We start from the raw sequence: 140,524 nt of genomic DNA on the forward strand, positions 1-140,524 counted from the left end.
GCCCGCAGACCCCCGCACTGCTGCCCGCAGACCCCCGCAGTGCTGCCCGCAGACCCCGGCAGTGCTGCCCGCAGACCCCCGCAGTGCTGCCCGCAGGCCCCCCGCAGTGCTGCCCGCAGGCCCCCCGCAGTGCTGCCCGCAGACCCCCGCACTGCTGCCCGCAGACCCCCGCACTGCTGCCCGCAGACCCCCGCAGAGCTGACGCAGTGCACGGCGCGAGTCGTCGCCCCCTCGGGAGAAACACGAACTCCGCCAGCGTCCGGGGCGCTTCCCCAGGTCCGCCGTGGGGCGCAAGCGGGCTCCGAGCGCCGACGAGCGTCTTCAGGCTGTTCTCACCCTCCTCGCCGGGCCGCGGGAGAGCCCCGGACTCCGGCGCCGACGGCCTCGAGCAGACAGACCGAGCGGGCTGCGGGCAGCTGGAGCTCGGCCCGGCCCTCGGCGAGCGGCCGGCCGCGGGGAGCGAGCTGCGAGCCGGGGTCACTGCGCGGGGCCTGCGCCGGACTTGCTCACGGGCCCAGGGCCGGAGCGCGGGCGGCTGAGGAGCCGGGGACCGACCGTCCTTCCCCGAGCGCCGGCGGTGCCCGCTCGAGCGCCGACACGGCGGACTCCGGAGAGAACAGGACGCGGCCCGGCCGGCCGGACGCGGGGCAGCGGACACCGTCGCACGGAGTCGCGCGGACGCGGTGCTAGTGCGGGCGGCTGGTCCCGCGGCGCACCCGGTCGGGGCACGCGGGCCGACCCCGCACCACACGCCGGTGCCGGTGCAAGTCTCCGGGAAGGGCAGGGTCTGGGGCCGGTCCCCGAGGAGAGACGTCCCCGCGGAGGAGAACCGCCGGCGCGGGAACGCGGAGGCGCGAACTCAGCGCTGGAAGCGGCGTCCGGGCCCTGCGAGACCGCGTCGGCGCGAAACCATCCGCGGGAAGCGCCGCGCGGCACTGCGTGAGGCCGAGTCGGGAACCTTCCTGCCGCAGCCCGTGAGCCGCGAGGATCCCGGCGTCGCGGCGTCTGGCACCAGGGGCGAGTCCGTCAGGGCCGTGGCGGGACGGCGGCCGCGCCCCGCGTCGGATTCCTGACGGGAAAGCGGGGACGCGCGGCGCCGGAGCCGGAACGCGAGCAGCACAGACGAGCGGCCGCGCGGGGGCGCCGGACCGCGCGCCGCGCCTTCCTCTAGCAGGGCCGGGGCCCGCCTGTCACGCCGGCTCGTTGGTCTAGGGGTATGATTCTCGCTTAGGGTGCGAGAGGTCCCGGGTTCAAATCCCGGACGAGCCCTCTTTTCCTCACTCCCGAAATAGAGACGTGCTGCCGCGAGACGCAAAACTGACCCTTTTGGTCTCTTGCACACGGCACACCCGAGAGCTGTCGGGACACGACGCAGCGGCGGGGAAGGGTGCGGGGCCCGGGGAGTCCGAAGGCGCCGCTCCCGCCCGGCCGGCACCCGAGACGCGCGCGGGGAGGACCTCGCTCGGGTCCGCGCCGCCGCTCGTCCGCGCCCGCCCTGTGCGGGGCTGAGAGGGGTCGCGGCCGCGCCCGGCGCCTCCTTTCCCCGCGCGCAGGCTCTGGGGGCCGCGGGTCCCGCTCTCCGCCGCAGGCACGAGGAGCTGCGCGTCGGCCTCCTGCCCCGCAGACCCGAGCGGCTACGGTCCGAGCCCCGGGGCCGCAGTCCCGGTGTCGCTAGACGGGCTGTGCGAGGACGAAAAAAAGCCGCTTGAAGTCGAGGGCGTGGCGGGAAAGAAAAGCCTGGGCTCGTCCGGGATTTGAACCCGGGACCTCTCGCACCCGAAGCGAGAATCATACCCCTAGACCAACGAGCCACTCTCGGCAAGGCGGCGCCCGGAGCCTCCCTTCAGCCGCCGCCGCTCGCCGCGCTCCGCGCCCGGCCGGCGACCCGTCCTCCGCCCCGTCCTCCGCCGGGACCGCGCGCCCGTCCAGCCGTGCGCCCCGCGGCCCCTCTCGCCGCTCAGCCTGCGGGGAGCGGCCGGTCGCCACCCTGCGCCGCGGCCCACGCTGCACCCGGCGGGGACAGCGGGCGAGGAGCCGCGGCTGGAGGCGGCCGAGCGCGCGGGGAGGAAACCCCAGAGGACGGTGAAGAGAGAACGTCAGCGTCCGCTGTGGGGTCGTCCGCCCCTGCGAGGGCTTTGCGGGTACTGAGCTCGGGGGGACGTCGGACGTCGTGCTCCGACGTGCTGCCGGCCGGCCGCAGCAGAGGGCACGCGGGACGGCGCGGGGCGCGCTGGGAGCCGCGGGAGGGCGGCGAGCTGCACGGGGGCGACGGGGGTCCGGTCGCCTGGGGGAACCGGGAGGACCCTGGGTGCGCGCGCTCCCTGCAGCCGGTGGGCGGAGCCCCGCAGTGATGGCGCGCCCTGGCTCCGCCTCCGCCCCGCCTCCGCCTCGGCCCCGCCTGCGGCCCCGCCTCCGCTTCCGCCCCGCCTCCGCCTCCGCCTCGGCCCCGCCTGCGGCCCCGCCTCCGCTTCCGCCCCGCCTCCGCCTCAGTCTCGGCCCCGCCTGCGGCCCCGCCTCCGCTGCGGCCCCGCCTCGACCTGCGGCTCCGCCTTCGCCCCTTCTCTACCAGAGACCCGGCCGCCGCCCCGACCACCCCCGGGCTGCGGAGGTGGCGCCTGCAGCCGACTTCTGCACCCCAAGTTCCTTTCAGTCCCGCTCTACGGGAGCTGGTGCTCCGTCGCTGTCGGACGGTCCTGCGAGGGTCCGGCGCTGGTCTTGCTCCTCATCTTCCACCAGCTTCTCTACTCTTCCCCGCCCCCTTCCTCCTGAGGCCCGGGGACACCCGGGATGTCTCTCAGCGACTAAGGGCCAGGACCCCAGTCGGGCCCTTGGCGGGAGTATGGGCGGGGGTGGGGCGAAATCAGGTGTAAACTCCTCAAATCCAAGAGCAAAAGCAGAAAAGCCAGTCCAGGCCCTGCAGAGATTGCGGAGCCCTAACCCTACATCTAACCCCAACCCGAACCCTAACCCTAACCTCAACCCTAACCCTAACCCGAACCCTAACCCTAACCCTAACCCCAACCCTAACCCTAACCCGAACCCTAACCCGAACCCGAACCCTAACCCAAGCCCCAACCCGAACCCGAACCCCAACCCTAACCCTAACCCTAACCCTAGCCCCAACCCGAACCCTAACCCTAACCCTAGCCCCAACCCGAACCCGAACCCCAACCCTAACCCTAACCCTAGCCCCAACCCCAATCCCAACCCCAAGCCTAACCCTAACCCTGGAGCAGGAGGACGTGGCTGGGGAGGGCGGCTGTCGGAGCTAAGCCTCTGTCCGCTTGGACCGCACGTGGAACTGGACTCCCTGTCCTTGTCGGAGACCTCCTCTCCTCCACAGGCCTCTCCTGCCTCTGCCCGTCCACGTTCAGGGTCGTGGGATTTCCCATACCTGCTTTCTTATCCCTTAAGTCGCTCGTAGTGACTTAAACCTGTGCCAGTGACTTAAACCTGTGCCATCAAGACAACACGGCATGACCTCCCTAGTTTCCTGCAGGTCACGTAAGCCGGGCCCAGCGCTTCATTGGTGTAAATGTTGCTTGACTGGCCCGTCTGTGTGTGCACATTTTTCATGCTTTCGCTGATTTTCTGAGGTAATACGGTCAAAAGAGATGACCACTGTGACAACTTTTATGGCTCGTGGTGCAATGTCATGCCAATGAGCTTAGCCCGGCTGGTTCGCCAGTAAGATGGAAACTGACGCAAGAATAGGACCAGTGGCTCTTGGAGAAGTTTGAAACCCATGCTTTATGAAATATTTTTTTCTTTTTCTTAAATATTTTGTTTATTTATTTGACAGAGAGAGAGAGATCACAAGTAGACAGAGAGGCAGGTGGGGGGGGGAAGCAGGCTCCCCACTGAGCAGAGAGCCTGATGCAGGGCTCGATCTCAGGACCCTGAGATCACGAACTGAGCTGAAGGCAGAGGCTTAACCCACTGAGACACCCAGGTGCCCCAAAACCCATGCTTTAATATTTTAATTTTATTAAAGGGATCTGGTGGCATCAACGCTTTTGAGAATGGTGGTGGTGTTAAAACTACAACCAAAGATAATTTTGACTTGGGGTCAGATGTATGAGTGGAAGATGATGAAACTAGAGCAGGTCCCGGGACACCTGGGTAGCTCAGTGGGTTAAAGCCTCTGCCTTTGGGTCCTGGGACAGAGCTGGGCTCTCTGCTCAGCAGGGAGCCTGCTTCTCCCTCTCTCTCTATACCTGCCTCTCTGCCTACTTGGGATCTCTCTCTGCCAAATAAATAAATAGAGTAGGTCCATTAGGAGATAATTAGAATAACTCTGGGATGAAGTCAGGATGGAGGCCAAGGAACGGGGAATGGCTTTAACAATCATTTTCATTCCTATTTTGTAACTAGTGTTTGCACGCTACTGAATTCAGACCCACTCTGGACCCAAGGGGTGCAAACTTTGTTCTGACCTGACGTTAGTCTCCGGAAGGGAGAATACAATCTGATCGCATGGGTCTGCCATTCAGAGGACTCTGCTGACTCGGCACCCAGGACTGGAGTCAGGACTGTGTGCTCAGCCTTATCCACTGCCCCTGGGTTAGGCACTAACTGACTTTCAGGCTGCTGCGGTTGTCATAACTGTCAGATTTGCTTCACCACCACAAGCCATGCCCTGATCCAAACAGAAGCTTGAATCTGATTGAAAATGTGTGTCTTTTTCCAGACTCCAGTCCAATATCCTATAATAGCTTTAGCTCCTTTTTACTAAAAACATTTCTACATGGTTTCCCTCAATGGTTCCTTTTCTGAGGTCTATCTCATAACTTCCCCTGAATTTTGCAGCCCTGAATCATCAGAAATGAATCTTTGGCTCTGCCTCACGCCTTTCTTTTTTCATTCAAAAGTTTTCACTTGATTTAAGTTTTGAGAGTCCTCAAGTTTGGAAGTCCTAAGGTGATAGAAATCTAAGGCTGAGGTTGCGGAAAGAACCACTTTCTTCTGGAATACCATTTCACCAGTGGATCTTATTGTCCCTCTGCTTTATATAGATTTGGTCTTGCTCTGGATGTTCTTGGCCACATAGAAAAGGACAAAAGTGTATAGTTTTCATGATCAGAAGTGTGATTGTTTATGAAGACTTGCTCATGATAGTATGTTACAAAAAGGAAAGATGCACAATTACATGTACCGAGAACTCAATTTTGTAACAAAAATTAAAGCAAAAATAGGGGCGCCTGGGTGGCTCAGTGGGTTGGGGCCTCTGCCTTCAGCTCAGGGCATGGTCTCAGGGTCCTGGAATCGAGCCCCACATCGAGCCCCACATCGGGCTCTCTGCTCGGCGGGGAGCCTGCTTCCCCCTCTCTCTCTCTCTGCCTGCCTCTCTGCCTACTTGTGATCATTGTCAAATAAATAAATAAAATCTTAAAAAAAAAGAATTAAAGCAAAAATACATATGCAGATTAAAAAAACTAGAAAAACTCCATAAAATCATAACACTAGCTATTTCTTGGTAGTGGAATTATAAACATTTTTTTTCTTAATTATTTTTCTTTTTCTCCACAAATTTTCTAAAATAAAGATGTATTGCTTTCATAATAAGAAAGAATAAGGATAATTAACACCTTTAAATCACACTTTATTTATTTGTTTTTAAAGATTTCATTTGTTTATCTGATAGAGAGCACAAGCAGGGGGAGTGGGAGAAGCAGGCTCCCCGCTGAGCAGGAAGCCTGACCTGAGACTCAATCCCAAGACACTGGGATCATGACCTGAGCTAAAGGCAGACACTTATCAACGGAGCCACGCTGGTGCCCTAAATCATACCGTAAGAACTCTGCGTTTCTCTGTGCTTGGTAGAAGAAGAGAGACAGACTCTGAGGCTATGTAAAACAGGCCCTTCTGCTTTTTCAGCCCAGCTGCTTCTGGAGTTCGTCAGTAAAGCTGTTACGGTCAGTCCTGAGCAGCCTGGTGCAGCCATGATGGGACCGAGTTCCTGGAGCCATCCAGCACCCGTGGGTTCCGTAGACCGTCCAGCAGTAACGACTAGTGTCAGGGCTCCTACTGTTTTTCGAGCACCAAGCATACACCGTCATTCTGGAGACTTGTTTCCGAATGCTGGTTTAAGTGCGGTCCAGTCCACTCACTCTTTCAAAAAGAACTGGTTGAGAAGTGTGATAAGTGATGTTACAGATTTGCCTAAATTCAAGTAATTTTCTCAAATTTTTATGTAAAATGACACCTTGAAGGGCCAGAATCATTACTTACAGGAGTAGCTGGTGGGAGTGTGGGGGGAGCTTGCTTGTTTTGACCCCTTCCTTCTGCACCCTGTTTTCCTCTGAGCCCCTCCCGCCTCGCCCCTCCCCTGCAAGGACCAGCGTGTTACAGCTCCCACGGAGAAGCCCACAGCTTTCCAGGACTAGAAGGAGTAAGAAGTCTTTATGCTCTGCTTCTCGAGGTAGGTGGCTTTACCCAGGCTCCCTTTTCACTGAGAAGTACACAACGTACCACTGTCTCCTCCTCTTCTGGAGTCTCACAGAGCCATGGTTCCCTGCCCGTCTGGGCACAGCGGAGCCTCTCCGGAATTCCACAGCTCCCCGGCGATCCGAGGGCAGCGCTGGAACACAAGTCTTCTCGGCAACCATAGCCACTCTGGTCAGGACGTCACTGGGCTGAGTGGAAGCCTGGGTTGTCCCAAGCAAGACTGGGAAGTCAGAAAATTGTGTCTCCTGCCCCTAGACTTTTCTCTACTTTGCTCTTCTTTCTCGACCCCTCTGGGAAGGATTTCAAGAACCAGCTCAACCCAAGGTGTGATGACAAAGGAGGCTTAGAACATGACTTTTTTCAGGAAATGCGCTTTGATAGGGAAAGAAGGCTGAAGCCAGTGGGAGCAGTTGCTAATTATGACATTTCAGTCCTCTGGTATCAGATGAGAGGTGTTGGGCAGTGATTGATACTGAAAATAATCTGTTTCAGCTCTGAATTCAGCTCAATCATTCATTACTTAACAAATAGTTATTGAGCACCTGTAATGCATGGGGGACTGTAATAATGAAGAAATACCTTCATGGAGCCCAGGTTAGCTCTGACCATATATTGTTACACGAAATCGCAAGACGGATATTCAGTGGTGGCTTATGAAACCGAACTCCTCTTTGCGTGAATAGCACTTGCATTTTGCTCAGTGTTCGTGCCACCTTCGAGGCCGCTGCTCTCGCGTCATACAGAAGCATTCTGCTCCACTATGTGTACCTGGCCCATAAGCACCACGTTGATTAGATCTTGTTGAGGGTCGGACAAAATTTCATGTTTTAGTAAACCATGCAGTAGTAGTTTGGTGTGTCTGGGATTGCCTGTTGGACACATCTGTTGTTTTTTTGATCTTCCAGCATAATTTCCTTTGGTAACAGCACCCCATTGGACACCCATTGTCCCCATTCACAGTCCTTGCAGACTGCACAGGAGTGGCTAACCTAGTCCTTAGCTCCGGAGGTCATACCACCCAGGCCTGGCCGGTCTGATCTCCGCAGCTCCTCAGTCTTAAAGGCTGGTTCCAGTATGAACATGTGATCCACATAGGGTTTATAGAAAACCTTTGTAGGATTTCTTTCACTGGTGCTCCTGGAAAAGAATAAGCTCTTTCCACTGGGCTTGCAGGCTGTGAAGGGCCTGCTTGGGAAATACGGCCCACACAGAGGAAAGCAGAGACCGAAAAACAAAGAGAGGCTTCTGATATTGCTTGAGTATTGTATTTAGGCCTATCCACGGGTTTTTAATTTATATTATTCAGTATGTAGGGAGGGAGAGAGAGATTCATAGACAGATACAGTGTTCTGGTTTTTATCGGCCAGTTGAAGCTGGGTTTCTTTCATTAGCAACAGCAGGCCCTCATTCATCAACTGCGTTACACAGTCACGAGGCCAAGAGTGTCTCGTCAAAGGAGGTGATGAACTCCTGGCTGCCTGTCCACTAATTTAACCCCTTGTTAGACATATGTTTTTTGAGGGTCTAGTTGACTGGCAAACCGAGCTTTGTCCGGGGGCAGCTCAGGGAGGCCACTGGAGGCCCCTGGGCTTCCTCTGCTCACCTGGTGACCTGTCCCACACGTGGCTGAAACCGAAGAACAGCCCCAGATCAAATACTGGCATCTCCCTTCAAAGCATTCAGGGTTTTTGTTTTTCTTGCTCCCTTTCTGGAGAAAGGAAAGACGCAGTATGCAATTCAAGCTGAAGACGAGGCACAGGAGGAATGCCTCTGACTCCTCTCTCAAGCCTCGTAGCTGTGAAGAAATCAGTGTTTTTCCTTCAAGCCTATCAGGGAAGCCTGAACCAAACCAAGTCTTCGTGGCCCCGGGATGGCTTTGTGCTAATTAAGACACAGATGCATTCTCGGATTCCCAATTGTGAAATTCTGGATCTGCAAACGCAACACGTGACTAATCACAGTTGCTTCGGGGAAGGAGGGCGACCAACGGCAGGACAGCCTCGGAAGCCAGAACAGCCCCTGGGAAAGGGCCTCCGACTTCTCACAAGGTAGATCCAATAACGTGAGCACTAGGAACTGCACTGGTAGAAAGTCATTCTGACGCCATTACAGCAGCTCCCCTAGGGTCCCGTTCTTGTCCTCATGTGTTGTTCCTTTCCCACCTGCTGCTGTAGCTGTCAGGCCTCTGGACAAAAGATAGTTTTGTCCTCACATCTACATCCCAGGCTGCCTGGTCCATTCCTTTTTCAAGTAAAGGAAAGTGGCAGCTGTCTCTTTTTTGGTCACACACGCTCACAAACACGCACACATACTAAACTCTGGCCCGGATGTGTGTGTCATAAACAACCCAAAGACATATGTAAATAAAATCATGTATTATTTAGGGGGTAACACATCTCTGTTGATACAGATGGATGGGCAGATAGGAGAGGGACAGGTACAGGTGGATGGATGGGTGGCTGGGGGAGGGACGGATAGCGATGGATTATGTAGACCTCAAAGTAACTGAAACACACCGAGCTCCAAAATCCTGCTAAAACATAAAACTTAAAGTTTCGGGCTTTACAATGTTACAAGGTCTAGAAAATGCTTGTATTTTAAAAGTTTTGAAAAAACTTTTGAAAAAAGAAAACTTTGAAAAAATATATATCCCAAGTATGAACACTATCTGGAGTTAGGAAAACGGTCCTGGGAGCCTGTACTGTACTGTAAAACTGTACTGAGAACGCTGAGGTACCGGCAGGGACAGAGACCTTTTTGTCTGGGACAGGTTTTCTGAAGTCAGAGAAACAGGGGCTCCGTCTGCCGCATCAGCGCAGCGAAACCCTGAAACCCTCTACCCCGGGTGAGAACCGACCCCAGAGATTAACCGTGTATTTGGATAAACAGCTTTGCATCAGGAGGGGAGAGGAAATGACCCCTGCTCCTTGCAAAGCTCCTTGCACTTTCCACACCGAACATTAAAGCCAGAGCGACCCACTGAGAAGAGACTGAAAACCCAGGCCCCCCAGTCCCGTCTGGAAAGGGAGCCTGGGCTTTGATTCAAGACCATCTTCCCAGGGAAGCTAGGAAGATGCCTTCTCCAGGCCCAGGGACGTCCTGCAGAACTGCACATTTCCTCCCCCAGGGTGCGTCAGAGGCCGGGCATTATTCCAATCTTAGTATTTGTGCTGCCCAAGCGAGCACGAGGCCGGGCATGGTTCAGGTCTCCCCGCTCTGCTCTCAGGATGAGGAAAGGCGGCGTGCAGAACCGTGACACCTCGCATCTGCTTCTCCGGATCTGCCCGTCTCCACCTCCTCCTACCCTGGGAAGAGCGTGGGCTGAGCCTGTCACCCCCCTGGGTACCAGAGACTGGAAACTCCCGACAGCAAAGGCTCCGATTCAAATGGTGCAGGAGGCACTCCTCCAGGCCAGCGTTTCAGAGACTGGGCGGCCGGTTCACACGTGGACAAAGCTGAGAGGTTGTCTCGGGGTCTCCATACAATTTAAGCTTTTCTGTAACTGAGGTTTTTCTGTAACTTACAGGATTTATATTTCAGCAACACTCTTTCCTTTTGTTTCCACCCACCTGAAATCAGTTTTTACTCACATCTGAGAATCATAAAAAGTTCAGAGCGTTAAAAAGGCTATTGCTTTGCACAAAACAAAATCTGAGAAGCTAAATGAGAATCCAGTTCTGAGGTCAGCCGCAGGGACAGGTGGGTGCGGCTAGACCCCACAGGCTGGCGAGGATCCCGGGAGCTGCCCCCACAGGAAACGGTTCTAAGTAAGTTTTTGCTTTTCTTCCTTAAAGCAAGGGCATCCAGTGACACAAACTCAAGGTGATGCAAGGCTGCCGCCCTTTGACGGACCTCTGTCTGCAAGAGAGTGTCAGCGTGGAGACCCAGACGCAGCGCGGTCTCCGTCGGCCGCTCCAGACCCTCCAGGAGCTCCGCGTCGGCGACGGCGTCATGGGCTGCTACTCTCCTTGCGCCTTGGAAAGAGGCGTCCCCGGCAGCCTCATCACTGGCACGGTGAGCTCCTCACATCTTAGTGTCCTGGACAGGGGTGTTATCCTGCGAACACAGGAGGAGCAGATGAGTTGGGAAGAGAGTGGGGGGCATCCTGACGCTCGGCGGCTGTCCTTGGGGATGGCGGACACACAAGAATGCAACAGAAGCGGCGGCGGGGACAACGCTCGGCAGCACCGGCTCCTTCACTCCTCACAGAAGCACGACACGTCAGAGTCGGGTTAGCTCCGTTCTGCCGGTGGGGCAGGGAAGGCACAGAAGGTCAGGTGGCTGGCCCTAGGTCACACAGCGAGGAAGTCACCGAGTCGGGATTTGACCCGGGACCAGAGCCCGAGCCCTCCACGGTGAGGCGCCCGCCTGCTCCTCAGCACCCTCCCCGCGCCGCTTCCCACCCACCCGTGCACTCCCGCTGGGCTTCGTCTTCCCGCGCCAGCGCAGCAGAAGTTTCGGGGCACGACCGTGGGAAAAGAACAGAAAGGATCCCAACAGGACGTGGTGCTCTAACGGAGGGAAAATCACTATTTCGTCAACATTCAACCCAAAGCATGACTTCTGGCTCCTTCCGGGCTGCGGCGGCACCAGGCCTCAGACCCCGGGTACTCTGGCTGGCAGCAGAGACCTTTCCGTGTGTCCTCGGCATGTGACCACGGCCCGGGCTCTGGGCCGCCGCGGCGTGCTGTGCCGAGTGTAAGGGCCTGCACGGGTCCCTGCGGTATGTCACTGGCGCGGTCGGGGGCGGGGAGGCTGCGGAGGACACGGAGGCCGTGGGACGGTGTCCCGGCGGCTGCAAGGGAAACCTCCATTGGGGGTGCATGCGTCCATGGCGGAGGCCACGGCGCCTTGCCGCTCGTGGGGCGGTGGGTGCTGGAGGCCGGGGGAGGCGTGGGCGCCATGAAGGCGGGGAGGGAAGGTTGGGAGGAAGCTCAGCACGGGGAGGAACAGGAACTCGACTTTCCAGTGTGCGGCATCAAAGCGTCTGGGGCAGGAGCGTGGGCCTCGAGATGCCATTTTCAGGAGGAATTGGGTGCTAGTGTGTAGGGCGGGTCTGGAGACCAGGAATTCCACGAGGGGCGAGTCTGACTGTGGAGATAAGGAAGGGGTCATGACAGTGGGGCAGCAGGAGGGAAAGCCCCTAAGGCCTGGGGGCTGATGAGACAGGGACGCGGAAGACACGTGGGCTCCTGGGGAGCAGCAACGGGCGAGAGTAACAAAGGAACGTGCAGTTTCAGCTTAATACGATGAAGGACCAGCAAGGGCGGGGCAGGGACCAGGGGACCCCCTTCCTCTGTGCCCTTGTGTCCACCACAAAGCCTCCTCCTCGAATGGCTCCACTCGAATGCCGTCTTCACCCCGAAGCTTCTCCAGCTTCCTCCCTCACGCTACACACATACATGCACACGCGCACGCACGCACATAGACATACACACACGTGTGCACACACAGACACAGTTTCCCCCTTCCTTGTGCTTTGGGCTTCCCCCAGAGAACCCCCTGCCCAAAGCCACACTCTGCTTTCCTTAGCGTGTCCTGAGGAGCTGCGGGTCTCCCGGGCTTCACTTTCCTGCATCTCTGTCCCCTCACCATCCGCAACGGCCCGTCTGCACCCGGGGCCTTCTCTTGGGCTCAACTGGCCGGTTTGTGAGGACGCAGAAGCAGACCCACTGTAGCCCTGGCAGCCTCCGGGCATCGCACCAGCCGCTTACCTCTGTCTCAGGGGCCTCCTCGCTGGGGCGGCAGCCTGGCTCCAGAACGGCCCCTTCCGCGTCCTTTTCCTCGCCTTTGCCCTGCTCCGGGATGTGGGGAACCTCCGCCCCTTCAGGGGGTCCTGCTGGCGCCTCCCCCACAGCTCTCTCTGCCGACCCCGCTGTGTCTTGGCTCCTCTGTCTGGCCTCATCGTCTTCCTTTGCTGCCGTCTCCTCCTTCGCCTCCGACTTTCCTGTCTCTGCTTTTCCTTCGGTGGGGCTCCTGCGACCACTCTCGGCCTCCGGGTTGGAGGCTTGGGCTGGCCGGACAGCCTCCCCTGGGGCTGGACGTGGGCCGGCCTCCTCTTCAGAGCCCCCCACAGCCTTCTGGGGGTCCTGGGTGTCATCCACGGCCTGGCCCTTCTCCTGCCTCTCTGCTGGGCTGGGCGTCCTCCTCATAGGAGGCTTCTCCCGGGCTCCCGCCGCCTCGCCGGGAGGAGGAGAACCCGCGGCCCCGCTGTGGGATGCGAACACCTCATCCCCATTCTCTTCCTTGGCACCATTCTCCTGGGATGACTCGGGGGCCCTGAGGTCTGCCAGGTCCCCACAGTCTGACTGGGACCTCCGGAATCGCCTGGAGGGAGGACGCCTTTTTATGGAGCCCTTCGTCCGCACCTGGAAGAACGTGTTAAGAGAAATTATCCCCGGCCGTGAGAAAGGCCAAGGGAGGGACTGCGCATCTTCCGAGGTTTGCTGCTTCCTCAGCCGGCCTCCAAGGGCCCTCGACTTCCCAGGAGAACGGACCCCTGTGTGCTGTGTTTCTGGGGCTGTGAAGTCACAGGCTGGCCTATAGGTTTTTGCCTCGTGAAAATGCAAACGCTCTCCATCCACTAAAAATGATAACCTTTATTACCCTGTAAAACATTAATCCGTTTGGTGTTGAATTTAGCAATTTAATACCAACTTTTTTTTAGCTGCCTATAAATAACCAGCTCGTTGAGGTTCTTTGCATGAGCTTTTCCGTATTACAGGTTTCCTCACAAATGGACAAACTGAGTAAGATCAATGTTTTTTTTTTTTTTTTATAAGAGTCATGTTTTAACATTTAGGACATTTTGCTTTGACACAGGTGAACCCAACGGACAAGAGGGTTCAGGGTCTGCAGGTGGCCTGGCTCTGCTCAGGGACTCATGGGGACAGAGCTGCGCAGCTGGTGACCACCTTCATCCCCTTCCCCAGCCCGGTCCCCCCAGCGCTCCGCAGAGCTGGCTGATCCTGGGAAAGCTGCACAGGCAGACACCTTCTCTTTCCTGGGCTCCGGTCCATCATGAGCAGAAGCCTTAGGACCGTCCAGCGGAGCCCCCTGACAATCCTGTCCGGTCCGGGAAGTGCGTGTGCCTCCGGGTCACTTAGGCCTCATCGAGGCCCGGTGGACTCTGCCAGAAGCGCAGTGGAAATGTTTATGTGGATGCCCTGCTTTTTGCAAGTGTTGTGTCCTTTAAAATTTTGTATGTAGATGAGATCTTATTTCATAAACCTTAAATCTTATTCTTGTAGGGCTTCCCAGGCCCTTTCCTGAGACCATGGTGGTGCCAGCCCTGCAGGTTACCAAGGCAGGGTCCCTACTGCCCTCCGAAGGCTAAAGCACCCCTCCCCCATCACAGGGAGGCACCCCTCCCTCCTGGCCCCGCCTCCCTCCCTCTGCCAAGTCTCCCCAGTGAGCATCCCATGAAGAGAGGAGGCTCTGCCCTATCCCCAGCCCGCAGGCTCAAGACTTAGCACACCGGTTTGTTTCCCTGGGTCCCACCTGTTTCTACCCACTTGACTTTCCCCATGAATTTTCTGAAATGGCCCAGAAGACCCCACTCTTTCCATCGATTTCTTTAAAGTTCTATCCATTTGCCATCCCCTGGCCTCAGATCCCTTTATGTTGGTCCTTGCCGGGCTCTGGCCCCGATTTGCAGGGCACGGCCCAGACAGTGCTGGACTGGAGCTGCGGTTCTTACCGTGAGCAGTGGGCCGCGGGTCTGACGAAGGAAAGCCCTCTCCCTGTCAGGGCAGCATCTACAGAAATGGGCCCCACGTCCTTTTTTGCAAAGGGTACAGTTTGGACGTTCTCTGAACAGAGCAAGCTGCGGTAAGAGAGCTTTGAGCCCACAGTGGGGCACCTAAACGGGTTTAGATCCAGCCAGAGCTACGTGTTTCGGAGCCCTCCTGACCCTGCCCATCCTCTGTGTGGGTCACTGATCAGCCTTCAACTTTTTTCAGTTTTTGTCACAAGCGTCTGTGCAGCTGGGATCTGTCCCGAACCCTCTGCCCTCTCTCCACAGGGACGGAACGCCTCATCCCCCAGGCGGCCCTCGGGTGAGTGGGACAGCTATGGGGACCCCAGGCGCAGACCGCAGACCGAGGCAGGAAGAGAAGTTCCCTTCTGTCCTGTCAAAGGCAGCTCTGAGGAGAGCACCGGTGTCCTCAGGGCAGAGATATTCGAGACCGTCCTGCCCGCCCCGCATTTCTTCAGACGCGCCCCAGGGCTTCCCAGGGCTTTGCCAGAGGCTACCTTGTTGTAACAGGGCAGACGGCTCCCTTCGGGAGGCTGGTCGAAGCTCACGGGCGCGTCCACGGGCTCCTCGGCCTGAGAGCGCACGCCAGGGCTGCTGGGAGTGGACGGTGGGCTCTGGAACGGTGACACCACGGCCTTAAGTCCAGGACTCTTGGGCGAGGCTCCAGGCAGCAGGGCTGCTGGGTCAAAAGCTAAATTGGCCTGCGGAGAAAAGGGGGGGCCTGTGAAGCAGCGGCGGGGGCGCTTCTGCTGGAGCTTGCTGGGCACGTGGCCTGGAACTGGTCGGGGCCGAGTCACCAGGTGACACGAGGCTTTTCGTATCGCTTCCTAACCAAGTCTCCACTGTCCCAAGTATCCCTGTCACGTCCGGGGCTGGAAGCAGCGCCCACGAGAGCGGTCTCCTGCTCCCCGACTGGCCACAGGCTGCGTTCCAGAATGCCCTGAAAGTGCTGATGCGGAGCCAACAAAAATGCCGCGGAACAGCCCCAGCTGGGAGACGAGGAAGCTGAAACGGCGAGTACCAGCACCGGCAGACACAGTCTTGCGGCAGGTCCGCCCCTTGGACCACATTCTCGGGGAGCCCTCGTAGTCTCTGCTTCCCAAACGCCGACGATTTGCTGGCACACAGCAGCCCTACATGGTCTGTTTGGTTCTCCTTGCACCCATCAGGAAAGTGGCCGCAGAGCCTGCCCTGGGATTCAAGCCAGGCCGGCTTGTCCCTCAATGCTTGCTGGTAGATGGCAGAGGGGTGCACACAGCAGGCGGCCCAGACCTTCTGAGAGGGGCCCGTGGACCACACGCCAGTGTGGGCGCCCCCGGGGCCATTGTGGGGCAGGGGAAACCAGATTCAGATGAATCCAGAGGGCAACACGAGGGAAGGTGACCTAAAGGGAATTGAGGCCTCAGGGAGCCGGGAGTTGGGCTGGCGGAGGGGGCAGGGAGGCCCCGCTCCATCCACGGCTGGGAGAAGGCCGTGGTGCCCGATGGCTGTGGGGCCTGCGGTCCACGCTACGGGGACTCCTCCTAGCTCCATCACCCTCTGGGTCCCCAAACTCTTGCACAGACAGCAGACAGCAGGGAGGCCTCACAGGGAGGAGACAGACGGCTCAGGGGAAGCTCTCCACACAGACTGAGGGGTCTGCGAAACGCAGGTCTTTCTCCTAACAGCTGTCTGATCCCTAGTGCGTCCAGTAAGTAGCCTGAGTCTCAGGTTCTTTCTCTGTCCAAACCGGTTAGCCTGCCCGCCAGAGTCCTCCACGATCTAGTCCCGGGCGCTGTCTCCTGCTGCCACCGGCTCACACGCCCCCCAGCCCCTCCCTCCAGAGCTGCGCGGGTGCCCCCTTCCTCCTGCCAGAGCTCTGTGGGCTAGGAGAACCCCCGTGTGTGCTTTCGGACCCGCAGACCACACGGAGTTACTCATGTTTAAGCAAGTGTCAGTATGCTCGACCGTGATTTGAAGAAAGAATTTACAACACGGACAAGGCTGAGTCCTGGTAAGAATGAAAAACAGAAAAGTTACACAGCACCGCTGGGAGCCTGAGCCATGCCAGGAAGCAGCATGCGATGAGCACCAAGGGGCAGGCCTGGTGACAGGGCTTCAGGGCTGGGCGTTAGAGCTCTGAGGTCTCCCTGCCCAAGTTCAAGCTGGGAGGTGCCCTAAGACTGCTTGCAAATAAAATACATCTCGCTGGCCTGCAGGAGACTTGAACTTCGAATTACGGACTACTCCCAGGAGGAAAATGCACCCTTCGTACTCGTCTAATAGAATATTTGGGTGAAAAGTCTAGCGGATGATGCATTTCTTAGTTCTTGGCTCCCCCCTGCCCTCTCCCCTTTCTAACAAAATAAGGCTCCTACGGGATCTGGCCAAGTTGTCATCCTGTCGCTGACATTCTGAATGAGGTGGAATGATTAGCAATCACAGCCTTATTCTCAGTTGCTGTGCTTCCCAGAGAGATCCTTAATGACGGAGAAGGAAAGGGAAGGAGACTAGCCCCGCGGGGCACAGAGCCCATGGGAATGAATTTCTGGCACTCGGATGGGGGCGGGGAGGCAAGGGCGTGGTCCTGGGCTACCCCGTACTGGGCGGTGGTGTGCACATCCAGAGGCCCTGCGGAGACCCTCCTCACGCACATGGGACCCCGGCAGCCTCCTGCGTGGCAGGCGGCTCCCACTCCTCCCTTGCAGCTGGAACACAATCAGGGCTTGGCAGGAATTCAACGTTAGGGGAGCCCCCTCACACCCTGCGCAGGGTAGGCTCACGGCCAGAAACTGGAGATGCTTTGCTTAACCCCAAACCAGGCGGAGGGCCAATCCCTGGGCTCTCCCAGAGCTGGAACGGCAGGAGCTGTGGCTACTCGTCTCGACGCACCCCTCATAACGGCTTTGGAGAGAGGCTGACGAGCCGGTTTTCCCAGATGGGCCCGGACGGGAGGGTGCGGAGCACAAGGGCCTGGCTGCTCCCCTGGGTGCCCGTGCAGAGATCGCAGTGAAAGCCGGGCAGCCTCCGCAGGCCCTGCGGAGACCGATGCCAGCCTTCCTCTGAGCTTTAGCTCACGCTGTTCCCACAACAGCAGCACCTTCCTCCTTCCTTTCCAGCCTCCCATCCTTGAGAACCAACTCAGGGTCTAGGCATTCCGTAAAGCCTTCATTAACTACTCCTGCCCACTCTAGTCTTCTCTTGCTCTAAGGTTCTAGCGCTGTGTTCTGACCGGGGCGGGCAGGGTGTCCCTGGAGGCATCTGCTACTGCCTAGAGATAGTTCCCATGGCCACAGTGCTGGTGCCTCTAGCGGGCAGGGACCAGGGACGCTGTTAAGCATCGTGGAGTGCACAAGGCGGTGCCCTGCCACAACATGACCCTGCCCCGGTGCTCCCAGGTGGAGAGACCGCGAGCTGGAGCAGCAGGAGTTGGGCGGCTAACACAGCGTACATCTCGGTGTTCACGCTCCTGTATGTCTTCTGTTGTATCATGCGTGGACGTCTTGCCTCCCCCAAAAGACCGTGAGCTTAAGTTCAGTGCCGCACGGTTCATTTACACCCCCAGGGCGGCCAGCCAGCTGTGGGCACAGTGGCGAGGGCTCTGTGCTCACAAGGAGATTGGGGAGGCAGGCTTTCCCAACGACAGACTCGGGCAAACCCATGCAACGCCCAGCCGCGGAGTTTCCATTCTGTGTGAGACTGAAATGGTTTGTGGGGACATTCAGGCTTGGGGGAGAGGGCTTGGCTAGTCCTGGAGCATTTCTGGCGCTATCATGTCTTTTTCTAGACGCTTGGGCCACCCCGTTACCCACCATTATTGTTAACTACACAAGCTTGTGCTTGGTGGGGTCTTTAGTTTGGCCCTTTGTCCCGAGACGGAACTCCTCATCCTTCGGGCCGGTCAGCAGGGGTGACAGCAGGTCCTACCCTCAGGAGCCCCAGAGGCACACGGATGTCGGGGAAGAGATGAGAGGGCATCAGAGTAGCCCCGGGGAACTGTTCTGCGCTTACCTGAAGCTTCTCGATCAGAGGCGAGCTCTTCACTTTGATTTTAGGAGGATGGCTTGCATTGGGCGGTGATTTCTATAGAGCAAATGGAACAAAACAACCAAATGAGCGAGGTGTAGGGAGGTGGCATTCCGCGGAGTCAAAGGCACAGGTGATTTTCCCACTTAGCTTCGGCGCCTGGGCCTGCGCCAGCCTAGGCTCCCCTCCACACCCCCCATTTCACAGCCAACAAGACCACTTGCATCTGTGAATCAGAGCAGGCAGGACAGACGTCCGAAACACAAGAGGCCTCCTGCTCCAGGAAGGAAGACCCCAGGGTCATGACGCGAGAACAGAGGATGTCGGAGGGCACGAGAGCTTCACCTCCTGACCTTCAACAGCATGAGCCCACAGGGAGGAACTTCGGAAGAGAAAGGGCAGAATGACCATTTGTTCTGTTTGCGCAAACAAAACCACAGCTACAGACCAAAGCTGAAACGCCACAGAGGTACAACTGAAATCCTTCCCTTGAACTAATGGTATTTTTGGAAAAATCCGACCCGTGTGTTAATTATCGATCATCCTTCTCCAGAGCACCGACTCTTCATCCTGACTAAGCAGACGCTGATCACCTACTGGCTTCTGGCATCGAGCTGGTTCTACGAGGGTGAGTGTGACTTAGTGTCTGGCCTCTAGAAGCAGCCAGTGGCGGTGGCAGTGGCAGTGGCAGTGGCAGTGGCAGTGGCGGTGGCAGTGGCTAGTGCAGACATAGAAAACCACACAAACTTTCTGCCGGTTGGAGATATTTTTGTGATGAACGCACGTCTTGTCCGTCGTTGGTCTGAAACAGACTGCTTGTTCTGTGTCACATTCCTGTCACTTGAGTCTGGGTCCCCTGACATATGGACTCCAGCTCGCGGGAGTGAAGACAGTGACGATGATGGTGACGGCGGTGACACCGCATGGTTTGGCAGAGGCCAGGGCGGGATTCGGACTCGCCCGCAGTTTGGAGACCCCACATGCATTCCCTGCCCCCATGTGCTGGTTTACCTGCGTCACAGGAGGACGCAGACGAGTGGCACCCCTCTCTCGGAGGGAGTCCGAGGAACTTATTAAGCAAGATAATTGTATTAGCGATGGAAGGAGGAAGACTTACTCAGGCGAACTCCTTGTGACCTTTTTAAGGTCCCACATTGAGAGAGAGGGGCTGGGCTGGTTCAGTTTCCAGCTGGGACTCGGGTTTTGACAGTTGGGTGCCCTGGCCTCAGCCTGATAACAAAGGCCCAGGCAGGCAGGTTAGAATAAATGATTCTAGGGGCACCTGGGTGCCTCAGTCGGTTAAATGTCCTCCTTCGGCTCAGGTTGTGATCCTGGGGTCCTGGGATGGAGCCCAACATCGGGGGCTTCTGCTCAGCAGGGAGCCTGCTTCTCCCTCTGCCCTTTCTCCTGGGCCCGTGTCCTCTCTGTCAAATACATAATGAAATCTGAGAAAACAGTGATTCTAAGGACACCTCCAGTGCGCAGAAGGTGCCTCTGGTCCCGTGAGTTTGCCCTGTCAGACGTTCCCAGAGCAGCCGTGCGAGGAGCCACATGTCCCTGACGAGCGCAAAGAGCTTCCAGCCCCAAATCAGTCGGTTTTGATTTCTGGGCTTTACGGTGAAATTTCACAGGAGCCGTTGTTTCTGAAGATACTGTTCTGGGAACCGCAGCAAGGGTTTTGCTGACAAAGCTCACTTTATGTCGCATCGGAGACTTCTCTTCCCCGGGCGACCACTGTCTTCCTTAGAGAGGGTCTTCGGATGACAGCAGCCCCATGTTGTAGGACAGCGCAGGGAACCCAGCCCCGGCTCCTAGCCCGCGGTCGTTTGACTCGGGGGGCAGCGGCCAGTGCAGTTCCCGGACACGGCAGCAGGGGACAGCATCCCCCCCCCTCCACCACGCCGTCTAACCCGGGGCTCCCGGCCGCCGCGGGGCCTCCATCAACCCCGCAGGGAAACTCGCCCAGGCTCTGAACGGACGCATGTACATCTACATGTGACGTTCCTAGAAGGTCTAGAAATTATGAAGCTGATTTTTCAGCTGGGAGAGCTTTTCAGCCTTTGCTGGCAGAGGGTTCCACCAGCTAGTCTTGTGGTTGGAGGCGCAGCAGTGACGAAGGGGCGGGGAGACCTTCCGCCCTGAGCGGTGTCCTGACTGGGGCCCTCCCTCGAGCCCCACCCGCCCAGGCTTCGGGAACTCGGGTTCCTGCAGCAGCAGCCTCCCTCCAGCCCAGCCCGCCGAAGCGGCTGGTTCTTTTTATTTCCACCTGATCACCCAGGTGACAAGACGTCGTTGCTCCTGGAAGCACTGTCCTCCCTACGTGCCAGCAGCCGGTCACTTCAGGCAGGATGATCCTTCTAAACTCCGCCCTCCTACTCCTCCAGCCCTCGGCTCCTCCTCCTGGAGGCCGTCTCTCTGCTGGGCAGTCCCCCAGGGGGTGACCCTGCAGACCGGTTTCTCCCAGAGCCGCAGAACTAACCTGACTCACTCTGCTTTTATTCCAGGGAATAAAACGTCCCCGTCCAGCCCCTGCCATCTGTCTGGTCAGTGTTCGTGTCCCGTTTCACAATTAAGGAAGCAGGCTCAGTGCAAGATAGGAGTTTCTCCAGGGCTGAGCCTGGGTCATGGGGGGCAGCGAGTCACCAGGAGAAGCTGACCCTCCGTCAAGAGAAGTCGTTGGCATGCATCCAGTCACAGCACTGGCTAGCAACTCCCTGAGGCCACAGAATCATAATGTTGGTGTTTGAAGAAATTCCAAAAAACCCTCAGTTTTTAAAAACCGTGTTTCTTGGGGTTCCCATTCCAGAAAGAGACCCTTGTTCAGGGCCTGGGGGAGAAACCTCAGAGCAGGAACGAGCCCCCCCTCCCCGACGAGCAGCAACAATGCATTTCCGCTTCCTCGGATGGGCTTTGGCCTCTAAGCCTCGGGTGGGAAAGGTTTGAGACCTCTCTCTCCTCCACATGTTCACTAGCACAGGCGCTCAAGGTCACACAGGCAGCTCGTGACTGTTCTCCGGTTGCTGGTCCCCAGAGAGGAAGGAGGAGGGAGGGGCTGAGGTGAGATGTGGGAACTGAGCTGCGCTTGGCTTCCTTGCTCCCTCTCCGGGTGGGTCTCCCAGGCTGGACGAGAGAACATGCAAGCTCGTTTCTGGGGGACCCTGGTGTCGCCACCACGAAGATTTTTGGGCTGCTGGGAGGGGGCACAGAGAAGTCGCTCGTACAGCTACGATGAGGTAAACAAGGGCAGGTACATACCGAGTCTGGGAACCTACTGTGGGCGAGATCTGGGATACCAGCGCCCGTCTTTTGTTGGTAACGCTGGTTATTTATATGGGAGGGCGACGAGGCCTCTGTGTACTCCGATTTTCTTCCAGGGATCCAGAACAATAGCCAGTCTTGACAAGAGTAGCGCGAAACCACGGTACTCCGTCTCACAAGCAGCCCTGCCTTACGCAAGTGCAGTCTCTTCCAGGTGCTTCTGCACAGGAAGATCATAAAAGTCGGACCCGGACTGAAACCTAACCTCGGTGACTCCTGAGTCTGGCGTGGTAATACTGTATGACCCATTTGATCTCTTTGTTGAAATTCTCCGGCTTGGAAAACAGTGCTCCAAGTCTAGACAAATCCTAAAGGAGCCTCCATGAGGAGGAGTGGAAGGAACCAGGGTGTCGGAATCAGGGATTCTGGGAGCATTAGGAAGAGGAACTTCATCCCTGGATCTGGATGGGAGAAACTCCCTGCACAGGTTTCGAGGTCTAAACGTGTGTTTCTCCTCTAGCAGGAGAAAGCAGATCCACAGCCAGCATCCCCAAGCCCTGGAACCACACTTACCTCCTCACCGTTCTGGCCCAGCTCTACCTTGGGGGGGAACAGGGGGAGGGAGCAGGGCGGTTTCCTTCTCGTTGGTTTACAGGCTGGTGTCTGGAGGCAGGGGGACAGACAGACACACAGAGAGAAAAAGAGAGAGCTAATCAGGCAACAAGGAGAAAGAGGAGGAAGTGGAAACCGGTCTTAGGAATGTTCAGGGATGTCGGAGAGAGGAGATGGGGGGCTGCATGTCTTTAATAAAGACTGTCCTTAGCTGCATGACCTGATTCTTCTCCATGGTCTGCCCCTTCTGTCTTCCGGGCTCCTGGCCTGGTCCTTTCCTGCGGGAACACCCTGTCTGCTTTGAGAGTCACTGGCCTGAAACGACCTCTCAAAATGACACCTGCTTCCGGTCTCCACCTTCGGTCACCACTACCTTCCTCACCCTTCGTGACACTGCGGTGCTTTCTAGAAACTGAAGACCGAGGTTTCAGATGGGAAAACCAAAGCACAAAACACGGCTCCTAAAGAAGAATGATCGCTGCACCCTTGTTTGCCCCAAGGGGCCATGGCCCACCCTGGGGCTCCTCTCCTTCCTGTCACTCCTGCTGAGCTCTGCACACCGAGTGACTCGGGACAGCCCAGCCCAACTCTCCAGCGTCGCAACAACCCTTTTCACACTGTCCCCTCCAGCTGGATTCCCCTGGGGTCTGGTGGTCCCTGGATCCCTGTCCTTCCTGATCCCCGGCCGCCCATCGGAATGCACGTCCCTGAAAAGTTTTCTCTTCCTCTTCAGTTCTCAACTCCGAATCTGCCCCTCTCTCACCGCGCTCCTGACTCCTGGACATGGGGCCAGGAACGGAGCATGGGGCACCTCCGCGTTCCAAACCCGTCCAGGCCCGGCACGGCCAGGCAGGATCTCAGTCTCCCACAGTACATGATCAAGATGGAAACGAAGCCAGGCTCCCATGTTTCCAGCCCCCTGGCCTGCGTCTCCCCCTGCTCCCGGCCAGTGGGTAAGCCTCGCTCTAGTAGGGAAAGATTCTGCCAGGCCCAGGCGCCTGCCACATTCCTCACATTCAGAGGGACCCCTCTCGGGCTTCTCTTCCTAATTTGGTAATTACGGGGCCTCCTCCCTCCCTCTCCTCTGGGCCTGACCCAGACTTCCCCTTCCTCCAGCCCCTCCCAGAAGAGGGGCTCAGAAGCCGCCTGACTCACCTCCTTCGCGGCGGCGGCCTGCTCCCTGAACCGCCCAGCCAGCTGGGCCACCGAGGGGGTCGCCGAGTCATCCACGTTGGCCCTGGCCTCTGCCGGTCTCTCCTGGCAAACCAAGGGGAAGCGAAAGTTAATGGGCAGATGTGCGCTCGGCTCTGTCCTCTTTGCTCCTGGGGGCCACGCTGGGCACTGCGCTGTGGCCTGGAGCAGGGAAGCGGTGGCAACGACGCATTTCAGTAGCATCTTGAACTCTCCCGGCATCCGTGGATTTTTAAGACCCTCCACTCAACCGCATTTAGTGCATAGTGGTGACCCGCTCGGGCCTGGGTGTGGCTCCGGGGGTCTAGAGAGGAATAAAACTGGGTCCTGTCCCAATGGGGCACCCAGGGGTCTGCGAAGTAGCATAAGCCTCGTGTTCCTCATTCCGCAAAGACCCAGACTGGAGAGGGGTCTGTAGAGATGGCACAGGGCTCTCCTACCCTTGGTCAGAAGAGGCCTCGGAAGCGGGGAGTGGCCAACACGTTGGAAAGAAGGGCTTTAAGTGTAGGGAGCAGGGTAAGCAGACGCCCTTTACTGGACTCTGAACATGGATATAGGTCTTGGCTTCTCTCCTTAAGTGAGTGCTTTGGACAAAGAAGCCTTCGGTGCTTCTTTGCTGGCTTAATCAGGAAAGAGTCTGATGGGCACTTGGCGAGCAGAAGGGAGCCAGACCACCCAGTTCAGGCCCTGCATTCTCCCATCTCCTACGAGTTCGGCGAGCTGGGCCAGGGGCTCCCCCTTTCTGCACATTTCTGCGGGTTAAATGATTCACTGTCTGCAGTGCTGAGGCCAGCCGGGCACACCGTGAAGGGCTCTGGAAGGCTTGTCATTATGACCAGCAACGGGGTCCTTGCTAGAGCCCTTCTGCTCTCTGCGGCGTCCTTCCCGGGAGCAGCTCATCCCATTCTTTCCTTCTCCTTTTTGCCGAAGGAACCAGCTGGAAGTTAGGTTTCTCCAAGCTGGCTACAGGCACGCACAGGCCCTGCTTGGCCCCTGCGCAGGTCACTGGGACTCCCTCCAGGTGCCTCCAGCCTCCCTGACGCGACCCCCGGACACTGTTGGCGTCCACGCACCACTTGTCACCGAGACACACTTGGGGAGTCAGCGAGGGCTGTAAACGGCCACCCCACTTCTGCCGTGGGGCACGTGGCCTACGTAACCACGTGGCTGCAGTGTTTTCTTAAATGCCCAGTCCTAGAGGCATCAGGCCTTTGTTTCGGGGACGACGGGGATGGCTGCAGACGCCCCCTGTGACCTCCCCTCCTTGCGTCTAGCCTGAAACTGGGATTTGGGCAGCAGCTGCTCTGGGAAAGCCCACCTCGTCTCTGCACGGGGCTCGTGGCCCACAGAGATAAGGCCTGTGTCCGTGTACAGCACACACACGCTCTCACATTCACGCACGCTTATGCGTGTGCAAACACACACGTGCACACGCACTTCCTAGGCCCTCCTTTTTGCACTCGAAGGTGTGTCCAGCCTTTCTTGTCTGGGTGCTCCCTCCAGAGTAAACGTCACTGGCCGTGCTAGACCCTGCCTGGGGTCAGGGGTAAGGCAAGCCCAAGCCCCACTAACCTCTTGTGAACTTCAGCGATAGGGGCCGAGCCCTGTGAAGAGGCCTTTGTTTAGAGATGGAGAGGAGCGGATCTGAGAACAGGCTGTCCCGGAGGAAAGACGAGCCCCTCTGTGCTCTTTCCTGCTGTAATTCAAGGTCAAGCCCAGCCTAAACACCCAACGCTGACCTCGCATGCAGACGTGGAGGGTTCACCTCCATTCGAGACACCAGCGGGGGAGACTGGCCCCCACCCCCGACAGGCCAGCTGGGCGGAGCTCCCGGGGCTCCCACCTGCCACGCCAGGAGGGATCACAGCCCAGCGTCTCTTCCTTCGGGTCCTACGGAGAGGTTTTGGCCTGGCTTCAAAGACTAGAGCCCCTCCCGCAAGGACGCCGGCCGAGCGGTCTGCGCCTCTGCCTGACTCCGCGTGCCCGTAACGGGTCGTCTCTCCGCTGCTGGTCCCTGCTGGGCGCTGCTGACCGCGCACTCTGCCCCTGCTTGCGAGGCTCCAGTGGCGGGTGGGCAGGAAGGCACAGTCCTGACAAAAATAGAGCCGTGCAGAACTCAGAAACGCCCCCTAACTTCCTCGTCTCGAAACGGCGCTTGGCAAGGGGCTCAGAGAAGTGGTAGAACTGAGGCTTCGAGGGCTTACGAGCTCGGTTGAAGGAAAGATTATAATACATCTGAGTTTGTGTTCCGTTCTCCTTTAGAACGTCTAAGGGTTCCAGAGCTTGTTGAAGCCTGGAAAATCCACTCACCACCAGCCCCTCTCCAGAGTCCAGGCTCCAGATGGCCTCCTCTCAGCTGTGGCAGTGACACCGAGAGAGGGCAAGTAACTTAGCCAGAGTCACACAGCGGGAGCCAAGAGGATAATCTCTGAGACCCTTCCTCCAGCAGCTGATAATCCAACAATGGATGTCAGTCAGGCAGCATGATTTGTGAAGGCGCTTGGGAAACCGGGAAATACTCTGTAAGAAGCGAAACTTGTTGGTCGCACTGGTGCAGATGACAGGAGCCAACCGCTCAGCCTCCTCGGGGCTCTGCCCTGGTCTCTGCCTCGTGGTTCTGGTAGCTAGAGCTGCTAACCTCCACCAGTGGCTCAAAGGGGCACCACGCAGGCTCCAGGTTAGCAAGGGACTTCTCCAGCTTTCTCTCCTGGTCCCGAGGCTGCTTCGGGAAGGCCACGCTCCCATCAGGGTCCCTGCCTAGTCCCAGACTTTCCTGGGGGCCCCTGCGACCTCTCTGGGACTAAGAGTTCTTTCTCTGTCCCTAATATGTCCACAAACATTGAACACAGAGCCCAGAGTGCAGAAAGTCCTTGTCAGAGGGGGCTTTCTGCTCCCCCCGCCCCCGGCAGCATCAGGGCCGTATCTGCTCCTAGAGTCAACAACACCCTGACCGACCCCCTTGGGACCCGGCCAGTCACAGGCTTTCCCCGGCTGCATCCAGACCAGGTCTGAGTCACCGCTGAGACTCAGCGGGTCCTTTCTTCTTGGGTCAGCCTCGAGGTCTCCAGTCTGTTTTCTGGACTCATTTCCTTGTGTCCCACTTTAGCTGACACCCGTCTTTCCGACTGTGCGTCTCCACGCCAGCGTCCCGGGCCCAGCTCTGGCTCCCCGAGCCCTCCCGCCGCCGATCAGCCAGGCTCCGCCAACCAGCTTGGAAACCGCTCCTGTGGCTCCTGTCTGACTTTGCTGAGGCCAGAAAAAAAATCACCTCTGGTGTTTACTTTCCTTTTCTATGGGACTTTCTTCTGAGAACTGAGGAGTCCCTGTGTCTGGACGGCATGGAACTTCCCCCAAGCCGTTGCCATGTTGTATAAACACAACCCGCAGAAGCCGACCGTGCACATAGCGGAAACTTCGTGCTCGGCCCGAATCGGGCTCTACCTCCCTCCTGGCCCTGCCTGTCTCTCCGTCCTCTTCTTCGGTCCAAGGCCCAAGTACCTGACACCGTCCGGGCCCTGGCATTAGGGAAACAAGGCACCGAGGGAGGCCTCTCCGTCCACAGCGAGGGAGAGAAGCGAGGAGAGGACCAGCTTGGGGACTGAGGAGCCCCTGCTCTTGGCTAAAAGGAAGGTTCTCTTGCTCGCCAGAGACAGCACAGATGACCAGAGACTTGAAAATATGAAGCGCTTCCTTCTTGGCTCTCCTAGAATGACGACGGATCTGAACACAGTCCTCTAAGGGATTCACACTCTTCCAAAGCGATCATACTGACACACTTACTTCAAAAGACCCACAGACCGACTCTCGGGGATGCCACGGCGGTTCCGGAGTCTTCCTTCACATCCCTCCCTGATCCCTGACTCTTCGACTCACCCAGCGTCCAGCCATCCCCATCCTGGGATGATGCAAATGGCGCCGGGCGGAGACCAGGAAGGCCCGTGTGACCCACCTCCGCGCTCAGAACGCCTGCTGTGTGGGGAGCTCTGTCACCAATGAACATCTGTGGTTCTAGGCCCTGGGGTATAACAGCAAACAACACAGAGTCCTCACCCCTAAGGGTTTGCTGTTCCAAGGGCGGACACGAGCTACAAGCACATACTCCGGCAAGTAAGGTGACTTGCTGAATGCTTCGGAAGAGAGAAAACTTCATCTCTGCGGGTGGGGGAAGACGTGCATGAGGAGGCGGCGTCGGAGTTGGATCCCAGCTGGGGACGAGGTGGGAGGCAAAGTCTCCTGAGCAGACAGCGCAGACAGAAACAAAGGCTGAGGGCCCGAGGGACAAGCAGGACAGAGACACGGTGTGTCCGTGAGACGAGGAGGTGAGGATGTGAGGCCGTCTCGCAGAGCAGCGTCTGAGGGTTTCCAGGAGAGCTGGGAGCCGGGCCCCTACAGGCTGGGGGTGGGGGGAAGCGGAGAGCCAGGAGGGGTTTCTGCAGGTGCCCTACTGCGCGCCAGTGGTGCAGTGACGGGGCTTGCAGGCGGCAGAAGGGGTCGTCTGGGAGCGGGACTGCGAGGAGCGACGGACGCCTGGCTCTGGGGAGCACGGGAAGGCAGCAGCTGAGGGCGACTCCCGGAGTCTGATTCGGACAGCAGGAGGCAGTTTTTCCTGCGCTGGGGCAGGCTTGCTGGGGCGGGAACCGTGAGTGAGGGTAGACAGGGATGGACAGTTCTTTCTTGGTCATGAGTGTCTGAAATGTTCGCAGACGTCCCACTGGAGACGCGGCAGAGGGAACCGAATGCGACCACGTCCAGAGCTCAGAGGAGGGGTCCGGGCTGGGCACGAAACTGGGACAGTCACTCGTGAGACTGTATTCAGTCACAGGACTAGATAAAATCAGATGCACAGACTAGGGCAAAGAAAGGGTCCCCAGACTGAACTCTGGGCCATCTCCTTATTAATGCTGGGCTGGCTGTCGTTCGCAAAGGAGAGGGGCCTGGCAGACATCTTCCTGCAGATGGGATGGGTCAGGGCCAGAAGAGCCCCGTGGCTCAGGTAACAGAGGGTGAGAACCCTGCGATGTCACCGGACAGAGAAAACCTGGTGCCCGTGCCCCGTGCTGTTGAGACCCCCTTTCTCGAACATCTCCAGATGTTCTGGAGTGGGCAGCAGGCACTGGGATGACCGTGATGGCCCTTTCTGGGGGCAGTGGCAAGGGGAAGACCGGCGACAAGAGGAGGCACAGGGACAGGAACGTGTGTGTGAGTGCTGACCAGATGTCACATAAGCCCCCAAAGTCCCAAATATCCCGTATCTGCCCATCTGCCCACTTTAAGGATCTGAAAATCACAGGTGCTTGGCCTCTGAGAGTCTCTCCCAGGGGAAACCCAGGTAAGGGACTGTGCCACTCGAAGGACACACAGACCCAGGCCCCAGGGAGTGTGTCCCTCCTGAGGATCTTTACAGCTTCCCACTTCCTCCCAGGAGGTGACGGCTGACCGGGAGTGTGGGCAGGGTTGAGCAGCCTCAGTCAGTGGGACACACGACGGACACGTTAGTGGTCTTAGAATCCGTGTAGCCCATGGCCTTGGGGCCGTGGTGGGTCACCCAGGCGGGCTCAGCTGGGTTAGTGGCGGTGGCACGGGCTGGGTTAGGGTCCAGGCGCGTTCCAGGTCACCGCAGGGACAGCAGAGAAGACAACAGAGAGGGGAGATAGAGATGTTCATCCCGAGTGCCGCTGTAGTGACAGGACCTTGTAAATGTAATTTGGGAGATAAGGTATGTTCACTTTATCAAACCCATTGCCTGTCGGACGAGCATAAGGAAAACACCTTTATTTTGAGTCTGGTCGAGCTGGGGAGGCACAGAGACTGTTTGACGGAAGTGGTACGAACAAGTCGTTTGGAGTCAAATCTGGGTCCTAATCTTGGCTCTCAAACATCCTGGACGTGGGTCTAGCTGACTCCGCACTTCCTTATTCATAAACAGAATTCTTGAGATCCATCAGCCTCTGGTCCAACCCGGTATGCACCAGGTGCCCGCGTCCTAGGGGCGATGCCGTCATTCTCCCGGAGACACCAGAAGCGGCGAGAATCCCGAGTCCCCACAAGATTCAGAATGCGCCCGGTCTGTGCTGGGAGGGTGCCCAGCTGGTGATTCTCATGCTCTATGCGACGCGGGAGAGCCCAGAGCTCAGGCTGGGAGCCAGAGGGCCCAGGTTCAAATCCTGCCTCGCCTCTGCTCTTGCTAGTTCTGTGGCCTTGGACCAGGTACCATTTTTGTGCCTCCATTTCTTTTTCTCTATCTTTTTTTTTTTTTTTAAGAGTTTATTTATTTATTTGAGAGTGAGCAAGAGAGAGAACGTGCATGAGCAGGGGAGAGGCAGAGGGAGAGGGAGAAGCGACGCAGGGCTTGAACCCAGGACCCCCGGGTCATGACTCAAACCGAAGGCAGACACTTCACCGACGGAGCCACCCAGGTGCCCCTTGGAGTACATACGCTACCCAAGTGAGCACCGTGCTGCAGTTTCTATCTGTAAACCGGGATGACAACGGTCGCGCTTACGATGTGTGGTCATTGGAGGGATTTAGTGAGTTCATGCACGTAAAATGTTTGGAACAGGGCATGGCCTGAAGTCAGCCTCCCGGAATTGTTTGCCATTACTACATGTTGGCTATGGGGCTACGGGCTCCCGGAGTACGCCAAGGGACGTCCAGGGTCTCATCTAGTCTACTCTGCTCTCCCATTCCCTCCGGGTGACTGAAGCCTCGGGGCGACTCCCGGCTGGCGAAGATGTGCTCCCTGTGGCTTCCTGCCCTGGGTGCTCAGGAGGGGGCATTGCGCCTCAGCTGTTTTGGTTGGCCACCTTACCAGCAAGGCCGGCTCCCAGAAGACTCCATCACTGAGTGCTCAAACCATCACCGAGAAGCCAGTGTGCACGGTGATGAGCGATTAAAACAATAAACCAGTCATGATCTTATGCTTCTCACGGTCAGGACGTAGATCGGGGATGCATACACACCCCAACCGTCCAAAGCTCGGTGTCAAATCAAAACAGCTGGATCAAAATATCAAGTCCGTGGCCACTCACGGACGCACGGACAGGCGGCCATGGCCTATCTGTGTATGGGACGCTGCTTGACCACGCGAAGGATGCGGTAGTGATCGCGGCACAGTGTAGGTGAACCCTGAAGGCTGCTGCTCGCTCGGGGCAGGGGCAGTCACCAAGGACCACGTGTTGCATGATCCCATCTACACGAATTGTCCGGAATAAGCAAATCTGTGGAACAGAGCAGATCCCTCACAGTCACAGACGCTCTGTGGGGCGTCACTAGAGAGAGGTGCCGTTGTGCCGGGCTGCGGCGGGGGGTGACGGGAAGACGAGGACATAGGGTGAGCGAGGGCTCAGGGGTGCGGGGTATCCTTTTTGGTGAGGGGACGAAATGTTCTAGAACTGACCACAGGGAGGGCTGCACAACTCTGTGAATATAGGAAAATCCTTTAAATGGGTGAATTGTATGGTACGTGAATTCTCTGTCAACTGAGCTTGCTGGTTTTGGGGTGGGGAGGCCAAGGAGGGGACCGGCTCTGTCTCTACGTGCCTGACTTCCCGTCCTTCATGTCCGGCTTTGCCAGGCCCCCAGCAGGCCTCACAGCTGCAGAGCCTTCTAGGGGGTCTCCTCCAACTTGCCCGTGGAGGGGCTGGTCACGCAGTCAAGTGCCTTACAGGTCTGTGAGCAGGACAGAGGGTGTCTGCGGTCAAGCAGCCAGCGAAGGGCCTGCACCAGAGGCCACTCACAGTCGGTCCTGCCTTCCCTCAGGGAGTGTTTACTGAGCGTCTGTCACGTGCCCAACACCGACTAAGTGCGGGGACATAATGTTGAAAGTTCACAGTCCTGGGGCTCCAGGAACTGCTCGTTTAACTGAAAACAGACTAATAAACTTACCCTAATGCAGAAAGACCGTGGCCGGGCTTGGGAAACGCACGTCACTGCTGTGGAAGCTTAAGAGAAGGGGCACTTCGGTCATGTCAGCGAATCAGGGAAAGCTGCATGGAGGAGGGTAAATACGACCGTGGCAGGAGGGACGGAGGGCGTGGGGGAGAGGGAGGAGGTCATACCCGACACGGGGGACGGACCGGCAGGTGCCGAGTGTCAAAGTGCGGAAGACGAATACATCTTTGGGAAGTTTGGTTGGTTCCCTTCGGTCTAAGTGGAAAGGGGAGGTGGGCCCAGGTTTTCCTTCAGGCTCTGGTGCTCAGGTCTAGCCGCGTGGGGGGCCTCGGGCAGACCTCGATGTCCCTGAGCCTCAGTTTCACTACCTGTAAACTCAGCTTGATAACCCTGGTGTCCCTGCGTCACATGAGGACACGGACGATGGGGGCCCTCAGGGCCACACCTGCCGTGAGCGTCCTCGCCGGGACGTGTGCAAGCACGCGGGGCTGCTGGGACGTGCTCCGGAGCGTGGACTTCCTCTCCCAGGCATGGGTGAGCCAAGAAAACGTCGTGACGGGGGAGCGATACGATTCGCTGTGTGGGAGGAACCCTCTGGAAGCAGATGGCACGATGGCGTGTGTCCGCCCCTCCTGCCGTCCTGGGGTGACAGGAGGGACCTGCTGCTCTTCAAAGGCTGCTGAGAAGGTGTTTCCCGTCACTGGCCTCTCCCTCCTTCCTTCTCCTCCTGGTGATGACCGCTTGCTGCCGCCCCTCACGTAGGGCGCGCTGGAGGCCGGTCAGGACACTGTGCAGGTCCTGAGCCTGGTCTCGGGTCTGCCCCTCTCTCGGGGGACTCTGGTCACCTCACACAGGCTCGTGAAGCCTGGCCTCCTGCCCTGTGCAGTGGGAGTCAGGCCTGCCTCGCCCGCCTCATGGCACCGTTGGGAGGCTCTGCACGCGTGACGGCAGACGTACGCCGGACGACAGGAGACGGAGACGCCATGAGGGTGCTTTCTGCACCCCAGCGTTTACGGGCTGCTGGGGATTTAAAGTGTTTAAAGTGTGGCACGTCTGCCTGGTGCGCAGAATAACGGCCCTGAAGGACCTCTGGGACCTGTGAATGCGGTGGGCTCCGCGGCAAAGGGGAGTGAAGCCGCAGGTGGGGTTAGGAGGCTGGTCGGCCGCCCTTAGGTAGGGAGACTGTCCTGAGTGAGCGCGGCGGTCCCCGTGCAGGCAGGGGCTTCCCAGACGTGGCGGAGCGGGCTGGGGCGTGAGCGTCTGAACGAGTGAGGCTGTGGGGCCCCGAAGGCGGACTGGGGGCCGCGGCCAGGACAGGCAGGCAGCCTCAGCGCTGGGAACAGCGGGAAGCAGGCTCTCCCCTAGAGCCTCCAGCAGGAACACAACCCTGTCAACAGCTTGATTTTAGCACAAGGAGACCCACGTCCAACTTGCGACCACCAGACCTGCAAGGTGACAGGCTCGTACAGTTCACTTCATCGGCCACGGAGGAGGACGACAGGGAGCCAGCCAGGGTTTGCTGAGCACCCCTGAGCGGTGCGCTCTGCGCCGAAGACACGGCGCCCCCCTCACTGGAACCCACGTTGGGTGGAGGGCCCGGCAGTGAGCGAACACACGAGTGAACGCAGAGCGTGGGTGTGTTGTTAAAGCCCTGAGTGGTTCACGGGACACGGGGGCACTGGGCACGGCTTCTGTGCGTGGTCACGGACACCTCCCTGAGGAGGGGGTCGGGGGAAGAGGTGGCACTGAGCCGGGGACCCTGTGGCTGGAGAAGGCCAGGCTGGAAACACGGCCTGGGCACCCACACTGGCCAGAGGCATCTGGGAAGGCTTCCAGGAGGAAGCACCAGCCTGGCCAAGCTTGAGGGACAAGCGCGACGGGTCCTTCTCCCACCGACGGAGACTTACGTGTGAAGCCCGGGAGGCCAGCCGCTCAGGAAGCACAAGGGTCCCGAGTCTGGTGCGGGGCTTGAGGAGGCAGGAGCGACACGGCGGCCGGGATGGGAGGGCTGCGAGCGGGGACCCTGTTCCGAGGGCCATGCAGGGTCATCGGAGGGTTTTAAGCAAAACCGCTGGGTTTATTTTGATGCTCCCTCCAGCTGGGAACTGGATGGGCTGGGGATAGGGAGCCGGGTCTGGAGGCTGTCGCCCCGGGATCAAAGTGGGCACGGAGCACGTGAACACCCACGGCCGCCCGCAGAGATGGCCCCGAACGACGCTGCGCTGGGCCGAGCCTCTTACTGCGTCTGGACCTGCCGAGGGAGCTGGAAAGTGCACTTGGGAACAGCGAATGTGGAGGGTCGGGAAGGGCCGAGCCCCTGAGGAAGGCCGAAGGCCGGCGACTTCTGGGGCAGGGGCCAGGGTGGAAGGAGTCTGGGGAGGGGTTGGGGCAGGGAGAAGGGTCTAGAGGATCGGGAGTTCACCCTCCGTGGCTTGTGATTGTAGATGCCGGCGGCGGTGAGGGCCTCCAGCCGTCTGCGGCTCCCACCCTGCGAGGGCAGCCTTCCATCGTGGGTGAGAACCCGCAGTGCCTACGGCCCACCTCTTGTGGGCAAAGGAATGGCCTCAAGATGCTGTTCGTGGACTCTCCCGCTCGGAAGATCTAACGGAGTCCCTGCCACATGCCAGGAGATGCCAGGGGCTCACGGGAGAAGGACGGATGGCGCTTGGGGCTGCCGGCCTTGTGGGACAAGAGGACGAGGACCTTCCGGAGGCTGAGAACAGGGCTCAGCGGTGCCGCGAGCATTCGTCCCGCTTGGGAAGCAGTGGCTGTCCTAAGTAAGGACAGGGCTTGAGCCCCAGCATTCTGCTGACTTCAGGGGTCTGCCGGACGGAGGGGGACGCTGGCCTGAACGGGGAAGGGACATGGGGACAGGACTGAAAACCACTGAGGAGAAAGGATTACAACCAGGATGGGTGACTGGCCAGGAGGCATGGGGAGGAGTCAGAATCTTGTCCAGATCTCTGGCTCTGGCTGCTGGGGGATGGGGTGTCCTTTCCTGCGAGGGGAGCCTGGGAAGGACAGGAGCTGTGAGGTGCGGTGGGCGGGGATGAGAGGCAGAGCTGGCCCCGGGGAGGGGAGGGGAGGGTGCCCAGGAGGGTCCGGGAACAGCCCCGCCCCACGTGCCTGCAGGGATTTCTGGAGTGACAGTGACATTTGTCCTTCGGCCGCAGCAGAAAGCGGAGACATACCTTCTAAGATTAGAACAAGTCACCCAAGGACCCAGGCCTGCCTCCCAGTCAGCTGCAGCCTCTCCTGTTACAGCGGCTCGCCTCGTCTCCCCTCCTCCCTCCGGGTTTGAAGCCGGACTCACCCCAGGGAGCCCTTCCGACGCTCTGTGGCTTGGGTCACCGCGGGCAGGGCGCGGTGCTAGAGGTGCTCCCTCCTGTTATCCTACCACATCTAGGACTCCTTTGTCCATCCACCACCCGTTCCTCTCCAGTCCTGGGCCCTGCTCCAGGCTGAAACGACGAACCCGAGGACACTGGTCCTGTCCTCGTGGAAGGTCGTGAGGGAGCTGAGCATTCAACAACCGTCCTTCCTTCTACCCCAGCTGGTTGTTCCTCGGGGCGGAAGACGCCAGAGGGAAAGGAGGCAAGCCAGGTGTGTGCGGATGGCGGCGAGAGGTGTCCGAGAGCCTTCCGGGAGAGCCGACACGGAGGCCGAGACACCAGAAGAACAGGTGTTTGAGGAAATGGAAGGCGTCGGAGCTCAGAGAGCTGATGCGACGCCCACAGTTTGCACGGTTGTCTGCTTCGGCCGCAGTCTCTGAGCGCGGTCACCTTGGATTACTCATGTCCCCCCCCCCCGCCCCCAATGCCCACAGTAAGTGCTCAGTGAACACCAGCAAACGAGTGAGTGGAGAAATGAGGGGTATGACGGGTCCCGCCGGCACCCCTAGGCGGACACCGTGAAGGCCGATAAATTTAGATCAGGACCTTGAAGTGAAGATGGAAACAAAGTGTCAGCCAGGGTTGGCTTTGGGCGTCGCCTCGCATATTTTCATTAAGGCTCATGGACTCATCCCAGGTCACTGGAATAGGACGAGAGGGCAGAGAAGATCATCGTGCTGGGTCTGACACTCACCGCCGGAGCCCCCGGTGTCCACCTGGAGCTTGGCAACCCGTCTCAGTGTCCGGTCCCACCCCTGAGTATCTGTCGTCTCCACTTTTAACCCCTCAGTTTATCCGAAAATGACACACCTACAATGTTCTTAAATGTGTCTATTTCTGAGCCTAGAATGGTCGAATCTCCGTTGTCTGGTGATATTTTCAGACACATTTCATCCAGGAGCAAACGGAGACAAGGGAGGCACGATGCCCGGTGGAAGGAGAAGTGTCTGCCCCGTGAGTCTGAGCCCCTCAGCCCCGGCCTGGCTCCGCAGCTGTCCCCACGCCTTTGCCCCCCAGGCCGCTCTACGCACAAATCCCGCCTTGGGTGCCTCGAAGATGTGCCAGGCGTGGGCCGGGCTCTACCTGCTCTAGGAGCCAGATTAGCTGGGATGCGGCCGAAAGGGGTCCTGAGGTTACTTAACGATCGCCCCAGCTCCTCTAGCCACAACCTTCAAAGAAGAGAAGAGAAAATGGCCGAGTGTAGTGGCTTCATTTGAAAGGTCTATTGGATTTTATTGAGCAAAAGTGTGGGTCTCCTTGGCACGAAACACGGAGACTGGGAAGGGTAGGGAGTCTGGCTTCGGCCCGCAGAGGCTGGTCAATGGCCCGAGCTCTCTTTCTCCTCTGCCCTTCGCTCCAGCTGCTCCCTTTGGGTCTGGGGCTGATTCACAGTGCGAGGGTCCCCTCCAGGTGCCACCTGAGAGCACTCCAGGATGGCAGTCCCTCCCGAGCCCACACCTGTGTGCAGTGGCCGTGGCCGTGGAGTGGGGGGCTTCTTGGGTCCCCGTGGAGCCTGGCGCTGTCGACACCCCGACTGATTAAGCCACACCTATGGCCACTGCTCCCGTGTCTCTCTTTAGAAACTGGTTTTTAATTGTAATAGTAACCTTTGCCACATGTTTTCTCGACTGAAATAGAGCAGCTCATTTCTGAATGTTTATTATGCCGGGTCCTATGTTAAGATCATCGCTTTCAAGTCTCACGACATCCCTGGGACCTGGGATTCGTGATCACCCCTGATTTGCTGATGAGAACAGCAGGGTCAGCATCCAGATGCAGACCTTACATGAAAGCCCGTATTCCTAACCACGGTACCATCCTGCCTCCAGCAGAAAAGCATCTGGGAATTCACATTTTGGGATGAAATATTGCCCATCAAATTCGGTAATAGACAACCCAGTAAAACAATGGGCAAAGGATTCGAACAGACACTTCACCAGAAAAGATACACGAATGGCTCATAAGCACAGTGGTGATTAAGTAAATGCAAATTAGAGCTGCAAAGAGGCACACCACATGCCCACGGGATGGCTAAGACACAACCACGGACGGCACCAAATGTTGGGAAGGCCACAGAGCAACTGGAGCGCTCGTACCGTTGGTGATGAGGCTAGCCGGGGGAGTGCCCGTACCGTTGGCAACGACGGTGGACAGAAGTGCCACTTAGAAGAATTTTGGGCAGCTCTCAAGGAGTTAAACGTGCGCCTACTGAACAAGCCAACGATCTCATGCTTAGGTGTTTGCCCATGAGCTAGGAAAGCATATGTCCACACGAAAACTCGTATGCAAATACTTAGAGCAGTTTAATTCTGATGGCCCAGATCTAGAAACAACCCGAATGCCCGTCACCTGGTGAGTGGGTGAGCAAACATACTGTGTGCTGTAGCGCAGAACCCGGGACGCGCACAACACGGATGGATCTCGAAAGCTGGGAAAGAAGTCAGACACAAAACACTACCATGTGATTCCATCTACGAAATATTTTGAAAAGGCAAGGCTATAATGACCAACGGCAGATCGCGGCTGCCAGGGACTGGGGGTCGGGACAGAGGACCGAGTGCAAAGGGCACAGGGAGCTTTGGAGGTGACGGGAATGCTCCATCTCTCCATGGTGGTGTGTGTCTTCTGCTGGGGTTACATGACTGTATGCAGCTGGTAACACGTCGAACTGTACATTGTACACTCAGTTTTGTTGTGTGTAAATTTACCTCCCAAACGTGACAGGGCAAGCAGGAATGGTGCCGAAAGCTCAGAATCGGAAGGCTGACAAACCGAGACTTTTTACCATCATGGATGGTGGAGTCTGTAAAATGTGGGTAATAACGGCCCCTGGGGGTCACGGGGACACTAAGAGCTAATGTTCGATCACACAGTGGGGCTCAAGTCCAACCCTCCCTCTTACCAGAAGTGTGACACCTAACCGCGCCGGGTCTCAGCTCCCCCACGGTAAGATAAGGCTCAGCTCATCGGATTATATCGGATTATCTGAGCCCAGAGGAGGTAATGCACAGTGTCTGGCACACGATAAGGTTTCCCTCGCGTTGCTGTTGCCCAAGGTACTGACCGCCACGCGGTAGGTGTGAGTGGGGACACAGACTCCCCCGCGCTCCTCTCAGGGACACCAGCTCGTGCTGCACAACTGCAAGGTCCGGGCAGGGAAGCCGCGGCCTCCACGTCGTTTTCACCCTCCCCTGCAGGGCGAGCTGGCAGACGGGTGGGCGGGCACCGCATCGCAGTGCAGGAGTTTACAAACGGAGTCTTCCGAATCGTGCAAAACAGCAGACGGGCTACCTCAAATGGGACTGTGGACTCCAGCCACAAACAACCTAACTCACGGCAGGGCCGCTCACGGGCCGGGGTCCTGGGGAAGTCTCGGGATGTGGAGTGCGATCATGGGGCAGCACCAGCCACTGGAGGGAAGCTTGCTTCAGGCTTCTGTGGGCGGGGAAGCATCTTGCCTTTCACCCAGGACCCTGCACCATGAAGGGGCCATAGAAGGAAAGGTCCCGAAGCAGAGTGTGAGGGTTGTGCCTGCCCCTGCGCGTCCAAGTCTGACCGGGACAGGGTCTCCAGTGGGAGCAGATGCCCCCTGGGGCTACGGTGGATGAATGGCTCTGGCAGCTCTCCAGAGAACACGCTTGGGTCCAGATGGTGTGGGGAGTGGGAGTAAGGGTTAGGTTTCTGGGAAGACACGCTCTGTCCCGCAGAAGGGGAGACCCAGATGAGTTATTTCAAGAGCGGAGCGGCCTGGAGCGGGGAGGCCACTGACCCAGCAGTCCGGGGAGCTGTGTGAACCCCCGCCCCTCCCTGCCCTTCTGTTTCCTCACCTGGGAAACGAGGGGTTCGTGAGGGCCCCCTGAGCTAGCTCGCTCTTTATTTTCTCACGTTAACATGACTATGAAGAAAACTGGGGACACTCAGGTTATCTTATCAGGCCAATGATTCTTTGGGCAAGCAGGGTCTCGAACAGCAACATGGCACAGCTCAGACAGCCGAGGGGGCGTTCGGCCTCACGGAGAACGTGGGTGGGAACCCAAGAACAAAGAAGAACCCGGGCACTGGGTCCTGGGGCACGAGGCTGAGAGCAGTGTAACTGTAACGCGGGGAAGTCCGTGCGGACGGAGAGTTCTGGCGGGGTCTTCCCCGGGCTGCGGCCCAGCTGGGTGAGACACAGCCCTCGTTCCGGCTGGTTTCGCAGGCTTCTGGCCCGGGGAGGTCCTACACGCACCGACAGCTCTGCTTCTCTTCCCTTCATGCCCGTTGGCACGTTATCTTACTGCCGTCTGCCATACCAGGGGGACAGGCTCGGGGCCGTGGCCAGCTTGAGAGTGCGGTGGCTCTGGGGCAGGAAGGGTTGAGGCAGGAGCCAGGGCTCTAAGAGTTCCTGGGCCCACAGGAAACCCTGGGGGGTGACGCAGACCCCACGCACGGGCGGGAGGGGGCATCTCCTTTGCTACAGGGGGCTCCCAGGCTCTGAGCAGATGGTCCCCACAGGAAAGGGTCCTTCCAGGGCTGAGCATGCAAATAGACGCAAATGTACGGATCCCAGGGCGAGAAGCAAGTACGGGGCCCAAGACAGATAAACCAGCCTCGTCCTGCCGCCCTGGTCTTCCCCCACCACCCGCACACAAGAAGGCTCTGTTCAGACACCAGCCGGTCTGCTCCTCACCCAGATATCCAGACGGATGACTCACAGGATGATTTGGTTTTTCGTACTGACCATGGGCTGTGCACATCGCAGGGAACACTCCATCCCATCCCTCCTGCACGCCCATACACGCCTGCTCACTGCCTGCGGGGAGCCTGGGGTGGCGTCGCTACGGCTTTTCAGGACGGTGGCGTCACTCTCAGGGTCTTCCAGGCCCTTCACACACAGAGGATGTGGGACGCCACAGGACCCAGAGGTCAGAGGAAGTTCCTGACACATAGAAAGCAGTAAGATGGCCAACAGACCCATGACAGATGCTCCACATCACGCATCCTCAAGGAAACGCAAATCAAAACTACGGTGAGATATCAGCTCCCGCCCGTCAGAATGGCTAAATAAAAAAAGCAAGACATGACGAATGCTAGCAAGGATGTGGAGAAAAAGGAAGCCTCCCATTGTCGGTGGGACCGCACGCGGTTCGGGCCCTGTGGAAAACAGTATGGACGTTCCTCAGGAAATTAAAAGCAGAACTACTCTGCGGTCCAGTAATTTCACTACTGGGTATTTACCCAAAGAAAAAGAAAACACGAATTTGAAAAGATGCACGCACCGCTATGCTCCTGGCAGCATTAGCTACAATAGTCAGGGTACGGAAGCAGCCCCAGGGTCCACGCACTGACGAATCAATAAAGAAGGTGTGTGTACACAGGCATAATGGAATATTCCTCAGCCACAAAAAAGAACGAAGTCTTGTCATTTGCAACAACGTGAATGGATCTAGAGAGAATTATCCTAATGGAAATAAGGTGGACAGGAAGACACATACCACACGATTTCACTCATACGTGGAATTTAAGAAACGAAACAAACGAACAAAGAAAAAAAGAGATGAACAAAAAAATCCAGACTCTTAACTATGGAGAACAAGCTGGTGGTCACCAGAGGGGAGCGTGGGCGGACGGGGGAATCGGGATTAGGAGCCCGCTCACTGTGACGAGCGCTGAGTAGTGCGTCGTCGTCGTGTGACGTAGGGGTCGTTAGATCACTATATTGTACACCTACAGTGGATAGAACACTGTATGTAACTATACTGGAAACTTAATTTAAAAAAAGCAATCAATCAACACACTTTGCGGGGGAGGCTGGTTACAGAGAAATTCAGTCCTGGGCCCTGCTCTGTTGAGTCCCGCTGGGGAAACGGGAAACAAAAGTAAAGTAAGTAAGGAGGACGCTGAGGAGACGATGGTCCTCTGTGGGGCGGGACGGAGGGCCCGAGGGGTAAGACAGGCCGAGCCGGGAAGCAGAAGCGACCATGGGGTCAGGATGCGGGGTCGGGCGGGGTCGGAAGGTGGTTACAGACACTCTCTGGACACCTCTTGTTTGATGCCCATCCCCATGCCACTCCCACGTGACGTGGGCAGGCGACGGAAGCTCGCTGAACGTCAGCATGAATTTTGCATGAATTCCAGTTTCACGTGGAAAGGGACGAGAGCAACATTTACATCCCAGGCTTGTCTGAGCATCGGGCAGGAGCACGGGGACAGCGCTCAGCCCGGTGGCTGGCACCGAGCAAGTCCTGGGAAGAGCTACTGGTCACCATGAAGCCGTAGTGAGGATTTATCCCGAGGTCAGGTTGAAGCTGGCAGGAGTTGAAAGAAAAATATTTGTCCTGAGTTCTTCCGGCGCAAACCCCGCAGCAAAGAGGCAGTTGGGCAGCCCCCACGGTGGGTGGCACAGACATCCTTCTGGAGATGAGGCTGGGTGTTCAGGGCGGGCTGGGGCGACCCGGCTCAGGCGGCAGGAAGGGCCCCCGTGACCCAGGAGGCCCTGGAGCCAGGGCATGGAGAGTTCAGGGACATTCCGTATCTATCCTGGCAGAAAGAAGGACAAACTAGAGAAGAGGCTGGGAAAGGGGAAGGACAAATCCCAGCTAAGGAGCAAACGGGGGAGGGGCTGTCAGAGGTGGGAAGGGAGGACAGAGGCTAAGAGCCGGAGACGGAAAAATTCCAGACCAGCATCAGTGACAGGGTCTCAGCAGAGAAGACGCGGCCCAGCAGGGCCGGCTTTGCTGAATTCCCACGCCTGGCTCTGGGGTTCATGACACTCTGAGGGCACTGAGCGTGGTTACAGCTAAAACAGAATGGCGGAGTACAGGATAAAAGAGCATTAACATGAAATAGTTCCCTTTTTGAACACAGAGAGAAATCCTGGAAGCTATGAAAAAGGCCACTCTAACCATAAAGAACGTAAAAATGTTATGGCAAAAATACTATAAATGACGTAAGGAGAAAACAAGAGGTCGGGAAAAGTGTTCGTGACGTGGATGAAAAGGAGAGAGTGTCTGTTACGGTAAGTGGTCTCTCAAAATGACAGCAAAGATGTATCTATAAATAAGGGGTTCCCAGAAAAAGAGCAAACCCCAAAAGTCCAAGAAACATAAAAGATGCCCCCATGTATAAGTTGTCAGAGAGCCAGAAATTCGATGAACACTGACACTTCTCTTCATGCTCAGCGGACAGGCGGAGAGGGTAGGGAAGCAGGAGGCAAGAGAGAGAAGGAACCATTGCTGTTGGGGAAAAGGAGCCGTCACACACTGCTGGGGGACTGCGAGGTGTCCCAGCCTTTTGGGAAGAGGATCTGACAACATTTACTAAATCAGATCACACAAACTTGCACTCAGCCCCGTGCTCCATAAACACAAAAGGCCGGTAGAGAAGCACACAGGGCTCGTTACAGCACAGTTCACGGCCGCGACACACGGGGAACAAAGCGAACACCCGCAAAGAGGGAAATGGTTTACAGCCCATTCACACGGTGGTGAATGGTTACTGCGAAACCATTAAAAAGAATGAATCAGAGCGAGAACAGAGAGACGCACGGAAGCGACGACGCGACAAGCCCGCCCCGTGCTGCGTGCACGAGTGCATCGACCTGAGTGAGCTCGTATAATGTCTACGCGATCATTTGCATCGTTGCAGAATATGAAGTGTCCTGCAGAAAGGGTTATCTGAGATTTGTGGAGGCTGCGGTGTGGGGGGGGGACCGGTTTGGCAGAAGCAAATCGAAAGGAAAACACGGCCCATAAGAACCCAGCGGGCACGATACGGTTTCAGTTACATCAAATTGTGTATGTGTGGCTTTTTAAAAAATATTTTATGTATTTATTTGACAAAGGGAGGGTACAAGCAAGGGAACAACAGGCAGAGGCAGAAGGAGACTCCCCATTGAGCAGAGAACCTGCCACGGGACGCAATCCCAGGACCCTGCAATCATGACCTGAGCCAGAGGCAGAGGCTTAACCCACTGAGCCACCCAGGCGCCCGTGTAGGTGTATCTGAATGAGTAAACTAGAACTAAGTTATAGGGTTGCTTGTGATCATTTTCTTTTCTTTCCTTCTTTAAAAAAATGATTTTATTCATTTATTTGAGAGGGAGGGAGCCTGAGCAGGGAGAGGGCCAGAGGCGGGGGGGGGGGGGCGTGGAGGAGGATCTCCAGCAGGTCCATCCCAGGACCCTGACGTCGTGACCTGAGCTGAAATCAAGAGCTGGACACGTCACCGACTGAGCCACCCAGGCTCCCCACCCATGACTGTTCTCAAAGGAAAGAAAGGACGTTACCAAGTGGTATTATAAGATAAACATAAAGAAAAATGTTTAAAATACTCCAACGAGAGTTTTAAACTCCACTCCCCCAGTCTTTTGGGAAGGTGTGGTTTGAGCGAGGAGCAAATACCTGAAAACAACTTTGGAGAGAATTGTCCGTCTTCTTGAAACACCAAAGCCAGGGCCCGAGTGTCAGCAGACAGGATGCATGTGCCCAGAGGGGAGCAGAAGGAGGAGGTCAGGTCAGTACCTCCATGAAGACACCGTGTTGGCATCACGACGCCGAACTTCAGATTGTATTACGAAGCTGCAGTAATCATCCCGGTATGGTACAGGCACAAAAACAGACACAGATCAATGGAACAGAATAGAAAACCCAGAAATCGACCCACAGCTATGTGGTCAGTTCATCTTGGACAAAGGACGAAAGAATATCCAGTAGGAAAAGGACAGTCTCTCCAATACCTGCTGTTGTGAAAACCGGACAGCTTATGCAAAAGAATGAAATCAGACCACTCTCTAACACGGCACAGAAAAATAAACTCGAAATGGATTAAAGGCTTAAATGTGAGACCTGGGACCCTGACACTGGCCAGAGCAACTTCTTTACAGATACATCTCCAGAAGCAAGGGAAATAAAAGCAAAAATAAACCACTGGGACTTTATCAAAATAAAAGGCTTCTGCACAGCAAAGGGAACAACCAACAAAACTAAAAGGCAAGCTACACAATGGGAGAAGACATTTGCAAATGACATGTCCAATAAAGGGTTAATATCTAAAATATATAAAAACTGATACAAGTCAACACCCAAAACCCAAATAATCCAATTAAAAATGAGAAGACATGAACAGACACTTTTCCAAAGAAGACCTCCAGACGGCCAACAGACCCATGAGATAGATGCTCAACATCACTCAGCGTCAGGGAAACGCAAATCAAGACTACAGTGAGTTACGACTGTACACCTTCCAGAACGGTTCAAATAAAAAACACAAGAAACAACAGGTGTTGGTGGGGATGTGGCGAAAGGGGAACCTCCTACACTGTCGGTGGGAATGCAAGCTGGTGCAACCACTCTGGAAACAGCATGGAGGTTCCTCAAAAAGTTGAAAATAGAGCTACCCTTTGACCCAGCAATCGCACTACTGGGTATTTACACTAAAGATACAAAAATACTAAATAAACAGGATACATGCACCCCACGTTTCTAACAGCCTTGTTTACAAGAGCCAAATTATGGAAGCAGTCCATGTTCATTGATGGATAAAGAAGATGTGGTGTGTATACAATGGAAAACTACTCAGCCATCAAAAGAACGAAATCTTGCCACGACGTGGATGGAGCCGGAGAGTATAATGCTGAATGAAATAATCCAGAGAAAGACAAGTACCATATGATTTCACTCACATGTGGAATTTAAGAAACAAAACAAGCAAAGGGGAATGAAGGAGAGACAAACCAAGAAAAAGACTCTTAACTACAGAAGACAAACTCATGGTCACCAGAGGAGGCCGGGGGGAGGGACGGGTGAGACGGGTGATGGGGATTTGGGAGGGCTTTTGTGATGACCACAGGGTGATGTATGGACTTGCTGAATCACTGTATTGTCCACCTAAACGTTATATAACACTGTATGTTAATTACCCTGGAATTGAAATGAAAAAAAAAAAAAAGATATTGTATCCCTAAGTTTAAATATAAGCTCCTTGAAGCTGTTTTTAGGGTTAGTAAAATCTAGGCCAATTTACCCTGCTTGCAGGAGCCCCAAAATACATTTTTAAGTGCTGTTGCTTTGTTATTACGTAATGCTCTCTACTTGAGAAAATGATCGATCCGAAGCCAAAATGTTCCCTTCCATCTCAGTGTATGCTCAGAAAAAAAAAATCATAAGACAAGAGAAAGGAGAAACTGTTAATTTCCATGAGGCCCCGCACCCTGACTTTCTACAGATCTTGGACAACTCAGCATAGGGACGTTTCCATCCTTGGTGATAAATGGGCTCAGTCCCCGGGGAATGGTCATCGGTTCGGGAGAGGAGAAGGAGGACAGGACAGATGGCGCGCTTACTGTGCACTCGGCCGCTCAAGGAAGAAGCTTGACGGGCGTGGAAGGACATTCCTGTGCGAGTATCCTGCTTGACAAGGGGCCACAGAGAGGGGTGGCCTTCCCAGAGTCCCATGCCCTGCAGTGGAGCCGGGTGCCAAACTCGGCCAGGCTGACTCTGCTCGCAACACAGCCACCCTCGCTTCTCTGGTCTGTCTGTATGCTGGATGTTGGCGGTGTGAATTCTGACCAGAACCTGCCACTCTGAGAAGGCCATTGGCCCCCAGGGAGCCGCCACCTCCTTCAGAGTCCACCTGAGACGCTCCCAGTGGGTGAGACCTGCTCTGATCCGGGTGCAGCTCCGTGGCCCTCCCACATCACCGAGGGCGGCTCTGCAAACCCCAGCACCCTCAGCGGCCAGGCAGGCAACGCACGGGTGTGGGCAGGGTGGGGCAGGGGTACGGGGTGGGGGGTGGAGGGAGAAAGCCCTGCTTCGTGAGGGGAGGTCATGTCCACCTGCAGCGTGGGATCTGGGACTCTGCGACTTCTGACGTATGGGAACAATGTTTTATCCTATTCGACCTGTTTTCCTGGATAATCCCAGGAGGCATTTTTGTTTTTATTACGTGAATTTCTTTGTAATTCTTTTAGGGATGTGGCAGATTGATTGCTCTCAATGTTAAATACTATCACTGGGATATTCCCACCTCCTCGTCGACTTCTAAGGGGGTCAGGGTGAGCCGCAGACAGGATGAGGGAGGGACCTGGTAGACGTCTGTCCCTGCCCCTCGGCGGCAACCAGACACCCCTACCCATCCCGAGCGTCAGTCTCCTGTTCAGTACAGTGGACCAGTAACGCCAACTCCCAGAATGGCAGGGAGGGCTCCACGGGGACGCTGTGTCGTAAACGCGTCCCATATATACATGACCCAGTCCTTGTACGAGGCAGATATGAGGCTCCCCAAGTTCATGAATGCTGTCTGACGGGTGGTCTCTTCTCTGTGTAAAAGGATTTCCCATCACCAAAAGCTTTCTCTGGGTGTGTGAAAAACAGGATGTTTTCCCCAAAGTCTGAGTTCGTGTATAACTTTTTGGGGTAAAAATAAACAAGCACTCTGCCTTTCCAACAGCTGTTCTACAAGACTGTCCTACTTGGTTGGAGGCGGGAGAACGGTCCCGCAAACAAGTGAAGAGCGATTCTACCAGAACTCCGGGGCAGCCCTTTCATGAGGGTCACATCAGCTAGGGAGGCAAAAACGGGGACCAGAGCCTTCCTGGAGACCAGAGCCTTCCTCCTCTCCCATTCCCCCACGGACATGTCTCACCAGGGGCGCTTAGGAACCATCCTGCCTGCACCACAGGTGAACAGTGGAAAACCCACGCAGCTCGTGGAGGTCGTGTTCACCCCGCCTTGCCCAGAGGGGATGTGGGGTGGCGCCCGCAGGTCACCGCAGGGAGACGTTTTGGCAATCTCAGAAATAGCTGATTATGTCCCTGGCTCTGGTCTGACAGCAAGACCATAGGAAACACCTGTAGACAGCAGGAAACTAGAGGAATTAAAAATATCTGCCTCATCCCTAGAAAATAAATAAAAGAGGAAAGTCAAATGGTCTCTTGTCTTCACAGGGAAAACAAACAAGGCAATATCTGGTTTGCGCCATTTCCTCTCCGCAAAGCACCGTCCTGCCCGGGTAGAGATGTGCCTGGCCCGTATGCTTCAGCAGCCCGAGACATCTGGCCCGAGACGGTTGTCAGAGACGGTCCTGAGCAGGTTCCGAGCCCCGAGCCTGAGGTTTCTTTTGCAGGAGTGGAGGCCTGAGGAGGCCGAGCTCACTTCCTCGGGGACAGCTGCAGCCTGCTGCTATTTCTGGAAACAAGGGGCCCCTGAGCTCTTCCTCCGCAGTTTCCCTAACCCCAGGAGTCGGTCTCTGGGAGCCAGGAAGACCGGGGACCACGGGCCCATGGGGAGGATGGACGGGGTTTCTGCGTCGGCTCCATCAGGCGGAGCCCAGGAGCAGACTTGCAGGTGGCCGTGTGCCCTGCCTTTCCACAGTCGCGAGGTCACCAAGTCCAGTTGCTGTCTCCTACGTAATCTGTGTTTCTGGTCTGGCTTCCTCATTCTCACAGTGCTCACGGCGCCTGGGGGTCCCCACCGCTGCTCCTCGGACTGTGGACAGAGAACATGCCGCCTGCTTTCTTTGCCTCTGCGCTTTTCCTTCTAGTCCACTCTCCCCACGGCTGCCCCAACAGTCTGTCTAAAATCTGTCTGATCATGTCTTTGCTTGGCTTACCTACTCTGTGGTCTCTACTGCATGATCAAATCATCTCAGTAGAGAACATGAGGTCCCTGTCCATCCCTCCTTCCTAAAAGTTACACCTTCTCAATGACAAGAGCTGATACTTCGAGGGCGAGCGTTTGCCATGTGCCCAGAATAATGCCTTGTGCTCAATAAGGACGATCTCCTTTGGTCAGTCCCCAGCCAGCCAGCCAGGCGTTACGGACATCATGCGGTGGACTGCGGAATGGGAGCTTGGAGAGGCTACGTGACTGGCTGGAGATGACCGAGCTGTCGCAGGCTGGGACCGCGTCCCCGGAAGGCCGGCTCCACACCTGTGCCCCCCAGCGTCCCCGGCGCACCCCTCGTTTTCATGCCTCTGTGTCTTTGCACGTGCTGTTCCTCTACCGCGGAAGCCTTCCTCCTTATTGCCTCCCCGGGGGGCTCTTCTTCGTCCAAGCCCAGCTTCTTGCTTCCTCCAAGAAGCCTCCGAGGCCGACTCCCATAACACTTCCCCGGCCACAACGCACCGTCGGTCCCTCTCATTGGTGTGACTCCCCTTGAAAGCAAGCGCCACAGACTTCACTGGCTTCCCCCCTTCCTAGTAGAGGGGCCAGTTCACAGTAGGGGTGCCACAAATGTGTACTGGTTTGAAGACATCAGCCACTGGATGAAGACTGAGGTTCTGGGTTCTGGATCCAGTCTCTGGGCCTCGGGGTCTCTACCTGTTAGAGGAAACCAACAGCTCCTCTCCAGTCCCTCCGAGGGGTTACGGTCTGTGTTTCAGAGACCCCCGCACGTCACCTCCTTGCTTGCTCTAGAGACGGCACGGGGGCGACAAAGCTGCCAGGGTGCTCGCTCGCTATGGGAAGTCACACAACACGTGTGTGCCTGTGACATCGTGGCCAGATAAGCACCCAGAAGGCAAGGGGGCAGAGACACTTGCGAAGCCAAGAGAGAAAATGCCGACCCAGAGTTATCACTGGGGAGGACGCAGAACGTTGACAGTCAATACTAAAATGCAAATGAATTTAAGGTAACATCGCGCAGCCATTAGATGGGCAAAACAGGTCACAACGATAAGAAGCCAGAGTTGCCAGGACGATGGGGAAGATGGTTTCTTTGAAAAATGCTGTTAGCATTGCATCGTGACTAATTCTGCCCTCGCCTGGGAGGACGGTCTGCAACCGTGCGGCAGGAGCTCGAAATTGATTCGCTCCATGTTTACGACAGATGGTAAGGACACAAAGAAGAAAAACGCAGTTTGTGCAGAATTATGTATAACCTGCTATTCCCATAAAGGTGAAAGACTAGAAACCACCGAATGCTGACTCGCAGAGAACGGTCAGCGTCAACCCCAGAGCACGAAGGCAGTGAACACTACGCTCCTATTCAGAGTGACAGGCACCCGACGCTCCTGGCGCAGACGTGCGCAGAACAAAAAGGGAACGAGGGCTGGAGAAGCTCAGCGTTGTGTGTGCGGTGACGATACTCCCCGAAGCATGTAAATACCAACTGGCGAAGACAAGCCGTCCCTGGGTGGCTCCGTCCGGTAAGCGTCCGACTCTCGATTTCTGCTTGGGTCATTGGTCTCAGGGTTGTGGGCTCTACGTTGAGCCTGCTTGGGATTCTCTCTCTCTCTCTGCCTCTGCCCCTCCCCTGCTCGCACAAAATGAAAACATAAAATCTTCTTAAAAAAACTCACAGACGAGAAGTGAATTTGGAAGGTAACGTTCATCAGCTTTGAGGTCCTTCACAGTTTTCGTCATTAGAACATGCGTGTCCCCGGCTGGGGCAGCCACTGGTCGGTGTCTTTCTCTGCAGGGCAGGCCTGGTTCCAGGCTGACAACTGCTTGTGTCCTCCCTAGGCCTCCCGTCCAAAAATACTCTCCAACGTCTGGCCACGGTGAGGCTGTGACGTTAACGGGCCCGGTTCCTTTTCAACTCAAGTCGTCCCCAGTCCCGGTGATAAGAAGGGGGATGGCGGGCTCAGGAGGGGGGCGTGAACAGAGCAGGAGCCGGGCTGGGGATCTCCTCCCAGGGCCAGGAAACAGGGCGCTGGTGACTGTCTGTGTGAGAGGAAACATCTGGGACCCAGCCCAGATCAGAGTAGAGGCGGGGTGGGGGGGAGCAGCCCCTTCAGTCCTCCTGCCTCGCCGGAGGCTCCGCTCGCCCTGCGACAGAGCCGATAGGCAGTGGGTTGGTCCGTGGTGGCCACGGTCCTGCCTGCCTCACGCTGCGTCCCGGCTGGGAAGACGTGGCCTCCCAAAGGGAACGGTGACCGTGGACGTGGCCTCCCAATGGGAACGGTGACCATGGACGTGGCCTCCCAAAGGGAACGGTGACCAGGGAGGAAGGGCCTGTTGTAACAGAGCGACTCACGGGCACTGGGGAGGGGCGGGGAAGTTCCAGGCGGAGAGGCCGGCATGGGTAAAGGCCTGCGAGCCAGGGAGTTGGGAGAATTTTCCAGAGGGCCTGGAAAACATCGTAGGGGCAGGCCTCAGCCCTGCACTCTGTGTGGGCAGGAGAGGGCACCAGAAGGCGGCGGCGGAAGCTGGGCCGGGGTGAGGGGGCACCGGGAGCGTGAGGAGAGCCAGGCAGCAACCTGCCAGCTCAGGGTTCAGCGTGCCCTGCTGCCCTGCTGCCCTCTTTCTAGGACATGGCCCCAGGACAGGCATGACCGAGGTCACACAAGGAGCCAGGCGTGCAGTGGAAGGCGGGCCCTGGGCCACCACTCGGGCGTTCAGACCTCTTGCAGCTTCGTCGCCAGCCGGTGGCCGCGACTGGGAGCCGTGACCTCCCCAGCAGACGGTCCTTTTTCGCCCGTGGCGGGAAGTGAGGCTCTGGGGCCCGGGGTGATTTGTGGCCTAATGGGGACGTCCTGACACTCGGTGCCTCCGGACAAGGCTCCTGGGGGACAGGTCTTCGGAGACGCAGTTCGGCTAGAATGAGGTCCTCGGGGTCGGTCCTCATCCAACGTGACTGGCGTCCTTGTAAGCAGACATGAGGACGTGGCCTTGGAGAGGGAAGACCTGGTGAGGGGACGGGAGGAGGCGCGGAGAGGAGAGGCCGCTGAGGAGAGCCGCGCGGCTGACGCGTGGACCCGGGGCTTCTAGAAGGAGGAGACGCTGCTGCTGAGTGAGCCGCCCCAGAGCCGTGAGGAGACGCTGCCGCCCCACCAGCTAGACGGCCGCTGCTCCCGGCCTGCGGAAGCCCCTCAGGGCTCTGCCCTGACGTCCCCCTCTCGGCAGCAGACTGTGTGTCCTCCTGCTCCCGCGTGGGGTCAGCACCCACGTGCCTCGCGTCCTTCTCCCCCGCACCCCACACTGTCAACGCCGCTGAACTTTACACAAGCAGAGAGACTGGCTGGGCAGTCATCGTGACCTTGGCTGCTCCCTGCTGTCCCCCTCGTTTTCAAAACTCAAGGAATGCGTCACTGGACAGAAGAGGGTCCCCAGAACTGCTGGACGTCGCCCTTGACTGCGGCTGGAGGGCGCTCCCGGCTGGAGCCATGGGGCAGCAGGCCCCCTGGTGTGGACAGCAGGGCCCGTGACCCAGCTGCTCCCGGTGGGGCCCTGGGGGCCGCAGGTCAGAGACACCCAAACACCGCAGAGTCCGGAAGTCCTGCCAGGCTGGTCTCCTCGCTGTGGCTTCAAACCTGGCTTCTGCCTCCCGGCTGAGTGACCTGGGCTGGGCAGGACCTGGTCTTTCATCAAACAGCTGCTCCGAGCTTCAAAGGCAAACCACAGCAGGGGAGGAGGAAGCGGCCCCCCCCCCCCCCCCCGTCCCCCTTCACCCCTCCCCTCCCCCTCTCCCTCTCTCCAGGGTGCCTGCCTCTCTTTGAGCCACGGAGTTATTTCCAGATCTTTTCCTGTGTTTTCCAAAGCGCAGGGGTGACCACACTCTAGATCTGTGGCGTCCTTTGTACCTGCTCCAAGGCGTTGACCATGAACACATCTCATTTCATCCTCCCAATAGTCCAGGCAGGGACGGAATTATCATCCCGGCGAGGACCCCAAATCTTGAGCCACTGAGCCGATCCCACAGAGATTCAGTGATGGAATTTAGTTCAGAGGGCTGAACTCGGACCCTCTGTGCCCGGCTTTCTCCAGCTAGACTGAAGCCCTCACTGGGCTCTCCTCCAGCCCACACGGGGCACCTCCCAGGCCCAGGCGGCACAGGTGAGCCACCTCTCGTGATGGACACCAGAAACCCAGCCCCAGGGCTGCTCCTTCTAAATGCGGTGGTCGCATCTGGGCATCCCCTACAGCACAGGCCCCTGGAACCAGCGGCTCCCTCTCTTGGTCCTCCATGATGCCTGTAGGGAGAAAGCCCTGGCCCCGGGAGGAAGGGTCCCCGTCCACCCCCCTCCATCCGCAGGGCTTCTGACCTCTGTCACACGGCTGGCCAGAAGGTCCCCACGCCACGCTCCCTCCACTCCCTTCTGCGAACCCCAGCCACAGCAAATTTCTAAAATGGAAATCGGATCACATGATTCCCTGCCCCCCCAGTGGCCGAGCGTCAGATGGTGGTGACCCAAGAGGGGGCTTCATGAGCTTTAACTCTCCCCCAAACCTCGTCATGATGCCCAAGAAACATCCAATTTACATCGAAACGTGTGAGCTCCAAAGGCCTTGTGGTCAGTTAAGAGCCTCTTCAGAGAAATCCTCACGCGGCCACGCCCCAGCCTGACGGAGACCCCCAGGGTCGCGGGGTCGGCCACTTCACACACTCCCCTCTCCCCACTGCAGTGTCCCCCGCGTCCCCAGCGGGGACGTCCTTCTGGCAGAGGCTCCCCATCTCCTCTGAGCTCAGGTGTTCCGTCCTCTGGGAAACCTTTCCCGCTGCAGGTCACACCCACGTCAGTGTCCTGAGCTCAGACGTGGAGGGGAGGTGATCACATGCTCGCAATCCCTGCTACCCTTCCGACTTCCTCACCAGGCTGCAAGCTCCTTGAGGGCAGGGCCCAAGTTTTACTCCCTTTTGTGGGAAAGCTTCTGGCCCAGCACCTGACAGAGTGTGCACTCACTAAACACTTACGAAGCAGACGACCGAGGGTCTCTCCTCCCTAACCCAGACCACTCTCGTCCGTGACCCTGAGGGATCTCCTAGGAGCAAGTCCGCAGCACCCTGGAGGGTATCTTGCCCGCGTCCTTGCTGGGTGGTGGAGGAGGGAAGGGGGAAGGTCTTGCCCACTCTGCTCTGCCGCCCTCGCTAGCGTGTAATTTCTCCCCGTCGGCAGCTGCTGCAGCAGGAAGTACCAGATTGCTTCATTTCCCACGGTGCCTGCAACCCTTCCTGCCCTCTCCTGCCCCACCCTGCTGGGGGAGGAGGACCCCCAGGAGCACTGGGAGGACAGAGCTCAGCGCCACAGGTCGCTCTCAGCTCACGTTCCCTTCCGGGCACATCTCACGGAGCCCACAGTGTGTGCCCACAGGCACAGCGAGGCTTTAGGAAGGAAGGAAGGATGGGACCAATTTGGCCACTTATCAAGAACCTTATCAAGAACCATAAAAACAGTCATATTCTTTGACCTAATAATCCCACTGCTGGGAATGGCTTCCAAAGAAATGATTCAAAAGAACAGCAAAAAAAAATACATGAACTGATTATGGCTCTGTTATTTACAATAAGGAGAAAGAGGAAGCAAAGGCTGTGTCCCAAAGTAGAAAACGAACTAAATGAGGTAGGGTGTGTTTGTGTAACAGGACACCATTCAGATATTTAAAATGAAAACAGGACTATGTCGAACAGGCATATTGTCTGGGAAATAATATTAAGAGAGAAGATACAGACTTGCGTACACACTGATGACAGTTTTGTCAAAACTACGTATGTGGCAGAACGTGATAGAGGCACACAGAGCTGGAAGTGGAATTGTCTTTCCCAGCTTCTTTTTAATGATAAAGGAAATTCACACGGAGGCTCAGAAACGTGTAAGAAAAAGGGCAAACAGTTGTGTCAGGATGATGAATTTTTATGATTTTCCCTGAAGATGCATAGTATTAGTTTAATAATAAAATAGCATTTTAAAGCTAAGGCAAATACCCAAAACACAAAGTCCTAGGGTTGTCTAAGAGGAATTTTTGTTAATTGCGGTCTTGGCTTCATTTTACAAATTATAGCCAGAACATCCGTAATTCTGACCTTCCCTGTGTGTGGCTGGAGGTCTGCAGATGCTCTGGTGTGGAGCCTGTAAGCCTGACTGCCACCAGAAGCAATTCAGAGTCCTTTGCCCAGTGGATAAAGAATTCCGACCCCTCTCCCTCCACTCTCTCCATGTGGACTACCACAGTCCCCGTTCCCTGGCCTCCCGTCCTTGAGCATGAGAGACGGCCGGGGGAAAGGAGATGGGAAGATGGGATCCCACCAAGGAGAGACCTAGGGAGGCTGCCTATGCAGGGAGAAGGCTGCAGGTCCTGCACTGGTGGGGTCAGAGGGAGAGCTGGGGCGCAGCCCTTCTGTCCCGGGAGTTGGTCTGTGTGGCGTGTGTGGTGGGTTCAGACTCCTGCCCTGGCCTGCACACTGCTGTGCTCCTTCACGGTCCTCACGTCCCCTGCTGACCCTCACCGGTGAGGGCCGTCCACGGCCTCGTCCTTGGCCTCTCTCCGGCAGCGGCCCTTGCCCGCTCTGTGCGGAGACCACTTCCGGGCAGGTGGCCGCTGAGCCGCTCCGCCCAAAGCCCCTCCGAGCTCCAGACTGGATCCCCTGCCGGTTCGGCCAAGGCCTCCACAGACAGGCCGCCTCTCCCGCCCAAACCGCCAGCGTTGGCGTCCCTGCTGGCGACGGACAGTGCGCTTGCCGTGCCCCATGCACACCCTCCTCTCTGCCTCGCCCCGCAGCCTCCAACCAAACCGGACGCCGGGTCCCTCCCTCAGTCTACCCCGCAGCTTCGTCGCCCCCAGGCTCAGTGCCATCTCCCAAGGGTGCTCTGGCCCTCGGTGGTACTCCGGCCTCCAGTCTACGCATCTGACCCCTCCACCCCGTGCCCTGGGACCAGATGAATGGCCTTCCCGCACGGCTGACCCCGGGAGCCCCTCTTTCGAGGGACTTCATTTCCCACAGAAGAACGCCCACGTCACCAACGCCGTCTTTCCAGGCAGAGCACCTGGTTTCATCCTGTCTGTGCCAGCCTCCAGCCTACCTCTCCCCCTTCCATGTACGTGCACACATTCTCGCACGCACATTCCATGTGCACGTACACCCGCACACATGTTAGCTCTCACAAGCCTGTAGGCGCGTGCAGCCCTGTGCACGTACACAGACACTTTTCCACGCACATCCCCTTGGGCACAAGCACACACCCTGCCTCTCTGCACGTACACGTGTACGCACATTTGTACGTGTGTCCCCTGTGTGCACAAATGAGGGCGCACATATGCTCGCACGCTCCCTCTGCACGCACACACATGTACACATGTATGTTCACAAGTCCCCTCTGTGCACGCACACGCGTACACATGTATGTTCACACGTCCCCTCTGTGCACACACACGTACACACCTTTGCATGCACACCCACTCCCTTAAGAGACCATCCATGTCGGTCACTCCGGACGCTCAGCGCCGCCGGTGCGCTCCCTCATCCCTCCTCATCGCCTGGCTTCTCCCACCGTTTCTTCTTTACCTCTGCACCCCTGCCGCCTGCTTAGACAAATCTTCCCGGTACTCAGCGTCCACTCTGAAGTCGCTCTCCCACGAAGCCGCCTCCAGCCAGACCCCTCCAGCCACGGGGCCTCCTTGCTTCCGTAACAGCCTGTGCCCTGCCTCTCTCTGCGGACGCGTCGTGTGGCTGCCCACTACCACGGCGCACCCTTCTGTGGACCGAGGACTGTGTACATCTGGACTCCCTCTGAGAAGCCGACGACAGCGTCTTCTCGCAGCGGGCACAGCACACACGTGCGGGACGACGGGCCTCACGAACACAGGTGTGTACGCCCCGGCTCCCCGAGCGCCGCGCACCCTTCCCCAAAGCCGAGCAGAGGACTCGACGTGCATCCGTTTCATTTCATTAGGTTAGTTCTGGCCCAGTTTCCCACCCCACGTAAGTCATTGTGAACTTGAATATGTCACGTAGCATGTTAACTGTCCTGGCTGTGGGTCAGCTGGGTTCTTTCTGTTTTTCATCCCAGTCATTAACAAAAGTGTGTAACAAGCCAGGGCTAAGGACAGAGCCTGTGGCCTGTCCCTGGAGATGCCCCTCAGGAAAGACCCGAGAGGCACAGTGCAGCTCTCCACGCTTCGGGTGACGTAGCTCGTTTTGCTCTGAGCTCTTCTCGCCAGAAAATCCTTCCTGAGACCAGTAACGTAACTGTCTGAAAAATCAGGGTGCCCCGGTTGGCATGCGAAAGCCCTCGATTTCTCCAGCCCGGCCAGCAGCTCAGGGCCGGCGTCAGCTGAGACGGACGTCAGCTCCAAACTCTCCGGTCACTGTGGCCGTCCTCGCCTCTCCGGATCCCACATCCCATGCTGGTCAGCGCCCTGGCAGGGGCGCCCCGTGCGGGTGTGAAAGGGGAGGACGGGTCAGAAAGAGATCCGCAGGGTCAGTGGGGGGGCGGGGAGCAGCCATGCGTCCTGGGGGGGATCCGCTGTCCGTGCCTCAGTCGCCCCCGTTTCCCAGTCTCTGCTCTGGACTGACTGTTCCAGCCCTGCCCTGAGGACCAGCCTCCTCCAGGAGCCCAGAGGGCTGTGACAGCACCTGCCAGCCCCCGCTCACACACACTCCCGGGGGAGGACTTCACACGTCCTCCTGTCCCTCTGGGTCTCAGTCAAAGCTGCGGGAAGAGCAAGGGAGGCTGCCCTCTTCGAAATGGCTATAGGAACCGACTTCTCTATTCCAGCAAACAATCATGTCACTCCGAGTACGTGCCAGGCACTGTTCTAAGCCCTTGACACAAATATTCAACTCATTTAATCCTCAGAACACCCTAATCCTGTAACTACTATTCCGAGTTCCATTTTACAGATGGGAAAACCGAGGTGCAGAGAGGTCACCGGCTGGTATAACTGGAAAAATCAGGATTCAAAGCCAGCTGTGTGACCCCTGGGTCTGTACTCTTAACTCCTATCCATGCCAACTTTGTGCATAGCCTGCCTTCTGGCCCTCATTCAGAGGGCCTGTGTGCCCTGTGTGTTGAGAACCTGTGTGCGGGGGAGAACCAGCGCCAGTGATGGAGCGTTCAGAGCTCATTGTTTAGTTGAAGAGCTATGGGAGAGCGCTTTAAAAAGAAAGCGTGGTAAAACTATTTTTCTTTTTGCCGTTTTGTGCGTCCTCTGACCTGGGGAGGAAGCCTTATCTCCGCCATAGCCACCAGCGTCCCCTTCTCGCACTCTCTCTGCTACCTCCCTGGGCACAGAGAACACCAGAACCTTCCTCCAGAAGACACACCCGGGATGTTACGACTTTCCACAATGTCCTCTTAATAAATACTAATAACGATGCAGCCATGATTTTATATCCATGGGATAGTTTAAAGTTCCAGGGCAGTTTCATAATTTCTTTAAAATCACACATGATCTTACTTCCTTCTCACATGAGCCCTAGACGGTAAGTAAAACGGGTTCCCATTTTGCAGACGGAGACACAAGCCAGGGCCCTAAAGCAGTTACGGACTCTGAACCCGAACTCAGGTTTCGTGGCTTCTCGGTCCACACGGCAACCCTGTCAACCCACTTCAGGTGCTATGGTCGGAACAGGAGAACCTGAGGGGACAGAGGGCAGAGAGCGGTCTGTTGTCCCTTCAAAATTCACCGCCTCGTTGCAGTATGTTTGCGGGCCGTCACTGACCTTTCCTTAAGCACAGAGGGCAGGGCTTGTGTATACGGCTTATGCAAAAATTCGAATTCTGGCTGTTTTGTAAGGACATGCAGGAAAAAAAAGCATAGATTCCCTGTTCACTGCTGGGGTGGGGGGTTACCTCCAAATCAAAAACGGTGGCTATAAGCTCTGGGTGTCACGGTCTGTGGAATTAGCTCTTCCAGGGCTAAGATGTCTGAAAAACATTAAAATTTCTTTTACTTATTTGTTCTTTGAGAAACACTGCAAACAGTGGCACCGAACGGTGGATGTTTGTGTCCGACTGGCGTTTTCCTCCTACAGAAATGGTGCTGTACCCACGGCAACCCCCTCCCACCTCCCTGCCCCTCCCAACGTGTCCCAAAGAACAGAGAATTAAAGTCACTGAAAACATTCTCCGTGTTTGCGAGGCAGCCTTCATTTTCATCAGGACGAATACCTCCGACCACGAGAGTTGTGTGAGTGGGTGTGAGGGGCACAGACGCAGGTTCTCCTCCACAGTTTTCACGCCTTCGTCAGCCCGAAGCCCCAGTCTTCCCTCCAGACCCGGATCCACGGGCCTCTCCTCTGCAAGTCTCGTAAGACTCCCCCGGGACACCGACGATGTTCATGACACTCTCCCCGCTCTCCGCATTTAGGGCACACGGGAGGGTCGCCCTTCCTTCTTCCTGTGCTTGAGTGTAGCTGTGGGCTACTTCTGCCCCTTCCAGGCCAGAGCCGCAGCCAGGGCAAGGCTTCCGGAACTTTCCCTCCCTCTGCCATGACAACTGACAATGCTCCGCGTGGAAGCTGCTTCGTCAACCTGGGTCCTGGGGGAAGGGCAGCAACGGGCAGAGTCCCCAGCCGCACTCTTCACAGACGCGCTGCTGAAAACATGTCCTTAAATACACGAATAAAAGGACGCATCAAGAATAAGGGATCTGGTAGCAGAACATCAAATGAGATCGCACAAAATGCAATTTTGTAACCTTGCTGGGCAGAACCCTTTCTGAAGGTGGGGATGATCCCGGGTGATCTTAAGTGGCCCTGCCCAGCCTGCCAACACTGTGCTTATCTCACGGGGAGGAGACCGGACCAGGGGGTGACGATCCTTGGAGCCCCACGGAGATGCTCCCCAGCGCCCTGTGGACCTCTTCTCCCAACTGTGGCTTGGACCCGCGAGGACCGTGTTTGGGACCCACCATAATACGGGTGCTGTAGGTTACCCCAAGGGCAGGAAATCAGTCACACGACAAAGACACCCGTGAATATTCACTGGTAATTCCCCTGGGGGCAGTGAAGAGATGGTGGTGTCACCGTATGGCCGGCAATAATCCAGGATTCCCTCTGCCAAAGCCCCAAGTCCCCTGCCCCTATGACGGACAGCAAGTCGCCTGCCATCGTGGGCTAAGAGGTGGCCCCCAAGAAGATATGGTCACACCTGAGTCTCCGGAACCTGTGAATGTTCCCTTGTTTGGTAAAGGCTTATGGATCCGAAGTGTGGAGATCAGTGGATGGTCAGTGTGGCTCCTGTGTCCAGTGACACACGTCCCTTAGGAGAGGCACACGGAGATGGTGAAGGGAGCCCGGGGCAGAGAGGCACTGTGGCCACAATCCCAGGAAGCCAGCAGCCGCCAGGACCTAGAAGAGGCGCGGAACGACTTCTTCCCTCGAGCCTCGGTGGGGAATGTAGCCGTGGGACACCATCGAGTATCTGGCCTCCAGCACCGGGAGGATAAATTCCTATTGTTTCAAGCCGTGGGGTGGCAGCCCGGCAAACTCCTCTGCCTACACAATCGGCAGCTCGAGGTTCTCCCTGAGGCAGCAGGCCGGGATTCTGCTGCAGGCGGGGGCTGCCATTCACATCCCCCAGGAACACAAGGGCTTGGCACCAACCTTGGTTTTCTCCAGTTTAGACGCTCAGGAGGGGATTCAGGCAGGACTGGGCAACGGGTCAGCGGCTCTCCCAGGAAGACCCCCCAGGAAGGCTAGGAGGAGCGGCACCTGCGAGGTCGGGCCTCCCAGCCTTAGCCCTGACCGTCTGCCCTCACAAGCTAGAAGGACGATGACAAAACCATTCCTCTCCCTGCCCGTGTCACCCCCAGAGATAATGCTGCTTGCCAGGTGAAGCCTAGAAAACGGAGCCCCACCCTGGCCTTGGGAGAGCCTCGAGGAGACGACACACAGAAACGGCGCGTGAGACAGTAATGACGATTTCCACGCACGGATCTACAGCGACCTGTGCAGGGGAACGTCCTGTGCGGAGGGCTGGGACACCTGCGTCTGAGGCCCAACTTTACCACTGACTGGCTGACAGCGTGACCACTGGGGAAGCACTTGCGTGTAGTCTCCTCCTCTTTAAAGTGAAGGCAACTGGAGAAATCGCTAACATTCCTTCTTGCTCTTGAAACTCGAACCCTTAAAATTGCATTTTTATTTTAACTTCCTTTTTTGCCGCAGACGTTTGCACTCGTTTCCCCAAGAGATACAGCTGGAACCTTCCAGAAGCCTTTCAGGTATGTGGGGAGGGCTCAGAGCGACTCTGTCAGACCTTAAGGACCCCGTGCCTTGAGCCACCTGGCCTCCACTGTGGGCTGGCCCTGGGCTGGAGGAGGACGGTCCCGGCCCAGGGGCCTGTGGTCTCCCTGGGAGCACACAGACGTCAGGCGGGGGCCAAAGCTTCCCCAGGGAGGAGAAAGGATAGGGGCCGTGGGATCCCACCCAACAGGGTGGGTTCCCTCGTTGGCTTTCTGGGGAGTCCCTTCCAGGCGTTGGGCACGTAAGCATATGGAGCCCCAGCATCCTTCTCTGGAAAACGGACGGAACAGGACTTGAACGGACATCGACGTGGCTGCTCAGCAGTGGTTCTCATTATCCATGGAAACGTACCTCAAAAGCAAGCCGAGCCAGGGGCCTGGAGCCTGGGGACGTCGTTCAGAGGTGGGGCGTGGCGGGGAGGGCTGTCCCTGTAGCTCACGCGCGTGGAGCGGGCTGTGGCCGCAGGAGGCCTGCAGCCCTGTGCGGCCTGTTGTAGCATAAATTCTCGGTGACCTCTGGTGTGGGTGCTGGGCTTGTGGAACAGCCGCCACAAGGCCCGGCTTCCTGTTTTCTGCTGCTGGCTTTGCAGGACCCGGCCCGGGCTGGCTGCTGCTGCTCCACCTCAGCTTGTCCTGGCACGAGCTTTCCGGACGGGGCACAGGGTGGGCGACCACGGGGCGGGGGGGAAAGAGCGGGGCCGCGGTACACATGTGAACGGGACGAGGCGGTTTCTCGGGAGCCTGGCTGTTCCCAGGGGCCTCCTCTGACGAGGGCGAGTTCCCTGGGGGCAGCTCCTGGCAAGCCTCACACACGTGTTCCCTCGGGGCCTGAAGCCTGTTTCAAACGGATTTCCTCAGCGCCCACAGGAGCAGGCCCAAGGCTGTGCTCACCCCAGGGCTGAAATCCCCGTGGTCGTGCGCCCCGGGGCTGCCAGGAGGCTGCCATATTTGGGGGCCGGGGAATCCCCAGCAGAGGAAGCAAGTTTTCTCTGGCTGCCATGAGAGAAGCTGACTTTGAACTCCTACATACCCGAGAGCTATCTAGAGAGCATCTTGTATTTTGTACGTCACGTGCGCGTCTCATTCCCCAAACAGAGGAGAGCTCCTTTAAGGCAGGAGCTGTAACTTACACTTCTCTGGGTCTCCCATCCAGTCCCCCAACTTCAAACCCTTTATCTTGCTTTGTCCTCCAGGAGCAAACTGCGGGAGTCCCCAGACACACGTGTTACCTGTCCGCCAGAGGCTTTGCTCCTGTCACGCCCTCTGGAATGCTCGTCCCGATTTTCTGCACTAGAGCTCCTCAAGACCTAACTGAGAAATCGCCCCTAACAGGAAGTCTTCCTGAACTTTGGGCTGGATACACCGCTCGTCCTCTGTCCTTGGGAGCTCAGAGCACTCAAACTCACCTGGTGGGTGCTTGTCCCGCTCCTAGACCCGAGTTCTGCAAGGCCGGGCGGAGTGAGGCATTCAGCTCTGTGTCCCCAGAGCCTGGCCTCAATGTCTGTTCATTGCACCTCGTTAAAGAGCGAGGGGGCCGTGCCCTGTGACTCGTGAGCAATCAGTCATAGAGGAGCCAGTCTGGGAAGGCCTGTGATTGCTACCCTGAGGCCAGGAGGGTGGCCTTGACATGGCACAAGCAGTTTCCGAATGAAGGGCTGGGGACGCCTGACAACGCAGACACTCGCTTCTCGGTTGGAGAGAACGTGACGTTCCAGCGTCCGTAATTTCTGCATGCCTCCTGCCTGGGGGCACCGACATTACCCATTAAGGACGGGTTCAGACGGCCTCTCCAGAGTGTCTGCTCCCCTCCCAGGAAGCTCCTGGGGCTGTGACTGCGTGGTTGGAACCCCTCCTCTCAGGAAAGGATCTGGGGGCGCCTCCCAGGCTCGGCGCTTGTTTTCCACAATTCCCAGAAGACAGGGGCCCGACAGGAAGGAGACGGGGCGCTCACTGCCCCCATGACCAAGGTGCGCGGGCAGATCTGTTCAGGAGATGAGCTCCTGGAGCGCCCCAGCGCAGTGAGGTTGATGGTGGCCACCAAGCTCGAGCTCTGTGTCCGCAGGGTCCTCGTATCCGCTTTCGCACAGAGGGACGAACACGTCCGCATAACGCCCTGAAGGTCAGACACGAGGTGGACCCTGTTTTGGGATGAAACTGACCACCTTCCTTCTCACGGCTCAGGCCGGCTCTCCGGGGCCACCAGCAGCCTCTGTTTTCTCCCTCACGATGTGGCGGGGCGGCCAGAGAATGTTTCCTTCTACCCGCAGCTCTGAAATGCGTGAGCGGCCGTGGTTAAACTGCCTGCGAACCTAAAGCTATTATTAGAGGAAGGCAGGGCTGCCCTCAGATTTCTCTGGAACCCAAACGCGTTCCCCCCGTGGCCCTGATAAGATTACTGGGCCGCTGAGCCACCTGCGTTCCGATTTCCCACGGAACTCCTGCTCTGGCTCTGAAACCTGACTCCATCCCGGGAATGCACACTCACCCCTCCCAGGACAAAGATGGGGCCTGGGCTGCCCCCAACTCTCCCTGTCACTGCAGGCCAGCGAGTGGAAGGTGGCGGTTAAGTGGAAGCCGGTGTTACTTCAAGGGTCCCGTTGAGCACCCAGGAGCCACACAGGAATGCCAGGGTGCTCGGGGACACCCACAAGTCCTCCGAGCTAAACCCCAGCTTCCAGATGCCATGCGATTCCTAATCATGACCCACGAGCTCCAGCCAGCTGCCAGCAGGTGGGGCCATGAGAGGGTGGGCCCCAAAACAGTAAACGCTGCTGGTGAAATTGGGGTAAAAAAATTTAATGAATTTTAAAAAATCAGTGAAAAAGTAGGTTACAAATGGAACACATTCTATACACAGGGACACACACGGGTCACGCACGCTCTCCGTCCCTCCCTCCCTCCCTCTCTCGTCAGTGATACCTATAGTCTGTGAGGAGGAAAAGACACGACGGCCCCGTAATTTCTGCGTAACATTCACACACAAGGTTCAGCATGAATAAACGCTCCAGAAACAGATGAGGAACAAAAGATATCTGGACACAACCTGGCGTAGCCTCAGAGGAAAGGGATCATTAGCTGTCCCCATCCAAATTAGAAATTAATCATCTGTTCAGTGGCAAGAAAGTTCAGTCCTCACAGACGTTCACCTAAGTAGCAGGCACGTGGTTGTGGGAGATAAGTTTAATTTTCAAATGTCTAATAGTCACCGAGCAAATGAAGGATTTCGTCCGTGAAGACTAGAATTCTTTGCCAGCTATTCCGTAGAGCCCACGACTTACAGCTGACAACCAAGAACATCAATTTGCTTTGGGGGTCCTAAGTCTCTAGCTTTCTCTCTACTCCCCCGGCTCCTGTCCACAGCGATGGGCCCGCTGGCTGCTCCAGAGAAACATCTGACAGACACAGATCTGAGACATACGGAGGCCTGTATTTCTCGTGGGGCGCTGGGCATTTCAAAACCAATATACCTAAACCTCGCTTTTAAAAAAACCTGATCTTTCCCCATCATTAATCAATTTCTGGTCATTCGAAAAGCATTTACTGAGTGTCTGTTGGGCCTTTCCGGGGAGAGAGCCAGCTGGGCAGACGATTACAAGTCTGCCCAGTACTGGGATCCCGCTTGCACAAAGTGCTCGGGGAGACAGCTGCAGAGTCTGAGGGCATCTGGGAAGGCTTCCCAAGGCGGCGGCCCTGGAGATGTGGCTGAGATGTCAAGGAGTTCCCTGTTTCTGGTAATTCATTTACCAAACAAACTTTTCTTGAGAAGTGAGAGTGCACTGTGCTCATCTCGGGAGACCAGAAGACCAACAGGACAGATCCCGCTTACAAAAGGCGTGTAGGCTTACGTCAAAGCCGCACTCTTCCCCTTGGTGTCTCGGGGAGCTCAACGCTTCTGGGCACCCTGTGAGCTCAAGCATGGCGGTCGTTTCTGATTTCTCCTTTGACACATGGTCTCTACTTTTCCCTCTTTTCCACTCTTACTCTCCCTTGAAGGCAGAACCTGCATGGACGCTCAGAGAAGCTTCCCAACCTGGTTCCCTTGCTCACTCTAGGAACTGGCATTTCTGCCAGTCCATCTCTGCTCCCTCATGACCGCCTTCTTACTAAAGGCCCTGTGGAGTTTCCTGCTTTCCGCAGAGTAGAACCCAGGGCCATACACTCGCTGGCCTCGGAGGCCTGCAGCTGGCCTCTGTCTGAATTAGAAAAAGGCACCCCTTTGGGGGCACAGCTAGACAAGGAGACTTTGTGTGAAGAAAAAGTAACCCTTTCGTCCAGATGGCTTGGATTCCAGCTCCCACTCACCCACTTGGCCAGCATCCACTATACTTGGAGGCCCTGTGGTTTTATCTTATTACTTTCATTTTTTTCCCTCGATGCTTCCCTACCTTCCTCTCCAGCCAACTGGCCTACTTTCCTTAACAAAGCTGGCATGTTCTCCCTGTACCCATTCCTTGCCTTCTCCTCACCACCCACCTTTCTTTTAAGGCTTCTGCCAGGTCTCACCTCAAAACACCAGAATACTTATGATCGCAGTAGTCATTCGTTTGGCATTCACACATTTGAAAACACATACACGACAGGATCTATTAAGTCTCATTTGGCCTACCGCATTGTGAGCTTTCGAAAGACACCTTTCTCTTGTTTATTCCAGAGGGCTTAATGAGGGCTGAAGTAACCACTGATATTGGTAACCATGATTAAAAAAAAAAAAAAAAAAAAGAACAGAGTTCCCAAAGACTTGCAAGAGGTAGGTTGGTTCTAGAGAATGAATGTTGAGTAAGCCTTGTTGATGTGGCTTAAATTCCTCATAATGAGAAGTCATACAAGTCAGTCTCTCCCCAAACAGAGAGGTGTCTTCTTTCCTCAAAAGTGGGTTTAATCTCCCAAAAGAGGGCTTTGCTCTGAGGTTTGTCAGGAGTTCCCCAATCCCACTCCTGCATATCATGTCCCATCAGAAAAAGTTTACTTCCTGGCTATGAATCGTCACTTCCCCAGCCTCTCGGTTTCCTCTTTACTTCCTTTTCCAGAGTTAGGGGCTGCTTTTTTCAGTTGTTTTGACAAAAAAACTTCAAAAGCAGTCACTGCCAATCAGCAATCCGTGCCCACTGGCAAAACCAGTGACTGAGCCAGGGCCCTCCCAACCCCCAGCTGGGGAAAATCCCCCAGCAGCCACTACCCCCTCCCTTTGGAGACCAGAGGGCCTTGCCTTTCCCCGGCCCCATACCACACAGGAAGTCGCTCAGGTGACAATTCAGGGCCTCTGCCACACACCATTCCTTCCTCTGCGAGAGAGATTGTCTTCCCAGAACAAAGTTCACACTCGAATTTGGCCCCCAAGTAGCAACCGGCTTTTAAGCCTAAGGCTTGCTTTGCTCTTATCCCCAGTCCATTTCTGCAAGGTATCAGACTCGTCCTATGTCCTACCCAACCTCTAGCCTAGGGCCTGAGGCCTCCTGTACTCTCCCAGAGGATGGAACCCGCTTCTCAAGCCACTGCTTTAGAAGCCTTCATTCACCCCCCTGACAAGCTGGGCGCCCCACTCGGGGCCATCTCCCTCCTCTACCCCAACGCTGTAGCCAGCGGGGAGAATCCTGATGCTCTGTGCTTGGAGCGCTGGGAGGGTCTCTGAGCAGACCCGGAAGCTACCTGCGGAGCTGTGCCGTGTGGGCCCCCTGCGCCCTTCCCCAGCCCTGATCTGCAGGAGCTTATCAGGGTTTCTCTGGAGGGTGGAGCCCACACTCTGGGGGCACCCTGAAGATGATCCCCTCTCCTCGAAGGCAACCAGTGAGCGCAGGGTGCCTGCTCAGGACGGACCCAGAGCCCTGCAGAGAGCCACAGGGCTTCACAGGCCCAGCCGGGGTCTTGGCTCAGGAGAGCCAGCCAGGGCTCCGGGGTTGCGGGGACCGGAAGGACACTGAGTCGTGACTGCTGCGGGCTACAGCCCCCAGGAGCAACGGTCTTCCTCCGGATTGTGGGTGGGAATCACCTAAGAAGCTGCCGAACATTTGCGCCTTCTCCTTCCTTCCGTTCCCGAAGTCCCCTCGCGCTAAGGCCGGCTCAGGGCTACACGTCCGGTCTCCGTGTCCAGGGGAAATGGGTGGCAGCTCAGGACGGGGAGAAGGGCGGGACAGGGGAGCACACCGGGCGCCCCTCCACTGGGGCCGGAGCAGCACAGGCCGGACCGCGCGGGGAAGCGGGGCGCCCGGCAGATGCGGCCCTAACGACCCCGCGGCGCCGGGCTGGGCAGGCAGGGGCTGAGCAGAGGCGCGGCCGGCGGCGCACGAGCCCGGCTTTCCCAGGGCCCCGGGGGAGGTGGCGGACAGAGAGGGCTCGGGAAGCGGGAGGCCTGTCCCAAAGGTCACGCCTCGGTCGGGAGGGAAGCCCGGAGCCCGGCCCGGCAGCGCCCGGGCGCCGGTTCTGCTTCCCGCTCGGCGCCTCTTCAGACCCGGGGCTTCTGCTTCCCGCGGCTCCTTTTTCTGCCTTTGGCCCCGCATGTTTGCCCGCGCGCGGACTCGCTTTCTCCCGCGCGGCGCGGAGGTCCCGAGGCCAACACCTGGCGCCCCCGCGCCCCCGCGCCCCCGCGCCCCCGCGCCCCCGCGCCCCCGCGTCCCCGCGCCCCCGCGCCCCCGCGCCCCCGCCTACCTCCATGGCCTCCAGGTGCCGGCTCCGCGGCGGCCGCGCTCACCGTGCGCCCGGCCCGGCGGGGACTGCGGGCGGCCCGGCCCTGCGCGAGAGCACGAGGAAGGGGGAGGCCGCGGGAGGGGGAAGGGGTGGGGAGCGGGGGAGGGAGGCCGGCGATGGGTTTAAATTTAGACGCGAATCTAAACAGATACTGTCCCCTCCCAGGGCAGGACTCGAGCGAGGGAGTCGCGACTCCATCCATCTGCCCAAACATGGGGATGGGGCGGGCGTCTGCCCCGCGCCCGCGGAAGCCTCGGCGGGACCCCGGGGTCGCCCCGCCGCCGCCCTTCCCGACCTCGCCCGTCCGGCCCGCAGCGTCGACGCCGCTCCTCGGGGCCTGGAATCTCCCCGCCGCCCCCTTGCTCTCTTTCCTCGTGCGAGGGGCGCGGCGGCGTCCAGGTCACAGCCGGGGCTCCGGGATCCTCGCGTGGGCGTGGGAGACCCCGCGTGGGGCTGCGTCGCTCGCGTCCCAGGGCGGGAGCGCGAGCCTGCAGCGCTCGGCGGGACCCACGGGACCCCCTTTCCAATTTTTCATCCCTTAGGCTTTCCACGCGCACCGTCGCGTTTGCAGGAAGCCCCTGTCACGCCGTCGTCTCTCGTCCGTGTGCGGGGCCGGGGGCACACGGATTTCCACGTTCCTTGTAGCCTTCCGTCTCTTCTCTCCCCGATTTGACTGATGCCTTGGAATCTGTGGGGATTTCAGCTCCCACAAGCCGCTCGCTAAAGAGCCTTTTCGCCGTTCCCATCAAATAGAGTAAAGGGCGGGATCCTGAACCTCCGATTCCAGATTCCCCTAAGACCCAGCCCTCCCCCAGGCCCGTCCTGGCAGCGGAGAGCAGGAGGCGGCTGCGAGGGAGGGCCCGGCGCGGGACCTTGAATCGCAGGAGGGTCTTTCTCTGTTCCCAGCGCGTGCGTGTACTGGCCGCCAGCTAGGTGCCCCTTCTGACCCCCGCGCCCTCCCCACCCCCAGGACGGAGAGAAGAGGGGGAGATGCGTGCAAGGACTGTGAGTGGAGGGGGACTGGCCGGCAGGGAGAGGCGCCTGGGTGTCCCGCAGCATCGGCCAGCCCTGCTCCCAGCCCCAAGGCCTCACCCACGGTCGCGCCCAGGAGGGAGGGCGAACAGTGTCAGAGAGCCACAGCAGGGTGGGCAACAGTGAGCCCTGCTAGAATCCTGGAAAGCAAACAAGCAGAGAGTTTGCTCTGGAGGAAGGACGGCTCCCAGCACCTCCCAGCATCACTGGTGGCCCCTCGGGCACTTAGCTTGCTCCTTTGGGCACCAGTCTCAGCAACACGGCCTTCTTCCCATCATAGAACCTGCGGAAAGCCTGACTTTCTAAAACACGAACAGCCGAAATGCCAAAGTATTTTCCAGGTTTGAATATAGGGGCGAGACCTCAATTTCAGAAGCGGATAGTGGGGTGAATTCCAGCTCTGCCACTTTCTCGCTGGGCCTCCTCTGGCAAGTCACTTAACCTCTCTGATCCTCAAGTCACTTCACCTCTCTGATCCTGAGTTTCTTCACGGATACAGTTCAGTCCGCCTCGGAGAAGAGGAGCTGTTCTAATACTGTTTAGCTTTGTGCACAAGATCAAATGAATGGGACCTGATACTTCTTTTATTTAGGGCAGGGCATTCTGGGGACCCATGAAAGGGCCCCCTGTCCCCAGGAATTAAGGGTGTGTCCCCTTCGCAGCAGGGACGGGCATTTCCTGGTGCCTTACAGTACGTACTTGTGCTTATGACTGTTTTCCATTCTTCCTTGTAAAGGTGCAGGACTGAGCGGGTGATAGGAACAGAGTCTCTTACCACGTCTCCTAACCCTGACTCGTGGGGCCTTTTTCTTTCTGCCTCTATCTCGTCTTCAGTTCGGCTCAGAATGGGGCTGCCCCAGCACAGGTTTCTGGCCTCAGAAACAGGAGGGCGGAAGTGCCTACCCACCGGAAACCGTTAGGCCCAGAGGCCGTCGTAGCCGCCCGAAGTCCCTAGCAGCTGCACCCACGCCCTGCTCACGCCTTCCCTTGCCCAGCGAGAACCCGTGGCCCACAGCGCAACCAAGCTGCACCTCTGTCATGTTCTGGGGTCTCGGGACCTGCAGAGTGGAAAGCTGCTCTGGGGCTCTCTGGGGCCCGGGCAGAGGCCTTCACTAGAGGAAGGAGTGGAAAACAGGGAGAAAGGGGTGGAGGGCAGCACAGCCCTGAGCTCACTTCAGCAGCCATGAGCATGTGTGGGGTGTGCCCCCCTTCTTGCTCCCTCCTGCCCCTCCAGAAGATCCCCAGAAGCCAGAACAGAGACAACCCAGCTGGTAAATACTCTATTTTTGCTGGGTCACATGGGATTGTGACTTGCTGCTCTTGTGACAGCCTAAGGGGAAGGGAAAGTGGCTCTGAGGGGGTTGTTCCCCTTCCTGTCTGGGGGGCTGCTTGTCTCTCATCAGGACCCACTTCCGTTACTTTCTCCCATGACCCCTTCAGACACCCCTGCAGCCTGACCAGCCAAGCAGTAAGTAGAGGCCAGTGAAGAAGGAAGAACAAAGGACACCAGACACGTAGCGGGGCCAGGGGAGTGTGTGTGTGGTGGAGCCTTCTTTACCATGGGCAGCCATAGACACAAAGCAGGTCCTCAAGGGATATCTGGTGAATGAGTGAGTGCGTAAGGAAGGGGAGTAAATTAGGAGAATCTTTGTCATCAAATCAAAGGCAGAGCCCTTTCCATAGATGGGTCTCCAGTGAAAGAGAAGTCCCAGTGGGAAAAAAGATCATGAAGACCATGATCAGTTAAGCAGTAACTCAATTAGTTTGTGAGCAGAATTGTCAAGAGCTCAGTCAGGTGGCCACACCATGCTGCTGATCATCCGTTTCTAAAATTAAGAGCAAGAAACATATTCTTTCATGACTGCAAATATTAACTTAAAAAAAGAATGTATACACACACACACACACACTTCAGCCCTAAATTCTGGGAATGTGGCAAAAACAAAACAATGAATTCTGCCCTAAGTGACTATCATTGAGGAACAGAGTTGAAAATGCTGAAACGGAAGCATAAAGGCTTCGGGGTTTTGTGTGTTAAAGGAGTGACAGTGAAGGGTTTCCCAGACGGCAGAAGACGGAAGGTGGAAGCCGTTTTTAATGCGTGGAAGGTAATCGAGGTGGAAGGCAGCAGGGTAGCAATGAGCCACCGGGAAGATGTTCAAGCGTGCAGAAGACCGTCAGGAGGGATTGAAGATGGCATGAGGAAGGCTTTGACTGGCCCTTCAGGGATCAGGAGATTGGCTACATAGGGAAGTTGAGCAAATAAGTTGATAGAGTGAGGCCTATGGGAGCCAGGTTTCTGGGCAAGGGAGGTACACACAGGCGGGGGGCGGGAGGGACTAGATTGAGCTCTGGTGCTGGACCGGATGGGAGGTAGAGGTGTGAAGGCGTGGTTTGCAGATGTAGGTGTAGATGTATGTATATACATACATGCATGTGTTTCTTAGTTGAAGCCCCCGAGGGAGCCGAGGGGCAGTGACTCCCCAGCAGCAATCCGTGCACACAGAGCCCAGATCTTGGTTTCCAAATACCGTTCTCCACTAAAGGAACCAGGTCTTCTGGGAGAAAACGGCTGATGACAGGGCTGGGGCAGATAAAATACGAGATTAGCCTGGAACATCTTGTTTTCACAGAAAATATGGAAGTTCCCAATGAGTGACAGAGGAGTGTTAAAAGGACCAAGAACTCTGCAGGACTTCCCCCTGGCACTGTTGGGATAATTTTGGGGTAATACAAGAGTCAGAAGAAATAATGACAGTGATGAGCTGTAACCCATGAAATAAAGTAGAAGTTCGTGACTCCAAGCTGAGGAACAGGTGAGTAGGTGGAGAGAAACCGCTTAGAGTGCAACACCAACAAACAAACAGGAAACAAAGCTTGGAAGAAAACTGCCGTACGACAATCATCATAGTTATAATTTCAGGTAAGAAACACTACTGGACAGGCCCCTGGGCGGCTTGACCGTTAAGGTCTGCCTTCGACTCAAGTCATGATCCTGGGGGTCACCAGGGGGGGTCATCGGGCCCCCTGCTCAGCAGGGAGTCTGCTTCTCCCACTTCCTCTGACCCTCTCTCGCATGTGCACACACACTCTCAACTAAATAGATAAAATCTTAAAAAAATACTATTGGATGCTAAATCTAGAGAGTAAAAATGAGATGAGGAATAAGATTTTACATAATTTAAAAACATCCCCCTTACAAGGTACTCATTAGTTACAAAAGGGAAAAAGCACATTTACAGAGAACAAACCCAACAGACCTCATATTAATCAAGTGATCGAAGTAAATAGGACCAACGGGGGGACAAATTGACATCACGTGCTACTCGACAGGACACAGGAACGTAACATCATTTCTAGAATGTTCTTGCTCAAGTGTGTAGACTCGGTCTAAACATGAGGAAACACTGGAGAAGCTATTAGGTCGGAAGATGTTCCTCAAGGTGGCCTGTCATCTCCAAGCAAGTCAAAGGCTGAGAGAGGGTCCCAGACTGAAGGAGATGAGAGCAGGACCACTGTTCAATGTGTGGTTCCGGTTGGCTCCTTCGACTGTACAGTCAAGTAAAGGGTTATCGTACATACATTATGTACACATACATACATACACACCATGGCAATGTACGCGTTGAGTATCTTAGAGTGTTATTAGTGAATTATGCCTCAGTAGAGCTGGAAAAAGAGAAATTATTAGGATAATTGGCAAAACTGTAAGGTATCCTGGGTGAAGGATATGTGGGAGTTCTTTGTATTTAGCTTTTCTTGATGTTTAAATAAAATAACTTCGTATTTAGCTTTTCTTGATGTTTAGATAAAATATCTTTGTATTTAGCTTTTCTTGATGTTTAAAATTATTTTAAACTGAAACATGAAGGGAAAAGCTGGTGGGAGAAAAACTGAACTGTCCCATTTGTTTGGTTTCCGTGGACTCCCTGCCTAGTCCCTCCACGGTCTGTTCCTCCCCACTGCACCTGCACTCCAGACATCCCCAGGGTGGCCAGGGTCCCGGTGTCCCCAGTGTCCCTGATGCTGGAGAGGGAACACAGTCAGAGAGCACCTAGCCTGACAGCAGAAGGGGACAGGAAGGGAAGAGTATTCAAGTCTTCCTTGGCACAGCGAGCTCTGTGTAGCTGTAGCAAACTCACGTATCTTTATGATTTGGGGGGAGAGGTTTAATTAAAAAAAAAGAAGAAGAAGAAAACAAAGAGCCAAACTGGACCGAGGGAAGTCTGTACACACCGACGGAGACTGAGCTCACCTCCGGGCCACCGAAGAAGGGGCTGGCGTCTGAAGCAGCAAGGGCCCGTCAGGGATTCCCCAGGGTGGGGCAGGGGAATCCCAGCGAGCACACTGGCCTGATTACTGGTGCCCAGGAGCAGTGTTGACAAAAACCTGAAGAGGGTGGTCTGGAGGCCCCAACAGATTGTGGGCTTCTTCTTCTGAGGCAAGTCCCCTGTATAGGAGGGAAAATTATGTAGCCCCACAAGGAACTCAGACTTTCTCAACCTTATTGTATCATCCTGAACACCTGAACCCCAGCCTCATCTCTAGCTGTCAATTAGAATGACTCAAGGAGCTTTGGAAAAAAGTATCTATGCCCGGGCCCCACCCCTAGTCAATAGGGAGTGACACCTGGTAACAGGTTTTTTTTTTAATTAAAAAATATAATTTTTGAAGATTTTATTTATTTGAAAGAGAGAGAGACTGTGTACCCTGCCGGGAGGTGAGGTTAGGAGTGGGAGTCAGGGGGTGAGGGAGAAGCATACCCCTGCTGAGCAGGGAGCCTGAAGTGGGCTCAATTCCAGGAGCCCAGGTTCACCACCTGAGCTAAAGGTAGACCTTGACCGGCTGAGCCACCCAGCGCCTCCCGCCCCCCGTCCCGTCCCGACCCGGCCCTTTTAAGCTTCAGTAAAGAAGTAAACCCAGAATAGTCTAAGCCAATTGAGGAAAATAACATTCTTCTTTCCAGAAATTTGTTTAGAGAGAAATAAGTGAGATTTTGGTCAATGAGATGAAAGGGGAAAGCTTTATGATTTCTGATAAGGACACAGAGAGGAGGAGATGCCCTGTAAATATTGGGTATTTTCTTACTTAATGTTATCCCCAGAACAGCAGCAACCATTTGCTACCATGAGAAAAGCTGGGAAGAGCCAAAATACAAGCTCCATGAAGACAGACTTTTGTGTCTTTCTGGTCAGTGTCCATCCCATGTACCTAAATCAAGGCCGGCACAGCTAGGTCTTCAGTAAATAGTCACCAAAGAGTCATTCACCAATGACTGCTGAGGCACTGAATGGGCCAGTTGTAGAGGGACTATCCCCTGATTTCTTCCTAGGTGAAGTAATACATTTCTTTGTGGTTTAAGCATTTGAGCACCAGATTTTGCTATAGCCGAAAGCATTCCAATGATTAAGAAAGATACAAACTTACGAGAAGACAAAGTCAGACTTACATACCAGCACAGGCAAAGCGCATTCCTCAAAAAAATGTTCCGTGGAGATGTAGAGAAAGGACGGAGAAAGGAACGCACACACCCCCACGCGCACCCACACCAACAAACGGAGATGGGAGAATGAGGCAGGAAAAGAGGGGGGGACCTGGATAATACCTATTGGGGAGAAAAATTTAGTTTGAAAAAATTAGAGTAATCACTGTCAGAATTTGAAGTGTCTTAATTCCTATCTGAATTTTGGGCAGCCGATGTGGCTAATCCTCTATCATTCCTTATTCTCCTCCCACCCAAAGATTTTATTTATTTACTTGTTTTAAAGAGAGAGTGAGCACAAGCAAGGGGGAGAGGAGGAAAGAATCTCAACCAGACTCATGCCGAGTGCAGAGCCTGACTTGGGGCTCCATCCCACAACCCATGAGATCAAGACCTGACCCAAAACCAAGACCCTCAACAGACTGGGCCACTCGGGCACCCCTCTCTTTCCTTATCCTTTTTTTTTTTTTTTTTTAAGATCTTATTTATTTATTTGGGAGAGAGAGTGCATGCAAGCGGGAGAGAAGAACAGAGGGAGAGAGACAGGCAGACTCCACGCTGAGTGCGGAGCCCTAGGGTGGGGCTCAATCTCACGACCCCGAGAGCATGACCTGAGCCAAAACCAAGAGTTGGGTATTTAACTGACTGAGCCACCGAGGCGCCCCTCTTTCCTGATTCTTAAAAGGAAAAAGAACTAATTTCTTCTAGAAAAAAAGGGAACCTATTTACAGAATTAAATTTTTTAAAAGAATTTTTTTAAAGTGTATTTTCATAGAGTAATTTCACATCACAGTATCTTTTAGGGTATTTTTATGACGTTAAGTTCTGTTGTACTTTTGCCAGGAAAGGCATTTACTAATATGAACCGGTGTCTTGGATTGGGCAGGAGTTTGTCCAAAGCTGGAGATTACCCACACGGCCTTACAATAAATACCTGCGATGGTTCTGGACAGTAAAGTGGAACCAGTTATACCCAAGTCCCACCCACCACCCATCCCCTTCACGTTCGTCACATGGACAGCAGGAGAAGAATGATTTCTTTCTTTCTTTCTTTTTCCAAAGGGATTTTATTTATGTATTTGTCAGAGAGAGTGAGCGCAAGAGCAGGGGGAGGAGGAGGCAGAGGGGGAAGCAGGCTCCAAGCTGAGCCAGGAGCCCAAAGCAGGGCTCGATTCCAGGACTGTGAGGTCACAACTTGAGCGGAAGGCAGACGCTCAACCAACTGAGCCACCCAGCAGTCCCTAAGTGGGAAATTTTCTGCACACTCCATGCTCATTTTTCAACCCCAGCAAAGTGCACATTTGCAAAAATTACTAAAAACCTGGGTCCCCACCTGTTAGTTTCTCTTTTGCTCTTGGAGTGGTCTCGCTGTTCACGCGTTTGTTAGGACCGAAAGCTGGGAGTCGCTCCTGATTCTTCCTTCGTCTTTACCAGTAAAGTGCTACCATTCCAACTCTGAGACCCCCAGCCCGCGGTCCCCGGCCGCCCACCGGCCACTGCCGTCTGGATAAGACGTCCTAGTTCACCTCTGCATATCTCCTAAGTGTCGTGCTTTCCTTCGGCCTGGTGCACCCTCTCCCCCGACAGTTTTCTCTCTACAGACAGCAATCTCTCTCAGACGTGAACTCACGCCCTTCCCTGACAAGGCCCCTTCTTCAGCAGCAAACACCCAGTCCTCAACCCTCCAGGCATCCTGAACTGCTTTCAGGTCTCGGAAAGAGCTCTGTCCTCTGCCTGAAACACAGTTTCTTCCTTTGCCCAGAGCAAACCCTTATCCATTCCTCAGTCCCAGGTTGAGCTTCCCCCAGGGAGCGGGGCATGACGGTGCTGCCCTTCCCCCATTCCCGGGCCTCCCCCCGCCCCCAGAGACACGCTCCCCCCCACCCAGCCTCCTGCCCGTCTTCGTCCTGTCTTTGAGACAGCTGCTTTCTAGCCGCCTGTTTGCTTCCTTTATCCTCTCCTAGAACTTGACACTTAATGAAGGCACATTCCGTTGTGCCTTGGTCAAAGTTCTGTGATCAAGGCCGGTTCCACTGTGGCGAGTAAATTCGTGTTGGAAGAACAAATGGACACGGGCACCCAAGCAGAAGCCGCAGAAAGCCCACACGGCGGCCCGCTTCCTCAGCGGCTGCCTACAAATGTAGGAAGAGCAGAAAGAGGAGAACATCGAGGCAGGGTTAGAAGGGTCAGCATGGAAACCAGACTTCCTGGCTCCCCCGTGTGACCTTGATCGAGTTACGTAACCATTCCTCACCCCATTTCTCTGTCTGTAACGTCAGAGAATGGATCCCATTGAGCTGGAGGGATTAAGTGAGTTAATACGTGGGAAATGCTTAGTATGGTCGCTGGTGAGCAGTGAGCGTGATGAGTGCTGGATGGCTCTTGACACAGGACCGTTGGGAGCAGCTGCCATCCTGTCCGGAAGAAAACACTATCGCTATGGGCAGGTTCCTTCCTCATGTGAGTCTGCTGTGTCCGCCTCTCAGTTCCGAGCCCTCCACTGATGATTTCCACCTACTTCTTGTGAAGTCCTCTGCTTGGCCGCAGCCTCACCTTGGAGGACAGCTGCGTCTTTCTTTCATTTCTCCTCATGTGTACTTTATTCGACAGTTCTTAGATATTCTAAGTTTGGATTCAATTCTGCATTTTTTTTGCTTACACGTGCCAGAAAGGCAGGGGGAGGGGAGGAAGGGGTCTCGAATCTCAATTCTGAATAAATTTCACTATTTTGAGTTGTGTTTCTTCGTCTTGGAAACGAGTTTTAAGTTACCTTCACTTAAATAGTGCGTACATTTCATGGATAAGAACTATGGGTTTGGGGCGCCTGGGTGGCTCAGCGGGTTAAAGCCTCTGCCTTCAGCTCAGGTCATGATCCCAGGGTCCTGGGATCGAGCCCCGCATCAGGCTCTCTGCTTGGCTGGGAGCCTGCTTCCTCCTCTCTCTCTCTCTGCCTGCCTCTCTGCCTACTTGTGGTCTCTATCTGTCAAATAAATAAATCTTTAAAAAAAAAAAAAAAAAGAACTATGGGTTTTTTTCTGGAGTAGACAAACATCCGACCTTTTCTGAGTGTTACCACTTACAGGCTTGTTTACTTGCCTCATCCCCCCGGTGACCTCCCAACCCGGAGAGCCCGAGGCTTCCTTGTGAGTGTGCGGTTTTGGAACTTGTCATTATTACATTTCCTGCACTCGCGCCTCTTTGTTCACTTTTTCTGCTTCCCCACCTGGGATAGTACTTGAGACTTTCTTGTAAAAGACCTTATTTTTAAGTAATCTCTATGCCCACCGTGGGGCTCAAACTACAACCCTGAGGTTAAGGGTCGCGCGCTCCCACAGAGCCAGCCAGGTGCCCCATATCTGACACTTTTAAAGATTTTTGTTCATCTTGGTGGACCCAGTGTCATTGGGCCCTGTGAGCCCCATACTGGGTCCGGATCTTACAAGACTGTCATTTATCTGAGGAGGTGGTAAGTAGTAGACCCTTGAACATTTGACTCATAATTTGAACAAAATATCAGGATCCTGAGTATCCTGAATCATTGTGAACACTGGCGGCCGCTGCGCCCCAAGGAAGGCCTGCGGACGAGAGGGAGAGGCAGCAGGCCTGGGGCGCTTGGTGGAGTTGGGATGGGGACGGGGCTCTGGGTGAAAGAACTGCGTGAGCAAGGGGCTTGGAGAGCCTGAGCGGTGGCGGAGAGGGACGTGAGGGCTTGTCGGATGCCAGCTTGGACAGTCCTTGGGTCTGCAAAGTGTGGCCCGCGTGGGGTGCACTCTAGCCCTCTGAGTAAGCGTTACCTCTAATCCCCTCCTGAGCTCCTACTAGGAGGCCGGCTGCTCCCCGATTTTTGTTCTGGGAGCGCTTTGCCCTCGGTACATGCTTCGGAAAAACAGGTGATTACTGGCCTTGAGCAGAATTCCTTCTTTGTTGTGTTTTTGTTTCTTTTTGTACGTGATGAGAACTTCAGGCTGCAACAAAGAGAGAGACGGGGTGAGCAGGGAGAGAGAGAGAGAGAGACAGGATGACCACGCACCTGGAGCGACTGAGGGCAGAGGGGCCACGCCCGGGACTGGGGGCCCCAGGCCCCTAGCAGTCTGCTTCCTCGGGAGAGAAGCAACTTAGCCGTTCTCTTCACCAGGACTGAGTCTCATCAGTCGCCCGAGGAGGTAGTAAGGAATTCCTAAGGAAAGTGACCGTAAATCTCCAATGAAAATGGGTTGGGCACTAAATCTGATCTCGCACAGCCCCGCCGGCCATGAACGAGGGAGGACGGCAGCCCCCATGGGAGTCACACAGGGAGATGACTGCGTTTCTGCTGCCCAAAGGGGACCCGTGTGGGGGAGGGGTGGAGAAGGAATTTGCATCTTGTGGCTTAATCAGATCTGAAACCTGACATCCTGTTTTCTGCAGGTTGGGCACACCAGTAGCTAAAAGCCTCCTCTGACCATGGCCGGCTTCAGGAAGTGAGTCAACAGCCTTGAGGAGGGGAACCCTAGTCCTGAGTGACCAGGCCTGCAAAGGGGTCCCCCTGCACCCCGAACAAGCCTCGGCCCTCCCTCTGCCACAGTTCTAGAGCTCCAGACCTCACCCCTCCTCCTCTGAGACTTACCAACAGGAAGTTCAGCCGGATGGAACACTCTGTTCCCTTGACATTTTTGTTTTAATTCTGCAGCTGTGTTTAAGGCTTCATGAATTCTCTGTCTGGCTCTGTCTCTTGGGTCTGTTTCTCTGCGTGGTGCGTTTTCTCTCGCACGCATGCCCCGAGTAGTGGTTACCCTGAGGCTGGTGGACCAGAGTGGGAACTAGGGTTGATAGGAAGGAAGTGGGGAGGGAAGAAAGTACTGGTGGGACTGTCATAGTGGCGGCGGACGAGCTAAGGAAGCCGACTCTGCTCAGGGAGCGTTACTCGGGAGAAACTAGAAACGCTGAGGAGGAATTCCGAAATCGTTGACACTGTGCGCTGCCCATACATCCTTCCTCACCCCTCGTGCTGCGCACGTCTACCTCAGATCACAGTGCGGCCGTGTCCTCTTTCCTCAACGTTCTTGAGTGTCCACTCGGCCGATGCCTTACTCACACTTGTTCTCCCGCAGGAAACTTCTCTCCCGTCTTTTATCCCTCATCAGTTTACCGCCTAGGAAGCCGCATGCACCGTGATCCCACTGCGGCCTCTGGATCTCTGCTAGCTGCGTCTCACCAGTCCCTCCGTGCTGAACGGCTCCATTTTGTTCGCAGAACATGGTTCCCAGACTCATCCGGCATTCTTTCTTTTTGTCCCCTGTCCTGGTTTCTTTCCCTTCTACTGCCTCTCATTCATGTCTAGACGGAAAAGACTCTAAACTCAGGGCTGGGGTCCCTAAAGCGCCCTCACGGCTGCAGGACGCCAGCGATTGTTCTTTCTCCAAGGTCTTCTGCCACAACAGACTCAAGAAGCGCGTCCTACATCCACAATGATAGCTGTCCCGGTCAACGCACACATGTGAACTGCCGGCATTTGTTTTATTTATTTATGTATTTATGTATGTATGTATTTTTAAAGATTTTACGTACTTATTTGACAAAGAGAGAGAGAATGAGTTGGGGGAGGAGCAGGGGGAGAGGGAGAAGCAGACTCCCCGCTGAGCAGGGAGCCGGGATGCGGATTCAGGATGCTGGGATCATGACCTGAGCCAAAGGCAGATGCTTAACTGACGGAGCCACCCAGGCACCCCTGCCAGGGTTGGTTTTAAGGAGTACCTGAGGCAAATGACTTACAGTCACACAGACTGGGAATGTTTTGTCAATCACGTGAAGCTTAACACAGCTCATAATAAGGCACGGTCCCTATGTCTCTGAAAAACACGTCTAGAGAACCCATACACGGATACGATGTCAGTTCTGCATTTCTATACAGTAACAGTGAACAGTCCAAGAAGGAAATCAAGAAAACAATCCCATTTGTTATGGCATAAAAAAAAAAAAACTTAAGAGTACACTTAACCAAGGAAGTGAAAGATCTGTACCCTGAAGAGTATAAAACATTTTTTTAAAAGATTTTATTTATTTATTTGACAGACAGAGATCACAAGTAGGCAGAGAGGCAGGCAGAGAGAGCGAGAGGGGGAAGCACGGTCCCTGCTGAGCAGAGATCGATGAGCAGAGATGGATGCGGGGCTTGATCCCAGAACCCTGGGATCGTGACCTGAGCTGGAGGCAGAAGCTTTAACCCACGGAGCCACCCAGGCGCCCCCAGTATAAAACATTTTGCTAAAGAAACTAAGGAAGACACAAGTAAATGGAAAGATGTTATGTGCTCGTCCATTGGAAGATTTAATATTGCTAAAATGTCTATATTACCCAAAACTATTTACCAAGTCAAGACACTTCCTTTTAAAATCCCAATGGCAATTTTTTTCAGAAATGGAAAAAAAATCCTAAACTTCATATGGAATCTCAAATTGCCCAAATTACCGAAAAAGAAAAATCTTGAAAAACAAAAATAAAGTTGGAAGCCTCACACTTCCTGCATTCAAAACACGTAACAACGTTACAGCAACCTAAACAGGTACAGACATAAAGACAGACACATAGACCGATGGGACAGAACAGAGAGCCCAGAAATCAACCTTCGCATGTGTGGTCAAGTGATCTTCAAGACGGTGCCAAGACCACACAACAGGGAAAGGACAGCATCTTCAACAAATGCCGCATTTGGACAATAGGATATTCACATGTGAAAGACTGAAGTTAGGTCCTTACCTTACACTCTATTTTAAAAATGACATCAAAATGGACTAAAGACCAAAACATAAGACTTAAAACCATGAGACTTCCGGAAGAAAACACAGGGAAAACCTTCATGACGTTGGACTTGGCAATGACTTATCAGACAGGACACCAAAAAACAGGAAACAAAAGCCAAAAATAGACAAACAGGACTACATCAAACTGTACAACTTCCGCACATTGATGGCAACAACCAACAGAGTGAAAGGCAGTCTATGGACTGGGGGGAAATAATAGTAAATTATATATCTGCCCAGAATGTGTAAAGAACTCCTACGACTCAACAACAAAAAGTGAAGTAACTCAATTAAAAAATGGGCAAAGGCTTGAATAGACGTTCCTCAAAGAAGATACACAAATGGCCAACAAGCATATGAAAAGATGCTTAACATCACTAACCGTCAGAGAAATACAAGTTAGAATCACCATGAGATATCACCTTGCACTCATTAAGATAGCAATCATAGAAAACACAAAATACAAAACACGAATGCTGGTGAGGATGTGGGGAATTGGAACCAGTGTGCTCTGCTGGTGGGAGCAGAAAATGATGCAGTCCCTGTGCAAAATGGTATGGAGTTTCCTCAAAAAACTAAAATCCAGTTACTATACGATCCAGCAATCCCACGTCTAGGTATATATCCAAAAGAATTTGAAACAGGATCTCAAATAGGTACTCACACACCTACGCTTACTGCAGCATTATTCATGATTAGCCAAGAGGCGAAAGAAGTCCACACGTTCTTTGCCAAATGAATGGAGAGAGGAAATGTGGGAGACAGATATTCATTCAAGGGAATATTAGTCAGTCTTAAGAAAGAAGGATCTCTCACCTGCTACAACAGCTATGAACCTTGAGGACATCATGAGTGAAACAAGCCAGTCACAAAAAGACAAATACGTTGTGGTTCCACTTAGATAAGCTATCTGGGGTAGTCCAAGTCATAGAAACAGAAAGTAGAATGGTGGTTGCCAGAGGCTGGGGGAGGGCAAAGGGAGAGCGGAGTTGTTATTCGATTGGTACAGAGTTTCCGTTTCGCAAGATGAGAACGTTCTGGAGATCTGCTATACGACACTGTGAATATAGGTAATACCACTGAACTGTACGCTTAAAAACGGTTAAGAGGGTGGGTTTTATTTTATTTTTATTTTAACCACAATTAAAACTAAAAAAATGTCGGGGGGGGGAACAGAAACATAGAGGACTGAATATGCTTAATCACAAATTAACTTCACTGGTGCCACACCTGTGGGCTTATGCCAAAGACCAGGTCTGAGTAAAAATACCTTAAAAAGCATATTTACCACCAACCTGGAAAACACTTTTTTAAGCTCTAGGCTTCCAACTCTGTGTCTCGTGAGAAGGGGTGTGTCCCCCACTAGTGAAAACTAGTGAACAGAGAAGCCAATCTCGGGCAGTCTCTTATGGAGACACAGAGAGCCTCCACGTTCTGACAGAGCTGAGCAGCGGCTCGCTCTGCAAGGAGAAGCTGACGCGGAGATGCTGGGATTCTCAGCCACAGATCGGGCTGAGAGGTGGTGTACGCGACGTCAGGCTCTCTGTGCCATGACTTGAACTGCTGAAGCCACGGACTGAAGCCCCCGGGGGGTGCACCAAGAGGAGGACATGAGGACAGTGCGTGTCTGCGGACTGCCCAGATACGGGCACGGAAGGAGGGGCAACAGTAGAGCCAAAAACGAGCAAAGCCGGAGGAGGAATGGAGGGGAAGGGACGCATGCTTCAAATCTTAGCATCTTGCAAAGTAGGAGACAGGATGCCCCATGCCTCCTGATGGGACGCGATGGAGAGGACACAGGCCACCTATGATGCGACATTTGCAAGGGGCATTAAAAACCCGACCAGAGTCTAATCATGCTTCTAGTTCTAAGTCCCAGTTTAGAGGAACTACAGCATATGGTTCATGTGCGACCCATGAAGACTTAATCAGAAAAACCTGGAATAGGATTTTCTATAGACCAAATGAGCTGGTTTCTTCTAGAAATAAGTGACATTTTTAAAAAAGTAAAGAAAGGGAAGGAAGGAATTGTTCTAAGTTGAAAGAGACTAAGAAACGTCTGGAAACAATGTGCAGACCTTTGCTGCATCCTGGTTCAGACACGCCAGTGGTTTTGAGACAGTTGGAAAATTTGGACACACATGGTATGTAGAAATCTGTGTAACTTTGCTAGGTGTGACAGTGATGTTAAATACAAAGGTTATTATGTGTCAGAGGTGTGTACCCACGTACTCACAGCTGAACTTCAGAGGCCCAAGATTTGCTTTAAAATATTCCAGGGGCGCCTGGGTGGCTCAGTGCGTTAAGCGTCTGCCTTTGGCTCGGGTTGTGATCTCGGGGTCCTGGGATCAAGCCCCACATCGGACTCCTGGCTCAGCAGGGAGCCTGCTTCCCTCTCTCTCTGCCTTTCCCCAACTTGTGCTTGTGTTCTCTGTCTCTCATTCTCTCTCAAATAAATAAAACCTTAAAAAAAAAAAAGTCCAGAAAATAAACGGTTAGGGGATCGACAAGGCAGGATTGGGAGTGCAGTCGGCACTGGGGGAGCAGCGTGGCACGTGGGAATCATTGCATTATTCTCTCTGGGTTTGTTTACCCTTACAAGTTTCCAGGATAACGGGGAGACTGAACCCAGCTGACTTGGTACCCTAAATAGTTCTTGGCAGAGCAGGCGAAGGGACACGGGTCACTCTGAGATCGATAAACCCATCCTGAGGTGCTCATAGGCCGGCCTAATGGCCGTCTCCCTCGTGTGGCTGGGGGAGAGTCAGCTCCATGACCAAGCAACCCGCACCTAGCCAGAGTCCCAAACGGGCGGCTCTGTCACCGACAGGTACAAGAATGTTCACAGCAGACGTAACCGTCGTAGTACAAAACTAGGAACCACCCCAGTGTTGGAGAACAGGTCATTGGTTGTGTGTCACTCTCACACACACACAAATGTCACTCAGCAGTAAGGAGAAACAGGCGCCCGACACGCACAACACATACGGCTGAGCAGAACCAGACATAGAACACGGGTGTGACCTTCAAGAACACACACAGCCACGTCAGGAGGACAGATGCCAGGAGGGCAGTTGTCCCTGGGTGGTGGTACTGACTGGGAAGGGGCACAGGGACCCCTTGAGGAAACGGAAACGTCTTCTGTCTTGATCTGAGGGCCAGTGGATGCGTACGTAACAACGCACCAACCTGCACATGGGTGATCAGCCTGCTCTGGGGGCTGCCTGCGGGACGCAGTTGGTTGAGGAGCTATGTCTGACTTGGGTCATGATCCTGGGGTCCCAGAATCGAGCCCCGAATCAGGATCCCTGCTCAGCGGGTTGCCTGCTTCTCCCTCTCCCTCTGCTGCTCCCCCTGCTTCTCAAATAAACAAAATATTTAGAAAAAAACAAAGAAAAGGTCAGCATGCTTTGTGCACTCTAGGGTATGTAAACCAATTTTTTTTTTAATTTTTAAAAATCTTTTTAAAGATTTCATTAATTTATTTGAGAGGGAAATAGCATGGGGAGAGAAGGTCAGAGGGAGAAGCAGACTCCCCACTGAGCAAGGAGCCAGACATGGGACTCGATCCCAGGACCCTGGCATCATGACCTGAGCCAAAGACAGATGCTTAACTGACTGAGCCACCCAGGTGCCCCTAAAACTCAATTTTAAAAACAATTTTTAAAAATAGGAAAAGAGGGGCTCCTAGGTGGCTCAGTCATTTAAGTGTCTGACTCTTGATTTCGCTCAGGTCATAATCTCAGTGTCCTGAGCCTGAGTGAGGAGCCTGCTCAAGATTCTCTCTGTCCTCCTCTCTCTACCCCCTCTGCTCTCTCTCTCTCAAAAATAAACAAATAAACAAACAAACAAATAAACAAACTTCTTTTAAAAATAAAAATAAATAAAAACAGGAAAAGAAAGAAAAAAAAATAACCCCTTGAAGTGTTTGGTATTTCCAAGAGAGACCCAAGAGATGGTGTAATTTAAGATAAATTTAAGGTTAAAAACGCCTACGTTCCTGACTCCGATAGCAAGTCTCTTCTGAGGAAAGTGCTGCTTGGAACGCTCTGTGGTCCCGGGGTCAGGGAAAGCGTTCCAGTTCCAAATTCCATCCTGCAATTTGTCCCTTTTACAAAAGACATCAGCCCTGTTCACCCAGCTGTTTGCCCAGTAGCAATTAAAGAACCCATTCTTTCTTCTATTTTAATTTTTTGCTGAAAACATTCATGGCAAATCCCTAATCATCACCAATTCAATACACCGAGCCAAATGAAGATGTCATGTACAAAATAAGGAGCGAGCGGCCAGCAAAGAAGAAATGATTCGTTGTCCAGGACCTCCTTCTGGGACAGGGAGGGGTTGAGGAGCGGGCGGAGAGGGTGCGGGCGTAGGGTTCTGTAAACAGGGCCGGCCACCCAGGGAGAAGACCTGGGGTCCAGGCCTGGCTGTTTCTTTGACTAGTCAGGTATCCGGGGGCCGGTCATGCTCCCGTCTCTTGTCATCTGTTCCACATCTGGGAACCGGGCATGGCGAGCCTGTGGGCTGTCCCGTGGGTTAACTGAGATCGCGCGCTCGGGGGCTCAGGCAGGTCCTGCTGCTCACCGTGTGGTGACAGTAAGAGGAGAGAAGCGGGCAGCAGCAGCACCAGGTTTCTCCTTTTCCTCTGCTGCTTGTCCCTTTTCTCTCTTCCTAACCTCCTAGTGCCTTGAGGGTCCCCAGGTCCCTCCTGTGGTGGTCAGGACCGCGCCCGGGCACCTCCTCTCAGGTGTTCCAGTGCAGCGCTGAGATAGCTAGCCATGTGGCCAGTGCCCCCCGATGCCCTTGGCCAGGTGCAGAGGGAGCTGAGGTGACACTAGGATTAACAACAGATTCTTCCAGACTGTGAGGTCGGCGGAAGCAAACCAGAAGATACATGACAGCCTGCCCTGTAGGGAGGGAAGAGCCAAGCCCTTGGGCGGCTGGGAGGGCAGAGGGGGGACTGTCTTCGGACATGCTAAGGAGCTTGGACGTTGGTAGGAGAAGGGGCACCCGGGAGAGGCTGTTTTGCAGGGTCAGAATTGTGTTTTGGGATGATGATTCCAGCAGCAGGTGGAATCCAGGCAATATGTTTGCAGACAGGGAAACAAGTCAGGGGATCCTGGCCACGTCAGTGGAGACATGATTCAGACCGAACCTGGGACAGAGGGGAGGGTTTGAAAGACATCACAGATACCGTATTGATCAGCTTGGACTGGCATTCGGGGGTAAGCTGGAGTTGCTGAGAAGTAGAACATTCAGAGGACAGTTGCCAGATTTATTGGACAAAAACACAAGATAGATGCCCGGATACATTTCAAATTCAGATCATTGATGAGTAATTTTTAGTCTTGATGTGTCCTGTGCAATAATTCATCTGACGTTCCAGTTGAACTGGGGGTCCTGGATTTTCTCTGGTAACTCGATTTCAGAATTCCCTAGAATGCAAATCTGATTTGCTTAAACCTCTACTACCTTCATTCGATCTCCCAGGTAGATAATCCTCCTGGAAAGAAACTGCATTTGTTAGTTAAAAAGAGTCTTTGGGGGCACCTGTGTGGCTCAATTGGTTAAGTGTCTGCCTTCGGCTCAGGTCATGATCTGAGGGTCCTGGGATGGAGTCCTACATGGAGCCCTCCACTGTGCCCCCCAGAGGGGCCCCTGCTCAGCAGGGGGTCTTCTTCTCCCACTCCCTCTGCCCCCTTCCCCCCACCACTCATGCTCTCTCTCTCTCAAATAAATAAATAAAATATTTAAACAAAACAAAATTTTAAAAAGCCACCCCCACAACAAAAAAAGAGTATTTGGGTCCATTGAGCAACTCTAGTTTTCCTTTTCGGCGGGCGCGTGAGCCCCGTGAAGAGTGTTTTCCAGCACCGTCCGTCTTTATTTTAGCCGCGTGCCCACCTGGGCCATCATTTACTCAGCTCAGTTTTAAATTAGTCTTGTCCTACGTAATCGTACCCACGAAATCCTCAGTTTAGTGCGCTAGTTTTTCCCGTACTAATTAAAATAAACGCACGACGGTCACATAACTCTTCTTTACCTCCCCATGCCGCAGAAAGTAGGCGCGCTTTGGGAAATTCCAGTGGGTGGGGAGAGCTGTGCCGGGACGGGACTGGTCTGATTTAGACCCTACGGGCCCAGAGACCCAGTCACTGTCCAGACCGGGAGGGAGACGTCCCAGTGCGCTCGCAAACCTGCCCTTGACACTTCTAGATCAGGAGAAGACGGACGAGAAATGGCGGGTGGGACGGCAGCTCAGTCCAGGTTCTCCTGTCTGCTCTGCTCAAGAAAAGCTGCGGGGACAGGTGAGTGCCTAGAACTTGGCTTTAAATTAGTTGGGTTGAGGCATGACCTCCCCAGGGGAGCCACTCCTTTCCCCAGGGACTGTAAGCTGATATCCAAGAAGACTGGCTGTGAGATTTGGACACAGGCTGCGGTCTACCTGTGTGCACAAACGTCTAATTGTTCCTGATTTGTTCAGAAAGCATCTCCTGATACTTGGTAGCAGCTCAGGTCGGGGTCAGTCCCTGAGTTGTCCAACAGAGAGATTTTCCCAGGTGTCTTGATGGAGATTGGAGCCACTGGAATTGGCTTGAACTCAAACTAGCCGGCCATTCTTGCCCAAACACCCCTGACCCCAAAGGTCATGCCAAGAGCCAGAGGCTCTGATCGTGATTTCACCACCTCAGCCAATAACAGCCCTCATTATTGTGTTTCCCAAATGCTACAAGGCTCCCTTCTCTCCAGGTTTCACGGATCCACCCTGCTTGTAAAAAGACCCCTGGATTGTGTCAGCATTCCTCTGGGCCCTCTCTCTGCTTATCAAAGTCCAGACCCTTTGGTGTGGGCTGACGGAAGCCTGGTGTGCTTTTCCAAGGTGGGCTAGTGAGACGGAAGACAGTAGCGGTGAGAGAGGGGAGGTAGAGTAAATGTGAGGCTGCTGTCTCAAAAAGATAAAAATACAGTAACTTACACTAAGTTATTTCTCTTTCATGCCAAATTTCAGGTGAGTGGTTCAGAGGTGCCACACTCCAAAACGGCTTCCTCAGCTCCGGCCATCACATTCCGTATCCATCAGGAAGGAGCCGAGCACAGGCTTTTGTTTCAGGGGCCGACCTGGGAGAGGGCACTTGTCGCTTCTGCTTATCTTTCACGTCGGCCCAAGCGTAACTACACGGACAACCGGGCAACCGCAGCTGCCAAGGAAACTGGGAGACATAGTCTTGGGCTGAGGTGCAGGTGCGCAGTAAGAATTTCTCTTCCTGGAGAAAAGGAGAACAGACACGGGGCGGAACAGGTAACTGCCGCCACAGTAACTCTGGGAAGCTCTTGCACGGATTGAGAGGCCATTTACGTTTTCTTTAAGAAGTCGAGATTTAGGACGCCTGGGTGGCTCCGTGGGTTACAGCCTCTGCCTTGGCTCAGGTCATGATCCCAGGGTCCTGGGATTGAGCCCCACGTGGGGCTCTCTGCTCAGTGGGGAGCCTGCTCCCCGCCCCCCCCCCGCCTGCCTCTCTGCCTGCTTGTGATCTCTGTCTGTCAAAAAAAAAAAAAAAAAACCTTAAAAAAAAAAGAAGTCGAGATTCAGAGTCGGATTATTGGGCTTAGAGCCACAGCTCTGCCTCTCAGGTGTGGTCTTGGCAAGTTGTCCAACGCCTCTGACTCTCAGTCTCCCCCCTCTATACAATCAGTCACGATAATCTGTCTGCCCACCTCCCTGGGATGTTGGGAGGCTCGAACAAACTAATGTCTTTGAGCACCTAGAGTGAGGGCAGGGTCCCCTCACACCTCAGTAAGAACACTACTTACTGCCCTGGGACACGCTGAGGTGGCTTTTTGTTGTGGCTGCTTTTAAGTCGCGAGCACCTGGTGTTGGCTGTTCCACTTGGTTTAGGGCAAAAACACCCTAAGCCACATATCTGAAATTTCCTGGAACTGAGTTTCCCCTCACAGGGGGCTACTTTGGTATGTCCCAGTCACCACAGGTGAGCCCGCTGTGGCCGTGCACCTCTCCCCCGGGCTTCTGGGCTCCTGTCTTTCTCCTGAGGGGCAGTCCTTGGCCGCCAGCCCCCCCCCCCCCATCTTTCTGAGCTCTAATCATGATTGGCCGGTGAACACCCTGGAGGTTACTTCTCCCGAGTGGATCTGGGTGGAGAGCCCTGGAGCAAGACTGGCCTGGAGGAAGACAGTGAGCGGTCCCCCCCTTGGCCAGGTCCCCCCTTGGCCAGTCTGGGCGGTTCCCCCCAGCCCAGGGGCAACAAAGCACAGAAGCCGTCCTCACTGAGCTTGTACGACAGTCTACAATGCGTGTTAGTGTTAGAAGAATCTGTCTTCCTGGGGCGCCTGGGTGGCTCAGTGGGTTAAGTCTCTGCCTTTGGCTCAGGTCATGATCCCAGGGTCCTGGGATCGAGCCCCGCATCGGGCCTTCTGCTCAGCGGGGAGCCTGCTTCCTCCTCTCTCTCTGCCTGCCTCTCTGCCTACTTGTGATTTCTCTCTCTGTCAAATAAATAAATAAAATTAAAAAAAGAAGAAGAAGAATCTGTCGTCTCCATTGGTTTCTAAGTTCCTGAAGAAAGGAAGGACAGGAAGGGAGGAAGGAAACCTTTTCTCAGCATCTTCTCTGTCACAGGAACATAAAGAACTTGCCAGCATTTGGCCCTCACCCAACCTCACTGCCAGAGGGTATCAGGACTTCCTTGTTGACGGAGGAGGAGGCCGAGGTCAGACTCCCTTGCTCAAGACCGTACAGCCATTAGTAGAGGAGTCAAGATTTGAACCAGGACCTATGCACCAAGTCTGGCTCTCTTTCTATAACGCCATAATCATTTTTATGATAGTTGAGTGTGAAAGGGTAGAAGTCTGCTGGTCAGTCATTGGATCCTTCTCTGGGCACGACTAGCATGATCTTTTGTCTGCCACAAGGACCCAAAAGAGTTAGAATAAATTCTTTTTCAGCTTTTCATCTCTGACAGTGCGCAGCAGAGTACCTGACATGTGAGACAGGTCATTATAGTATTTACTGGACATACCTGAGTTGTTGGATTGATATTTTTAAGAGAATCATCATTGCATTCCAAGAGGCCTTGCAAAGTCCTCGTGGGGCTAGGGTCCTTCTGCAGACACAACAAACAAGTGAAATCAAACAAGTGAAAGGATACATCTATGGCCAGAGGAGATGGCAGCTTCCGGCAGGCATCCCTGAGAGGAGAGACTTTCCCCTGAGGTTTGCGCACGGCAGCCATCCATCCTGGATTTTCTGGCATGGTCCCAATTTCATGTCTTTCGTTCGGAAGTCCTGAGAAAGGCATGTGCCTGATGGGGTAATGCGTCCTGCTCTTGAGTTTGGAAAATATGGTCACAGCAGGCACGTGGAAGGTGCCTTTTATTGCTTCCTGCTGTAGATCAAAAGTAGAGGGGTGGGACTGCCCAGGAGAGTCCGCTTTACCCCAGCGGAGGGAGGGACCCCAGGGCTCATGAGTCATTCTGTTATTCTGGTGAGGTCAGGAAGCCGGGGCAGCTTCCCTGGAGGAAGCCAGCGGGAGCAGGACTGCATCCCGAGAACTGGGCTCTGGAGAAGCTGCAGAAAGTGATAACAGGAAAGAAAAGAAGCAGAGGCAGAGGCTGCCGTTGGACCTCGTTGCACAAAGGAAGGAGGTGACCCAGGGCCCCCTGTGACACAGGAAGGCGCACACTTGGGGAAGTGAGAGCTCGCTCTGCAGGCCCTTCAGATTCGAGGCCAACCGTGGGTGGCCCCAGGGCAAGCGTGAGGTTCTTTTGCGGTTCTGGCTCTTTCCACACCCGGGTGGGGTAAGTGCCTCTCACAAGCAAGTCCAACTAAGGCAAGAGCCTATTTGGTTTCTAGGGTCAGCCCATTCAGGTCTCCCAGTCCCCATTCCGCACCCCCCTTCAGTCCGCACCCCGTCTGTGGGGGCTCTCTGAGGGCTGAGCTTTGTGCTAGGACTCAGGAGACCTTGGGTCTTACCGGGATTCACTAATCAGCTCTGAAACCTTGGGCGCCTCACTTTCCCCCTCTGACCCCTGTTTCCTTGCCCGTCGGCTGAGGACCAGCAGCGGCCGGCCGCGCCGTGGAGCACTTACCTCCCGCAAGACCGCTGCTTCGCTCTGAGGGGACCCCGACTCCACACGAGGGCAGCTCGACAGTGTCAGTTTTCCTCAGTCCGGTAAACTGTTTTCGATTCTACCCACTTCCTTCATTCATTCGTTCGTTCGCTCCAACGTGTACTGAGCCCCGTCGTCTGCCAGCCCTGCTACGGGCCAGCTAGTGCTACTCGGCCCGCCGGCTGCCTCGAACGTGTCATGGGCTGTCTTGCCTGCTTTAGAGAGACCCTCTGCCCCATTTAATACCCCCCCCCCACACACACACTTGCAGTTCTAGGAGATGATACGTCCCTTTTTAGGCTGAGAGGGGTTTAAGCAACTTGCTCCCTAACCCTTGATTCTGTCGGACTCTGGTCGTGGTGTCTTGACACCAACTCTGCCCCTACAGAGACGCAGGACACGCAGTTAGTTGGTTTCTGATCTGAAGGAGCTTCCAGCCAGCAGGCCTGTGGCGGAAGGCCAGCACCGGGCATTAGAGCGTGTCCCACCCATTCCAGAAAACCTGGTGACCGTGGTGCACACAGCCAAGAGTCCCCTTCCCTGGAGGCTCCCAGCCCCAAGTCCCACAGACCTAGTTTCCCACAAGAACACAAACTGTAGGATCAGCGCCCTCGTGTGTCAGAAAAACAACCTACGTTTGAACTGTGAAGACCTTTAGTTTTCACTTTTTTTCCCTTCCCTTCTGTGTCTTTGAAACAAGCTGGAGAGATGATGGCAGAACCTGACCCAGAGGCAATGACTAGGTGCCAGGACCCGCAGGAGCGCACAACGGGGGGCGATCTCGGCACACTCCCTCGCTGAGTGACTTGAGGTCCCGCGTTAGCCTGGAAAATCAAACTTTGATCATTCCAATCTGAGAATGATCCTTGCTTCTGTACATGTTCTCTTTCTTCCTTTATACTTGCTTTTTCATTTATTTTCTCCTTTTCTTGTTTTCCATTCATTTGTTTTTTCCTCTTCTCCACTCTCCCTAACTACTCCTAGGAACAGCGGTATTTCCCTATAAAACATAACATTTTTATTTCTCCCTTATACGTTATTCGAAAAGTTTGCCTCTTACTTTGGAAGGTGTGTTTTGGTGGAGAGGGTGTGCAACGAGGGAAACGCTGGTGTAACAGAGAAAATCAGACTCGGAACGAGGTCTGGATTTGCCTCCGTCTCCCCGTCCCTCCCTGCTCTTTGTGGGGGGATTAGCGGTTAGTTTTTAAAACACATGCCGGGCAAGGACGCGCCGTGCGAGTGGGGCCATGGGAGGCAGGGAGCACACGCAACACTGAAGGTCGGGGTGAGGGCGGCACAGAGCCGCCAGGCCTCGCGCTTGCTCCAGGTGGGTCGCGACACGCGTCCCTGCGGAGTCTCTCTGAAACCGAGACAGAGAGGAACGCGCACTTAGGAATTGCGTTGGTCGTACTCATTAGGTGAAAACAAACAATTGTTCTTTGGGAGGACTGTGCTTTCTGATACCAGACCAGACAAGTCCTGCTGCACTGGGAGACACGCTCACCAAAGCCCTGCCAAGTTCACGCTAACGAATGTCCTCCGGTGTTTCCTATAACAATGTTCCAAGTCAGGCTGGTCGTGTCACTGCAGGAAAAACAAAACCAAATGGGGTTGGGGGGTGAGGGGCACAATATCATCCCCTTGACTAAAGGAATTTTCTTTATTTTGTAATACTGGAGGGCTGGACAACACCAGCAGGCCTCTGTGCCAAAGAGAAGGCTCAGCGGAGGAGAGGACATTTTTTCCCCTCCTTTTTGATTTGCTTATTTATTTATCTAATACCACCTTGTTGTACGAGAAGCTCAGGGTGGTCAAAAGTACAAAAACATTGACATTAAGGTCAAAAGATGGAAAAGGCAAGGTCGTGAGTCTTGTACCAGTGGGCCAAGTGGGTGACAGAATGAGGAGGTCACACCTTTCTAAGGGACAGTAGCGCGTGCTTCAGGCCTAGGCCACCTGATCTATTTCCTTAGAGGATGGCAGAAAAGTGGATTTTCTGATTTATAACTTTCAGAAACTCCATCCTTAAAAAAGCTTCCAGTTGGAATCTCGGAGGTTGGAAGTCAGTTGGTGGTTTTCCTCAGAGAGGTGGGGAAAACCGGGAGGAGACGTGAGCATGATGGCTTGGAATGTTCTAGGTCTTTCTCTAGGCTGGTTCCGTGGGTGTGTGTCGTCCGTGATCATTTAATGGATCCACACATAGATTGGTGCCTTTCCTCGCAGATGAAAAGGCAAAAGGTAAATTAATGTCGCAGTAACTGCACACTGGCCAAAGCACGTCTCCAGCCTGGATTTGGTCGGCCGGACGCCGTTGCATCTTCCGCAACAAGACCGAAACGGAAGTTAGGTTGTCAGCCTGGAAGGGCAGGTCCCAGGGGCGGAGAGAGACCAACAGGAAGCAGAGATCCACTTCGGGGCTTCCAGCAGCGAAGCAAACGGGAAAATGAAAAATATAGTCATTTACATGGTTTGTCGGGCCAAGGAGAGAAAAAGATAAATGGACACCCCCCAAAAAACTGTCCTCGGCACACAAAACAGACAGAACATTGCGTTTTTTTTAAATCACTGGGTGAAAGAGGTTTTATTTTTAGGCTCTGGCTTGTTTTATGTTTTTTGGCTTCCTGGGCTGGGAAAAGAAGTTTCCTTTTCATGCAAAAGTAGGTCTGTTATATACATATATAGAGATATTACATAACTAGATTATTACCACTACCTCCCACACGGCCAGTGGGGGTTCTTCTCAGTCTCCGGCATCCCCACGAGAGGTCAGGGTATCCTAAATTTTGTGTTCTAAATTCTTTGGCTTTTAAAAGACTTCTTATTTATTTATTTGGGAGAGAAGGAAAGAGAGAGAGGTAGAGAAAGCCTAACAGGGAGAGGAACAGAGGGAGAGGGAGAAGCAGGCACCCCACAGAGCAAGGAGCCCGATGCAGAGCTCGATCCCAGGACCCCAGGATCATGACCTGAGCTGAAGGCAGATGCTTAATTGATGGAGCCCCCACAGGCGCCCGTATTATTTCTCTTATTCTTCATTGAGCTAACAGATAAAAGTTCAAAACATGCCTGCTGATATGGATGCATATGATACGTGTGCATGCTGACGCCTGCTTGCAGATAAGTGAAGGAAGCAAGGGAGGAATGAGGGTTATTTCCATAGTTTTCTTTCTTCTTTTTTAAAATTGCATTCTCATTCCATCAATCCAGCAATCACACTCCTTGGTATTCACCCAAAGGATCTGAAAACTTCTGTCCACACAAAAATCTGCTCACAGACGTTTATAGCAGCTTGATTGATGACTGCCAAAACTTGGATGCAACCAAAATGTTCTTCAGTGGGTAAATGAACAAATCAACCGTGGCCCATCCAGATAATGCAATATTGTCCAGTGCTAAAAATAAAGGAGTTATCAAGCCTTGAAAAGGCATGGAGGAACTTTAAATGCAAATTACTAAGTGAAAGAAGCCCATCCAAAAAAAAGCTACACACTGCACCACCCAAACTATCCGACATTGCAAGAAAGGCAAAATGGTGGAGACAGTAGAGAGATGAGTGGTTGCCAGGGGTGGGGAGTCTGGGACGGAGGAGCAGGGGGGGCCCGGAGGAGTCTGAGGCAGTGGAAGGACTCTGTAGAGTTCCAGAATGGTGGAGACATGTCACCACACATCTGTCTAAACCCATGGAACGTCCAACACCAGGCGTGAACCCTAACGTAAACTACGGACTTTGGGGGATTACGACGTGTTAGTGTGGGTTCATTGATTGTAACAGATGTGGCACGCTGGTGGGGATGTTAAGATGGGAGAGGCTGTGCCAGTGTGGGGCGGCAGGTAAATGGGAAATCACTGTTCCTCTCAATTTTGCTGTGAACCAAAAATGCTCTAAAAAAAAGTTTGGGTTTTTTGGAAGGCAGACGGCCACATGCAGTGCCTCATTTGGATGCGTCTGGAGTCTCGGAACCTTGACTCCCCTACGTTCTCCTACAAAGGGAACTTGAGAGCTTGTTTGGAGGATCTAGCGGGGGACACAGCTACTTGTATACCCTCGACCAGAGAATGATCATCAGCCTTGGGGCGCCTGGGTGACTCAGTTGGTAAGCATCCGCCTTCGGCTCAGGTCATGTTCCCAGGGTCCTGGGATTGAGCCCCACACTGGGCTCCCTGTTCTGTTCCATCTCCCTCTGCCCTGCCCTTATTCATGCACACTCCCCCTCTCTCTCTCCAAAAAAAAAATCTAAAAAAAAAGACATAACAAAAGATAGAGATGAATAACCAGGTGAAAGGTGTACAGGCCGAGGTCCAGGAGGGTGTCAAGTACACACCCTTCTGTCCCCATGGGGCTTGGGTTGCTTCTGGCTTGTGGATGCTTTTACTATCTCAGAAGCTCTCCAAACCCAGTTTAGGGCTTCTACAGAGATTTCATACATAGGCTTCATGGATTACATCATTGGCCTTCGGTGATTAAGTCAGTCTCCAGCCTGACTCCCCTCTCCAGAGGTCAGTGGGTGCAGGAGTCGGGTCTAAAATCAAATATTGTAATGAAAGCTGTTCCCATCACTCGGGAACTTACAAGCGTTTGAGAAGGTCTGTGCCAGGAACTGGGGGCAGAAGCCAAATATGTATTTCTCATTTATGTCACAGTGGTCAAGAAAGTCTGACACGGAGAAAATAAAGTGGAGCGGAAAATAAGCACAGGCTTCCTCCTCAGCCCTCGGCAAGGCAAGCAACACGGAACTGTCAGAGCGGGCTTTCTCCTCAGTCATCCCGGACCTCAGGGCGAGAGGCCGCCTCTGCCTCCAGCCCAGAGCAGGACGTCACGTCCTGAGGGACAGCAGCTCTGGGCAGAGCCCCTAAGTGATGTTGTCCCCGTACCCCCTCCAATCAGCCACTGTGGTACCTGGGAGTGACTTGCAGAAAATGGGTTGTCTGTCGGTCCACGCACTAAATGTTAGGCCTTGGGTGGGTTCCTTAAGCCCCGTGGCCCTCAGTCTCGTCCACCGTAAGATGGAGCAGATAAAAACAGACCCTCAGCCAAGAGACCTGGGGCCATGTATGTCTCAGAAGTCACAGTTTTCCAGATCTGAGGAAGGTCAAAAGGGGTCCAGAAGTGTCTGTTTTTGGGGACCTACAACCCCTCAGAGCAAATACCCTGCGAGAGCCCCTGAAGGGTGTCCACGGAAGCCCTCCCGCCCCTTGTCCTCCTCGGCGGCTCCTTCCACCTCCTGCAGCACGCGACCTCACCCTGCCCTGATGGCTCCTCCCCACCCCTCCCGATGAAATCCGAATTCCTCCATCCTGGCCGCAGACAAGCAGGAAGAATTCCTCTCCCCCTCCAACCTGTTCCCAGAATTGCCAAGTAGGACTGATCCTCCTGCTAAATCCCCATGACACAGTCCCTCCCTCCCAGATAGAGCCCTCCTTTAGGGGCCTCTCAGGCCTGGGGTTCTGGAATAAAGGCTTATGCGGATGGCACTCCAGTTGCGGATCTCTTCCACAACACTGGGAATTTTACCGTGAAACACAGGCGCACGCATGGGGCGCAGAGCGAACAAAACTGGTAAGGACCCTCCCCCAGGCTAAGGTCTGCTGCCAGATGACTTACAAACACGTGTTGTTTTCAGAACTTTTTGGATTTGGGAAATGAGGGTATGAGGTTGAGGGCTCGTATACCAACCGTCGTGAGATTCAGTGCGACGGTCCTGGGAAGTGTTCAGAACGGTGCTGCGCACAGAGCTCAACCGGTATTTGCCACGGGAATCATACTGAGAGGACAGCCGTCACTAAGAACTGTTGCTATGGGAGCTCAGACCCACAGGCGTGCCGAGTGGTTGCAGTTTAGAGCAACACCGTGCAAGAAGGCAGCCTCTCATCCCTGAGAAACTACGGGGGGCGGGGGGGGGTGCCGTTCTCACCACACCTGCACTCCAGCCCCTGGCGTTTGCAGCAGAGAGCCTGTGGTCCTCGACAGCTGAGATCACAGCTCTGAATGCAGACTGTCCACAGAAGGCTTTGGTTTCCCAGCAGTTAAATGATTTATTTTTGCACACGGCAATAGTCATAGGATCGGCCCCACAGCCTGAAGAGGATCCAGAATTCTTGGGCTTTTCACGGGGGAGTGGGAGGACAGATGGACACAAAGATGGATGAAGTATATTCCTCTGATAAGCATTAAGACGTGATCTTAAATCATACTCTAAGCTGGACACACTCCAGAAGTAAACCCAGTCAAAAATATTTTGAATATTGCCAGTGATTTAATCACCCTGTATTCATTCACCTGGCCATCAATTCCCGAGCACCTGCTGTAGACCAGACATTGTCTGTGGCCAGCGGGATTCCAGGCTGAACACACAAAGTCCTTGCTGTGGTCCGAACAGTTCTGTGCCCCTCTCCCAAGCCCCCGCCACTCGCATCTTGGAATCCTAACACCCAAAGTGATGGTTTTAGAAGGCAGGGCCTTTGGGAGGTGATCAGGTGGGGATTCGTGCTTTTATAAAAGATCCCCGGGCGCCCTTGCAGCACGTGAGAACACCGGAAGTTTTGACCCAGCAGAGGGCCCATACCTGACCACCTTGACACCCCCAGCTTGGACTTGCAGGCTCCAGAACTGCGAGCCATAAACTTCGGTCTTTTGTGAGCCCCCGGTCTGCGATAGTATGTCAGAGAGGCCCAGAGGGACGCAGTTAGTCCTCTTCTCATGGAGTTTCCATTTCAGCGAAGAGGGTCGACATCCACAGTTATCGGCTGTAGTGAGGCCTAAAGAGATAATAAAGCAGGTCCCAGAGCCAGGAGGGACTGGAAAGGACTGTTCTGGAAGGGGTGGCCAGGGAAAGTCTCTCCTCACAAAGGCTGAGGAGGCTGAGAAGAAGCTGGCTCTCTAGGAAGACAGGTGGGAGGCCCCAAGGAGCAAGGTCGGAGGTGTGGGAGATGACAAGGGGACATGTGGCCAGGCTGGGTGAGCAGAGGAGCTGTGGCTTGAGAAGTCAGCAGGGAGCAGCGGGTTGACTCTGGAGGCTGAAAGGAAATAAATAACATGCTCTGATTGTAATTATTTAAGGAACATGAGAATTTTTTTTTTTAAAGTAATCTCGACCACTGTGAGGCTCAAACTTCCAATTCCGAGGTCACGTGCTCTGCCGACTGAGGCAGCCAGGTGCCTGAGAATTGTTTTTTATAGTGTGTTCTGATCTATGGTCTTTCACGCAGTCTTAATGTATCAACAAGGCAAAGCCTTTACATATTCTTTTTAAAAATTATTTATTTTTTTTTAGAGAGAGAGGGTGTGTGCACACACGAGTTGTGGGGGGTAGGGGCAGAGGGACAGGGAGAGAGAGAATCTTCAGCAGGCTCAACACTCAGCGCAAAGCCCAACACGGAGCTCGATCTCACCACCCTGAGATTGAGACCTGATCCGAAGTCAAGAGTCAGATGCTTGACTGACTGGGCCCCCCAGGCCCCTCTAGAAGGCGAAGTCTTTAAAGGACTTTTAATTCATTCTAGTCACTGCAGCTGGTGTTCTGGTAGTCGCACAGTTACTGACACTACCTTCCGTCACCATTAACCCTCCAAAATCAGATCATCCTCTTCTACCCCAAAACCTGTGATTGTTCAAAATAAAGGACATGACCTAATAAATATAGCTTTTTCTACGGTGCGGAAGCCGCTTACATTAAAAATAGAAATATTTATCAAACACTGGCTCAGTAAGGGTTTGTGTGAAGACCTAAATGACATGAGAGCCTCATGTACAAGCCACATAATGTCTTGACGATTCAGCTCTGTCTGTCGCTACTTAGCTCTCATTTTCCTTCTTCCTTTTGGGAAAAACTATTAACAACCCTGCATTCCCTATCTCCCACACACCTCTCCACGCCACTCGTCCACTTTTTTGGTAAGTGAAGAGTTTGCCACCAAGCCTAAGCCTCTTGGACATGGTAGGGAAATGACACGGAGGTTAAGTCCCATGGTTGCCCTTGAGGACCTGGACCAAAGCCAGCTTCTCGTCACCTCAAGCATAGTCTCTAGCTAGCCAACTCACGGTTTTCCCTTTCTTCCGATGACAGCTTCACCTACATAAATAGCTTCCGTTTGCCCAGCAGATAACCGTGCCTGGGTCACGTTAACGGTAACACGCTGGGTTTGTGGTCCTTGCCTCCACTCACGACGGTGGGACCTGCCTCCCTTCTGAGCCTTCCTATCACAGGGGCTCAAGTGGCTCGCCCTTTGCTGCTGAGACCACCGCTACCCACAGAGGCACGAGGGCCTTTCCCCTGTTGGCAGAGCCTTTAGCCGAGCCACTTTCGGGGACACCATCGTCTGGACACTGCAGATCTGTGCACCAGCCCCGGCCGCCAGGCACCATCAAGGCGAGGGCTCCGTGGTAGCCAGACATTACTGCCGCCATATGCACTTTCAGTTTGTGTGGTTGAGGGTTTTTTAGTCTCTCCTTCCCCTTTCCGTCATGTTCCATTTCTAGACGAAGGCATGAGACCGGGGGTACAGAGTTGGGCTGGAGGAGACCTACAGATTACGGATGTTTTTCTGAGTCCCTACTGGCTGAATTCGTAACTGAGTGCCACCGTCCTGTGACTGCAACAACCCATGTCCTCTGTGGCCCACTCACATTCTGTGTCAGTCCCCCCCTCCAATGACAGGATGCCACTCGGAGAGTCAAGCAAAGTCACATCGTCTGGCTTCCACGTTGCTGGGCCGCTCGCTCGCTCTCTCTCCCTCAGTCACTTGCTTCAACCCAGCTGCCAGGATGTGAGCTGCCCTATGGAGAGGCTGTGTGGCAAGGGTGGGGGGGGGGCTTGCAACCAGCAGCCAGCAGCCAGCAAGAAACTGAGGCCCTAGATGGCAGCTCCAGCCACTGCTGGCTAAGGGTTTTTCCCTGACACTCCAAGGAAGCAGGCCTGCTGATGGAGAACTGAAGCACCCCATGCTCCTCTCCAGCGTCTCCGTCTACTCAGCCTCCCTCCCCACTGTTGATGTTGGAAGGCTCCATGCGCAAAGAATTCTGTCGGATATTATTAATTCCGTTGGCTGCCATTCCATAAATATTTATTGAGTGCCTACTCTTTTGCCTTGGGAATATAGGGGTGGGTGAGATAAACAGCATTCCTGCTCTCCTGGAGTTTCGGTTCTAGCAGGGAGACCATTAACGAGTAACTATGTAAATAAATGCAGTTCTACGGAGTGTGATAATTGCTAGAGAAGAGGCGAACAATGTTGCCCCCTGGAGAGTAACTGAAGAAGGCCTGTCAGAAACAGTGGTTAAGGGTGCCTGGGTGGCTCAGTGGGTTAAGCCTCTGCCTTCGGCTGTGGTCATGATCCCAGGGTCCTGGGATTAAGCCCCGCATCGGGCTCTCTGCTTAGCGGGGAGCCTGTTTCCCCCTCTCTCTCTTGTGATCTCTATCAGTCAAATAGATAAATAAAATCTTAGAAACAGTGGTCAAGGAGGCACCACGGGGAGTGCATCTGAGTGGAGATCTGGGTGGCCATGCCCCTGGTTGAGGGAGAGCATGGGGGTCATAGGCAGTCAGTCCCTGGGACAGGTGCTTAAAGCTAGGGGGTTTGTAGAGCTCACTCTTAAGCTCAAGTGCAGGGAGGCCAACTTCCAGGCACCTGTTTTGCCATGAAGCTATACTAGGGCCTATTGTCATTTTGTGTCCCAGCACAGAAGCATAGCAATAAACAAAAAGTATATTTTTTGCCCTCTTGCAAAAAGGTCATTGGGAAACTCACAAAAGGTCTGTATTTTGCATCTTAATGGGTTATAGAGCCCACAGAGGTGTCAGATATCAATCCAGTTTCTCATTTCAGGTGAGAAAACTGAACCCTAACAAGGTGAATGGAAGTTCTACAGCCCATGGCTTGACAGTGGCAGGGCTGAGATCAGAATTCCAAATGCGGATTTACGTACACTCTTTCCTTAACAGGTTAAGGCAGTTACTGAGATTACTCGGATTTCCTTTGAAAATTACAGACCTGATTTTCCTCCTCTTAAATTCCTCCCTCCTTAGTTTTCATCTAGCCTGAAGCTCTTCCAAATTCAGTTGTTAAAAAGGAAACCCACTGTTATTAAGGGTTGTTCACACTTTTTTGCTACCAGAGGGGACTGAAAACCTCCTATTCAGAGTAAATCGTCTTCTTTCTGTACACAAATTCCCACCGAGTAGCCTGAGAATCTTCTCGGCTGGATATTGCTGAGTCCCAGACAGAAAGCAGCGGCAGGACTTGGGCTCGCACACCTGCGGCCCGCACCGCTCCCACGGCTGGCCCAGGGCACGGCTGGAACGACTCTCAGCCGCGGAGGGCCAGGCAACGGCCGAGCCGGATTTTCCAAGGTGACAAACAACTCCTCGTGTGTGACAGTTAAGGGGGGGCTGCGGGGCGCAGCCAGGGACAGGAGGGTCACTCGGAGGAGAGTGACCAAAGCTCACAGCATGAAGCCCGTAGGCGGGGCCTGCGCCCGCTGCGGTAATACAGTAAAACCGGGAAGGGCGGTCCGGGGAGGTCGTCCTGCTCCCGGCCGCGGGGGCGCACGTGGGCGCGGGGAACCGGCCCCGGCGGCTCCCGGACGAAGCTTCTTAGCCCGAGCGGAAGGAGAGGCCGTTCACACGCGTGAGAGGGTCAGCAGAGCGGGGAAACGTGCGCGACCAGCGACCCTCCGACGACTGGGCGGCCCCGCGGCCTCGGTCAGCTCGGATCCGCGCGGGGACACTGCGGGCGGCCGGTGCCCTCGGGCCTGGGGAGGAGCCTCCGGGGCCCGGAGCGGCTGGCAGGGTCCTAAGCTCCGGGGCTTCTGCCGCCCCCACCGGACCCCGGTGCTCGTCGCGGCGGACGGCGAGGCCGAGCGGACGGGGCGGCACGGACGGCGGCGTCTCCCGCGGCCTGCGTGTCCCAGCCGGACGACACGGGCCGGTCTCGCGACCTCTCCGGGCCTCCGTGTCCCCGTCCGCAACCAAAGCCGCCCGCGCGCGTGGACGGTGTCGCGGTCCGGGGACCCGCGCGTCAGCGTCCGATTGCTGGTGCTGGGGCGCTGGGACGCAGCCCGACCCCGGCACCGCGCCGAGCGGGCGGCGCGCTTCTGCCTCGCCCTCGGCCCCTGCCCCGCGCGCGCGCCCGCCCTCCCGCTCCCTCCCTCAGGTGCGCAGAGAAAGAAAGTGTTTGGGAAGAAAAGGGCGGCCGCGGAGGCGGAGGAACCACTCGGGCCGCAGCAGGTTGCAAGGCTCACGGAGGGGCCCGCCTCCGCCACCGCCCCGGACGCCGATTGGTCCCCCCGGAGGGGGCGTGGTCGCGGTCGCCGCCGTGGGCGGGGCCGGGAGCGCGAGGCTCCGCGCCGATGGGATCCTCCGCCGCCCCGGACGCCGATTGGTCCCCCCGGAGGGGGCGTGATCGCGGTCGCCGCCGTGGGCGGGGCCGGGAGCGAGAGGCTCCGCACCGCCCCGGACGCCGATTGGTCCCTCGGAGGGGCGTGACCAGCCCGCGCCGCCGTGGGCGGGGCCGGGAGGGCGCGACTGACGCTCGACCCCGGTGGGTCGCGACGCTGCGCAGTCGCTCCCGGGTCACGAGCATGACGGGCCGATCCGGCGGGTCCGCGCGCGCTCTGGTCGCCGCGCTGCTGGCGCCGGCGCTGGTGGCGCTGCTGGTGGCGCCGGCGCGGGGCCGGGGCGGCCGGGGTCACGGCGACTGGGACGCCGCCGCGCCGCTGCCGCCGCTGCCGCCCCGCGAGGACGCGGCGCGCGTGGCCCGCTTCGTGACGCACGTGTCCGACTGGGGCGCGCTGGCCACGGTGTCGGCGCAGCCCGCGGTGCGCGGACGGGCCTTCGCGGACGTGCTGTCGCTCAGCGACGGGCCCCCGGGCGCGGGCCGCGGCGCGCCCTACTTCTACCTGAGCCCGCTGCAGCTGTCGGCCGGCGACCTGCGGGTGAGCGCGGCGGGGCGGGGGCTTCTCCGCTCGGTCTCTCGGGGCGGGGAGTTGGGCTTCCGCGGCCCGAAGCCGAGACGCCCCGCGGGTGCCGGCCGGAGCCTCTGGGGCCCCCGTGCCGCGGCCGTCCGGCAAGGAGCGGGCTGGGGCGAGGTCCGGGGGCTCGTCTCCGCCCGGCGCGCGCCAGGGCCGGGCTCGCCGCCCCCCGGGGTCCCGCCGCCCCGCTCCGCCGCTCGAGGGCGAGCGCCGTGCGGAGTCCGGGACGGGCTGCGGGTGAAGAACCCGCGGCTCAGGCCGAGTGACTCGGGGCGCCGCGCCGGGCCCGCCGCTCCCCGATTCGGGTCGCGGAAGGGCGGCGGTGACCGGGACGTGCCCCCAGACCGGTTTCTCTGGCGCGCACGCGGCTCGTTGCGTTTTCATGGGGAGTCACAGCGGCTCCCCCGCACCCCTGGCCGCGCGTCCACGTCCTCGTTCACGCGCCTGGAGTCAAGGGCGCGTCGAAGCACCTGCTTCTCCTGAGATGGTGTCGGTCGGGCCGGCCGAGTCCGGGTCGCCCCAGCCCCGCCTCCCTCCCCCTGGACACGGTCGCCGTCTCCGCACTGTCACCAGCCCAGGCGGTCCTGCACGCGAGCTGGTCCGGACAGACCGAGCACCTTCTCCCCGTGAGACAGCGCTTGGTGCCGCGTCCGTTTCGTTAGGAGCCGTGGTTGCCTCTCACTGCGGGTGTAACTGGACTTCGGCACCGTCCGAGGTTCCGACGGCCGCGGGCCGCCGGACTGTGCTTGTGCGGGAGCGGCGGCGGAGGGCCTGGTGTCGCTACCAACATTCGGAAATGCAGACTCCAGATTAGCTCCCTGCAAGGCCCGTGCCCCTGGGGACCTGAAGCAAAATCAGAAACCGCTGCTCTTTGTAAGACACACACCTCCGTCCATCCCGTCCTTATTCCCAGCCGCCCCCAACTCGGGCATTTGCCCAAAGCAGGCTCATTCCACACCAGCGATGCTCAGCCTGGGCTGGAAGCACACTCACCCGGGAGGACTTTAAAAAATAAGTGCCTGGGTATTGTATTAAAAACATGTTTTATTGGAAAAAAAAACCAAAACAACCAACTCCCCAATTCCTCCCTGATCCTTCTAATGAGGAGGGGGATTGAGAACTACTGCTGTCCACGATTATTTTTAAACTCTCACTGATACAGTCACCTGCTTTGTAGGAAGGAGGACAACTAAGACTCAGGTGCAGGGAGTCACCTGTGCCCTGCCACTAATGGCTGCCAGGTAGAACTCCAGCCCAGGTCTTTGACATGTCTAGAGAGATGGTGTAGGGAACCTCTCTGGGATTTCAGGTTTCCAGGATGGCAGTGAAACGGTGTGGCCACATCGGAATTAGTCTGACTTGGTCCCATCAGTTCAGAGTCAGGTTGATTTATACCTTCTTCTCCTCCTCCTCCGGACCTCTGTCTTCTCCCTGTCACCCTACCCACCAGATTTATAGGAACAGAATATCACATAGCATTTCCCTCTGCCCAGAGACCTTTAATATCTGGCTGTCTAGAGCTGTGTAAGATTCACTTGGGATGTTTGCTCAAAGTACAAATACCAGGCCTGGGAATGGAGCCCGGAAATCAGCATTTTCACAAGTTCCCCATGCAGGTGGTTCTTGGAAGGCACAGACAGATGCCAGCCTGCAGAGCACAGTCCTGGCTCCTTAGCTTGGACTTGAGCCCCCCTCACTCCCCCACCCCCTGCCACCTCTCCTACATCTTCCCACCCCCCCCCAAAACCTCTTTTTCAAGCAGTTTGGGTTTCTCATTACTCACAACCACGTGCCACATTTCCCCAGTTCTGTTTTTGAAATTCCCATTACCGTTAATACATCATCCCACTTCTGTCCTGATTTTGAGTATCTTATAAGGCTCTCCATAGAGTCCGTATTACTCCAGGCTGTGTTGACATCTTAAACCCCAAATACACTTAACTGTACCATTCACTTGATAGTTAGTTATATATTGTCTTCTGATTTCTTCTGTGTCATTTTGCATTATTTAAGTTCTGTTTATGTCTGACTTTTCAGTTGATTATAAAGTCACAGAGAAATGAGAGACCTTTTTTTAGTCTCCTATGGCTTCTTGCCTAATAGTGCACAGACAGTAAATGTTTGGCTAAATGATTTCAAGGAGCTCTCCTGAAACTTGTTTTGATAGGTCACCATGAGATGGCAGAATTTTCCACACAAGCTGCTTGGAGTTTAAAGTACTAAATGCAACATTCGAATTTTGCTGTGATTTGTCAACAGTGCCTTTCCTGAAGCTGATTTCTGAAAAAGAAGGAAGAATTTTGCTTGCCTCACTTTTTGAGTCTAAGCATTCTTCTCTTATTGCTAAAGCAGGAATGGACAACTTCTCCAATTTTGAAATCACACAATTTCTGCTAGCCTAAGATAACCAGAAAACATGATTCAGCAACTTTCTTGGTTAAATTGTGCAATTCGTTGAACAACTGTGTATTTTTATGCCCTAGTTTCATACTAGAGTCTAACCCTTTAGATTTTTCGATGAAGGTCTAGACCAGCCTTGTATCTGGGTGACACCATAATTGTCATTTCCCTGGTGAATGTGAAACATTAAGAGTTTAAGAAAAAAGAGTGGCTTGGTTAATTTTTAATACAGGACCCTAGCCCCTGCATTTTGGGCAGAAGGGTCAAGATCAGTCTCTACACAACTAGTCATTTTCTCATTGTTTCCTTGAAGAACGCTCAGCTCTAGGGACAATGTGCATGTGACTTGTGAGGTTGACTCCAGACACAAAACCTCACATGCGAGGATCTTTATTTTCTCTATACAGGAAAATCCACATGCTACGCTGACCATGTCTTTGGCACAGACGAACTTCTGCAGGAAGCAGGGATTTGATCCCCAAAGTCCCCTCTGTGTTCACATAATACTGTCAGGAACCGTTACCAAGGTGAGTAGTTAACAAGAACAGAAATGGGTTTTAGACAGGCACCATCTATTAACAATAAAAGAAGAGATATCTTTTTTTAATTTAAGATTTTATTTATTTGAGAGAGCAAGAGAGCACAAGCAGGGGGAGTGGCAGAAGGAGAAGGAGAAGCAGGCTCCCCACTGAGCAAGGAGCCCGATGTGGGGCTCCATCCCAGAACCCTGAGATTATGGCCTGAGCCGAAGGCAGATCCTTAACCCACTGAGCCACCCAGGCGCCCCAAGAAAGAATTTAAGAACAAAATGAAAATGATTTGTGCTTGAGATACAAAGTGAGAATATGTTCTAATGTGTGTGTTGATGAAAACTAAAGGTTTAAATTGGTTGATTTCTTATAGATATTCAATAAGATATTTATGCAGAAAACGAACAAGTTTTTTTTTAAAAGATTTTGTCTATTTATTTATTTTTAAATTTTATTTATTTGACAGAGAGAAATCACAACTAGGCAGAGAGGCAGGCAGAGAGAGAGAAGGAAGCAGGCTCCTCGCGGAGCAGAGAGCCCGATGCGGGGCTCGATCCCAGGACCCTGAGATCATGACCTGAGCCGAAGGCAGAGGCTTTAACCCACTGAGCCACCCAGGTGCCCCTTTATCAATTTATTTGGCAGACAGAGATCACAAGTAGGTAGAGAGGCAGGCAGAGAGAGAGCAGGAAGCAGGCTCCCCGCGGAGCAGAGAGCCCGATGCGGGGCTCGATCCCAGGACCCTGAGATCATGACCTGAGCCGAAGGCAGAGGCTTTAACCCACCTTTAAGCCACCCAGGCGCCCCCGAATGAGTTTTTGAAGCTGAACAGATGTAACAGCTGCTCAGCAACTCTGTAAGGAACACCCGTTCAGCCAGAGCCCTCTGCCGCTGGCCATGTGGTACACTGCCTGGTATTTCCCATGGGGCTCCTTGTCTCTGCTAACAGTGGCTTAGGGCAGGGAGCGGACGGTGTAAGCTGAAACACCAGATGTGAACTTCGTGCTGTGAATGCGGCAAGGCAGAGGGCCAGGTGTCCCGGCACCGAGCGACTTCCCTGCCGGCAGATATGCTTCTTGACCTTGTCCAGACAAATCTGATCCGCGGTCTGGAAGTTCCATGTGGGTGCCTCTGTGCAGCTGCATTTCACGAGTAGGAGAGAGGCGGGAACGGGGCAGGGAGGGGACAGCCGATGCTCTCGATTTCGACTCGCCTCCCGAGACCTTCGTCTGTGGGTTTGCCTCTCCATGTTGAACACGGGCTTGTTACGGGGTCCGTGGGCTGACGTGACACGGCGTGAGCACCCCAACATTTTATGCTACGCCCTGTGCCAGTTACTCTGGCAGCTTGGAGGGACTGCCAAGCAGTGGAAGGCGGTCCTCGTGGTGATTCCCCACCTCAGGAGATCTGTACCACCACATCGGAGCTCCCGGATGTTTCTGTTTTTCTGCATGCTTCCTGCAGTTTTCTCCTGATTTCTTGAGCTGGTAACTAAAGAAACTCGTCAGGATTCTAGAATCACGCCCCCTTAGCAGGCCAGAACACAGAGTGTGGTTGCCACGAGTCATTCATGTCATGTATAAAACCCTTTAGGTGAACCAGACGGAAATGGGCTTTGCCAAGCATTCCCTGTTTGTCCGACACCCCGAGATGAAAACCTGGCCGTCCAGCCATAATTGGTTCTTTGCCAAGTTGAACATAACCAACATCTGGGTCCTGGACTACTTCGGTGGAGCAAAAATAGTGACCCCTGAAGAATATTACAATGTCACTTTCCGTGAGTGTGTGCCCGTCTCTCCTCTTTCGAGTACCGCAGCTCTGATTGGCAGCCCTCAGTCTTTTAAAGCGGGGGGAGGGGGGTTTCACTGTTGTGTAGACCACGAACCGACCCTTTTAACACCCTGGTAAAACCTATGACACCCCCTCAGAATAACAGATTTAGGTGTATAAAACACATCGGCAGTACAGCGGAGGTTGACTCTATTGAAATACGTTTATAAAAACATTTTTTAAATGTGTGGTGTTGTAATATGTTGACTTTTTAATGAACACATTAAGATTTAATAGTGAGCCTGTAACATTACTGTACTTTCTGCGTAGTGAGGACTGAGTATTTTATGGCCTTCGCCACTACCTAACGTGAGGTGAGAGTAGCTGCTTTCTTCATTTCTGTGGCTGACTGTCACAGATACGCATCTGCTGGGCTTTGCTGTCCACATTCATCATGGAAGGAAATGATACATTTCAATTAGAGCTTAATGGAAATGAAAACATCTCTTTTCCATCTAAGTTCACAACCCCGGAGCTCTGTCTACAGGCTTGAATGCCAGGTTGAAACCTCGTTTTGAGGCGATGCTTTGGGGCCCTGACTGACCTGTGATGGCCTTTTCCCATGAGAATCAGACTTGGGTGCTCCTGGACTGTGAATGGTCCACATCTGAGTGCGCACGTGGCCCCTTTCCTGTCAGCCTCGGTGCTGTGAGTGCTGGGGGTGCCGTGTGGGGTACCCACCAGGACGTGGACACTTGGGGCTAGAGGAGGTCAACCCCTGAGGGGTCCCGGGAGAGAATGAAGAAGAAAATAGCCTGAAGATGGGAAAAGGACAGGAAAGAAGGGTGTGATTAGATCCTTTGAAATTAGATCAGGGCTCCAATGAGGGAATACCGAATACAGTTTTTTCCCGGTGACAAGGTGGGTGGCCTAGCTGCCCTCCTCCAGGCCCAGCAGCTGCTCCGTAGACTGTAGCTCACTTGGGGGCTTATGTTCCCAGCGTTTCTTTTCTTTTTTTTTTTTTTTTAAAGATTTTATTTATTTATTTGACAGACAGAAATCACAAGTAGGCAGAGAGGCAGGCAGAGAGAAAGAGGGAAGCAGGCTCCCTACTGAGCAGAGAGCCCGATGCGGGGCTCGATCCCAGGACCCTAGATCATGACCGGAGCCGAAGGCAGCGGCTTAATCCACTGAGCCACCCAGGCGCCCCTCCCAGCGTTTCTTCATTCCACATAGTTCCACATTGAACTGTTGACTTCCCATCGCCCTTGTCAGTTTCTTCACCAGCAAAGCTCAGATTTATTTCTTTACTTCTTTTATTCATTCATTAATTCATTCCCAAACAGGGTCTAGGACAGTACATGGCTCAGAGCAGGTGGCTCCTCAGGCTGATAATTTGATGATTTGAATTCTCAGCTTCTCTGGGTGAATGAGGAACCCAGCACTCACCGCATTTACTTTGATTCCGGGCACGCAGGAGGCGAGGCACAGGCTAGCGATTCTCTCCTGGCCTGACAAAGCCACCTTACTTTATAGGAAGCCCTTGAAACATGATGACCTGGCAGTGAATTATCCAGGAGATGGCCAGTAAGACGACAGGCCCACGACACAAGGTTAATGTTTGCTTTGACAAGATGTGGCGATCTCTGAAAGACATTATTTGTGTATAAGTAACATGCCCAAGGGCAGTGCTGGCTTTAATAAGAAAATAAAAATGTGCTTGTCTGTAAGTCTCCATGTTGAGTGAGTGAGTGGCATAGATAAATTTGAGGTTCGCATTTTCTTACGCAGACTAGGGAGCCTTTTGTGCAGCTCAGAGATAAGAGGGAGCGTTTCTCCGTCCTTCTGAGAGGAGAACCAAAGTCTAGAGCAGGATGTCTCCTTGTCTGAGGCAGGACAGAATCCTAGGGAGAGGCAGCCATGAAGCTGACCTTTCAGAGTTCCGCTGACTAGGGTCCGTTTCAGACAGGTGGGTGCCGCTCAGCATTGCTGCATCCCAGAGGCTCTAGCAGAGGGTGCGGGTGCCGCGCTCACCGGGGAGGGAGCTGGCTAACATCCAGTCTCCCGGGCCAGACCCCAGACCTATAGATAGCAGAACCCAGGCAATTCTTCCGTATTCTGGGGTGGCTCAAATTCACTCAAAATCTTAAAACTTCTGGATCAGGAGTTGCTTGAACCATTCCCTAGAATGATGACCTGGTAAGATCCGTCAACTCAGTTGAACGAAGTAAGTCTTCTTCCTCTCTCTCCCCCTCTCCAGGTGAAGCAGAACGCGGCGTCTGAACAACACCCGGGAGGCGGCTGTGGATGGCTTATGCACACCTGAAGGCCTCATGTTTCTCTCTAGAACATTTCCCAGTGGGATTTGTTGGCCTCGCTTGCTTGCTTTTTTAAAAATAGAGGTGCGCTATTCCTGGATTTCTTGGAAGATGTGGTTGCTAGAATTTTTTTTTTGCAAAATTTGAAGCCATTTTCTTAGAGGGATATCTTTGATTATGATCAGGGAAGTTTTATTCCGTCCGTTCCAAATAGTTTTCCAGCAGTGCTCCTTGAAGAGAAGCCAGTGCTGGACTTAGATGGCACTGGAAGGTATTGGAACACCTTGTCCTTACTTCCTGGAAGTCACAGTGCTGGGGAGTGGGCCTCAGTCCGCCATGGCTGTGCCCAGGCTGCCTGAGCCCAGCGGTGGGGCTGGCCTGTGTGACTGTGCACGTGTGTAATTGTGCCAAACCCTCCTCCTTGTGGTCCATTTGTGCCTGACAGTCTTGGGGAGTTGTTGATCCAACATGGGGCAAAACCATTTCTTACAAATTCCTTTTTTTTTCTTTCACTTTTCAAATTAAAGTGATAATTCCCTGGAACAGAAGAAGTTCATAAACCTTTCCTGAATTTGATTTCCCCATTAAAGTGGACAGTGTATAATCTGTGTCGTCCACTCAAAATACACACCCACATATATGTACACTTTATTTTATTTTTCTCCCCCAAATGGGCTTGCAAAAGAAGAAAGGATGTGGGGAATTTTGTGTATCATTTTCCGGTGCTCTGTTTAAGTACAGTTTACCAGACATAGACCAGCTTACGCCAGTGCCCAAACCCAATGCCCCGGGCTGCACTTTGTAGCTTTTTAAATAATGCCCTCTCAGCAGGGGGCCGCAGTGCTCAGAATCTTTAAATGGCTTCTGTGCTCTTCCTGCCTAAGTCAGGTCAGGAGGGAGAAGATAACGTTAAAGAGAAACAGTCACATTTCTTCAGGAAAGAAGAAACTGGTTTTATTGTCTACACACATGATTTCAGAAGATGAGGGAAGATCCTTCATCAAGAGGGGTGTCAGGAGCCAAGCTGCCGGACGCTTACGTGGCTAAGAAAGCAAGAGGAATACGCATTGTTACTACAAAATGAACTTACCCAAAATCTAGCAAACAGCTTCTGTTTAAGAAAAATGATTTATGGGGCGCCTGGGTGGCTCAGCGGGTTAAAGCCTCTGCCTTCGGCTCAGGTCATGATCCCAGGGTCCTGGGATCGAGCCCCGCATCGGTCTCTCTGCTTGGCTGGGAGCCTGCTTCCTCCTCTCTCTCTCTCTCTCTGCCTGCCTCTCTGCCTACTTGTAATCTCTATCTGTCAAAAAAATAAATCTAAAAAAAAAAAAAAAAAGAAAAATGATTTATATTGAACTTGCTAAAATGGGCTTTTCACTCAAAATAATTAAAAGCATTATTTTCGTGAATGTGTTGGGTCTGTTTTCTTCCACATGGATGTTCATATTTATTATGCTTTCACTGTCTGGGGTCGAAACCCTTTTGCATTTTTATTTTAGCAGAGCGGTTACGTGATCAGCCGTTGGCTGCCTTCCTGTGGGGCTTTGGGCACCGAGGGAACTTGGGATAGAATCAGATTGAGGGTGTGTATCTGCTTTTCTCCCTTCACTCACTGACTGTGATTTCTCCCTTCCCCACTTGGTGCCGTACGAAAACCTCTGTGTTCGGTAAGACCCAGTGGTCACCGGAAAGCCAACCACTGTTCCACTGAGAGCATGTCTGTCATGCTCCGACTGACCACCAGAGAGGCCCTAGACCCCTCTGTGGAGATGCTGGGTTCTTGTCCTTGGAGCCTCTCAAGTCCCCAGGAATGACACCATGGGTCAGGTTAGGGGAGAACAGCCTTGATGAGGCCACACGGGGTAAAAGTAGCCCGGTGGGGGTAAGAGGAGAAGCAGGGGCCTGGTCCGCTACTGCCGCTGCTAAGCGTCCATGGAGTTACCACTTCCTCCATGTCCTTTCCTTCAGAGCCCCTTGTGCCCACCTGCAGCAACAGAGGGTCGGAGCCCTTGCCTTTACCAGAGGGGACGAGTGTCTCAAATGAAGACTGGATTTGGCAGAGAACGAGGTAGGCCCTGAGCAAGAAAAGAGAATTTAAGATAGGTAATGGCTAAGGAGCCTGAGACTACCGAGCCCAGACGGCTGTGCTCGGCGCAGTTCTGTTGGCTTGGGTGTGTGGTTAGCAGGTCAAGTCTGCTTGTCTTTACCAGGCCATGGCCAATAATTAGTGTTTTTGTTCTTCTAGTTCAGGTTCAGATTCCCTGGAGACATGGAGTGGGGTGGGGAAAACTCCTTTAGGAAATGAGGCATGGTTCAATGAAATCAGTGCATTAATAACCTGACTGGAGGGGGTTAATATCATGGCTCCCTTCTTAGTGATATTCAGACTGAAGGTCACAAAGTAATTGAAGAGTCGAGCCTGCTTTTCGATCATGGAGCATGTTACCAGTTTTAGTAATGAAAAAAAAAATAGCATTCTACTGTTGTGCTAAGCTGGTAGGTCAGTATTTTTTAGGAGAATCCCAAACTGTCACTTCAGACAAACGCTCTAAAATTTTCATCTGAAAAGACCATTATAGCTTAAGTCCTTTTTGGGATCAAAGGAGGTATAAATCAGTAAAACTTAATCTTTTTCTTAGTTTTTTCCCTTGGTATTTATTGTAAGATATATATCTGTATGGACAACTTTTTAAGTTTGAAAATTCATAATTTCACCAGTCAGCGTGGCTGCTAATACTTTGATGTGTTGGCTTCCAATTTTTGCATCCATGAATTTTTTTCTGTGAAATCAATATTGTGCTGTGTATGGATCGTGAATCACACTTCTTTCACTCAACCACAGGCTCATTATGTTCCCAGAAGCCGCTCCTGAGGTTGGCGTACACTAACTGCAGAATATCCCATCAGGTCCGTCTCCTCCGGCTGCCAGCTAATGGTCCGTGTTAGCGCTCCCGTTGCTAGTGACCGGAACGCTCGTCAGAGCAGTGTAAGAAAGAGGAGTTCATTGATCTGAAAATACTCCTTCAGCACTGTCTTCATCTCCTGGCTTCTCTTCCCACTGCGCTGGTCTTAACTGCAGCCAGTTTCATCTTAGGGCGCAGAGGGTACACCTTCCCTGGCGAGAGAGCCATTCCCGCTAATCTCCGTGTCGGGGTGGGCTGCCCTCACTGGCCGAGCCGGGCCATGAGTCCTTCCCTGCAGGCGGGTTCAGCTCAGCGCCGGTGGTCAGAACCACAAGGGCTGGGAGAATTTCAAAGCTTCTGAAAGAGAAGGAGAAGTCGGGCTGACTAAAGGGTTGCCGGGCAGACAAGAGCTAAGTGCCATTTTCACTTTCTCCAATTTTGTGCATGTGAGTGACTTCCAGTTCCTCCTTGCTCTAAGGGAAAGATCTTATGCATAAAGTATATTCCGCATCTCTGTTATGTCCTTAGATGGCTGAGGCAGAAGCCTGAAGTGCTTGTTCCAGATTGCTCGGAAGAGTTTATGTCAGTGAGGCCTGCACGTGGCCTACCGTAATGCATGCCCAGGGCACTGAATTTAACAGGTAAAAATAGAGTTGTTTTATTTTAATTGACAGTTCTTAGGTTACTGGTAACATTGGACATTTGAAAACTCAAATGCTAGCTGCCTTTCTTTCCTTTGCTTCAAATATCAGTTGGCAACCAATAGGTTGAGTTTTCTCAAAAATAAAAGTTACCATCATCATAAGACATACTGTTACAAAATAAGTTCATACACAGTTTTTCCTCATCCTTGCAACAAGCCCCAGAGGTAGATGGGACACACATTATTGTCCTTCTTTCAGGCTGGGAATTGGAGTCCCCAGATGGTTAGCATGGGGGTGTTCCCACGGTCACATTGTCAGGCCAGGTCCTTTAATCTAGCTCTAAGAATCCAGGGACCTCTCAGCTGCTGGCTCACAGGGGTCCTTTTGATGAAGTCTTTGAACGTAAGTGAGGTTTGGTGGGATGAGTTCTGGAGCTGACCACCAAGAAAGAATTCTTGAGGCATCTTTGGTGTGAAATGGTGGTTTATTAAAGCCCGGGGTCAGGACCTGTGGGCAGGAGGATCTGCTGCCCCAGGGCTGTGAGGAGTGGTCCCTTAAATGCTTGCAGGTTGGGAGGGGGTCGGGGATGGCGTAAGTCTCTAAGGAATTTTGGAAGCAAGGTTTCCAGGCCCTTGAGGGGCTAGCTAATGTTGGGAAAAAGGTGATTCATTACTAGTAATAAAACCTTTGTCATGAGACCCTTTAGATGTGTATCAGTGGGCCATATGTTTGGGAATGATTGTCAACATTATCTTGGAGGGTTTAGAGAAGTTTCCAAAGGAATTGTTAAAGGAGACTTACAGGATCCTGGTTGGGGGGTAAGGGGGTCATCAGGCTAGGATTGCCCTTTGCCCTTAGCAAAGTGTTAAGGTAAAGGCAGTTGAGTCCCTGGAGGAATGTCACTCTGCCTGTGTCAAGGGCTTGTCAGTGGGTAAGGACATTCAATAATTTTTCCTCTGCCTCTGTTTCCCACATCACATTGAAGAAATGTCTTGCCACTTGTATTTAAAGTTGTGTGGTATAGGAATGGCACAGGTCAGGGGCGCCTGGGTGGTACCATTGGTTAAGCATCGGACTCTTGGTTTCAGCTCAGGCTGTGATCTCAGAGTCGTGACACTGACCCGTATTGGGCTCTGTGCTCGGCACAGAACCTGCTCGAGACTCTTCTTCTCCCTTTACCCCTCCCCCAATCCTGCATGCTCTCTCTGTCTCTCTCTCAAATAAATAAATAAATAAATCTCAAAAAAAAAAAAGAAAGAAAGAAAAGAAAGAAGAAATGGCGAAGGTCACCTGTAAGCACAGTCCAGGTCTCACAGCTAGCAGCCTGACCTCTCCTGGGGCAGGCAGTGTGGTGCACAGGAAGGCTGTGAACCCTGCAACCGGAGGTCTAGTGCACCCGATTCCCACTCAAGCACTTAACCAAGTGGCCTGAGGTGAGTGCTCTGCTCAAGGTCCCTTTTGTAAGTCAGGGCGACACCTAGGCTTGGTGGTGACCCTTGGCATCAGTTCATCTCCGTCCTGGTGTGGGATAGCCTGAGGCCAGCGCACAGAGGATCTGGAGCCATTTTCTTGGTGATAACACCGCAAGAAGGTCACACCTGTTGTGCGTCAGTCACTGGTCTCCACTGGCCACTGGAGGAGACCCTCCCTCACCCTGTGCTGGGTGTGTGCCATGTCCACACCTGGGAGAGGGGCGAAGCTCTGGGGTCCTGTGGTGGAACCTAGTAAGAGATCAGGCCCAGCGGGCTTGGAGCCAGAAGAGCCCAGAGATCTCAGTTTGACGTGTCCATGGTTACAGGTCCCTGTGGTGCCCAGGAAAGGCTGTCCAGAGCAGGAAAATCCTGTTCATGCTGGGGCCAGACCTGGTGCCCTGCTGGAGTTCCGGGCCCTTGTTTGTCTATTTTAACAACCTTACCTTTCTCCTAAGTTGGTGACTGTCCATGAGCTGTAAAGGTCTACTGTGGGGACCCTTCTGTCCCTGCCCAGCAGTCCCCAGAAGTGGGCTTCCATCAGACTTATTCCTTGAACAGGAGGACACGGGCCTGGACTGGGTGGGGGTGGGGAGTCTGGGCAGGGCAGGACTGGGCTGAGAGGGGACTTCCAAGTTACCAGCTGCCTCCATGCCATGCAACCTCATGGGGTCCGTCCCCCTTACAGATGCTCAAAATGCAGTCTGCGTGGAGTCAGAGCCACTCCAGTGCTGTAAGAAGGGGTAGAGCCTTGCAAACCGACAGTGAACTGTGACGATCTAATTGGTTTGTTGGATGATGGACGACTCAGGGAGCATCTCATCCAGAAAGAGGGGAGCTCCCAGGAGCTATACGAAATGGGAAGCTTCTACGGCTGAAGGGGGCAGAGACAAGGAAAGAGTGGATTACATCATCTTTCTTTGGGAGAAGAAAAGGGGTCATGTGGCAGATTTCCTCATTGGTAGTGATCAGAAGATTCCAGACTGACTGGTTGAGACTACATTCCTGGAGAAGGCTGAAACTGTAATTAGGTTAGGTATTAAGCCTTGGTCTGGTGATGTGGTTTTAGCATTAATGACTCCATTTTGGGCCTGTGGTTTCTTTTAACACCCTCCTATGGAAGCCTGGACACAAGGCAGTCACCGGCTGCTGCTTTAGTCAAAATGGTGCAGGGGGTAGACACAGGCAGGGGTAAAAGGCAGGGGGGGTGGGGCACGGGAGAGGCAGGAACAATTATCCGTAAATATAATTTCAAGCTAGAAGACAGCAGGTGGGGGCCATCTGGTTTACCCTTCCATCTTTCCTTTTTTTTAAAGACAACAAGAAGAAAGTGCTTAATTGTTTTTAATGCTTCGATTATAAACACAAATAAAGACCATCCCCCTTCTCTAACAAGTGCTTCTTCAGCCTCGCGTACGTCCTGGGCCTCGTGAGACTGGGCAGTCCTGGAGAGCTGCTTTTCTGACGGAGGAACCCACAGCCTCGCATCTACTTTTCATGGTGTTTTTCAGTCTCAAGTAAGAAAAACTCCCCTGGCAGTTCCGCCCCTTTGTCTAACAGCACAGGACACCAAGCCCTAGAGAGGCCCAGTGGTCTGGTCAAGATGACACAGCAAGTTAAGGACAGAGTGGGACCAGCTCCTCAGTTTGCCTCCCACAGAGGCAGCACCTGGTGGCCCCACACTGGGAGGAAGACGGTGTAGTAGAGCAGTGGAGAGGAGAAGCCGCGGCGGCGGTGAGGGGTTCGTGAAGAACATCCACTGCCAGCCCATAATGAGGACTGGGCTCGCAGATGTCCTGGTGTCTCATGGGTTGAAGCTTGCCCATTGCAGACGATGATTTTGTATTTCCTCAGATGTCCAGGAATATACTTGATAGGTGTTTTGGGGCTAAACTCCTCACCTCCACCAACCCAGGAACTGGAACCATGTCTATGTAATGCACGTGAGCAGAGGCACTGAGTCCCCACCTGGTGCTCAAGAACTTTGAAGGTCAGAATGAGGTCAGAAGCACAGGGGGCCCTGCTCTGGGGTCGTGGGCCTCCATCCTCCCGGAGGGCATGTCCACACCACTCCCTGCCATCCACAGCCTCCGCCTCGCCCCTCTGGGCTCCTGTCATTCCCAGAAGGACCTTGCACACAGCATCTGTCCCCAAACATTTAACAACCCCCAGGAGTCCTTTCCTCAGGCAACAATGGGCATGGTCACCACTCCTGAATGATGTAAAAGGGAACAAATTCTTCCCAACAGTCTCTATTCTGGGCACATAACATATCATTTTATTCATTGCTCCAACCATCCACCGTTGGCCAGCCAGCTGGTCAGTGGATGGGCTGGACTGTGAACCTGGGGCTGGCAATTCCACAGCTCATGTCGTTCCACCTCTGGGGACCAGCACCCAGGAAACCTGAGTTATAGTCCTGATTCGACCATTTACTGGCTTTGTGACCTTGAGCAAATGACCTCACTTATCTGAGTCTCAGTTTCCTTACCTATAAAATGGAAACTATATACCAGTATTGAGTACCCTACTGAATTATCATGAAGATTAAGTATGACATATATGTGAAAGTAACCCATGAAGCAGGCATTCCCACTAAAGCAGAAAAAGTTCTGTTTGCAGTGGAAACTCTTTGACTGTCAACAGCAATATCCAAATTCATCTCCTCCTGTGACGGCTTCTCTTCAATTTCACCCGTATTCCAGATTGTTTCTGCTATCCCTTGCCACCGTTGAAGATCTTTTATATCCTTGTGTGGTCTTCTCATCATTTCTTTCTTTCCTGTGTGTTTGGACAGGAGGCATGCTTTTCCTCCCTCAAGCCTTACTAAAGAAACAAAACTTGTGACTTAATTTTCTTCAGGACGAATAATTTGGGGAGTTGGGAAAGGGCCCAGTAGGTAAAACTCTTACAGAGAAGACCCAAGCCAAATGGCAGATTTGCAAGTGCATCCTCAGGGGTCATACATTTTCAGCATCTGTGGTATTCAAGGCCATTCCAGCAGCAAGGTGTGGAATCAAAGTCCGATAGCTTAAGAAAAGTTAATTGGTTATGAAATGGGAAAGCCTGTGGGCAGGCCTGTAGATACGGCATGATCCCGGGTGTCAATGGATGCAGTGAGTGTTCTGTGTTTAATACAGCTTTTGTTTTGTTCTCCTCTGGGTTGGCTTCATTCCCAGGCAAGTGTCCTCCATCTGATAAGAAAAATACCAGGCATACCTAATCCTCACAGAGGAAGAAAGAAGGAACATCTTTTCTCATAGCTCTTCTTTGGGAGACAGGATCATGAGATGGTCTCCAGAATTTCCACATTTTGTTGTATATGCCCTATATAATCATCTTGATTACAGGAAGAATCTGTGAATATGATGGGATATCACTCCGGTGATAATGTTATGTTATTGTGGGTGGGTCTGACCTCATCAGGCAAACCCTTAAAAAACCCTTTAAAAGTTTTCTCAAGCTGGTTGCAGAAGTCAGAGATTGGCTCTGGTTCTCCTGGGAAGAAGGCAAACATCCATGTTGTGAACTGTCTGTGGGAGGATCTGAGAAGAGTCTTGGCCAAAGTTAGTAAGAAAATTAAGATCTCATTTTTAAGATCTATATTTGTAAGGGAATACATTTTACCAACAAGCAGTGAACTTAGAGCAGGTTCCTGAGCCTCAGATGAGAACAGCCACCCCAGCTAAACGATCTTGATTTCAGCCTCATAGGAACCTGAGCAGAGTCTGGTTGTGCTGTGCCTGGATTTCTGACTGACAGTACCATGAAATGATACATTTGTGCCGTCTTCAGCCACCAAGTTTGTGACAGTCCGTTGTGCCTCAGCTGGCGCCCCCCCCCCCACCAGTTGGTACAGCTTAGGGCTGAGCTCTCGGCCGCTGCAGTTTCTCCTGGGGGGGAAAGTGAGAGCGCGTGAGTAAGCACTCAGCTTCCGCAGTTGGGCCGGCTGCTGCCACAGAGGCCCCCTTCTCTCTCTTCCACTTAGAGCCTGAGCTACACCCTGGGGCAGGAAGAAACTGGGAAGGTGGCAGGTCGGACACTCGGAGGGCATTAAAGCGATCTGGATCCCACTAACGGCACTGTGGACTCCGTCAAGAAGCCAGCCTAGCAGCTGCTGGGGCTACTTTGCCTCTAGATCCCCCAACAGGCCTGAAGACACCCCCGTGCCGTGCCTGCCTCCCCGCATGCCTGGCTCCCTGATTGCGTGCCTGATGGCAGCAGTGAGGGCACGTGTTGGCAGATGTCCAGTGAGCGTGCGCAGAAAGCCAGCCTGAGTCTGTGGACCAGAGACAGACGTGGCATTGCAGCTTGTCCCCACTGTGCTGATAAGTGCTGAAATGCCATGTAAGGCGCTGGAAGGAGTGGCAGTGAAGGATCCCGACGCTGGAAGTGGCGGTGAAATGAAGTGTGAGACATATCTTGAAAGAACTTTTGGGACTTCATCAAGATCAAAAGCTTCTGCACAGCAAAGGAAACAGTCAACAAAACAAAGAGGCAACCCACGGAATGGGAGAAGATATTTGCAAATGACAGTACAGACAAAAGGTTGATATCCAGGGTCTATAAAGAACTCCTCAAACTCAACACACACAAAACAGATAATCATGTCAAAAAATGGGCAGAAGATATGAACAGACACTTCTCCAATGAAGACATACAAATGGCTATCAGACACATGAAAAAATGTTCATCATCACTAGCCATCAGGGAGATTCAAATTAAAACCACATTGAGATATCTCCTGACACCAGTTAGAATGGCCAAAATTAGCAAGACAGGAAACAACGGGTGTTGGAGAGGATGTGGAGAAAGGGGAACTTCTTACACTGTTGGTGGGAATGCAAGTTGGTGCAGCCACTTTGGAAAACAGAAAACAAGAAATTAAGAATAGAGCTTCCCTATGACCCTGCAATTGCACTGCTGGGTATTTACCCCAAAGATACAGATGTAGTGAAAAGAAGAGCCATCTGTACCCCCATGTTTATTGCAGCAATGGCCACGGTCGCCAAACTGTGGAGAGAACCAAGATGCCCTTCAACAGACGAATGGATAAGGAAGATGTGGTCCATATACACAATGGAGTATTATGCCTCCCTCAGAAAGGATGAACACCCAAATTTTGTAGCAACATGGATGGGACTGGAAGAGATTATGCTGAGCGAAATAAGTCAAGCAGAGAGAGTCAATTATCATATGGTCTCACTTACTTGTGGAGCATAACAAAGAACACGGAGGACATGGGGAGATGGAGAGGAGAGGGAGTTGAGGGAAACTGGAAGGGGAGATGAACCATGAGAGACTATGGACTCTGAAAAACAACCAGAGGGTTATGAAGGGGCGGCAGGGTGGTGAGGGGGGGTGGGAGGCTGGGGAACCAGGTGGGGGGTAATGGGGAGGGCACGTACTGCATGGAGCACTGGGTGTGGTGCAAAAACAATGAACACTGTTACGCTGAAAATAAATAAATAAAAAAAAGAAATGCAGTGTGAGACTCTTGGAGAAGTGGCAGTGCCGTTGGCCACCACTGGGGGCAGCGACGAGCTGCAGTAGGAGACGCGGGAGGTGTGGCTTTGCTGACGGTCACCACTGGATGGCGTGGTGAGCTGTGATGGGAGTGTCACTTTAAGGCGAGGTAATGCCGCTGGCCACCACTTGGGATTAGGGTTAGGGTTAGGGTTAGGGTTTAGGGTTTAGGGTTTAGGGTCAGGGTCAGGGTCAGGGTCAGGGTCAGGTTCAGGGTCAGGGCCAGGGTCAGGGTTAGGGCTAGGGTTAGGGTCAGGGTCAGGTTCAGGGTTAGGGTCAGGGTCAGGGTCAGGGTCAGGGTTAGAGAGATAGGGTAGGGTGAGATTATATATATTATATATATATAATATATATGATTATATATATTTCTATTTATTTGATGACAAAAGTAGGGTTTATTCCAAGAATGCAAGTTGAGTTCAAATAAAAATCAATTAGTATAATTTATTGTATCAAAGAAGTGAAACTACATGATCATCTCAATAGATGCAGAACAACCATTTCACAAAATTAAGTTTCTATTCATGATTTTAAAAATTCTGCATAGCGTAGTAACTAAGGAAGCCCCTTCAATCTGACCAAGGATATTTGTGAAAGACCTTCAGCGAATGACACACTTAACAAAGACTTTTCCTCTAAGATCAAAAACAAAGGAAGGAGGGCTATTGTCATCCTTCCTGTTTAACATCTTACTTTAGGTCCTAGCCATTGTAATAAGTTAAGAAAAAGAAATAGGAAGCATGCCAGTTGGAAAGGAAGAAATAAAGCCGTCTGTATTTACAACTGGAATGATTATCTATGGAGAAAATTTGAAAGGCTCTAAGAAAAGGTGAGTAAAATGGAGGTATCTATAAAACAAGGAATGCCAAGGATGGCTGGGAGCCACCAACATCTGGGAACAGGCAAGGAAGAATTCTTCACTAGAGCATATGGAGGAGGCATCCTCATGCTGACACCTTGATTTTGAGCTTCTGGCCTCCAGAACTGAGATAACAAATTTCTATTGTTTTAAGCCATTAAAAGAAGTTACTGAAACAATACACAAGTTTAGCAAGGCCACAGGATACAAGGTCAATGTGCAAGAAGCAAATGTGTTTCTACATATTAGCAATTAACAATTGAAATGGGAAAAATTTCCATTAAAATCGCACCAAAACCATGAAATACTTCTGTGTTGCTGGATAACTCTACAAAGTATATATGTGAGATTTGTACGCTGTCAATGTCAAAGCACTGGCTGAAAGAATCGAAGACCTAACCGAGTCAAGCACTGCATCGTCTTCCTGCACGGGAAGACTCCGTGTTGCCATGATGTCAGCTCTTCCCACACCGATCAATAAAATAAATGTTAACCCAACCAAAATCCCAACAAGTTTTTACGTAGAAATGTACAAATGAATTCTAAAATGTTTGTAGGAAAGCAAAAGAACTTGAGAAACAATTTTGAAAAAAGTACAAAGCTGGAAAACTTACTCCACATGAATCAGAAGCTACCTATAAAGCAAGTCAATGGCAGAGACATGGGTCGGTGGAACACAAAGGACACTCACACTTACACAGCCAGTGGGTTTTTGATGAAATTGTAAAGGCAATTAATGGAGAAAGGATAATTTTTTCAACAAATGGTACTGGAAAAATTTAGACAGCTATATCCGCCCAAAGGGGAAAAATCTTGACCTTTACTATCTTAGTGTGCTTGGGCTGCCAATAACAAAATACCATAAGTGAGTGCTTTAACACAGAAATTTATTCCTCACAGTCTAGAGGCTGAAAGTCTGAATCAAGGTGTCGGGAAGGTAGGGTTCATCCCCAGGCCTGTTCTCTGGGTTTGTAGGGTGGTCACCTCCTCACCATGTGCTCACATGGTCTTTCCTTGAGTGGGTACAGAGAGTGAACGAATTTTCTGGTGTCCCTTCCCAGAAGGACACTAACTCTGTAGGTCAGGCCCTGCCCCCCCCACCCCCCGACCTCATTTCACCTAATTACCTCCTTCTCAGCCTTATACAGTCCCAGCGAGAGTTCGGGTTTCAACAGGTGAGTGGGGGTAGTGCACAATGCAGCCCATGGCACATACCTGTCATCTCCTACCAAAATTAACTTGAAAATGATCATAGACATAATGTAGAATGTGAAATTATAAAACCTATAGAAGGAAACACAGGAGAGAACTTTTGGCAATTTTGAGTTTGGGAAAGATTTTTTTTTAATATTTTATTTATTTATTTGACAGACAGAGATCACAAGTAGGCAGAGAGGCAGGCAGAGAGAGAGGAGGAAGCAGGCTCCCCGCTGAGCAGAGAGCCCGACGTGGGACTCGATCCCAGGACCCCGGGATCATGACCTGAGCTGAAGGCAGAGGCTTAACCCACTGAGACACCCAGGCGCCCCTGAGAAAGATTTTTTAAGAGAAAAAGCACGAGCCATCAAAGAAAAATCGATAAATTGAACTTCACCAATGTAAAAAACTTTTGCTTTACATTTAAGAAAATGAAAAGACAGCTAAAGCAATGGTGAAAATACTTTTGAAACATATATCTGATACAGGGTCAGTTTCCAGAATAGGTGAAGGTCTCCCACAACTCAGTAATAAGAAAATAGACAAACTGATAAAAATGGGCAAAGGGTTTGAACAGACATGTCACCGAGATGTATATATGGCAGGCAAGTAAACAGCTACAGAGACGCTCAATATCGTTAGTCGTTAGAGAAATCCAAAATAAAGCCACAATAAGGTAACACTACATGGTTATTAATATGGTTAAAATACTTTTTTAAAAGGACAATATTAAGTCCTGGTGAGAATGCATAATATGGAATTCTTGTCACCCTAGTTTGGTAGTTCCTTACAGTTTGGCCCAGCCATCCCACTCCTAAGTGGGAAGAAAAGAAACGTCTTTACAGAAACATAGATGCAGAGGTTCACAGCTTTATTTCATAATCCCCTCCAAATGTAAGCAACAGGTGGTGAATGGATAAGCAAATTGTGGTCTGTCCATACAGTAAGATAGTCCTCAGCTATCAAAAGAAGCACACCAGGGGCGCCTGGGTGGCTCAGTGGGTTAAGCCGCTGCCTTCAGCTCAGGTCATGATCTCAGGGTCCTGAGATCGAGTCCCACATCGGGCTCTCTGCTCAGCGGAGAGCCTGCTTCCCTTCCTCTCTCTCTGCCTGCCTCTCTTGTGATTTCTCTCTGTCAAATAAAAAAAAAAAAAAAAAAAAAAGAAACACACTAAGGACACGTTCGCCAACACAGATGAGTCTCAAATGCACTGGGCTGAGTGGGGAATCCCCCCAAACCAAGACACCCTGCGATGTTATTCCTGTGGCATTCTGGAGAAGGCTGCATAAACCGGGACAGAAAACACACAGGGAGGGGAGGGGAGGAGAAGGCTAAGGGTCAATTACAAAGGGAGCATGGAGGGGCTTTGGCCGTGGTCCCACGTCTCGATGGTGGGGGTGGATACGTGGCTTCGGGGGTTTATCGCAGTTCACAGAAGGGGACGACTGAAAAGGATGAGTGTCACTGTATGCACACCACACTAACCCTGATGCCAAAAAAAGATAAATCAGTATTTTATGTCTCTGCTGCTTCCCATCTCAGCATCTGCTCCTTGCAATGCCCAACCCCCTGCCCTGCTCAGTGAGCCTTGCTGTCCTGGCTCATGGCGTGTGACACACCCTGGTCCCTTTCTGCCTTCGGGGTCGTGCACACACGACACCTTTCCTGACCACCCTGTCCAACACGGCAGCCCTCCTGGTATGTCATCCCTCCTCCTTGGCTTCTTCTGCACCCAACACCCTAGATTTTGAACTTACTGCCACTTTATTAAGCCACGTCGTGCCACAGAGGCAGCAGCTTTGCTTTCGTTCCATCACCTAGAACAGTACCTGGCACGGGTGGGTGTTCACTCAATAGTGTTGAAGGGCTGGACCGCCACCGTGACCTTCTCCGCTCCCAGGGCCCGTGCACGCAGGCCTCTGTCTCCAGACAGGAGCCCATCGGGGCGCTCAGATGGCCGCCGTGGCCACGCTTCTTCCTGCTCCGCCCTCTCTCCTAGCACTGTCCTTGCCCGGTTTCCCTCTACACCACACCTCTCCCCGCCTGCTCCCCAAGGGGCTATGCGACGGCTGCTGACATCTCTCTTCCCCTCCACACCCTGCCCCGTCCCAGCCGGCACCAAGCAGCACCAGTGTGATGCCGAGTTGAGGAAGGAGATCTCCTCTGTGTGGGCCAATCTGCCCCAGAAGACCCTGGATGTACGGGTGCCACCCCATAAACGTAAATGAGGGCAAGAAACTCCCCTTGTTCACCCCCTTCTGTGTCCCACTCAGAGGCAGTGCCGGGACCCCTGGGCCAGGGTGACCTCATTGATAGTCTAGACTTAGATTCCACCTGCGGGGAAATGGTCTTACGAGTGGGCACATAGGGACTGTGGGAGGGGATGACCTGGGCTTTATTCTGTTGGCCACAGTCCCCCCCATTCCCGGTGGGGGGTGTACTTAAAAAGATCCAGAGAACAGCAGGGAGACTCCTGTTAGAGATGACGGGCTTAAAGATTAGACCCCATATCCACTTCACTGGGAGGAGATGCAGGGCCCTGTGGAGAGTCAGTACAGCTCCAGGGAGCACGTGCCCAGTGTCCAAAGACACCATGTGGGGACCGTGCAACTTTGGCCAAGCCCTGTGGCCTTTCCTGAGCGTGTCCGGGGTTCCTCATGGTGGGGGCTCTTCCCTTGTCCCACCCCACCCCGCCTTCCTCCGTCATACTCCGTCCTCTGTTTTCTCTCCCTCCAGCCGATGAGACGACAGTGGGGAAGGTGTACGCGGCTCTGATGATATTCAACTTCTACAAACAGAACAAGACCACCAGGGATCAGATTCACCAGGCCACGGGAGGCCTGTCCCAGGTACCGGGTTTCAGGGTTCCCAAGAAGTACGCCTCAGGCTCTGACACCCGTCAGCTGTTTCGACAGCAGAGGGAACGCACATCCTCCCGGGGATAGCACGGCAGGAAAAGGAGGACGAGAGGTCCCAACTGTGGCTTCACTTCTCCGCCCCCAAAGTCAGAGACTCCATGCAGCCTGTCTGCTTTCCAGTGGCTGGTCTCTTGCTGGTCCAGGGGTCCCCTGACTTGGAGAGCTAGTGTTCGGGAGCAGTAGACAAGGGACTGAGAACATGTTTCCTGGAGATACCACTTTCTTAAGTGGTAGAAGAAAGAAGTTCGAACAACACTCGAGGAGGTTGTCTGGGGAGGTGCGAGGAGAACTTGCTTATCCTGCACACGGGCAGGGAGCAGAGAGGTTCAAACCGATGGGTCCAAGTCATGATTTGTTCCACTCATGACTCTGACTGGGCTGGTTTGGGGCCCCGTCTTCCTGATGTCGCCCTTCAAAGAGAACAACTTCCCACATAGCCAAAGCGTCAGTGACCATATGTAGACTCTCTTGTCTAGAAAGTTGCCTGGTGGTCAGGGCTTGCGGGGACAGTCACCCTTCTTGGGATGGGAACTATCTGATGCCCGCCCACACCGCAGCTCCCCGTTCCCCGGGCTGTTGCAGACACCCTTCCGTGCCCTGCCCCCCACCAAGCCCGGAAATCTCAGAATTCTGCTCAATCTGGGGCTCACGCGGCCTCTGCCCGTCAATCCAAGTCGACGAGATGAAATATTTTTACCATTTCTAAGTGGATGCAGTCCCCGGATTTTGTAGGTGAGGAAGCTGAAGCTCCAAGAAGTGAAATGACTTTGTTGATGTCACTTACAGGCCAGGCTGGGAGGAAGACCCTGCCTCCCTCCTGTGTAGGGCTGGGGCAGGGCAGAAGGAGCACCAGCCCACGCTGTGGGGACACTGCAGCTTCCTGGTGCACCTGTCTCTGCCCTTAGAGCTCTTCCCCTTCTCTGCGTCCCTTCTGCAGATGGGCCCTGTGTCCCTGTTCCACCCTCTGAAGGCTACGCTGGAGCAGACACAGCCCGCGGTGCTCCGAGGAGCCCGGGTTTTCCTTCGGCAGAAGAGCGCTGCCTCCCTCAGCAACGGCGGGGCCGTGTGAGTACCCGGCCAGGGGGCGTGGTGCTGGGAGGAGGGAGGACTCCTGGTGTCGGCACCTCCCAGAGGGGCTCTCTGCAGGCCTGGCCGCAGGACATGGAGCCTTCAGGTCCCAGCGCCACTTTGGGAGGAGGCTCCACTGTTCACCCCGTGCCCACCTCCGCCCAGATGGTTCTCGTGGGTGGTGCCTGGAAGCTGGCCCAGGCCGGCTGCTGGAGCCGTCTGTGGTGGTCCCCAGAGCTGATTCCCCAACGCGACACAGGTGCCTCTGATGGTCCCGAGGTCAGCGGCTCCAGACCGTCCCCTCCCAGTGCGTGTGCCCATTTGCCTTCCCGCGCAGGGGCCTCTGCCTCTGCTCACTCCCTGCCCGTCGAGAAATTACTTGTTTCCACCTCGGTCCGCACCGCATTCTGTTGACGCCTTGTGTGTGTCTGGTCTTCCGAACCCCTCTAAGACGCCTTTCCCTCAGATGCCCGCTCCGGTCGCGCTTTCTGAAGCAGCTGTATCCGGTACACAAACTGGTGACATCCTTCTCGCCTGTCCTCTGACTCTTGCCGCAGTAATTCTTGGGCATGAACCACCCAAACCGAGTGCTGTGAAAGAGCAGTGACCCGTCCTGTGCCGTGTGTCGCCGAGGGGTGGTGCAGCGGGCTCCTCTAGCCAGCCCCTGGGGCCAGCAGGGTCCCGTGTCTGCTCACACCCCATCGGCTCAACGGACCCCTGGCTGAGCGCCGAGGGAGGGGCTTCTGCTCCGCCTCATGCAGCGGGGGCTGAGGCGCGGGGCCCGAGAGCAGACTGGGCGTGGCCGGCATGCTTAGGGCTCCCGACGTCCTCTCGTGGCACACGTTTGGATGCTCTTCTTTGAAGCCGGGTTGTGGGTCTTGCACTTAATGAGGTGGATTTTGCTGAGTCCTAAACTGCCCGTAACTCAGCAGCCAGGGCTTGCCGGGCACAAGCATCAACAGGATGTCCGTACTGGGTGTTGTGCACGTCGTACACGTGTGGTCTTTGCTGAGAACCGTCCCTGCTCCAGCTGCACACAGGAGGCCGTGTTTAGGGCTGAGGAAGCTGCTGGCCGGGCCCAGCCCTCCCTCGGACTCCTCTCCGGGGCCCTCTCGGGCCGTCTGCTCCGAGCCTGGCTCTGGGTCCACACCCCTTGCCCCGTGGCCATTTGAGGGCCTGCACGGGAGGGCCTTGTGCCGCTGGGCTGCTCCTGAGCCCAGGCAGAAGGGCCAGTGTAGCTTCCTGGCAGGCTGGGGCCAGGTCCTCGGTGGACTTGCCGGGGCCCACAGACCTCTGAGCCAACAGGACAATCGTCTCTGCTCTACAGACAAACCCAAGAGAGCGGCATCAAGGAGTCTGTTTCCTGGGGCACTCAGCGGACCCAGGAGGTACCCAGTGAGGCAAGGGCACCCCTGGAGCGTGGCCACTCCGCAGAGATCCCAGTGGTGCAGCCGGGAAAGCCGGTGCGGGCTCCTGGGGACTCAGGCTGGGGCTGGCGGACGAGATGGGGGGCGTGAGGCAGGGATGGTGGGAGATGCCAGGAACGCGGCAGGGAGCCCCGGGGAGGGGGAGAAGGTGAGAGTGGAGTGGAGGCTGCCGTGACTGTGCGCTGCTCCGTGCCCAGGCCGTGGATGTCCAGATGCAGAGCGTGGCCCTGAGAGGTCCTGACGGGGAACCCCAGCCCGGCCTGGAGAGCCAGGGACGAGCGGCCTCCATGCCCCGCCTGGCTGCAGAGACTCAGGTGGGTGGTCTGGGAGGGTCAGGGTCATGGGAGGGTGGGGGAGCGGGGGATGAGGAAACCTGGCTTGGGAGGGCTTGTGTCCCTCGTGAAGGCTCCCACCTTATGGCAGCCTGGATGCTGTCGGCCCTGTCAGGGACTCCTGGGACTCCACAATGGACTCAAGAGGAACAGCCAGGGCCCTCCGAGGCCTGCCAAGAGTCCCCAGCACCCACCGGTGGTCAGCCTCTTTTTGGGTTACTGTGGGCGAGTGTGCGTGACCCAGCCTTTCCCTCTCTAGGACATACCTGTCCCACCCTAGTGCACCCCCTTCCCACCAGTGCATAAGGTGCCTCACACCTTGGTCCTCCCTTTGCCCGGTCGAAGCTCTGGGGGTGATCTGCCCTGTTCCTTCTCTGGTGTGCAGGAGCTCCCAGCTCCGTCCCCTGCTCCTTCGGGCATGCAGGGACGCTCTAGGGCAAGGGGGCTGCATGCCCTTTCACAAGGACTCAGAGAGGGGCCTGCAGACCTGAGACTGGGTCGGGGGCCCTGTTTTCACTTGCTGGGAAGGTGAGGGGCTTTAGAAGAGCATGACCTGTGGTCTGGGGCCTCAGCGCTGGCCTGGGGCTGGCCGTGTCCCTACCTCCTTTTGTGGTTCCTGGCTCTGCACATTCAAAATGACTTCATCCTCTAAACTTGTCTCTGTGTCCCACTGCTGGTGGCTCCCGCCCTCTTCCCCTTCCTGACCCTGGCCAGTGGAGCGGCTGCAGGACACTGAGTGGAAGCCGTGGGTCTGCTCCACGTGGGCCCATTTCCACGGGTCCTGATTCCAGCTCAGGGCGGCAGCCCGTGGCCCTGGCCCCGCAGAGCCGTCACACGCAGCTCCCCTCGGTGCTCTCCTAGCCCGGCCCCAGCCTCCCTCTTCCTGGCCTCCTCCCTGTCCTCCCGGGACACGGAGGCAACAGCTCTCTGCGCCCTGCTGGCAGAGACGGGAGAAAGGGTGGGCCTGGGTGGGGAAGAGCTTTCCAGGGAGAGGGAGGGGCCTGGTGGTTCTGGAGCCCCAGACCTGTCTCTCAGACTGTGAGATAAAGGATGCCCCCCCAACCCCCGCCCCGCAGTCGGCCCCCAGCGCCAGCCCCATGAAGCGGTCCATCTCCACACTGGCGCCCCAGCGCCCTCACGTGGCTCATCTCTGCAACGCGGCCCTGGACCGCGCCCGGGCCAGCCAGCCTGTGCGCCCCCCCCCCCCCCCACCGCTGCCACCGCCGCAGGGACAGGAAGCAGAAGTCCCTGGAGAAGGGGCCCAGCCTGTCTGCAGACACAGATGATGGTGCGTCAGGGTCCCTCGGATGTCCAGGGCCTGGGGCAGGGGTCTGAACCCTCTTCCTCTCTGTGCCTCGACCGTACAAGCAGTCCTGAGTAGGGGGTGGTGAGTCGCAGGTCTGGGGACCAGGCAGGACCACCCGCCCACCTCGGCTCTTCCCCGGGTCCTCCTGCTAGTCCTGGGGACCAGGTCTGGGCTGGGGGTCTGTCTCCCCGCCTGGCTCTCTGTGCTGACTTTCCCTCTTCCTGGCCAGCACCCAGCAGGGCCGCAGGGCCAGGCCCACCCCCGGGAGAGGGACCCACAGGCTGCCGGAGGGAGCGCAGACAGGAGCAGGGCTGGTCCCAGGAGCGGAGGCAGCCTTCTTCCTCTTCCTCGGAGAAGCAGCGCTTCTACTCCTGCGACCGCTTTGGGGGCCATGAGCCCTCGCGTCCCAAACCCTCTCTCGGCAGCCACCCCACATCGCCAACAGCTGGGCAGGAGCCAGGACCCCCGAGACCAGTAAGACGGGACCCCCTCGCTGCCCCTCCTTGTAAGACTCCCCCCGCCACCACGTTCCGAATCGTCCTTCACGTGCTGGTTCCCTGGCCCGAGTCTCCTCCCCTCTTCCTTGCCCCACTGCTCCTCCACCAGCCCAGGCCTCCCCTCCCAGCTGCCCTGGACTGGCCTCTGGTCTCGCCCCTCCCTGAGCCGTGCCTGTCCCTTTGTCACCCGTTGTTTCCAGCTACGTTTCCCCCACCACACGCCCTACCTGTCCCCCTCCTCGGGCGCCTGCCTCTCTCCCTGCCTCCCTGCCCCTCCTCCCAGTGGTGCTCACCTGCACTGGCCTCTGGCCCCGTACTTTCATTTTTTCCTCTTTTTGCTCTGTTCTGCTTTCTTGTAGGGTGGCGGCTCCGTGAACGGGAGTCCCTTGTTGTCGGCATCCGGTGCTAGCACCCCTGGCCGTGGCGGGCGGAGGCAGCTCCCCCAGACTCCGCCGACCCCCCGTCCCAGCGTCACCTACAAGACGGCCAACGCTTCGCCTTTCCACTTCGCTGGGGCACAGACCAGCCTCCCCACCTTCTCCCCAGGCCGGCTTAGTCGTGGCCTTTCCGAACACAACGCTCTGCTCCAGAGAGACCCCCTCAGCCAGCCCCTGGCTGCCGGCTCCAGGATCGGCTCTGACCCTTACCTGGGGCAGCGTCCGGACAGTGAGGACGCAGCCCGCACCCAGCCTGAGGACACGCTTACCTTCGAGGAGGCCGTGGCCACCGACTCAGGCCGCTCCTCCCGGACTGAATTGAGCGTCCCGGACTCCGTGTCCTCTCTGACCTCCCAGTCCCACCCCCTCCGCCGCGTGCCCAGCGGCTACCACTGCACTCTGCGACTCGGCTCGGGCGGCCGGGCCCGGCACAGCTACCACCACCCCGACCAGGACCACTGGTGCTAGCTGCACCGCCCACGCCACGCACCTGCGCCGCAGCCGCCTTCCGCCGATGAGTTTTATCGTCCACGCTGGCTCCGGGGGACGCTCAGGGGCACCGAGGCGGGGGCAGCAGCCCCTGCGGGGAGGGGCCCTGCCTTTGGGGCCAGCTGGGGGGAGGCCCCGCTGCTCCCCCCGCCACCTCCTCCTTCACACTGGACCGAGTCTTAAGCCCTTTCAGACAGGGCTGTGGCTCTCTCTGTCCGCCGGTCTGCCTGCCTGGGTCTCGTACCACAGACCCTACATGGGAAGTGGCTGCGTGTGCTGAGTAGGACGCTGCTGGTCTGGATCCTGCGTGCTGGGTCCCAGCATCCGGGGTGTGTGTCTGGAGCCGTTCCGAGGAGGTCTGGAGCTCGCGGAGGCCATCCTTTATCCAAGTCTGTGGCCCTGGGGAACCTGGCACGTTTGAACGCCTGGCCAGACAAGACAGAGTTGACGGTCCACGGGCAGCAGCCTGGGGAGCCTGGGCCGTGGCTCCATGCGTTCTTGGCAGCGCCCACAAACACAGACATGTCCGGCGTGGCTCTTTGTACCTGAAACCACAAGTGGACACCAGAAATACACTCTCACACTCCGTCCTCTCCCAGATGCTGTCAACCCTGGCGGGGACCAAATCTGGAAACATTCTGGCTGTTGGTTTTGGTTTTTAATCACAACACCCTTCCCTCTTTTGTTAATTCCATATACTTGATCTAGAAAAAAGAGAAAAACAAGACTGGGGAAGGAAATAGCAATACTACTTAAAAAAATCCAACCTGTAGGAAGCTCTCAGCTCTTTGGTGTGTGTGCGTGTGCGCGTGCGCGTGCGCGCGCGCGCGTGTGTGTGTGTGTGTGTGTGTGTCTTGTGTGAGGAGACGCTCTTGCGTCCAGCCTGGGTGGTCCCCCAGCTCCCCTGGCCCCTGCTGCTCTCGACCAAGTGCCTGACTCCCGAGCCCTCTCGGGCCAGGCTCCTGGGGGCGGTGCCGTGAAGCCTGTGTGAAGCGTGGGTGAATCCTTGGAGCTGTGCCCAGTTCCAGATATCGGCCAGGTCCAAGGCTGGTGCCAGTGGAGGACACTCGTGTAGCATCCAGTGGGACGGCTGTCGTTGGAAACGAAGCGACCACTTCCCCGTGTTCCTCCCACGAGTGAAAGGGCTTCCTGGGAAGCCACACAGCAGCGTGGAGCGTGTCCTCGTGTGGGGTGTTTTCGGTCTGTCGCACTTCTGAATCTCAGGGACGGGATGCCTGCCAAAGGGGACACGATGTCTGTCGTTGTGAGCTTCTTCTCAGAGAAGGCCAGAGAGAGGGAGAGGCACTTGCAAGAGGGGGAGGTGGGGGCAGGAGGGAGGGTCTGTGTCTGGGCAGACGCGGCACTCGGGACGCCCCAAGTGAATGAGGCCACGACTCCGAGGAAGGGACGCGGCAAGGAGAAGCTTCGAGACTGTGGCTCGCGTGGGAGGCATGGAAGCCCGGCACTGTTCGTGGCACAGGACGTGGGAAAGCAGAAAGCGAAAGAGGAATCCAACCTCATGGCCGCTCTCAAAAGGGAAACACCGGAGTTAGGAGGCTGTGGGTAAAATGCCGGGAGACCCTTTGTTGCGTGGACGAAAGGAGAACTTAGATGGTCAGATTTGGGTGCGCCCTCCGTGTCTGGAAACGTCAGATGATCGCTTTGCCGGATCTTTTGAGTGATCCCATTGGCTGCCACCCCATGACTCGCCTTAAAGAAACTTGGCCTGCGATGTGTGTGTGCGTTTCTCTGTGTGGAGGTGTGTCCCAGTGAGCGGGTGTCGCTAACCCATAGGGCTATGCAACAAAAGACACATGTTAGTAGAACTAAATCACATCAGACCACCACCTGTTCCAGGGTTTCAGCACGATTGTGACCAAACCATTTTATAGAATTTCCTTACCGGAAGGCACAACACTCTGAAACTTTAAGATTACAGAGTATTTTACTGCGATAGGAAACGATAACTGGAGGGTATCTCAGCCTGCATGAGACGCTGTGCTCCTGTTGCAAAGTGGAAGGATGTGTATTTTGATACTGATGTTTCATCTCTGGCCCATGTTACTTTGAATGTATCCATTCTGTGCAGAACCGCAGCTGCTTCCAAGGCCATGGTGGGTGGAGAATCACTGTTGTAGCCCAGCACAGCCTCACCAGTTTGTCTGGATTCTTCTAGACACTGGAATTGGTGAAAACTACAGGGAGTGGGGGAGGAGATACCGTGTCTTGTTTTCCTGACTTTGGGTTTTGTTTCTGTATTGTCTCTTCTCAGCTATCATATGTTTCCACTGAGATCTCATAGTGAGTTGCCAAATTTGAAATGCATGAACCAGTTGTCTGCATCTGGAGCAGTCAAGCAGTGGCTGTAGTTTGAATAAGTTATGTGTGCATGTAAAATATATACATATATACATATATACGAGTATGTGCATGAAATGTATATCTTCGCACTTTTTGATACAATGTACTCATTTGTTAATTTTTAATTATATTTGATATAAATCAAAGGTTTGTTGCAAAACTTTATATTTAAGAACAGTGTTAAAAAAAAACACAAAAAAACAAAAAGAAGTCCCAACCATGCAACACAACTGGGACCTGCTTTAAAACAATCCTGTGATTGATGAGTTTGCTGCCTGAGTAATATTGATCACCCAGACTTTGGATTCTGCTATTGTTTCTACAATGACATTTTGTATGAATCAAAGTCCTTGGATTAAAATAAAACTTAGCAAAAAATCAAATCAAACCCCACCATGCTGCTGGGTGATGTATGCAGGGGGTGTGGGAGTCAGCAATCTGTGTGTCCTCAGGAGGCCGGGCTGCCTCCATGGGCATGCAGGCGGGAGTGCAGAACCGAGGAGCTCTCTGGAGAAAAGAACCCTCTGAAACTTTTTTGGGTCTGTTCATGATGCAAGTGTGGGGTTGGGCTGACGGTCATGGGTTGGGGTCAGGATCAGTGTCTGGATCGGGGCCATGGTCTGGGTTAGGTTTAAGCATAATCAGCTTTCTTCCCCCTCCTCCACCTCCCTATGCCTCCAGGATGGACAGGACTCACCCAGGGTCACACGTGAGTCAGCGGTGAGTTGGAACATTGGTTTTTGGCCTCTCACTCCTGGGCTTTAACAGAAAAGTGAAATAGCTCGTCACTGACTGTTTCAGATCCAGCTCAAGCCCAGTCAGGAGCTGTAGAGGGCCTCAGAGGTCACACACAGCTCTTCCTCCCTCCCACCTGAGAAGGGTGTCACTGGCCACACTCTGCCTGGGCAGCCCCAAGTTCCAGCACCACTCTGACCCATGAGGGCACTGAGGAAACACGTATGGATTGATACAGGACTGACTGCAGTGGCCTACCTGCCCCCATGTGCAGTCTCCTTGCACGCCGGTGGGGCTCTCCTGGCCCTGGCTAGATCCTCCGTCCCATCCAAGTGATCAACAGTGAACAGTGGACAGACAGCCCTTGGCCTATCACCATCTCAGGAGGCATCTGTGGTTCTCCAGTTCAGGCCAGGCATGGTCTTGACAACCCCTATGGCCAGTTACTGAGCAGACTGTGCTCCTGGAATGTAATAAGTCCACGGGCTGTGTAGACAGCCCCACAGGATGTTTCCATTCCCAACACCTGCGTGGTTGAGACAAGCTCGTCCTCCCTCAGTCTCCTAACCTGCCAAGTGTTGGATGCGGCCCTGGCCACAACAGCTGTCCTGCAGACTGGCTCTTCTGTCCTTTGGTCTCCCGATATGTATGTAAACCTTGGGCATGCTTATTTGTTAGAATCGAGGTTATGGGAGTAACTGTGTCTCCCAGCGAGCAGTGTTCTCACTGAGACCGTGTGGATTCAGAGAGCCGCACGCAGGATTCAGGACTGTGGCCTCCAGAAGGTGTACCACGTGTGGATTCTAGGTGTGGAATGATCCTTGAGCCTCCCACGACTTCACTGAGCAATAATTTCCTGATCATCCTCATATTTGGTGTCTGCACTTTGTAAAGGAGAGAGAAGAGACTGGAATGAGCCAGTGTGTTCTCTGAGGTTGGGAGATTAATGTGTGTGGGGGGGCAGGGGTGACTCCCAGGCTTCCCTCCTCCCAAGGGCACAAGCGAGGTCTGTGTGCCTTCCAGTCTCTGAGATCGGAGGACCCAATGCCCAGGGCAGGAGCCTTGAGTGTCCCACCAACAGCAAAGTTGTTTTTTCAGCAGTTATAAGAGCGTCTTGCCATCGTGGGAGGACAGGAAGAGCCCTGGATGGGCGGCTGCAGCCCCTGACCCTAAGTGCACCCCTTCCTTCCCTGGGCTTCAGATTCCACAGCCGTGTAGTCACCCACCAGTGATGCAGAATCTGCTGCTTTCCCCGCCCAGCATCTGCTCTCACGTCCAAGTCCAGCATCTCAGCTTCCCTTTGGGAACCACATCTCACCTGCCTCCCACCCAAACAGTTCCAGAGGGCAGACCCCCCCATTCCACCCACCTCAAAGATGGACATATGATCCAAGTCTACCCAACCCCATGCTCTGTCCTCTGGGTGCTCTGATGGCTTCAAGGATGAGAGTGTGACCCGAGCCAGGCCAAAGACACTTAAAGCCATGACTTTGTGGAACCCAAGGGAAAGAGAAACGCTTCCCAGTAGAATGGATGGTGAGTGAGTGTTAGGCTGGAGTTGCGGGAAGCCCCAGGTGCAGTGAGAGAGACTGTGCCTGAGAATGGGGTCTCCCCAGAGCACTTAGCAGGATGGAGTGTTGGAGAGGGTCCAGCTCACCCTGTGAGACTGTGAGCCCTTGGGCCTGCCAGGTCTAGACCCACTCTTGTTTCTTACAAGTGTTGATGTATTTCTACCATTTAAAAATTTATTTTACTTCAGTAAATATGTCCAGTCCCTCACCATCCACAGTGCTGGGTGACACATCAGGGTGACAATCCCTGAGACTTCCCATGCATGGCGTCCTCACAGGGTGGGCCATAGCAGAGGGAGACAAGAAGGTGGGGTCAGGTCCCAGAGGAGCTCCGGAACGGTTCTGTCCCTGCTCCTTCTCTGTCCCCGGAGAGAAAAACCCCAGAACAGTGAGGGGAGAACCAGCAGGAGCAAGAGGCCCCTGGATGGTTAAGTGATCTGCTTGTTTTTCCCTTATTTTAGGGTCCAGTTTGTAAATGTGCATTCTTATTAGGAAATTACCCATTTCCTCTAGGCTTTCTGTCTGATGCAATAGGTTTCTCTTATTTGACCTTTAATTTCTACTCCTTTTTTTAAAAAAAATATTTTATTTATGTATTTGATAGAGAGAGAGAGTACAAGCAGGGGAAGCAGGAGGGAGAGGGAGAAGCAGGCTTAACAGGGAGAAGCAGATGCTTAACTGACTGAGCCACACAGCCACTCCTAATTTCTCCTCTTTTTCTAGTTTTCTACAAAATTTTCACAATTAATGAACAAATATTGATGTGTTATTTTTAGCTAAAGTCTGTATTTTATTTAAGTCCCCTCCGTTCTACCTTTCTTGCTCCAGGATCCCATGCTGGGCGCCACGTGCCATGTGCCCATCATGTCTCTTCAGGCTCTTCTTGGCTGTGACCGTTTCTCAGATTTACTTGTTTTCCTCGTGATTAGACTGGGGTTATGGGTTCTGAGGAAGCAGATCAGGGAGGTAAAGGGCTTTGTCATCACTTTGTAACAAGGGAACACTTATCACTGTCCGTGTTCATGGTCACCTGCTGAGGCAATGCTGGTCAGGTTTCTCCATTGTGAAGTGACCCTTTGCCATGAGCAGGAAGACACTGCTCTGAGCCCACACTTTAGGAGAGGGGAATTAACTCCATTTCCTTGATGAATGGTTGAGTGTCTCCATCCATTCTTTGGAACTATTTGTAATTTGTTAATAAAAATGCAACCAGGTAATTTAAAAGATCCCACTCCCATTGGCTTCATTGAACAATTCATGAAATAGGCAGCATCTCATTTAGCAAAAAGAAAGGGGCCTGTTTGACCTGCAGGGAAGGGAAGGTATTTAAAGGCACAGAGGGGATTGAGAAAAAGAAATTACTAGAAAAGGATGCACTACATGCATTCTAGGATCATTAGACAACGTCCCCTTCCTAAGGGGAACAGAAGGGGCCATTCAGCTCATTTCCCAGGTTGACTGGTTGAAGGTTACGCGGAGGTGAGGTTGTGTGGAACTGCACTTAAGTCAGATAGTAAGTCTTGGTTTGCTGGCTTGGGTCTCTTGACATAAGTGACTCCATTTGGGGCCTGTGGTTTCTCTTTTAAAACATCATTTATTCTGGGGCACCTAGGTGGCTCAGTTGAGTGGCTGCTTTGGCTCGGGTCATGATCTCAGGGACCTGGGATCGAGCCCCAGGTCAGGCTCCCTGCTCAGTGGGGAGTCTGCTTCTCCCTCTCCCTCTGCCTCTCCCCTCTGCTCATGCACTTCCTCTCTTTCAAATCAATACATGAAATCTTTAAGGAATCATTTATTTTTACCAGTATGGAAACCAGGGTAGCTCGTGCTCCAGCACTACAGTGTTTGGTTGCTGGCTCATTCCTGCTTTGGTGATTGGGAGCGCTTTCCATTGACATCCTTCCATCTCTGTGGCTCTTTCCCTGAGACTTCCTTACTTTCTGATACTTCCAGACTATCCTGGCTCCTGTACTTCCTGTCTCGGTTCTAGTGTCAGCAATTTCAAGGAGCGCTGGTTAGTAGAGGGTGGTATTAAAGTCTTACACATGGGAGCTAAATGTGCTCAGTGGACAGTGCGAGGCAACAAATGCATGCATTCCCACCTGTGCCGACACACCTAGTCATAAAGATTTCTAGGTGCGACTGTCTGTGTCCACATCAAGCCAAAGATGAGTTTACATTGACGTCTCCAACCCGGCCCATCACCACGTGGAGATTGTGATCTTCTCCCTTTGCTGATCTGTAACTTCCTACTCTAACAGGGACAAACCCGGCTCTCCCCATCTGCCATTCCAGATGTGGAATGGATGTGGTGTCTTCAGAACTGGTAGCCACCACACTTCAGGGAAAGAACTTTATCAAATAGAGTCCACCGTGTACATACAGTACATTTTCCTTTACTCTAAAGATTCCATTCATTTCCAAAGTTACCCAGGTCAGCACATTTTGTCCTGCGATCTACAGTGAGGGTCTTTTTCCCCCATACGTTTCTAATACAGTTAGATTATGTGTCCTGTTCTGTATTCCGTTGAAGGGGAGGAAGAATTTTTCCTTGGCCTGAAGTTCTTACCATGGGATTAAGAATAAAATTGACATGAGACAGATTAACAGGAGAAAAAAAAACCCCAAAGTGTAATGATGTGTGCCTAGAGACCCAATAATGAAACTGAGGTCTAAAGAAATGATCAAGGAAGCCAGGTTTCATACTTTCTAGACAAAGAGAAAATACACCTGTGATGAAATCAAGGACAAAGAAAACTTAATCTTGGGAGCTTCAGTTAGTAAGGCATTGTAGACAGAATTTTGGCTGGGACAGTAAATTAGTAAAAAGTAATGGGGATTTTTTTTTTTTTATACAACCTTATGGGCTTGAAATGTCCCATCTCTGGTGATGTTGAAAACTCTTTACCTACTGGTACAGGGACATCTTCATATGAGAGATCGATTTCCTGCCTCCAGGGGGACAGAGGAGGGTCTAGGTGTCCTCATTGCATAGGCTGTCTCTTAAGTAACTGTTATTAAAATGATCTATATGTCAAAGTGGCAGATTTGGGGCAGCCTGCCCTTGAGCCCCTATTCCATCCTGTAACACTCCCACATCCTAAATAACATAGTTTCAGTAGATTATGATTTACTCTTTGGGATGCAAAAATGTTTGTGTTTTTTAAAGATTTTGTTTTTAAGTAACCTCCACACCCAACATGGGGCTCAAACTCACAACCCCAAGATCAAGAGTTGCATGCTCTCCTGACTGAGCTAGCCAGGTGTCCCAAAACGTTTGGGTTTTGACAGATGCATAATGACAGGTAGAAATCATTAAAATATCATGGAATTCACCCCCCGATGCTTTTATCATCTCCAGCTTGCCTTTTCCAGAATCTCCCACAAAGTGTGTAGCATTTTCACACTGGATTCTTTCACTTAGAAAAATATATGTAAAGTTCATCTTTGTCCTTGTATGGGGTGATGGTTTGTTTCTTTCTATTGCTGAATAGATTAACAGGAGAAAAACAAGTCAAACTTCAATATCATGCATGTCTTGTATTCATGGGAGATGCCCAGGGAAACGGAGTAACTCTGTGAGTGGTTCAGCCCACACCCTAAATGCTACCTTCAACTAAAGACCGAAAGATTTTGGGTGGTGGGAAGGCCAGTTCAGGGATGTTATCAGTGAGCACAGTAAACGGGGGTACAGTTGTTCCACAGATTTAAGTCTGTGCCTTCTCTTTTGGCATGAGTTTCTTGAGGTTTAGTCATTCTGTTCCGACACAGAGGGAGACAGGCTTACAGATGGAGTGTCCCTTTAGAAGTGTGCATTTCACTCACCAATGGCACCTTTTACCCAGTTGTCAGAGGTTCTCCCGTATCTGCCATTTCTTAAGATTAATCAGCCCAAATAACCCTTGTGACAAAGAGGCCTATTTTGGGCGGCATATTCTGCTTCCTTCTCATGGATGCGCTTAGTTCCCTTATGGATTCATTTATGGAAGGACATTCTGGCTTCTCTAAATTTGTAACCATTATGAATAGAGCTACTGTGCATAACTGCAGGAGAGTTTTTGCTTGGAAATAGTTTTTCAAAGCAGTTGTTTAAATACTAGAAGTGCGATTGTTGGATCTTAACACGAGACTTATTTCGGTTTGGAAACTGTCCAAACTGTCTTCTGAAGGGACCGTTGCTGTCATTCCTCCCCTTCCAGCAATCGGCATCCTTGTTTTTGGAGGTTATCATTTGTAGTAGTTGTGCAGTGCTGTCTCACTGTTGTTTAAATCTGTACCTTCCTCATGATGAGGTTGAGCATATTTCTGTATGCTTATTTCGTACTGTATGTCTTCTTTGTCCAGGCACGTTCAGATCCTCACCCACGATCGATTAGGATGTTGAGTTCTGATAGCTTTTTGTATATTTTGAATGCAAATATTTTACCAGATGTGTATTTTGCAAACATTTCCTCCCATTTCTGGCTTGTCTTTTGGTTTTCTGAGTGAGGTCTTTCCCAGAGCAGAAGATTTTAGGAAGTTCATGTTATCAGTTTTTTCTTCTGTGGATTGGCTTGTGGTGTTGTGCGTTAAAACTCATCACTGAGCTCAAGGCCATGTGGGTTTTCTTCTGCTTTCTTTTTGCTATTTTGATTGTTTTACATTTTAAATATATCTACAATTTTGAACGAATTTCGGTGTAAGTTGTAAAGCTTGTGTCTGTATTTCACTTAATTCCACACGGTTTCTAACGAATTGTTTCTATTTCCGGGGAACTCAGGGGATGGTCGGACTCCGTTTCAGTTTGAATTTCCAAAATTAATGGATTCATCATCCCCCAGCAGGGACAGGTGTCTGCCCTGAACTGAGCGCACCGCTTCCTGCGCCGCCACCACCGCCTGCAGGGGGCGCCAGAGTCACCGCCCCACACCCTCCTGCTCCGCCTGCACCGCCCGCAGGGGGCGCCAGAGTCACCGCCCCACACCCTCCTGCTCCGCCTGCACCGCCCGCAGGGGGCGCCCGAGGCCCGCTCGCGACCGTTGCTGGGCATGCGCGCTCAGGCCGCTGTCTTCGGCGCAGGCAGGAGTCCCGAGGCCTCAGGACCGGCTGCGGAGGATGGAGGGCCGCGTCCACGCCGGCAGGAGTCCGGCCTCCTCAGGACCCGCTGTGGGGACTCCCGGGGGAGGCGGGCGGCGTCCGCACTGACAGGAGTCCGGACCCTCAGGCCCGCCGGAGCAGGACGGGCGCGCAGTGTAGACGGTGCGGCCTCCGCGGGTTTGTGCGCGGCGCGGGGGTTGCACGGGGCTACGCGTCCCCCTGTCCCGGCTCGGGTTAGGGTCAGGGTCAGGGACAGGGCCAGGGTCAGGGTCAGGGCTAGGGTCATGGTCAGGGTTCGGTTTAGGGTCAGGTGTAGGGTCAGGGTCAGTTGGAGTGTTAGGGTCAGGGTCAGTGTTAGGGTCCGGGTTGGGGTCAGGCTCCGGGTAACGGTCAGGGTCAGGGTTAGGGGTTAGGGTCAGGGTTAGGATTAGGATTCGAGTTAATGTTCGGTGTTAGGGTTCGGGTTCGTGTTCAGGTTCGGGGTTTAGGGTTATGGGTTATTGGTTCGGGTTCGGGTTAGGTTTCGTGTTGGGGTTCAGGTTCGGCTTTTTATTAGGCCCTGAATGGTGGCTCAGGGCACGCCCATCTGTCCTCCCAGTCCTGACCTTCCTTCTCCTCGGCCCTCTGTCATCCCGGATCCTCTCCACCGCCTCCTTAAACAATTCTGAATGTCTCCAGGAGCAGCGTGGCAGGCGTGGGGTCTCAGGAGGTGGTGCCGCGATCCTGTGCCCCAGACGACACGGAGAAAGTAGCCACGGGACATTCTGTCATGAGGACTGGGAGGACGATCCCATCCATCTCCTTGGGCATGAACACGGTTCCAGTCCCTGCTCTTTCCACCACCGCTGTGCCAGCTGCTCCTGAAAACACGTCTGTGAACGACCGAGCCAGAGTTTCTGGGGGTGAGTCCGGGCTGAGCCCTGCTAGGTGAACGGTGCACCTGTGGCCTGGGACGGGTGCGGCTCACGGTGGTCCCAGACAGGGGTGCCTGTCCCCCTTCTCTCCAGGGGACCTGCCTTGGACCTCTGCTTCCTCACGTTCTCCCCAGGGCTGCTGGTCCCCAGACCTGACCCCTGCCGGTCTGAGGGTGACCAGCGCTGGCTCCCCAGGGTTTCCTTTGCCCGAGTCCTTGCCCGGGAGCTCCTGCATCTCCGGACACATACTCCCCGTGTGCCCAGCCTCCCCCTCGAACTTGCAGGT

The 140,524-nt window shown here is 54.2% G+C and overlaps 3 protein-coding genes and 2 non-coding genes across 6 annotated transcripts; 3 read left to right on the forward strand and 2 right to left on the reverse strand.

The window, feature by feature from the left end:
- The first annotated feature begins 1,197 nt into the window (after window positions 1–1,197).
- TRNAP-AGG lies at window positions 1,198–1,269 on the forward strand. Its single transcript has one exon. It is a non-coding gene; the product is annotated as a tRNA-Pro (tRNA).
- A 470-nt stretch (window positions 1,270–1,739) lies between these two features.
- TRNAP-CGG lies at window positions 1,740–1,811 on the reverse strand. The gene has a single exon. It is a non-coding gene; the product is annotated as a tRNA-Pro (tRNA).
- Window positions 1,812–8,805: 6,994 nt separating this feature from the next.
- Window positions 8,806–66,426, reverse strand: RCSD1 (RCSD domain containing 1). Of its 2 annotated transcripts, XM_045982407.1 has the most exons (7): window positions 66,078–66,419; window positions 23,234–23,335; window positions 22,040–22,129; window positions 18,194–18,265; window positions 14,701–14,904; window positions 12,162–12,815; window positions 8,806–10,503 (listed from the first exon to the last, which is right to left on the reverse strand). In XM_045982407.1, the coding sequence occupies exons 1-7, from the start codon at window positions 66,081–66,083 to the stop codon at window positions 10,471–10,473; spliced, it is 1,161 nt and encodes a 386-aa protein (XP_045838363.1). In that variant the 5' UTR covers window positions 66,084–66,419; the 3' UTR covers window positions 8,806–10,470. The 2 variants fall into 2 exon arrangements, with proteins under 2 accessions (XP_045838363.1, XP_045838364.1); XM_045982408.1 differs by lacking the exon at window positions 22,040–22,129 and having other exon boundaries at window positions 66,078–66,426.
- Window positions 66,427–101,074: 34,648 nt separating this feature from the next.
- Window positions 101,075–109,592, forward strand: CREG1 (cellular repressor of E1A stimulated genes 1). The gene is made up of 4 exons (XM_045983449.1): window positions 101,075–101,457; window positions 104,301–104,420; window positions 106,017–106,200; window positions 108,454–109,592. Exons 1-4 carry the CDS (start codon window positions 101,104–101,106, stop codon window positions 108,474–108,476), a joined length of 681 nt encoding a protein of 226 aa, XP_045839405.1. The 5' UTR covers window positions 101,075–101,103; the 3' UTR covers window positions 108,477–109,592.
- Window positions 109,593–122,697: 13,105 nt separating this feature from the next.
- LOC123928089 (voltage-dependent N-type calcium channel subunit alpha-1B-like) lies at window positions 122,698–130,135 on the forward strand. The gene is given in 9 exon segments (XM_045983149.1): window positions 122,698–123,330; window positions 123,847–123,959; window positions 124,966–125,093; window positions 126,424–126,559; window positions 126,721–126,837; window positions 127,932–128,027; window positions 128,029–128,143; window positions 128,391–128,635; window positions 129,018–130,135. Coding segments are annotated over 9 exon segments (1,656 nt in total). The 5' UTR covers window positions 122,698–123,170; the 3' UTR covers window positions 129,564–130,135.
- The last annotated feature ends 10,389 nt before the right edge of the window (window positions 130,136–140,524 follow it).

The sequence above is a fragment of the Meles meles genome, chromosome 17 (genome assembly GCF_922984935.1).
Source record: "Meles meles chromosome 17, mMelMel3.1 paternal haplotype, whole genome shotgun sequence".
Lineage (NCBI taxonomy): Eukaryota > Metazoa > Chordata > Mammalia > Carnivora > Mustelidae > Meles > Meles meles.

Bases quoted from the DNA above. Each gene is read 5' to 3' on its own strand.
- RCSD1 (XM_045982407.1), bottom strand. The intron at 14,905-18,193 runs GTAAGCGCAGAA...TTTTCTCCGCAG, and splicing joins CTCTGATCGAGAAGCTTCAG to GCCAATTTAGCTTTTGACCC. The intron at 12,816-14,700 runs GTAGCCTCTGGC...ACGTTCTTCCAG, and splicing joins GTCTGCCCTGTTACAACAAG to GTGCGGACGAAGGGCTCCAT.
- CREG1 (XM_045983449.1), top strand. From the start codon at position 101,104: ATGACGGGCCGATCCGGCGGGTCCGCGCGCGCTCTGGTCGCCGCGCTG. The intron at 104,421-106,016 runs GTGAGTAGTTAA...AAAACCCTTTAG, and splicing joins TGTCAGGAACCGTTACCAAG to GTGAACCAGACGGAAATGGG. The intron at 106,201-108,453 runs GTGAGTGTGTGC...CCCCCTCTCCAG, and splicing joins ATATTACAATGTCACTTTCC to GTGAAGCAGAACGCGGCGTC.